Source organism: Pogoniulus pusillus, chromosome 12, assembly GCF_015220805.1.
Source record: "Pogoniulus pusillus isolate bPogPus1 chromosome 12, bPogPus1.pri, whole genome shotgun sequence".
In the NCBI taxonomy this organism is placed as follows: domain Eukaryota; kingdom Metazoa; phylum Chordata; class Aves; order Piciformes; family Lybiidae; genus Pogoniulus; species Pogoniulus pusillus.
This window is the reverse complement of record NC_087275.1, coordinates 20,812,365-20,949,244: the sequence shown is the minus strand read 5'-3', so window position 1 is coordinate 20,949,244 and position 136,880 is coordinate 20,812,365. Positions and strand designations below refer to the sequence as shown.

Sequence of the window (136,880 nt, the reverse complement as noted above, 5' to 3'; positions counted from 1 at the left end):
CTGTCCTGGTGAGGCCACATCTGGAGTATTGTGCCCAGTTCTGGGCTTCTCAGTTCAAGGACAGGGAGCTGCTTGAGAGAGTCCAATGCCGAGACACAAAAATGATTAAGGGAGTGGAACATCTCTCTTCTAAGGAGAGACTGAGGGAGCTGGGGCTCTTTAGCTTGGAGAGGGTGACCTCATCAATGTTTATAAATATGTAAAGGGTGAGTACCAAAAGGATGGAGCCAGGCTCTTCTTGGTGATGCCTGATGACAGGACAAGGGGCAATGGAAGTTGAGACATAGAAGTTCCACGGAAACATGAGGATTTTTTTCCCTGTGAGGGTGACAGAACACTGGAACAGGCTGCCCAGGGAGGTTGTGGAGTCTCCCTCTCTAGAGATAGTCAAAATCCACTTGGATGTGTTCCTGTGTGATCTGGTATAGGTGATCCTGCTCTGGCAGGGGGGTTGGACTGGAGGTCCCTTCCAACCCCTGACATTGTGTGATTCTGCGAATTGATTCTGCATCTGAAGCCTGTATTGGATCACTTCTTCATGTCATGAGGTAAAACTGTTTTTGAGGTGGGAGTGTGAGTTAATGGCAGAGGGTTTTGTTTCATCAAGTCATCGTTTTAGTCGGGTCTTCCAAGATGAAGGCTGGCCCCAGGAACTGCTCTGATACCTGAACATGGGAGAGATGCAGGGATGCTGGAGGCTGGGGGGAAAAAGGGGCTTTTCCTGCAGAGGCTGGCAGTTCTCTGACGCTCCTGCTTACCACAGAGGTTTCTGCCCAACCATACCTTAGCAGCTTTGATGTTGAGTGTTTGAGTCCATGTGCAAAACCAAAACCATTTATTCAGAGAGGAGGAAAATTTTCTGAAGGCAACACAGGTAACTGCTTTCAGTGGGTTGGTCAGAGATCCTGGATGGAGTTCTGGCAAAGGTTCTTCCAAAGGATAAGAGACTGCCACATTGGCAATTCCTATCCCTAAAGAATATTTTTCCCCAGCCATTTTCTTAGTGCAAGATAGACCTTGGCAGTGATGTTCAAAGGCTGTGGGGTGCTCTTGTGATCCTCACTCTTCCTGCTATCCTGGAAGAAACCCAAAATTTCTTCCAATGTTGAACTCTTGACAGATTGCAGTGTGGGGGAGTGACATGGGATGTGTTATCTGGCAGACGTTTCTGGCCTTTTTGTTCTTTTTCCTGCAAGCTTTCTCTTCCCCTTCCATTTCATGTTTCCTTTTCTCTGTGCAACAGTTCCTGACCTTAAGCTGTGAGGCTCTGCATGTCTGTGGACCGTTTAGAATCACTGAATCATAGAGTCATTAAGGTTAGAAAAGACCTTTAAGATTGAGTCCAAACACAAACCAACTACCATGACTACTAAACCGTGTCCTGAAGCATCCTGAGCACCTCCAGAGATGATGACTCCACCACCTCCCTGGGCAGTCTGTTCCAATGCCTCACCAGTCTCTCAGCGAAGAAGTTATTGGTAATTGCTTTTGCACTTCTGTACTCAACCTCATAGCTTCAAACCTTCATGACCAGTAATGGGTAATAATCAGAGGGGTTGTGGTGAGTTCACACCACTCAGAGTTTGGGATTAACCCCCCAGAGGTAAATTGCCACACAGTAAGATGAAATTACTATTTACAAAGTAGGCTAAATATGACAGGTCATAAACCCACACAAACGCACAAGAAGACAATGATGCAGCTACCTCCCCAGAACACATCCCAGGGTGCCCAGTGTGCAAACCCAGACCCCTCTGGACAAAAGTCCAGCAGGCTGCTGCCAGCTAAGACAATATGTTTTTCTGCTCCCAGTCTTACCAATAACCTAGGCAAATGGCAGCAAGCAGGCAAGGCCAGAAGGGAAAGAAACAGTGAGAAAAGCAGGCAAGCAAGATGGAAAGAGAAAGAGTGCTCTGAACCTCCGATTATATAGAGAAATAGCAACCCAATGGAATGAGATAAATTTACCTCTTCTGTTCTTCTCAGCCCCCTTTGGGATGTGCTTTGGAATCCTCTTGAAAATTTGGTTTACACTTTGGAATGAAGACAGTGGCCTTTAAAACGGTAAGGGGGCTGCCCCAGGCTGGGGACGTGTCTGAGCCAGGCCCGGGGGTGCAGCACACGTCCCTGAGCCGTGAATCTGGTGGGCATGCAGGGCCCTCTGCTCCCCTTGGAAGGGAATCACCTATGACCATTACTTTCTTTTTAACACGAGTAGTCCTGATGCGTGGGGCTGGCTAAGTCACGCCGGGCAAGGCTCTGGGTGGATTTTCACCTCCTCTGCAGCCTGGCCCTCCAGCTCCAGAGCCCCGGGCCCGTTGCGTCAGGGCAGCAGGGGAGGATTGGCCTGCCGCCCCCAGCAGCGACCTGACACTGCCCTCTCTTTTAGGTCTCTTGTTGCCTGATGGCAGGGAGGGGAGGGAATTCTCTGCTTGATGATGAATCTCCGTCTGCTGCCTTGGCCTCGGGTTGTGGCTCCACCAGTCTGTTTCTCTCTCACACTCCCTGATGCTCCTCAGCCTGTCTGGTTTCTCTTCCAGCTCTGCTGCCTGGGTGAGCAGATCCTTCCCTTGCTCACGCCACACACAGGCGTCCTCTCTCTGCTGTCCTCTGCTACCAGCGCCAGGCTCAGGCAGTCCCTGCAACTAGACACTTGGACAGCTACATGTTTGTGTGGGACCCCTGGGCCCCCGTGTTCCTCCTGGCAATGTCTTTTACTCACATGGCCACCATGCTGGGTCTCCTGGGAAGGGATCTGTTACAGTCAGTGGAGCTCACCTCTGTGCTGGGTGGGCAGTGTCAGGTCGCTGCCCTCCCTGAGGCCTCCTATTGGGTGTGGTGGGTTTAGCTGTGCTGCCAGGAGTGCTGGCTCTGCCCAAGGGCTGCTTTCCCACCTTCAAAAAGCCCTCCAAAGAGCATCCTTTTGGCACTTTTGGATGAGATTCCCTCTCTCAGTGTGTATTTACCTGTGCTGGAGCTGGTCTCCTTGGTGAATGACCCTTGGAGGGGGCCCTTGAAAAGAGAACTGAGAGAGGAAACTTGCTGGAAGGTCTAAATCCACTGCAGTGCGTCTGCGCTCTGAGTGAAAAGTGGTTAGACACCCACAGATCATTACAGAGGACTGAATACCGCTGCTACAGGGAGTGGGACAACCCTCCTCTCCCTGGTATTTGAACTATTTATTTCTGGTGGTTAAAAAACTGATGCCCTTTGCTTTTGTTTTCTGAGCCTAGCAAAATGGGGAGTGGGGTCAACTGGGGTGCGGCTTCACAGCAGAGCCAGCATTCAGACCATGGCGAGGGGTATTGGTAGGCTGCGTACCTGCACCCCGCACTCCGCTAGAGCCTTTTGTGGCGCTTATGTGACGCTTCTCAGCACTGACCATCCAAAGAGCTTTTGAAAGTGCAGTTAAGGAAAGAGTTGAAGCAATAATGAGTTTCTTTTCCTCAGCATTTTAAACTGAGTCACACGCCTCCTCCTCCTCACATGGCTGGGATTTCACTGAAAGCCCTTCTGCAGCATGTTGAACAGAGTGACCTTTCCTCTGTCGTAGCAGGAGGGAATCCTAATCTAACACAGCCCAGGATCAGGCCTTGCATTTTAAACAAAAGTTCAAAAGCAAGTTTAAACAAAAAATATCTGGAAGCAAATACATGCCTCTTTAAAAACAAATGAAACCCTCAAACCCCAAAAATAGTAACATAAGCAAACAAACCCTCAAACAAACAAACAAACGAAGCCCCACCAAACTAAAATCCTAATACAATACATTTGGTTTAGCTTCAGGCTAAGAAAAACAAGTCGCTGCCAATTTCAATGCATTCCAAAGTCTGCTTCAGCTTTTCTTTGTTCTTTGCTAAACTATTTTGTTTGATGTGCTTTGATTTGAAAACGAAAAGCCCCATGGGTTTGACTGCTGACATCAGTCATGGGGCCTTAACCATGCTGGAATGACTTAGCTACCACACTGAGTGCATTAGTCCACAAATGAGAAAGAACGAGTTGGACACGATATGTCAGCATAGAGAGCTGAGTGGCTTTCAAGGCTGACAGATCTCAATTTCCAATGTGTCTGCACAAGTTACTGTGCATCTTTGAACACCAAGTTCTGCAAGAACTAGAAGTAAAGGCTCTTCCACTCCAGAAGTGGAGTGGAATATTATTTGATATCCCACATGAACACCTTTTTAATCGGTGATATTCTGCACATTGCCTTGCTTCAGTCAGGTCAGCCTCAGAGCAGAAATTCCAGGGGAAAAAAAAATCTCTCAGCAACTAACGTGACCCTGGAAGGCAAAAGAGCAGCTGAAAGATAAACCAAAGGAAGCAAGGAGACGAAATATCTGTGCAGAAGGTAGGGACCTGCATGTGAAGGGCACAGCTGAGGGCACACCTGTATTGCACACGCAGGCAGTGAGCTCTTGCAGGTCAGTGCTGACTGACCAGACACGTGGCTGCTGTGAGCAGAGGACCAGAGTGCAGAGCACAGCCTGACAGCTGTCTGCATTTGTACTGATCTTCACCCCCGCCACTCAGAATAAGAACAGTCAGACACTGTGATTGCTTTTGTCTTTGGTTTTCTCACTAGTATCATCCTTTGCTTTAGGCTGGGGCACCCACCCCAGCAGGGGCTGCGGCAGTTCTCCTGGGCACCTATAAGCACAAAGCCTTTTCTCAGTGCTGAGGTTCGCAAGCATCAGTTTTACAGCTAGTGTGCATCACCATTAATGCTGAGGTGCAAGCCTTGTGTAGCATGTGACATTTGGCAAACCCGTGATGAAAGGCCACCACCTCTGGAGGGGATTAGCATCTGAGATTTGTCAGAGCTCATCTCCAGATTGAACTACTGTGGCGGTGGGTGCTGGACCACAGCTGTGAGTAACCATTAACAGGATCAAAGAATGTGTTGTATGACCTGACGGTTTCTATTCAAGAAAGCTCACAGCATCAGCAACTTCTTTCTTTTAACACCATATTTCTCCTCCCTCCCTTTTGCTGTTGAGGCAATGGATGTATTTGCAATGCAGAAGATGGATGTTCCCATGTGCATAAGGGACATCCAGGAGTCCTCCATTTTCTAATCAGTGCTCAAAACCTTGAGTCCCAGTGACTTTAACTATGTTTATTAGAGTCTGTGGCATCGATGTTCATTGGATATGGAAGTTAGGCAGAGTTGGTAAATTATGCTTCTAATTCAAACAGTTCATTATAGCTTGGTGGATGAATCAGCACAAAGCAAATGGAATTAACACCAAATATGACATTAATGCCATCATGGAGCCCCCCTGCTTCTATAACAGTGAGGCTTGAGCTTTGTATGCTTGCTCACTTATCTGGGATCAATTAGATGGACATCTACAAGCAGGATATAGTATTTCTGCTGATTGCCTCTATGAAAATGAAGACAAATTTTATGATCTCAACTGAAATGGAAATTTTTATTTTGGACTGCCAGACCTAGACCTACATATTTATACATGTAAAATGTTGTGTTTATATCTATAGATGTATATGAGAACACAAACAAAACCCCACCCTCAACCTGTAGTAGGAGACCCAAACTGCTTTCTAACATGGTGTAAGGAGACCTTCACTTAATGTTGTATCTTCCTGTTGTCCTTTGGCTTGAACTTCCCTTGTACGTGGGAAAAGAACAATACCACTTATGGCCCTTGCATCTCTCAACTGCCATGGGAGGAGAAGGGGACAACCTAAAACCCGTAAGATGGCCAGGAAGCAGTATCAGCTGGTGCCTAAATATTCTATGCCTTTTGTTCAAGGAAAGAGAGCACAGTATAAGCAAGTGGCTGTTGCTTTTAATCCTGTCTGTAGTGACTACTGAGAGAAGGCAGTTATGAAACAGTGTTCAATGTGAAAATCACCAATTAAACATCATTCCATCTCTGCAGGCTTTTAGACACGTGGCTTGATTTAACTGTCTTAATAGCTGTGTTGCAACCCACCGGGGCTTTTTGTTTGTAAATGAGAATGCTGTTGCTATATTTTCTCATCAGCATGTTGTTGAGATGCCAGCAGCCAATATACGTTCTAGGTAGTCTTCTGCAATACTGTGTGTCTTGATTTTTTCCACTGTCTCTTCCCCTTAGTAACTGCAGTATCTCATATTGCAGTGCTTCCTTTGCTGTCTAGTACTTGAAAGCTCAAGAAAGGTAGGGTGAGACACAGCAGCTATTTTAAATTAAAAGCAACACTGATCTGATTTTTTTTCCTCTCTATTTCCTGGTCTGTGGAAAAACTAATACTATTATCTATGTGCCATTTAGATTTACCTGAAATAATAATTCATCATCATATCTAAGTCCAAGAGTGTTCAGTAAATAAACTGACATTTAGAAACTGAAGGCTTCTTATCTTCAAAGGAATAATAATTGTAATAATTAGTCACTGTCTCAGGTTTGCATGTACTGAGCTTCTGGAATACATTACTGAAATTCTGTTTTGTGAACAAGGCAGAACTGTTTGGTATCAGGCAGCTTCAGGTAACAATAAAAACTAACCAGTACTTCTCGCTTATCCTGAAATTTCTTAGGAGAGCTTCTTTAGAGACTAGTTTCTACCTGCTTGTTTCACTACACAGACATAGGAACATTTTATCATTATGGCACAAGACTGAACTTTCAGTCTTTTCCCACTATTGCCATTGCCTTTGTTGAAAAACAAAACAGGCTCTCAAAAAACCCAAGCTAAGCAAACAAAACTCCTACAGTATCACAGTATCACCAGGGTTGGAAGAGACCTCACAGATCATCAAGTCCAACCCTTTACCACAGAGCTCAAGGCTAGACCATGGCACCAAGTGCCACGTCCAATCTTGCCTTGAACAGTGCCAGGGACGGCGACACCACCACCTCCCCAGGCAGCCCATTCCAGTATCCAATCACTCTCTCAGTGAAGTCAAATGAGGACAAAAGACTCCAGGGACCCCCTCCTGCTCAGTGTCAAGCCAGCTGTATCAAGACTTTTAAATTGCTTGTCAAAAATAGTCATGTCAAATCAGGCTCTGGCCCTTCTCTATACTGCATGGTACAGCCAGGAGGGCTTTGGCCACTCTTTGTTTAGGTTTCATAGCCCAGTACAGGTAAGAAAAGTAAAAGAAAGAAAAATACAGGAGTTAAAGTCTACAGTAAAAGAAAAGAAAATAGAAGAGTTCTTCTGACTACCTTTGCAGCTACAGAGAAACTCTTCCTCATAAAATGTTAATGACTTAAAAGGTACTCATTGGTTAGATTATAGACTCATAGAATCATTTATGTTGGAAAGGATCTTCAAGATCGTTGAGTCCAACAATTAAGCCTACTCGACCAAGCCCACCTTTAATGTATGTTCCCAAGCACCACATCTACATAGCTTTTAACCACATCCAAGGATGGTGACACAACCACATCCCTGGGCAGCCTGAAAACCCTTTCAGTGATTTTTTTTTTTTTATTAGCACCCACCCTAAGCCTCCTCTGATGCAGCCTGAGGCCATTCCCTCTTGTTCTAGCACTAGCTACTTGGGAACAGAGACCAACACCCACCTCATGACAGCCTCCTTTCAGGTAGTTGTAGAGAACAATGAGGTCTCCCCTCAACTTCTATTTATTCAGTTCCCTCAGCTGTTCCTCATAAGGCTTGTTCTCTAGCCCCTTCACCAATTTATTTGCTCTTCTGTGGGCCTGCTTCAGCACCTCAAAGTCTTTTGTGGGTACTGAGGCACCCAAACCTGAATACAGTATTCAAGATGCAGCCTCACCAGAGCAGAGTACAGGGGCACAAATACTTTCTTACTCCTGCTGTCCACACTATTCCTGACACAGACTGGGATGTTGTTGGCCTTCTTGGCCACTTCAGCATACTGCTGGCTCATGTTCAGAAGGCTGTCAAAGAGCACTCCCAGATCCTTTTCTGCTGGGCAGCTTTCCAACAACTTTTCCCCAAGACTGTGACTCAAGTGCAGGACCTGACACTCAGCCTTGTTGAAGCTCAGACAGTTGACTTCAACCTATCAATGCTGGCTGCCTAGATCCCTTTGCAGAGCCTTACTGCTCTCCAGCAGATCAACACTCTCACCTCATTTAGTGTCATTTGAGTCTACAATCAATTTCCTTGTTCAGATCATTGATAAAGGTGTTAAACAGAACTGGTTCTAATCCTGAGTTCTGAGGAACACTGCTTCTGACTGGCCACCAGCTGGATTTAACTCCATTCTCCATCCGCCTTTGGTCCTGGCTGTCCAAACAGTGTTTTGTCCAGCAGAGCATACGAGCCATGAGAGCCACTGTTTTCAAGAGAATGTTATGAGCAGTGGTGTTGAAGGCTTTATGGAAGTCCAGATACAGCCATGGCCTTTCCCTCATCCACTATGTGGGTCATCTTGTCATAGAAAGAGATCAGGTTTGTCAAGCAGGACCTGCCCTTCATAAACCCATGCTGACTGGACCTGATTGCCTGCTTGTCCTGTATGTGGTACCTAGTGACACTCAAGATGACCTGCTGCATGACTTCCTGACACCAAAGTCAGAACCAAAGTCAGATTGGTAATTCTGTAGCTCCCAGGTCCTCCTTTTGGCCTTTCTTGTAGATGGGTGTAACATTTGCAGTCGCTTGGGCAACAAGTGAGTGTAGCAGCTCTATTTAGATGTGTCAGGTATCAGCACTTGAATGCTGCTGCTTCCTGTCGATAAGCAATGAGTACATTTAGAAATGTTCTGAAAATGGGTTGTACAAATAAAAGCTTTTTCACCCTATCTGTATATATATGTTGTATAAATCAGTATGTATCAGTTGTATAAATCAAATGGTTTTTCACCCTACCTGCTTTTTGTTTATGTACTTTCTAGCAATGCCAGCAGTGTTATCTAGATAACAAAGGGGAAATCCATGCATGGATTAATAATAACTACTGTAATTTTTAAGGTTCCCAGTTCAGTTATCATGCTGTGGCCTCACTTGGGGCTTTGCTGGCACTGTGTAGGGAATGCCCTGTCTCACTCCTTGCATGCCTCATACCCCACTGCCCTGACACCCATCTTTCCCTACACTGGCACAGAGATTGGCAAGGCTGGCAGACCCAGTCTGCAGATAGACCTCACACTACATCCCCTTCTGGGAATGCACAGCACAGAGAGATGCTCTCCTTGTCTGCTGAATATGGGAAGGAGGCTTGTGTGCCTGCTGGGGGATGAAGGACTTCATGAGCCATCAGAAACCTATTTCCAGATCTGCCTTAGGCCTGACTTATCTTCTCTATTCAGTTCCCCTTCATGCATGCTGCTTGTGCTTTGGCACAGTGCCCAGTGCTTGTGTTCTGATCTGGGTTCTGACATCTCGTATCAGGCTCTCTCTGCAGATGTCACTGGCATAATACATCTTGCTGAGCAAACATGCAATTGCACCAACCAGGTCAGTAATGAGAAACATGGAATTCACTCCCCTGTTACAGCTTTCTGGGAAGTACTGTTGCTTTCCCATTCCCACATTCACCCTTCATTGCTCAGTGAGAGAAGCCAGGCCCTTTTTCCTCAGGTGTAGTCAGCCCTCTATACCTTGTGTGCATGTGGCTCTTGCTGTGATTGTCACTAAGAATCCAGCTGATCTTCCTTGCCTGAGAGCAAGAAGTAACATGCACACATCCAACTGGTCAGCTTATTTTATTTTTTTTTTAATGCACTATTTAAAAAAGTAAATCATATCAAAGTTGGAGAAGATGAGGAAAAGATCAGGAAATGGTGCTCCCTGGTAAGCAATGAGTGGCATTGCAAGTGTGGCCTCTGCTTTATTCCTGAGTGAGAGATGAGAAGGTGTTTCACCACTCAGAAATTCAGTCCTTTCTCCTGCTGTGGGAAATGGGATGGTAGCGAGAAGGTTATCTGCTGCTCCCTTAATATCAGCACACCTGCAGGAGGTAGCCTGACAAAGGCAAATACACTGAGACCGGCTGACAAGCTGTGAGCTGGCCGTGGCTGGCCAGTATGAGGACACAGAGAAGGAAGTGTTGTGACTGTGCTTCTGGCGTGACATATTTTCCCACCCATGAGCTATGGGCAGGGGAGGCAGGAGGGCAGACAGTGTTGCTGAGGCTGGAAGCTGATCCCACCCAGGCCACCTCTAAGTCATGGAGGACCAGATGCCAGAAAAGCCAACATGCACTTGGGTTTTACTGGCAGTGCTGATCCTGAACTGATCCACCCAGTTTGCAGTACCATGTTATCTAAAGCTGCACACCCAGCTAGCATTGGGCAGGCTCCCTGTCAGAACAGAGCAAGCTCCTGTCTGCCTGCAACATATCAATCACGTAGACACAGCCCAGACTGCTCTGGCTGAATGAGGTCCCACAGGGCCTTGAGCCAAAGTCCTCGTGAACATTGACCTCTTATTTTTAGCCCTGGCAGGAGGAAGATCAGCTCACCTCAACAGAGGCACAGCTACAGCACTCCTGCAGCAGGAGGTACTTGAATGAGTGAGCCCTTACTCACTAAAAAGGTGGCAAAATGTGTGAGTATGACCTAAGATGACATTTCTGCCCTGCTCCCTGGACAGCAGTAGTCACTGATTTGCAGCTCACATGCTCATGGTTAGTCAAGTACACCCACAATTACAGGGAAAGTCTTTCCTGGGGGTGGTAAAGGCAGCCTGGTTTTTGCTCCAGTGTGCTTCTCTTTGTCCCTGTGAGTTTAATGAGTTCTCTGCACTTAGCTGAGCTCACCCACTTCCCATAAAATTATGTCACTCAGGAGGAAAGCATATCTAAACCATCATGACTGAAAATCAACAGATAAGCTGAACACAAGGCGTAGCAAGATCTAGGCAACGAAGGGGAAGTCTTTATGGGTCCAAGCTTTCAGTCAAACTCCTCTGAGAAGCAAACAGATCACCTCTGTACAGAGTTATCTAGTGAGCTTCTGCCCATATGTAAAGGAGCTGCATCAGCCCATGCATGTGCTGCTATGGGCTGAATTGGTGCAGTCAGTAAGTCTTTCCTGAACTACAGCAGAAGAAACAATCTGTGGCCGTCACTATCACATACCAAGTAAGAAATTTCAGGTAGAAAAATGCAAATAGGCTTAAATTGCCATTGCACCATTTGAATTAATTTATGTCTCATTTTGGATGATGCTGAGAGAAACCATGCACCTCCACACATTTGCAGAGTGCTCAGCAGTCAGATATCACAGTACAAAGTCTTCTTCCAGCAGAAAGTAATACATGGGATTAGAAGTGAAAAGAGAACATCTGCTCTACCCTCTCCTAGGAAGGGGAGACATCTGATTCCATTTTATCCTTACAGATGCCTGTTTCATGGTGGAACAGGAATAGTTGTCCCTGGAGAAATTTGGGTGAATTTTAAACTGAGAGGCTTCCAGTGAAATAATACTGTTTAATGCACTTATGTGGATAGCCACTATAGAAGTGTCCTTATAAAAGCTAGACCACAGAAACAATGTTTACATTTGATAGGCGTAGTCTAATAGTTGAGCTCAGAATAGCAACTGAGCCAAATCCATTTGAGATGATTTGTGTTGGAGATCCTCAGTAGGATCTTTAACTACTCAGACATTTGCTGCAAGAACAAGCAGTGGTTCACCTGTCATCAAGTTTTTGGAATGCACAGAAGACTCCTTCCTCCTATAGAATATAGAGGGAATGAAGCACTGCTGGACTTGCTGCTCACTAACCAAGAAAACCTGCTTTGTTGAGTCTCGGTCAGTGACAGTCTCAGCTGCAGCAATCACAATATTGTGGAATTTGGGTATGCAGAGATGCAGTTAGGAAAGCAAAAGCTCAGCTTGAACTGGAATTGGCCAAACATGTCATAAACTTCAAGAAAGGGCTCTTCAGATACATTAACAACAAGAAGAAACAGAAAGAGACTATAGCCCTGCTACTAAACAGGAGAGGTGAACTAGTCACCAACAACACTGAAAAGGTAGAGGTCCTCAACACCTTCTTCACCTCTGTCTTTACCAGAGCTGCTGGGTCCCAGGCCATGGGAACAAAAATGCAGGTTGATACAGACACAGACCTGCCTTCAGTGAAGGAAGAGCTGGTGTGTCAACTGTTACAGGAACTTGGTCCTTCTAAATCGATGGACCCAGCTACTATCCAGCCAAGTGTGCTAAGGGAGCTGGCAGATGTTGCAAGGCCACTCTCCATAATCTATGAGAAGTCATGGAGATCAGGAGACATCCCTGAAGACTAGAAGGCTAACGCCACCCCCATCTATAAGAAAGGTTCCAAGGAGGATCCAGATAATAGTAGACCCATTAGCCTCACCTCAGTTCCTGGGAACGTTATGTACCAAATCCTCCTAGGGACTGTTGCAAATCGACTGAAGCACCTGATTGGGAAAAGCCAATGTGGATTTACCAGGGGTAAATCCTGCTTGACAAACATGGTCACCCTCTATGACAAAGTAACTTTCTTGGTCAGTGCAGAGGGAGCAGCTGACATTGCCAACCTGGACTTCTCCAAGGATTCTGACACAGTCGTCCACAATCTCCTCCTAGGGAAGATGTCGTCCTCGACAGGTGGTCTGTGTGGTGGATGGGGAACTGGCTGACAGGACATACCCAGAGGCTGGTAATAAATAGTTCTTTCTCAACCTGGGAGCCAGTCACATGTGGGGTCCCCAGGGATCAGTATTGGACTCAATGCTGTTTAATATCTTCATAAGTGGTATGGATATTAGGATCAAGAGCACCCTGTTGAAGTTTGCAGATGACACCAAAATGAATGGGAAGGTTGACATTCCATAAGTGAGAGCCATCCTCCAGGAAGACCTGGGCAGGCTGAATGAGTGGGCCAGCAAGAACCTTATGAAGTTCAGTGGGGAGCAATGCAGGGTCTTGCACTTGGACATACATAACCCAAGACTGCAGCTCAGACTCGTATCCACCTGGCTGGAGAGCAGCCCTGTGGAAGAGGGACCTGGGGGTCTTGGTGGATAACAAGCTTAGCATGAATGAAGAATGTGCTGCAGCATCAAAGAAAGACAACAAGATGCTGGGTTGCATTGACAAGGGTGTTAGCAGCAGAGATAAACAAGTTGTTGTCCCACTCTACTCAGCAGACCACTCCTGGAGTACTGCCTGTGTCTTTGGTCTCCACTGTACTAAAAAGTGGACAATCTGGGAAGTGCCCAGAGAAGGGCCACAGGGATGATCAGAGGACTGGAAGACCTCTCATGTGAGGAAAGGCTGAGAAAACTGTTTTTCTTCAGCCTTGAGAAGAGAAGGCTTAGGAGAGGCCTTATTACCACACAGCAGTACATAAAGGGTGGCTTATACCAGGATGATTGAGACTCTATTTTTAATGAAGAATCATGTGGAAAAGACAAGGGCCAATGGGTATGGGTTACTTCTGGGGAGATTCCGACTGGAATGCAGAGGAAAAATTTCTACAGTGAGAACAGTTAGACACTGGAATATTTTCCCAGGTGAACTAGGGGATTCTGCTACATGGGACAGATTTAAGACTCAGAGGGCTGGGCCACCTCATTTAAACTACATTATCACCTAGAAAGGTTGGACCAGATAATACTTGAGTCCCTTCTGTGAGAGTAAGCTCTGGCTTCATCTTTGGCTGTTGTGATTTTAGTGGTCATGCTGCTTGCTTGTCCTTCTGAAGAAGCCTGTGGGGCCACTCAGATCTGGAGCCTATGAGTGGCTGATGAACATTGATTCAGGAATTGTATTCCTGTCAGTGACATTTGAGATGGTCAGAGACTTTTACAGACATAGTTGCAAGTGGTTTTTATTACAAGCGCCATGTAACCACTAGGAGCAGTGGCTGTTATCCTCCCCACCCTGCTCACTCTTTAAGGATCAGAAAATGTGAAAAATGAGAGCAATTTTCTTTGATCTTCCTTGGGCAGACAAGAGAGAGGGGAGACTGATGGCGGTGTCATCCAAGGGATTTCAATGTGTTTTGTGAAAGGATGATGAAACTGCCTGCTTGGTGCAGCATACCCTCAAAGATGGGAGAGTCCTTTCAGGTGATTAGTCCCCTTCGCCTGTGAAAAGACAATCATTAATTTTCTTCTGGGGTATTTTGAACAGTAAGTACCAGTATGAAAAGAAATATCAGATTCCCATAAGTTTTCTTATTATTGTGGTGCTTTTATGTACATAAGAATACATTTAGATGTGCTAAAGAGGGATTCTTGACGGACTAGAGTAGATAATAGCATCATTTGGGAAAAATGAGAAACTGGAGAAGATAAAAGGTTTCAGCTTTGGACAATGTGGGAAATGGATGGAGCTGATACAAGCTAATGAAGCTGCATTTGGGCATCAGAGAATATAATCATGTCTGATGTAAACACCACAAGCCATGACGCAGCATAAACCAGGACACCTGCGAGGATTGCGTGGGTGCCATTCTTGCATGCACCAAATGCTTAATTGGAATTTTGTCTAATGAGGCTGTTATGCAAATGTTTATGCAAATAACTGCCAAAACGACTTTGTTAAATGCTGTCTGGCAAATTGCAAAAGTAGCATGAAGGCATTTAACTCTTGTGTTCAGGTGACTGGTGCTTCATACTGTCTGAGCCGAGTAGGTGGCAGTGCTGTCTGGCATTTTGTTCCTCAGAGTTTGCACAGTCCTTGGCTTCATTTCTAACAGGTAAAGCCCACGTAAGAGGTGCCAATGTGCTGTCTCCTTCTGGCTTTGCAGTGCTAGCTCTTACCTTCATTGGTCTAGGAAGTACATGTTGCATGGATGCCATGCAACACATGATCCTCATCATGGACTTCACTGCTCTTCCTAAAACTCATACCCCCTGTTCTTAGCAGCACTGGCAGAGCAGGCATGTGCAACCTCAAGTGTGGGACCCTTTCCTCTCCAAGGAGAGCTGAAGACAAAGCTGGGGCCATTAGATGGGAATTTTAACAATGCCAGATTTGCTCTTTTTTTTTGCTGTAGTTGCATCCCTACTGCAGGGGTAATCTGTCCTGGCAGCTGCCAGCTGCCCTACATGTTAGTGACAGCAGCAAGGTCACAGCCATGCTGCTGTCCCTGGTGTTATGATGCTTTTGTCATTGCCATGTCTACCATGCACAAAAGGATGTGCTGCTTTGTGTTGACACCATTTGGAATGCAGATTGAGCATGAATTCCCCTTCTTGCAACCCAAAATTCTCTGGCTGTGCATTGAGGGAAATGGCAACATGGCTGCAGATCACCCTCTAATGCTTATTGTGATACCTTCTTCTCTGAGCAAAGGCAGCACAGGATGCCCTACAGCACAGAGCATCTGTGGCTATGCTGCCAGTCACCTGGCAGTAAAAATATGACAGCTGGGATAGCAGTGCAAGGATAGCATGTGCACATGCACCCAGGGCTAATCCAGACCCTTTCATCTGCTCTTGACTATCTGACCTGTTTAGAGCAAAGCTGATTTTCCAGGCAACTAGTTGGAGCCACTTGCATGCAACCTCAGGACGACAGCAGGGTGTGAAGGCACATTCAGAGAGCAGATTCTGGTGAAACTAACTTTTTACCAGGCTCTAAAGGACAGGGCTCAACCTCCCCCCAAAACAACCAACCAACCAACCCCAGAAACCACAAACAAAAAACCCCAAGAAAAATATTTTTAAAATATCAGGCAAACCTTATCTGCCAAACAAAGTTTGATTTTGACCCCACTGTATGGAGAGGAAATTCTCTCACACAGCACAAAGCAGGATTCACCTGTGTTTTGAAAGGACGTTCCAGGGGTTGTTACTCTCTTTTACAGTCTGCAAACATCATTCTTACTCTGTAAACTCTTAAGTTCCTCTTGCAAGTCACGCCATCGAATCCCCCACCCTGTGCAATGTGTCTTTCAAGAGGATTATTGTCTCCCTAGTTAAATTTTAACAACTGGGATGAGAAAAGACCTTTGTCCTAGAGATAAATTCAGAGGTGGTGTAAGCTTATTATGCTGGGAATAGTGGATTGACTCTCAGATTTGAAAGAAAAGTGACTCTCCTGAGTTAGATTGCATAGTTGATATTTGGAAAACAGAGCTCTAACGTCCTAGTCAGTGCAAATGTTTAACATTAATCAGCTTGAAATCTTTTCAATGCAGTTTTAGGTATTTTCCTGCAAAAGACATTCTGAGCCTTGATTCTGTACAACACCTAAACGAAGCTTCAAGGATGCCTATAATTCATTGCAGTTCAGAACTGTGTGTGCCACCATCTATGCCTTCAGAATTTTCCTTTGAGTCAAAAGAGTTACATAAATGCACAACTAAAATAAGATGCATGCATAGGAATGCATTCTTTCTGCTTTTGAAATGTACTTGCCAGCAGATGAAGCAGGGTGACCTGTCATAGCCCAGTCTCTCGTGAAGGTGCTTAGCACTATACAGAGATCAGGCATCAGCTGATGCTTTCTGCTTGGGTGGAAAGGGCAATGTGAAGCACAGGTCAAATCACCATACAGGATGAATAAATAGTAGGATAAAGTGAAACAGTATAAATAAAGAAGAGATTCCTGTACTTTTTTTGTCCACCAAAGTCCTACAAACCAGGATCTCCCTAGACTCAGGCTGCCTTCTAAGATAGAGGTGAAATCTGCCACCCTTCTCTGGCAGAGTGTGGCCTGCCTCTGGCAGCTTTGGGTGTTGTAGCCTTGGCTCACCTTCTCTGAAATGAATGGTGTGTTCTCTGCAAGCAAATGTGAGAGGATGAGTCACTATAGCTGGAAGTCTGTCTTTGGCAACACGCACAGTAGCCAGCGTGACAAGGAGGATCAAAGTCTTGAGTGAGGAAAAAACCCCAGCAAGTTGGAAGAACTGAAATTGTCCCTTATGAGACACACATCACCCTGATGAACTTTCTGAAGCACACAGTGTTTTAGCCTTGTTATCCTATAACCTTTAGGAACATATTTCTTGAGCCCTTCATCAAGATAAGCAGCTATCTCCCTGCAGCTGAACCCCACCAGCCAGTCCTAGTGCACCATGTGAGTCCTTGTGCCCTGAGTGATACTGGGAAGCAATGGAAGGGCAGCTGCCTTTGGGGAAGGAAGCTTCAAACTCCCAGGACAAACAGGGTTTGGTTACATCAGTGTCCATCCCATGCTCTTCCCTGCATTCTGGGGTGTGCTGGTCTCTTCTCAGGTGCAAAGTACTTACCTGCTGCCCACACAGCTCCCCTGGCCTGACACTTCTCTTCTGTCTCTCCCACCCATCCTCTGCAGGGTGCAAGAGCAGCAGCGAAGGGATTTCAGCCATGGCCTTGGCATAGTCTGTAGACTAAAGTCAAACTGGGCAAGTTGTTTCAAAGCAAAGAAGGAAGCATGATGGAAAACCTTTCTAACAGGGTCGTTGTGGGTTTGTTTGTTCCAAGGAGAACTTCACCTAAAACTAATAACATTATTTGGAAGGGAAATAATAGCTCAGAAGTGAAGCAACACATGGGCATTGCCCTGAGTGCTCATTTCAGTTAGCTACAGATTTTTTTGGGTGAAAAACGTGGGATCTCAAGCTTTCAAGTCAGTGCCGAAATGTGGAGGGGGAGGGAAGGATTTGCTCATCAGGCTGGAAACTTTGTTCCTCCTGCCACATTTATACCCAAAGCCGCAAGGCCATCGCAGCCTTTTCCCCACCACTCTTTCCCTTCCATCATGAACCTGCAGGAGCTGTGAGGGCAGAGATGGCTCAGGGGGCGGGCTGGGCCTGGCCCCGTGGCGGCCCAGAGTTGGCTCTGCTCCCTCTTCTCCTGCCACGTTCCCCAGTGGGGGCTGCTGGAGTGCCTTGGGCTCAGGGCCTCCGCTGGGGCTAGCAGCTTGCTCTCTGTGGCACCTGGGGGCTTGGTGCCCACGGCAAGAGCTGTGCTGCTCTTCATGACGTAGGCACTTTGCAGGGCCACAGGGCTACTTGTAGGCTACATTTATGATTAAACCTCAAGAGGGAATTCCAGTCTCTGGTGCCTATTTTACACAGCCTCTAACACACAGGCCTGACAAGGCAGCTTTTGTGTGACAGAAAGCCTGGCTGGTCCCCAGGGCTGGCTGCAGCAGGACACAAACATGGCCATGATGTCTCCAGCATGCTGATTGGAAAACCATACCAGGAGCTGCAGGGCCAGGTGGAAAAGTGCTTGAAAAAAAGCATCCAGCCAAAGGACTAAACTCCCCTTCAAAAAATAACCTCATCCAGCTTCCCTGCTAGAAAGCTGGAAGGAAGAGAACCGCCTCAGAGCCAGCGTCCTGTTCGTGTGGCCTCTGCTTGGCAAGCCATTGGTGCTTGTGTTGAAGCCTTTGCGATGCCAGCTGCTGGCCATGGCTGGGCACTAGACCTCTGGTGCTCAGAGTCCACAGCCACCAAGATGATCAGGGCATTGGAGCACCTCTGCTCCAAAGACAGGCTGAGACAGCTGGGGTTGTCCAGCCTGGAGAAGAGAAGGCTCTGAGAAGACTTAATAAAGACCTTCCAGTACCTGAAGGGGGCCTACAAGAAGGCTGGAGAGAGGCTGTTTACAAAGGCCTGTAGTGACAGGACAAGAGGCAATGGCTTCGAAGTAGAGAAGAGCAGATTTAGACTGGATGTTAGAAACAAGTTCTTTACCACTAGGGTGGAACACTGGAACAGGTTGCCTGGGAAGTTGGTTGTGGCCCCATCCCTGGAGATATTCAAAGTGAGGCTTGACAGGGCTCTGGGCAACCTGATCTAGCTGAGGATGCCCCTGCTGACTGCAGAGGAGGTTGGACTAGATGACCTTTGGATGTCCCTTCTGACCATTCTATGATTCTGTGCCCATCACCAACTGTCCTTTCTAGAGGAACCTTTTCACCCCTCAGATATGAAGAACAGGGGCAGTCAGGCAACGTACAAGTGGCAGGAGACATCATGTCAGCAGCAAGCCATGCACATCCAAACACTAAACCTATGTGGGAAAACCTCTGAGAAGCCCATAATACCTGAGGCTGAAAAATTACAAGGGGATGCTATGTCCTCATGCCCTATCATGGCCTTGCCATCTCTCCCTCTGACTCAGCATGTTTTCCTGGTTTGGGCCATGCCAGATACAGGTCTGGATCTGCCTTACCACTGAGTTGCAAGCTTAATCAATGGTCTACAGCTTAGTTCTCCATATGCAAGCCCAACAGTAATAGGTGCTTTAGAGCAACCTTGTGCTATGAGGTGGCTGCGAAGCCTGACAGCTATTAGTAGTACGAGTGCTGTGGGATAAGCTGGCTTCCAGAGGTTAACCAGGGGACCTAGTAGCTCAACATGGCTGGGGCACACAGGTTTTGAGGAGCATTTATATGGTTTTGTGTTGATTTCCTCGTTGTGTTTTGCAGCCCAGAGATGTCCTGAGCTCAGAATATAATCAGCAGGCTGAGAGCAAGCTCTTATTTTCTAGAAAGAAATAGAGCTGCTCCAAGTCCCTGTCACCTTGGATCTTCCTTCACAGCAGAGGATTTGCCAGATCTGTCAGCCAGGCAGTAAATGTGCTTCCACACAGTTTGGAGAACAGATTTTTTTCCTCAGAGATACTATAGCAAGCCTTGTCTGTGTCAAAACTAGTTTAGACTTTCCAAACCTTCCTGTGGTTCTGAGTTTGCCTCACGGCAGAGCCAAGAGCAGTTTTACAAAGATGACTTCAGGCAGCCAGTTTCGTGTGTGTGCACACACCTGTAATTCCTGATCACGAGCCAAAATAGTCAGAAAGCTTTTGTGCCTGTAGCAGTTTAAGGCTTGTTGGAAAAGTCCAATACGAGAAATCAGGATGTTCCCAAAAGTTCAGTGTAGAATGTAAATAAATTAGAGTGTTGGATGTAAAAGAATAATAATGACAAAGTCGATAGCATTCACTGGTTGGCTAAGAGGGCTACGACGGCAATGTATAAAGAACTTCATTTCCTTGGCTCTTGGACTCTGGCTCTGTCGCTGTTCTTTCACCTTTCTGGCTCCTCCACACCACGTACTAACCTTTTGCTGATAACACATGAGGGCTTGCTGGTTTTCTATCTGTGGGGAAAGAAGAAGGTGGCATTAACCCCTTCTGGGCTTTTTTCATCCCGTGGGGGAGGACTGCATTTCTTTATTATTTCTAAATCATAAACCATTGTATATAATTGTAAGTACAGATAAATATATGCTTGGAAATTTAGCTTGGCATAAAATACAGCTTTATCTTACTTCCAAACCTTCTGAGCTAGTCTGGAGATTCCAATTTTATTTGGGAGGTAATTTCTCAACCCATCACAGTTTGTGTGTGAGATAGTGAGAAAGAAGACTTCCCACTAACAAAAAGCCAGGTCTCCTATAAACCTGGACATGAAGTAAGGAGGTTTGACTTGTGGATTACAGCTTAGATTACAGGTTAGAATTTTCTATGAAGTCATATATTTCTGAAAACAGTTTTTGCAGTGAGGAGCATTTTACATCTGAACAACATAAAGTTCTTTGTGAAGGTGGTTTTCTCAGAAAGAAAAGGGAAGGCCCTGGACTGGTGACTCGCTCTGGAGGGTACTGGAAGTCAGTTGCAGATCTAGGATTATTATTAAGACTTACTGGTTTCTTTCACTATCATAGCACCCCCACACAGACCAGGACTTGAGTGCACCAGGTTTTTCAGAGTACAAACTTTATCTCTGCCTCAGCGCTCCCCTGGATTACTGAAAGCAAAACATCACCTGCTGCACTGCCATGTTGCCTAGAAGGACACCATCCAAGGTGTTCTAAACATGCTTCAGAAAGCCATTGCTTCACTTTTCCAGTGCTGCACAGCCCTCATCTCAATAGTGCTACACAGTATAGAGCTGTGCACATAGAAGGGTGGCTCAGGAAGGCAGAACCTAGCTAGTTTTCTCTGAACTACAACCAGGAGCTGGGATGTGTCTGATTCCAGGGCAAACTCTTGGGAAGTACTTTTTTTTACATGAAGAGTTAGAGCGGCAGCAGAATGGCTCTACATCAGGCTGTTCTTTCACATACATTCTTCCTGCAGGCTGGGGCTAAGTGCTCCTCATCAACAACGGCTGTGTTGCTGTGTTTCAAACCCCGGCTTGCCACAGGGGAATCAAGAAGGTGATAGTGTGTGAAAGAAGGAGCGTTGGAGTTATTAGAATAGGTGATTCACCCCACTGTGTCTACTCTCTGACAGAAACCTTCACAACAAACCAGAACGATATGACAGGAGACTAAGAAGTGTTTATGCTCCTCATACCACAAACCAGACACAAAGGTAAGGTGTGCTTCAAATGTTTCCAGAGGGAAGGGTCGATTTGCAGTTAAAGGTGACAGTGATTCTCTCAATGAGCTCAAGAGTCCGCACCGGCACTCTGCTTCACTCCCATATGGAACAGATGCTGTTGTTATTGTTGCTCAGAGGCAGCGCTGAGGTTAAGAGTTTCCATGTACAGATAATTCTTTGGCATTACATAATCCATGTATTTAACACACACTAAATTTTCATTGCAAATTGGCTACGGTGGGGCCATTGTTCACATTGTTAGAAAGCTGTTTCCTTCCCAAGGCATGCAATTATACTGTAGCCTTAGTCTGATCTGATTATTAAAGACATATTGAAAAATGAAGTGAGTATGGGCCTGTGGGATCTCATCATTAAAAAAATGAGAAGCAAAATCCCAGGGCTCATCATTAGTTTTCCAAGCTAAACAGAATGGAATTGTCCTAAAATCTGATCACAAATAGAGGAATTGCAATGTAAGGCTGGGGTGCATATGGCACTGCCAGGATGCTGAAAAGATTCATGCAACAAATCATGTAAAGCTCTCTGTAAGGCACTTACCGTAAGCTGAAACAACAGCACTGAGATACAGTATTCAGTCTTATTCATTAGGTTAGGGAGTGAAAAGATTAAATCACACTTGAGGCACATGCTGCTTCAAAAAAACCCTTTGTTTTCATACTAAGTGTAGTTTTAAAATGTCACCCTGAAAATGTGTGACATTTTAATGGACTGATTGCCAGGATTCTCCAATCTTTTAATTTACACATGAGTCACAACATCAAATATTACAGCAAAAGTATAAGAAACTCGAATTATGAGAGAATGCCTTGTATTCCTCCTGCTTAAACACATGTTGGGAGGACTGTCTCTTAGAAATCTAATACTGCAAAGGCAAATAAGATTAGAAAATGCTGTGGTATTCCCATTTATACCAATAGCTGGCTGTGACTGCGTGGGGTCTCTTTTACTGCTGTCTATGAATAGCAGCCTAGATGTTGCCTGTTCTTTTAATAAGCGGCACAGTATCATGGCAGTCACTAGTGCATCCCTGAGGAAGGGCTGTGTTCCTTCCTCCATTTTTCTAATGCATCTCCAATAATGTCAGTGGGATTTCATCAACATCTCCTGATCATCTCTCTAATAAACAGTTTCCAGGTTGTTCTTAAAAGAAATAGATCCAAAACAAGCACCAAGGGTCATTCTCAAACTCCCATGCGCTTCAGTTAGAGAAAGCTGAGGAGCCTGCACTGTGCAATTAGCTACTGTGTGCCAGAGTCCATGAGTAGGCTTGTAAGAGTTAAGCACACGTATAAATACTTGTTGAATTAGGGTTTATGGCTAAAGAAAATCCTTCCAACCAAAATAAAACTGCCTATCAGGACCTAACTCTTCAAATAGTTTTAGTGGGAGGAGGGTGCAGTCAAGCTCCTACAGCAGGTTTTCTCATCTAATTTAACTAGCTCAGTGCAGGATTTGTCCTATCCTGAGGAATTGCTTTACAGCTCCTGCACAGCACATCTGCTTTGTGAGATTGTAATTCTGATTTACTTGTGCAAAAGAAATGAAGATTTCCCCAGCAGAACAATCCGAGGTGCAATGTGCATCGGATTTCGAGATTTAGTACAGAAGAAAGGCCCAAACCACATATTTCAGATTCAGTTTCCAAGTAGCAAAATGTTGAGGTTAATCAAAACTAGAGTTTGTTTCATCCATTTGTAAAGGTGTCTGTGTAGCTTGGAGCTGGCCCTGGATCTTCCCATCTCTTTTGGGGTCCCCCAGGACTGTTGAAATCCAGGGATTAGACCCTTTTCTAGCTTGCAACAGAAGGCCTAAAGACACATATACATAAAGCTGTTTCAAAGAGAAGGCAGATTGAGTAGAAGAGGCATCAGCAGAAAGAACTAACTCTGAGTCTGTCCAGGATCTCTGGAAATGTGTAAGCAGGAACATGGCAAAGGGATGGCTGCTTCAAGGAAATATTGATCTCCCAGAGAGTTTGAAGAGTAGCTGAAGTAATAGTTTTGTGCAAAAGAATGAGACCAAATAACAATTTGATTCAGAATTAATATGCTGGGACAACAGGAAAACAACTCTGGATTTCCAGAGCAGGAGGCAGGGATTGTTGTTCAGAGATCAGCTTGGTACTAGACACCTGCCAGAGAAACTGAGTTTACTAAGGTGTTACCTTACCAAGATTACCTTAGAAGATTGACCCCCCCCCCCCCACACCTGCTCATATCTTTTTTGACAAACAAACTAAGCTTTGTGTGGCTTTGGACTTCGCAGGTGCCTGGCTCCTAGTGTTACCCTTATTGATAACATGCCTTGCAAAGCCTCAGGAATGGAGCCAAGCAGGAGCAGAGCAACGTACATGATGCTTCACTGGCTGCGTGCCCATGGCTACCAGTGGAGGAGATGGAAGCAAGCCAGGGTACATGTGAATTACTGGTTGCAGCAGCCATGCTGTGATAGGAACCAATCCTGTCAGCTCAAACACCCAGAGAAGATGACCTTTCCCTAGTGGGAGATACTAGGAGCAAGCGAGCAACATGGCAGTAGCTTGCCTCTTGTGGTAAGGAAGGGGGATTTCTCCTGGCCTTCTCTTTGGCAAGACAGTGCACAGAAGCTGACCACAGTATTACTTGCTGTTCATCTGCATGACTTTAACTCCAGGCAGTGCTTGGTTCCCAACTTTTACAAGGTCATCAATGAAACTGAAGCTCTTTTGGTATTGCACTTTTGATGCAAGTATACAACAAATAATGTTTCTGAAGCTTCTGTTAAGAACTGTCCCTCTCCTCTCCTTCACAGCCCCTTACTTTGTATTCATTCTGAATACTCTGCTTTTTTGAGACCCCCACTTCAAATACTGTGTCCCATTCTAGTATCCCCATCATAAGCGGGACACAGAACTGTTGGAGCAAGTCCAGAGGAGGGCCATAAAGATGATTAAAGGGCTGGAACACCTCTACTATGAGAATAGGCTGAGGGATCTGGGGTTGTTCAGCTTAGAGAAGACTTCAGAGGGACATTAGACCTGCCTTCCAATACCTGAAGGGATTCTACAGGAGGGCTGGAGAGGGACTTTTCGTAAAGGTGTCTGGCAATAGGGCAAGGGGAATGATTTTAAGCTGAGGAAGAGTAGGTGCAGACTGGAACTTAGAAAGAAGTTCTTCAGTAGAAGGGTGGTGAGACCCTGGAATAGACTGCCCAGGAAGGTTGTAGATGTCTGGAACCTGGGGGTGTTCAAGGCTGGGCTGGATGAGGCCCTTGAGAATCCAAGTCTAATTGAGAAGTGTCCCTGCCTATGGAGGGGAAGTTGGAGTAGATGATCTCTAAGGTTCCTTTCAACCTAAGCCATTCTATGATTCTCTGAAAACATTTGTCTTCAGAAATAGAAACAGCTCTCACATGAACATATATGCAAAACAAAACAAGTACAACTCCCCTTTCTGTAGAAGAATATATTATTTAGCAGGTCAGTTTAAAAGTAAAAAAAAAAAAAAATCTGTACATATTTTTCTCATTGTTGCTTTTTTTTTTTGCATCCACCAGGATGAAAATATGCTTGCACAGTGGTTTCAGCTTTGTGCTCCTTTCTTTGCTGTGCCAGGCCACAAAGCAGAACTGCAAACTCATTAAGGTTTGTTCAAATTTCTTCTAGTGTAGGAAGCAAACAAACAAACAAAAAAATTGCATCCACTATGCTTTTGAATGCACTCGAACACTATAAAATTCAGAGATAATACAGAGAAATGTGTCATTAGGGCCTACTAGGCAAACCAAAATGTATGCCAGGAGCCCTGTCAGAACAGAAGCATCTGTTAAGCTATGCTGTAGTTAGCATACTGTTGTACACACGTAGATAGTATTTTGACTAAAACAGCTTTTCCTTTCATTTGTAGATGCCAGTGGATCGTTTTCCAGAAAAAGCTTCTTAGCTAAACTCTACTTTGTCTCTGCAGACTGCAGTCAGTGTGGTCACAAAAAAGGCAAATCTACTGAAGGTCTGAGATGTGCTGCAGCCTGTGCAAAGTCTGCAATGGAAGTCCTGCTGGGGGGGCTGCGGCGGGGCACACCAGAGAGCCCTTGGTGCCCAACATCAGCAGTGACAGTGCGAGCAGGCTGCAAGCTGTAAACAAGGCACCCTGGCAGGCAGACAGGCAGGCAGGGTTCATGTATGCCACCTCTCCAGATATATGGTCCCAGCTGGATTTTGATGTAGCCACCATGTCTGTTTGGCAAATGCAGCATTTCTCTAAACCAGAATAACCTTAGGGCTTGCTTTCTCACAGGCTTTTTCATCTCACTTTTCGGTACTGCTGGTGGTCAAACTTTCACTTTTCTTTTTCTGCAGCTGAAATGAAAAGCAAAGTAGGATTAATAAGCATACAGCACTGCTTTCCACTGCTGCTGTGAACTGAACACTCACTCCAGATTTCCTCAGGACAGGACAGGCAGCAGCCTGGTATACCACAGGCAACTTTTCACCCAGACAGATATGGGTGTATATCCTGAGTAAACAGTACTCAGACTTTCTCATTATCTGCCATGCTAGGCTCTCAAATTATGAAGTCATTCCTCATGTTTCAGGATATTTCTGAGTTTGGGCGGCTCCTGTTTTCATAAAACCCCTTGTGCAGCTTCATCAGTTTGTACAGACCTTCTGTTTTGACAGCTTCTGTAAATCAGAAGTAATATCTTGGCTCAGTGTGAAAGATGAATAGGACTCAGAAAGCCTGGCAGTCATATTTGAGTTCTTCTTCCCTCTTTTGAGAAATACTCCTCTCTAAACCAATGAATGTCTAAAAGCCTTTTTCCTTCATAACTTAGTGTCCACAATACATGTGCTCTTTGATTAACCAGTTTCAGTACTTGTGTTGTTGATGGGCTTTTCCATCAAAACACTTGGAGGGAATTGGGACCTACACTAGAAAGCTATTATCCTCCTCAACCAGCTAGAGGTGAACAATATCTGCACAACCAGTGCTCCACTTCCCAATTTATTTTAATGAAGGAATGACTGAATGTATCCTGCCTATATGATCAGTTTGTTCATGTTAGAAAACCTCTACATTATAATGATGTTTGAGCTGGTTTTGTTGTCTGCCTCAGCACAGAAAAGAAACACTGGAAAATGTATATGAGGAAAGTGTGCAGGTCCAGTGTCATAGTCTGCAGGGTGTTGCAGGACCTGCACCAGCATGCCAGCTGCTGCACTGTAGGCATAGGGGACCTGCTTCCAGTGCCTGAGCCTTTGTCTCTGCCCTTCCTGGCTCCTCAGCTAATGCAGTAATGGTCAGAGACAGCAAGTGTGGTTAGATGTATATCCTACCTCTCCTAAGCTAAGGGTCAAAAAGAGAGAAACTCTGTACGTGGAGATCCCCACTCAGTCCATGCCATAAAATGTCTTCATTGATTGTGTGTTTAATGCTCCTGGGTGCTGTGTATGAGAGAGTAATTCCTCATAAAACTTCATCCTTGATAAAACACATCCTTGATAAATGGACACGTGAGTGGAAATTTCTTCTCAGCACTGGCACTTTAGTGCCTTGAACTGCCTAACCCCAGGACGTTTTGTTGCAATCTAGCCCAGGCTAACTCCTTCACAGGGGAATGTAGCTCCCTCCAGGAAGAACTGTTTGCTAGAGTGTTCAGGTGGTTATCTCTAGGTTTTGTCTCCATGTCCCTGCCTTGGAAGTAGCTCCCTTCCCATGGCTGTATTTGCATGAGGCCTGGTGGATTCTGCAAGGACACACTCTTGTGCATGTTTACTGCATGCATTACATGCCTCTCTCCAGCCAGGTATGATGAATGTGTTTCATCACAATGATTATGCCCTAGGCACTCCTGCTATTTCAGACCAAAGTTGCTAATAAGTTGTAATATTTGACTTATTCAATCATAATATTTGCTTTATCAAAGATATATTTAGAGCTCACCTCTTGCATAGCATCATCTATCTGTTTTAATTCCTCATAGCGATCCCTGGATTCCCAAAGGGGCTGGAGCATCACCTCCTCCACTTCTGGGAACAGCTAGGTGAAAGCAAGAACATCATTTCCTTTTGTGTTCATTCACTTGTACCTGCTCGCAAGTGTGAACTGTACATCCCTATTCCCTTGACATACTAAACACCTGTTGGAGCAAACAATGAAGCTGCTTATGCCTCCTCTTTTGCTTGTGGCCTTGAGTGACTTACCTTTGTTACTGTTTCGAACATGGGGATGAGAACAAACTTCAGGAAGCCAATCTGTGCTGTGGGCTTGGTCACTTTATCACGGTCCATGAACGGTGCCACAGGAAGCCCTTCAGATTTTTCTCGGTCGCTCTGGAACAAATCCAGAGTTGATCAATATTAATCTTGGCTAGAAGCCTGTGATGTGATGTGATGTAATGTACCAAGCAGGTCACTAGCTAAAGAGCAGTAGACTTTGGATACAGATCTCAGTGGCATTTGCAGATATCACAGAATAGCAATATGCTTCCATTAGATGAATGCATCCTGCTTTGTTGAGAGTATGTGTCTCAATAAAGAGCACTCCCCTCAGTCACATCTGCACAGTGCTGGCATGAAAGCATTCATCTCTAGGCTTAAGGGACAATTAGGCCACCTGTTTCCTTTTGCAAATCCATGGGACTTGTGAGGGAAACTATTTCTGAGCACTCAGAAAGATGGTAATGCTTTTTTATTGCTCTACAAGAGAAGGTCTTTGATTTCCTCACCATCCTTCAGAAAGTGATTATTTTCAGGTATTCAATTAGAAGTTACATATTCTTCTTTACTAGTGATTAAAACTAGTTTAGCTAGGTCAAATGAGAATAATTTCATTGACTGTAGTGAGTTTACAAGATCACATAGTTCCATGTTTCTTTGTAAGTTCAAGTGCAAAGAGGTTACACACTTCACAGGTGAAAGAGATATGCCACAGCAGGCTGTATCTCTCAATAATAGGGCTTTTGCTAGGTGACCAAAACCAGTAAGGCACACAAACATTTTAATTTTGAATTAAGAGCTGCAGATGCAGTGAGCAAGGAGTGTTTCTGACACATCACCACACATCTGTGTCTTGTGAGAAGCCTTTTTCAGCAGGCATCTTATCAAGGTATAAACAAAATGCATAAGAAAGCTCTGGCATTTCACCCTCAGAGCATTGCAGCTGTATGTCTCCAGAGAATTCCACTGCTGCAGCATGTACACAGTGGTGGGAGTTCAGGTGCTGGAGGGAGCTGAGTGCTGCTCTTCAGGGATCAGTTTTAAGCTATCAGAAACTGTGTCCAGCTGGGAATCTAGTGAGGAACAGTGGTCTGAGGAGCTTAAAATCTGAATTTGCACACCTCGGCAAGGTGTCTGCTTTGCCTTTAGGAAAATGTTCATGGGCACTGAACACTACTTTCTGTGTGATATTTGATGTATTTTACTTGACAGATTTCTCTTGCCACTGCTCTTGCCCTCAAAAGTTATATATCAAACAAACTTGCAAGGCCATCACTTTACAGAGAACAAGCTTCAGTCTGATAGTGCCAGGACTTCTAGGTTGCTATAGCATTTCACCTGCTAATTAGTCAGTTGCATTCACTTGCTTACTAAACAGTATTTCTTGCTAACACCCTTCTCACACTTTCTGCCAAAGAAGCCTTTCCATCCTAGAAGTAGATTGGGCTGTCAGACAACAGAGCACCTGCAGCAGAGGTGAGATTCAGGAAGAGCAGCAATTTGTGCAGTTGTATGTCTCCCTCATTCTTACCTGCATGAAGTATTCCTCTAGTAAGCAATCTACCCAGGGCTCTGCTATTTCCATTGGGCGGACTTCGTTGGAGATATCACAGCATTTTATCAGCACCATCTTCAGCTGAAAGAGGAAAACACTTCACTAGAGCAGTCTTACTGACAGCCCTTTACCACTCATCCAGAACCTGTGTCTTTATAATGCAGCGGGAGGTAATGTGTTTTCAAACAGTAGCTCTTAAATGATCTGCCTTATTTTTTGCTCTCTCAGTTGCCCTGTCTATATCCCCTCTCTCTCGGTTTCCCTTTTTGTAGCACTGGGATGTGCCACAGTGGGACATGACCTTCTCTGCTGCATGAAGAGATTCTGCTAGAAATGACCATGAAGTTGTTTGTGGAGCACTGAGAGGCAGTGGGGAAGAAGCTTCCCTGGGCATGAAAGATGATTGGATTACAAGGCATAGAAGACTAGAGTTTGTACTTTTGTGGATGCTTTTTACACACACACACACGCACACCCAGCAGTGGATAACAAGAAGTTGTATCCTGACAGAGTAATCTTTAATTATATTTTTTCTTGATGATACTCCAGGATTTCTAAAGTTGGACTAATCTTTCTTACACAAAGCACTTCCAAATTTTAATTCTTGCTGGTGGGACAGAGGATGTAAGAAGGATTTGGTTTCAATGATGCATATTGAATCTTGGTTTTTAAACAAGGAAATGTTAATCTACAAGCTTTCGCACTACGTGCAGAAAATTAATAACCAACAAAGCCTCCTTACACAGGTCAAGTGCTCTTCATTTGAGTAATCAAAATTTTCCATTTTTTCCTTGAAAGAGTCCAGTATTTCTGCATGTCTCGCCATGTCTGTAGCCAGGATTAACGTAATTATCCCCTAGCAAAGAAAACATGTTCACATATTAGCTCGACATTCTTCACAAAGCCTGCTGTTGCAGAGCCAAGTATGGCTACACACAAAGCTCCTCAGATCCCTTACATTGTTGACATCAAAAGGGGAAGTTTCTGCCTTGAAACTGCCACGCAAACTGAGAGTTACAAAGAGTTCACAGTATAAAGATCATGTTTGGATCAATCTGGTGTAATATTCCGGAGGCATTGAGGTTTTTCCTTTCCGACTGAGTAATTGTGGAAAAATAAACCGTACTTCAGGATGTTAAAAACACACTCTGCCAGGATCCACTTTTGGGTCCTTGGAAAGCACTATAGGTTTTACTGCTGACTCTAGGAAGTGGACCCTAGGAAGAGGCAAAAATTACTAGCTGTGGATGTCCTCTGTGCTCATTCTCCTTGGGTTAAGGGCTTTGAAATATACAGATGCAGCCAACGTGTTAGGAACTCTATGTCCTCCTGCTATGCAGAGCTTAAGATGGGAAAGTGTTACAGTTCTGAGATTAGGCTTAATTGTAAATAAAAATTAGATCTTTCCAGAGAATTCAGATAAGGGTCTGGATGAATTTCTCTAAGAGGCTAAGCAAAAATAACAGAGATACATTTTTTTTATTTCATTGGTTTTGTAAATTTCTATATAGCTTAGTTTCACAGAATGTTCTGTCTCCTTTCTGCCACCTCATGCTTGCTGCTTGCCTCTCTTGACCCAGCTGCTTCGTTATTCAGACTGGTGAAAGATCCATGGGAGGGAGGAGTGGGCTGGCTGTGCACAGCTTCTGGACCTCTTTGTGCCCAGAGGTGGGGGAAAGAAAGAGTTGAAATATTGTACAAGGGGATATAGTATCATTTAATGAACTGCAAATATATGCAAACTTGTCCTGAATATATTACCTTTTATACTTTCATATTTAGTCTATCTTCATAAATATAATTTCACCTAACTTCCAAAATTCTGAGTAGTGTGGTGAATTTACTCTGGGGGCAAATTTCCTATTTGTTGGGGTGCAAATCCAAACCACAACAGAAAGCCTGTAGTGAATTTAAAGCTGCAGGTATTCATGCAGATGCATCCATTTGGGGCCCATGCCTGCTTCCCATGCTCTAGAAGAAATCACTAACTTCAACCAGACTGGTATCTGAACCCTTACACTGGTCTGCTTTTTCATTTGGTGTGTAGGGAAGATGTAACATGTAAACCAAGATTGAATTTTGGCCCCTAGTGCTCACTGTAGCACTGTTCATTGCCTCAGAGATAACTATGACTCCTAGTCCACCATAGCCTCTTCCACAACAGTGCAAGTGTTCTGCTGTTGTAAATATTTTCCTCTTTTGGAGCTCTTTTTAAAATTAATGCATTGTGCTCTTAAAGCACAAACCTTTGCCCTGAGAACTTAGTTTTTTTTCCCAGTCAGAGCTAATTACCTCTCTCTCTAGACCACATCCACATAGATATATAGATATACAGATATATATGTATGTATGTATATATACCCCCAAAATAGAGTGTTTAAAAGTCAGGATATATTCATTATTTCTCAGCAAGACGTTCCATGGAGTGGTGTTGTGGAAATTTTCCAAGAATTCCTCTTGGATCCTTTCAGTGTGAGGGGCATTTTGTGTCCTTTCCTCTAGGGAGAATGATTCACTCGCATTGTACAGCAGGGAACTCTGTGCATGGTCATGTCTTCAGGAACAGTTAGTAGAAGGCAGATGGGAGCAGCATTCATACCTGTCTTATCTGTTTGAACTGGTCCTGGTTAACGTTGGAGAAAATGTTGTATTCTGGCTGAGAAATGATCTGGAAAGCCACAGCACAGTGGTGGTTCTCCAGTGGGGAGATGTCGTTGTAGCGTACCGCAAGCTCAGTTCGCGCATTTATCTGGTAGCTGATGTGAAGAAAATCAGTGAGAGCTTCTGCAGACACACACCAGCTGTTCTAAACCCTGCTGCTTGTTTTTTGCTGGCATTCTTTTCAACACTTAGTTACACAGAATCATAGAATGTTAGGGTTTGGAAGTGACCTTGAAAGATCATCCAATCCAAACCCCCTGCCAGAGCAGAATCATCTATACTGATCACACAGGTACACATCCAGGTGGGTTTTAAATATCTCCAGAGAGGGAGAATCCTACAATACCCCTGTGTAGCCTGTTAGAGTGTTCTGTCACCCTCACAGGGAAAAAAATCCTCCTCATGTTTCCATGGAACTTCCTATGCCTCAGCTTCCACCCATTGCTCCTTGTCCTGTTGTTGGGCATGACCAAGAAGAACAGTTACTGTGTTGATAATTACTTGCAGTTTGTTGTTTGATTGTTAATACTAAATCAGATTTTTAGAGAAGATAGACGTTACTTTAATGTCTTTTCAGACACAACTCCCCTGTTGGTTCTTGGTGGGTTTGGTGTTGTGGGTTTGGTGTTTTGGTTTCTGTTTTAATCTTACTTTATTTTATTTTACCAAGTCTCTGTATCTTAAAATTACATAGAACAAGCACAGAAGGAATTGTCTGGGCTTCCTTCAAACCCCACTAATGTTAATGGAGTAATTGTCACTGCTCCCAGTCAGAGCTGGGTTCAGCCCTTATTTAATGAATGGCTACAAATAAATTAGATTCTCTCCCTCTCCCTTTTCTGCACACAAATACATACATACAGAAGTGTCCAGAGGTCAACAGTTCTAATGTGATAATAAACTGAATAACATGCACTTCAGGATTTATTAAGCTGAAATACCCTTTGCATTTTAACTTAATAATTCCATTTCAGCTGAGGGAGCTACATTCATTTATGTCCTCTCTCCCAGGTGCAAAATATTTAATCTTGTTTCTCAGCTATGGGGGAAAGTAGAATGGAAATCTGAAAAAAAAACCCACCACTTTCCTGACAGAGCCAATGACAGCTGGCAAGGCCAACCCAGACCTGAGTTTTCTACATGAAGATCTGCTTTTGTCCATGTGTGAGTTAAACAGCAGGACACTGGGGGAAGGTCCAGCTCCAGCTGTAAGAAGGAAAACTTAATCCACCGATAACATCAGCTGGTGTTGCCTTCCCAGTATACTTGAAGGGAGGAGAAAGCAAGAGAGAGACTCACGTATTGTTGTAGCCTGGATGGTCCAAGTCATGGCATACTGCTGCAGTCATGAGAATCAAAATGTCAATTTGAGAAAATTTCTCCTGTAAAATAGAAAATATTATCATAATATTATGATTTCTATTTCCCTTATCTCCATGCAAATCTGAGCAATAGGAAATATTTTTTCCACAGATCAATTCACTTCACTCAAGAAAGAGAACACTGTCATCCCTTCCACTACAGATGACTCAGATTTGCCTTTGTTGCATTAAACAACAGCAGCCCCGAGGAGACAATTTGCTTGAAACTTGCTGCTACTGTAAAGATCATACAAAGGCACTGAGATATTAGCATAGTCTCTTGTTCATTTAAGCATCCTGATTAGTTAAGGGTGCACTGGAAGATAGCTTTGTTGCAATTGCATTCTGCAGTAATTGAAGTTATGAAGAAGGAGGAAAATTAAGTATTGTGTTCCCACAGCTTCTGGTATGAACTTCCATTAAAGCAAATCTTTCTTCATTTTCCTTATTGGCAAGAAAATAGACTTAAGCCAGGAACAAGATGTTTAACTATGGAGAAGAAAGGCAGTTTTAAACTGGTTTGTACAGCAGTGAAATTAACATATAAACATAGGCTATTCAGTCAGTGGAAATAAACAATCCCTATAGTTCTGGACAAAGTACAGGTCAGATTGAATCTTGCATGCAGTACATGCAAGGCATTACTTGCTTTAGCCTGCGCAGGTGCAGACACACTTCTGGAGAACACCTCTTGTGGGAACATTTTGTGTCACAGATGAAGACCATATTTACAGACTATAATTCAGCAGGCTTCTGGATGTGACTCATAGATATTTCATGCAATGCCAAAAGTTTCCCAGTGTACGAATCTGGGATATCCAGGAGGTGGAGGTAGCTTCTTAAGAGCCTCAGTGAGCAGTGCAGGTTCTTGGGGTCTGGGATAGGATGACTGAGCAGGCAGTCAGAGGTGGAAACGCAGCACCTCTCCTCAAGTGAGCTACTGCAAGTGCAGCTACTGGGAAGCTCATCACTTGCTAGAAAGATGGTGGCCTGTGCTGCAAGAAAGGTGGTGCAGTGGTGGTGCCTTCTTTGCAAGAAAGGTGATCCACTGCACATCCATTGTACTCAGTGGATGAATATGTGTCCCGTGATGGAACTGGAGGGGTCCTGCTGAGGTGGGTGTCCTACCTGGAGGTTGCAGAGTGAGATCATGCTGTACATCATCTGGGTCACGCAGAAGCAGTGCCGGAAATTATGAAAGGGGTTGTTTCTATAATTGTCATGAATGCACAGCTGCAGAGAGAGCGAATGAAACAGACAGAGAGAGAAGAGCTCTTTGTGAAAACACACTGGCCAACCTCCTTGGAAGCGCTCTATAGCCCTACAGCAGCTCTGTGGAGCCCAACATTATCTTCTGCTAGGACAGAGTGACAGCACAAGGCTCTCTGACACTCTTTTGTCTTCCTGGGGGAGGGTGAGAGACTACTACCTTTCAAGAACTTATCAGCTGATGAAGCTCACCAACTTCTCTCTCAATACCAGATATCAATGAGGAGACACTTCAGCACAGCTGCAAGTCCATCTCAGCCCTGTGACAGGACTCTTATCCTGAATTTGTATTTCAGCCCATGCAGTGGTTAAATGGTGACTTTAGGGTGTGTAAAGTACTCAAAGTACATCACAATTCCCCTCTCTCACTGAATGTAAGTTACAGTTTTGAAATCTTCAGGGCTGAAATGCAGTTGTTATTTCCTTTGCAAATGCTCAGAGGTGATATTCTGGGAGGTGCTGCTTGGCAAAGTGAGTATGTGGATGCACACACACTAGCACACCTTTGTGGATTTCCAGCACTAAGCAGCATGGGAGATATTTAGCCATATAGGCATAAGGCACTGATTTTTTGTGTGGTTTAGCTTTCTGCAGATCCTGACTATGTGCCCTCATTACAAATGCTAGCTAAATCTTGTCTTTCCATGTCTTTGCTATGGTCAGCCAGGCACAGCTGGGTTAACACATGTCACAGTCACTCTTGCAGTGCACTGGATAGTTTTTGGTATTCTGTTCTGCACAAAACAGCCAAGCATCAGCAGCACTGCTGGATCCCTTCTGCTAAATCCTCTATAGCACGGACCCTAGAGAGTTCTTTTGCTTCTGTTACTGAGCCTGAATTAATTACATGGACAGAATTCATGTCCCCTTCTCTGGCTAAGTAGTGAATTTTACTTCAAGAGTCCTCAAGACCCATCAAAATCCCTTCAACTTGAGATGTAACTTCCAAGAAGCCTCAGAGCTCTGAATGAGGTTAAGAGAATTGAGGATTTTCAATATGCCTGTTTAATGTCTGGGGACTTCATTGCAAAAGCTGTTCATATTATTCTGCAGCAAGGACTTCAGAAGCATGTGACATTATTTTAAAGTTAATAACTAATGGCATAATATGTTTGACAGCCAGGTGCATAGGTGGTGGGCAGTATCTCACAGCCTCCACCATGGACACCATGGTCATGTCTAGGCACCATACAACACTGCATGAATGTAATGTACACATGCGGTAGTGAAGCCCAGAGCATCCCAGAGGACTCCTGACTCAGAGCATTGAAGGGCTGTATTAGTCATCCTTTCCTCCTCTTTCTGGAACATTTCTGAAGCCACTGGATGTGGGAGCAAGAAAGCAAGCATCTGCATGAGGTGGCTTTTTCCTGGGACTTTAAAATAATCTTCTTTCTTTCTGCCAAGCTAGTGTTTAAGCGAGGAAATCTCACCCTGTCTTACCTTCATAGAAAACACATAATAAACTCCCCTCATTCAGTACAAGGCTGCTTTAAATGCTAGTGCTAACAAATTGCTTGGAGATAGAAGCTAACAGGAAGCTGCCTGCAGTGCTGTGTGTGGGTGGCATGTTGATGCATGTTGCCATATCACCTCGTGTTCCCATGTTTTCAGGCTGTGAGACGGGAGGAGGAAATTTTCTGGTTTATCTACATTGTGCTAGCCTTGACTGTATTGAGTTTCAGCCCAGCTTTTCCACTCAGCTGCTTTCTAAGGTCAATAATACCAAGCTTTTCATTTGCCTTCTTTGAGATTTCCTAGGTCTTGGGTCATTTTTTGTATCTCCCTTAATGTAAGCATACCATTTTTCTGGAAAGACTTAACCAGTCCTAGGCACAAATTCCAGGTAAGCCTCAAGCCTTCTGTGGACACATGGAGACAACAGCTAATTTTATCTCTTATCCAAGTCACTGATCAGCCTAATGCCTTGTTTGCTTCAGTCAGCAGCAGCACACCAAGTAGTGACTGTCACTGCCCATCATGTGCTGGTGCTCAAGTGCTTTTTGCTCTTCCTATACTTTGTGGTATGAGGAATCCAGTGTTTGCTTTGTGTTTTCTAGCCACTTTCTGAATTGGTGGAATTCATTCAGGCCATCTTGGGAGTATACAGCAAGCATGTAAGACAGTTCCGCCTATTCTGTCCATACTCTTCAGGCAACTAAAAGTGATTAGTGGGATATAATGTTTTGCTACAGGAATTGTAGGAAACATCTCTATAATGAACTTCACATCACAATATTTTCATATCACTGTTTCAATCCGTTTATCAGAGATGGAAGTTATACAAACCATAACTCATAATCATGGAATCACATAACATATCTATTTGGAAGAGACCTCAAAGTCTAGGCATGTTGACACTGAACCAAGTCCCTAAGTGCCAGGTCCACATGAACACTGCCAGGGTGGTGACTCCATCACTGCCCTGGGCAGACCATTCCAATGTTTGATAACCTTTTCAGTGAAGAAGTGAAGCCTTAATCTCCCCCGGTGCAGCTTGTGGCCCCTCTTCACTCCAGTCTCCCTTCAGGTAGTTGTAGAGAGCAATGAGGTCTCCCCTCAGCCTCCTCTTCTCTAGACTGAACAACCCCAGCTCCCTCAGATGCTACTTGTAGGTGATGTGCTCCAGGCACATTCTTTGGAGTATTTAAACACTGTGTAATAGATTTACTGTTCTACAGTCCTCCAAAAACATGTTGGGATTTTGTCTGAGAAAGCCAATGTATTCTTCAGCTTTTTAGCAAATTCTTATGCTCTCCCTTGGACCTGATAGCTTTGGTTTTAAAACACTCTTGGGTTTCTTCTTTAAATACCTCACTTTTGGTATGAGCTCATCTTTACCATGTCTTGCATCTCTGCAACGTTCTGAAGATTCAAGACCAAGGAGAAGAATGTCATTTAACTTCTCAGCAATTCCTTTTCCTCCCTGCCTTGCTCTTTTCCTCCTTGTGATTTAGGACATCTAAGCCATTATTGCATATGTGGGATTTTTCTGCCCATATCTGAAGACATGCATCTTGTCTCCCTTTGCAGTAGGTACGAAGAGCATTCACCAGAAATGAACTGCTTTCAGGAACAGAAAACTCAGCCAACAAATGTGAAACAGTAACAATAATGTCACGTTACCACAAGAATGCAAACATTTGCTGAAGTGCTAAGGTTTGGAGAATTTGTATAGCTTGACTGTTTTCAGGGGGATTATCATGCCAGTCATGCTAATTCCATGACTAAATGCTTTGCTTATTGATTTTTAAATTAGAAAAATTGCAAATGTTAGACATTTTAAATACTTACCAACCACCTCTTTAACGTGATAGGATTGATGTTGAAGTCTTTTACCAACCCAAGATCATGGTACATATGTTCCAAACAGCTCAGCATCTGCAGCCAGAAACAGACAGGTCGTTGGCTTGGTGAATATCACTGTACTATATAATACATTATAGAGTGAATTTCCTCCTTGAAAAGCTCTCTTGTTAAAGATGAAACAAAGATACTCAAAGATATCAAAAAGGGAGACACAAAGGTTCTGAAAGCTTTTTGCTGTAGACAGATTGCTGTTGACTTCACAGGTTTTGTGCAAGGCTTTGAATAAGGCCAGCTCTCTAAGTAACCGTGATTTATGTGCATCATAGCAATTCCTCCTCACAAAGAAAGTATTGCCATTTTCCTCATTCAGATGGCATATGTTCTAATGCTTAATGAAATCAAGGGGGAGCTTTTCTCACTGACTCCAAAGGCCCTAGCTGTAGAGAAAATGGCATTTGTTCTAAGTGTCAGCATATTCTTTCTTGAAGGATTTTTGCTGAGTTCCTTAATCCACTATCTTGGATTTCTTGTTTAACACCATGAAATAGCATCAGGTTTATGACCATTAACTCCCATGGATGAATCTCACTAGCTGAAATGCAAAGGCAGGCTCATCTTTTGACACATCTGTTCTGTGGCAAGAAGGTGGTTGCAGATAGCTTAGGGCTGCCACTCCTGGTTAATCTTTCAGGTTTGAAAATATTGTAAAAGAAAAGTATTGATAATGTCCTGTGTCTGGGTACTTAACAGCTGCCACCAGTCAGAAATTAACAGCATTCCAAGAGTTCAGAAGTTTGTGTGTCTCCATTCCCATTTCTGAAGGCAGAATCTGCAGGGGATGAAATTTAGTCATTGTATTACATACAGTTCTTAGACTGTAGACTGAACCAAGAATTTCTAACATGATGAGTGTAATGCTACAGATACAGCCTCAGAGACATTTTTAATTAGGTTTCTGTTGTTTAGGCTCTTAAAAACTCTCCAGAAAATTATTTAATCTAATGAAATTTTATCTGGGGAGCCTACATAGTTCAGCAGTAACAAGGGCACTGGTTCTTGAGTCATCCAAACAGGAAGAAAGAGACTTTCCTTGAAGGATTGTGTCCTGAGCTGAACTGTGATGAGATCATATGGCCAGCATTTTGCTGTAGACTACCTTGTCAGGTTCCTAGCTTCTGAGGAAGAATATATAATTTGCAATAGTTTCAGGAAGGACTTTCTGAGACAATAAACTTGATCTAGAAGTGCTGAATTACTCTTAGAAATGCCTGTCTCTCTCCAGCTGTTGCCAGGAGAGCTTTGAGTGAGTGGCAGTCTGAGTCCCAAAGACCCTGCCTGTGAACATATGAGAATCATAGTTTTCATTCTTAGCTTCCTTGGGCAACAGCAAAAGCTTGCATATTGAATTCTTCTGAGTCTTAAAAGTGGCATTTAAGAAGGAGAATACAAGTTTGCTGCAATACTCTGTTTACAGAGATGCAGAGCACAACATTATTAATTTCTTTGCAGAAGCCTGTGCTTTATAACCTGCCTGCCCCACATGGAGCATATGGGCAAGTGCTGATCGCTAAAGGGGCATTGAAATACTCTCTGTAAAAGTAAACCAGAGCTAAAAGAATGAGATAAACCTCTCTAGTGCTCAGCTCACCAGGTTTTGTGCTGTATCATATTCTGTGCTGTGTCTTATTTCTAAGACATTTCCTTGCAGGGCATGTCTAATCTCTGCATCCTCTTGTTAGCCTTGTTCATGCCACCATATAGTATTTCCTAGTGCTCTGGATGAGTTACTGTGCTAAAATACTAAGTTTCAGCATGCAAGAATCCGTGGAGAATTTTTTTGTCTCTCCTTATTCTTTCTTAACAGTCAGAACAACAATCCAGCAGTGTTATGGTCCACCTGTCAGGCCATAATTCACTCCTGCTGTAAAGACCTGACAGGCATTCAAAAGCTGGGGATAAAGCCATTTTGCCTGAGCAGTGGTATGGCTGTGATATAGAGAAAAGAGGCTGGAGAGGAAGCAGCAACTGCAGAGCACTAGCCTCAGGTTGGCACGGACTGCACAAGGGAAGCTCTGCCAGCCTGTGTGAATGTGAGATGGACCTAAAGCCAGCAGAGAGTCCTTCTGTTGTTCTATCAGCCAGAAAAAAAAACATCCTGAAGGGAATATGCTTTTCCTGTGGGTGCAGTATTTTACCTTGTCATGTTGATCTACTGGTGCTGAGCCAGAATGACTTTTGTGCACATTGGATCAGAAGGTAATTAATTGCTGCTGGGAGTGCTGCTAAAATCCTAGCAGGTGCTAACTAATCCTTCCCCTGGGAAAAACCCAACACTAAATCCCTACTAAGTCCCTAAAACTCTGTCCTCCCATTCCTTTTTCCTAGGTGAGATGTGCTCATATTTGCTAAATCGAGTTTTACATTGTATTATAAAGTGGCCATTACAGGAACATCCTCCCCCTTCATGTTTCTGTAAAGGTTTACATGTGACCCTTCCCAAACCTCCTGCAGGACAAGTCATGAGCAATGAATAACACTAATAACTACTGGAAAGAAAGGAAGGAAGAAAATGAAGCAGTAAGAAAATAGTAATAGGCCATGCATGCACTTCTGCAACCTCTTCAGAAAGCATCACAGAAAAACTCTTGTCTAAAAGGGTGTGAATCGATGGCTGGATCTCTGCCTGGCTTCACACAGCACCACACACCATCATTGATTTGAACAGAATTATTGGTGGTGTGCTTAAGCTTACCCTTTGCTAGAGATTGATTTGTGCAAATGAAATGGCTAGTCATGTGGCAGTGAGGACAGTGCACTGGTTGTTGGGGCACGTTACTAGGAAGACATGAAACTAAAGATAAAGAGGGATCTGATTATGGCAATTAGTGTAATCTATCAGGCATGTGTAGGGGAAAAGTACTGTATTAAGATGTGACATGAAAAGAAAAGGCAGAGGCAGATGAAGGGGCAGAAAAGGAGAAAAAGCTTGCAGACCATCTCAAAGGGCTCTTCTGGCCTCGCTTGCTCTCAGAAGCAGTGCTAACCCAGCTAAAATGGCATATTTACCTCATTGGGCTCCCACAGCCAGACGTCAAAGGTCGGTTTCCGAAGTGCTTCTATGGTCTCCTGGGACAGCATGTACTGCAGATGAAAACGCAGTCAGTGTGAGGGTCCTCTGTCCCAGTGTGGGATTTGCCACTGGCACATCTCTGGGACTTCTGGAGTCCCATTCACACAGGATTTAGCTGTATTTCCCAAGGATAAAGCACCTGATCTTTCCCTCTGCCTGACCAACCCTCCTCTCCCTCCCTGCTGGCCACTTGTGGTCATGCCAGGACACCCACATCTGGTGGCCAGCAAGTCCCCAGGCAGCTTGCTGTCAGTGAGATGGAGAGTTGGAGAGAAAAAGGAGGAGAGAAGTGGTGTTACGGACAGGGTAACAGGCAGAATCATCAAGAGGATGCAGGGAACACAGGGCACAGATCCATCACTAGCTGCAAGGCTCCTGCTGTCTGCAGGACATTCAGTGCAGCCAGTCGTGGCTGGATGATGTGAAGTGCCTATGCTTGTAGTCTTACATTAGCTAATGGGTGTGATAGATTTACTCTCAGACTGTTTATGCTTTCGTTTAGAGGATTTTTTCCAAGAACACCCTTATTTTCTAACTGATTGTCAGCCTGCAAGATTGAAGTGAATTTTTCATCATTATGCTCAGAGGTTTCAAATAAAATCAAGCTCATAGGCCATGATTGGCATAAAAATGATAGCAAAAAACCTCAACAAACAGAAAATGAATGTGGAGACCAGAGGGAATTTGGACTCTAACAAATCAAATTTTTGAGACTCTATTGATCAGAGTCTGTCTGGGATGCAAACTTCTCGTAGCTTTAATTGCCTCATTTACCATCACTGTCTCTAATTAATTTTATCTTACTGTACTGAGCAGGTGAATTAAGTTTGGGAGTCACCAAACTGCTGACTCTTAATCCAAAGGAGAATAACACTGCAGATTAATTTTCCTCCTTGACAAGCCAATGTTTTTTGCGTTTGCCTATATAACATATATTTAATGTGATGTTCTGCAAGAAATCTGTGAATTAGCAGTACAGATCTGTTATTTGATGACACTGTTGTGATAACATTTTCCTTCAGCTGACTGGTTACTTCCTCCTCTTACTGACATTGGACCAATCCATCACTTGACAACTACAAACAAATTTCACAAATCTGCCAAACAGAACCCAAACTTCTGAACCTAAAATTCCTATAAGCTCTGGTGTAGGGGCAACATGGACTAAGAATTTACTTTGTAGTCAGTGAGTTCTTTGTTGCACTTGCTAATTCAAGATCTTAATATCATAGCAGTAGAGCAGAGGTTGATCTGACATACACATCAAAGGGAAAAATTATTTTCAGAACTGATTATGTTTTGTGAAAACATGTCTTAGTGTCAGGAGCACAAAGCCTCCTGGGCAAAAGGTAATTAAAAGAGATGCAAGTCTCCTGGTGTCTGCTTTAGAGACCTAGAGATCACTTTTGTTAGGCAGAGCAGAATAAACAACAGCACTTATCATTTGTTGCTCTGTAAGATCCTGAAGACAAATATGGAAGAATGCATTCCCATATCATGCACCAGCATCACGTGGCACAGAATCACAGAATCACACAGGATTAACCACGTTGGAAAAGACCTAAGATCATTGAGTCCAACCTATCGCCTAGTCCTTCTAGTTAACTAAAACATGGCATTAAGTGCCTCATCCAGCCTCCTCTTAAATGCTTCCGGGGATAGTGACTCCACCACTTCCCCCGGCAGCCTGTTCCAATGGGTGATTACTCTTTCAGTGAAGAACTTCTTCCTAATGTCCAGCCTAAACCTGCCCTAGTGCAGTTTGAGACTTTGTCCTCTTGTTCTGTCACTGAGAGAAGAGACTAACCCCCACCTGGCTACAGCCTTCTTTCAGGTAGTTGTAGAGGAGGTGACCTTCAGAGCAGCTCAGCCAGCTTTGATGTGTGCAGGTGAGAACCTACGTCAACTATGATTTGCATGTGTGAGATGATGTTTTGCCACAGTGTGAGCTGGCTATTGCGCAGACATAAGCCAGCAGCTTTAAGTAAGTCCTGTGGGCACAGACTGCTGCTGCTAGTACCAGAGATCCTGTGTTCTTCATCATTTCAGCCTCATTTATCACTGTGGATTTGTACTTGTTCTTGCCCAGTAGATATTTTTCTTCAAGCATTACTTTTTTTCTGGCAAATACAGTAACTCATTTTCACAGGGACAATGAATCATTCTGGAGACAATCCAATGTCGCATTTTCTCTTGGTTTCCTTAGGCGAAGCATCCCCATAAATTACTTTTCAAATTAAACAGTAATCCATTAGGAGAAAGAAAGCAGCAGCATTATTTTTCAATTAGAGTGCAGTGTTCTAGGATATTTTTGATTGTTTGCTCAGAAGATGGAGAATAAACAAATATGACTAGATAAAAGAGCATTAAATGTTGACGAATGCAAAGCATTCATTAGCATTTCAAACACTTAGAAGCTTTCAAGTATTAAAGACTACTGAGGATCCAATTTGAAATCATTGCAGACAGTGACAGGGTTTTTTTACTGGCTTCCAGGCATTTGGGATCAGGCCTTGGGTTTAGAATAACTAGGAGATAGATGCCTAAGGAGTCTATTGTAAAGAGCACTTGTCAGGATGGCAAGCATGTGGTAGGATCCCGGGATGAGGAAGCATTGCACCACTACCTTTGGATAGGATGGTACATCACGCCAGGGAGTTAGCCTCTTGTTTTCATCCAAAAAGCTGTACTTGCAGGGACAGTTAGTCCTGAAATTAAATAATTAGCTCAATATAGTAGAAAGATAACCACAGTGCCTCAAAAAGTGCCAGAAGTATCCTAAGTAGACATCGCTCAGAGAATTACCACACTCCCCAGCCCCTCCCTTTCTAATGTATTGCTCCAATGGTTCAAAAGTGTGATCTTCTCTAGGATTTCCTCCCCTTGTGCAACACCACCATTACTCTTTCTCCACCTATTTGAACTCAAGCAAGGAGCATCTGTCTACAGGCCTGTATCCATGGATACCAAATCAATTCTGTTTAAACCACCTAACTTTCTTTTCAGTGAGCAGCTTACAGCAACCTTACAACCTCTGCAGAACATCTAGGCTCCTGCATTGCACTGCAAGAGCAGTTTCTTGCCTTATAGCCACAAGATGTACAATGAAGAGCTATGTGGTACCACTAGTGGCAGTCATGACACTTTAACTCAACATCTGTTTCCCAGGTATCTTGTCACACGGATTTTAATGACTCTCATGTGAGGTTGATCTGCTTGCATTTTGCATTTGGATTATCCTCTCTCATTTTTCAAGCCTCCTGTCCAATGAAGCTGAAAGGAACACCAGAAGAAGCTGGAAAAAATATTCTTCATTTGTCCCTTTTAAAATAATTTCACACATTCTGTATTGCATCTATTCTTAGTGCTTCTCTTCTCTGTTGGGAGTTGATCTGGAGCTTTTTTCTCTCCCCTCTGACACTGATGTCTGCTGTAATTTCTGATGGTGTTGTCTGAATCCTGAAAAAAAATGTGTCATCTTACAGTTTGTGCTGGTCAGCTGGCTTCAACTGGCTGCCTTTTCCTGCCCTGTTTAAGGAGATTCACAACTGGTGAAAAGCTTTCTTGAGCATTTCTAAAGCTGTTTCCTCAAACATCCACTCTGAGGGGTATTAATAGGATAAAAATAGTGAGATTGGGGCATTCCTTGCCCTAATTGGAGTTGGCTGCCAGGGTCAGTTGAGGGTCAGCCAACGGTCTCTAATTCCCAGCTGCAGTAAGATATCAAAGCCTACCACAGTGCAAAACATACTAGAGCCAGGATGCATTAGACCTTTTCAGATGCAAAACTGGTTCTGCAAATGATCACGATTTTAAGTGACACTATAATGTTATTAGCATCTGCCAATAGTGAGTGCAAAAAAGCAGGTCAGCAAAAAATAAAAGCCATGTGAGGAGATGCAAATAAGGCTGCTTTGCTCTTCTGAAGAGCTGATGCACAACTGACTGTGTGGTGACTTCTACAGACCTAGCTGTCCATCCTTACTCTGTCATCAGCAGCAAATGTAAAAACATGGGAACATACATGAATACAGCTGTGTATGATGTGACATTACTGATGGGGTATACATTCTCACACATGCCTATGTACATCCAGTAAATTTACTTGTGATGCCTAATTGCAGCTGTAACACGTTATTTAGCAAGTGATGCTGCACAAGGGGTGACAAGTCTAAGCAGGAACAAAAACATTTTCACTTGCCCTGGGATGCCTTTGCTCCCCCCACATCATGCTTGTATCTCACGCCAATGGGAGAAAACTAGCTCAGCCTTTCTGGGCTAAAGCACCCCTGTGCTAGAGTCACCAAGGACCGACAGCGTGGCACCTTCTGAGCAGCGGTCACTTGTGAACAGGGAATCACAGCTCACTCTTCAGCAGCTCATGATGGGGTCACCCTTACTAGCCAGCCATCAAGGAGCAGCCTCTCATCAGTCTTACAGAAAAAAAAGGTGACTTGTAGCCACCCCTGTTATACACAGACCCTAGCCACAACTAGCTGCTGCTTTGGGACCCAAGCGCTCAGGGTGCAGATAATCATGGGCAGAATTTTGGGTAAGAAGGAGCTTTTGTGCAGTTGGGAAGAGGAAGCCCTAGCTCAAGGCAACCAACTGTGACAAGTAGCTGCTACACTGGTATGGCACAAAGTGACACTGAGCAGGGCAAGTCAGGCTCCTGCTTCAGCTAAAGCAGCTATGTGGTGTGAGCTCAAAACAAGCTAGCTTGGATGTCTGTGCCCAGCACTAACTGTTACCACACCCACTTTTACACAGCTTTCCAGTTGCACACCACTTGCTGGTGTCTGGCTTTTGGTGGCTGTCATATCTCACTAGGAGCCCTCAGTGGGAGTTGGGTGTGCTGAGTAGATGTAACACTCTGCATTCCTGTTTTTCTTGTTACTAGCTGGTTGTTTATACTACAAAATATAGATCGCAAGGTGACAAGGTCTGGGACAGGAATGAGTCATGGCTTCTGCTGGGACAATCTCCTACTTCCTGATGTGTGTGGCGGCAACCAGGCGAACACGAAGCTGCTGTAACTTTTTTTGGGTTTAATTCCCTGTCTGCCTGTGCGTCACTGTGGTTGTAAATGGAGCTCCCTCAGCTCCCTGCAACAGTTGAGGAGAAGACACATGTAGGGACCTGTACATTATCCCCCCTGTGCAAATCATAGAATCATTAAATCAACCAGGTTGGAAGAGACCTCCAAGATCAAATCAGCACACATATTCTTGCATTAGCTGCCAATCTCAGTTCTCATTTTTCTAGTGAAATTTCCTCACACACCTGCCCAAGAAACAGTGCAAATCACAAGGCAAACTGCAATCCATCCTACTGGTATAAATCTGGAGCAGATGTGAGGTTAATAATGTTGCTCTGCATTCACCCTAGCATGACAGCTGAATTTGGCCTCAGACTTCATAGGAATGTATTAACACTGTGCCTCCTGACATATCTGGATAGCAAAATGTGTGAAAGCAAGTGATTATAAAACCTAATTCTTTCAGCAAATCTCCCATTGCCCTCAATAGAAAATAGCTTTGATTAAAGGTCAGAGAATTTGATCTCAAGTGAAGAAAAAGAGAGTGATTGTCAAGACAGCATACTCACATTTGCTGAGAAAAATCCCTTTCACCCACACTTTGAGCAATGCAGTACATCCTTTTCAAGAACCTTCCCAGAAATGATCATAACCTCACAGTGATGATTTGTTTGTCCTAATGGGGTATTTCAGTGACACAGGAGGCAGGCTTTCCAGCTGAGACTCTACTGTTAAAAACTGTATTTTTTTTAATGCTGTTGTTTTAATTACAGCTAAACCAAGCTTCACAATCACAGTAAGCCCTTGAATTGGAAAGTAAAGTCCCCATTTCTTGTTGAATTTGAAATGGATATTTTATAATAGCATGAGATCATAATTATAAGAGCTGCTACATATTTATTTGGTATTTCCCAAGATATATTGGAGCTGATTCGAGTGTTAGCTGGTTCCCAACCAAACACTAGACTACACAGAAGTTCTTTTCCCATCCCCTCTCTCACACTATATAGAAGAGCCCTTATTCTATATGATCAAAAATAAGCCTTTGCAAGACGTTTTTCTCTGTTTCTGTAGGCTGAGTTATTTTAATTGCTGAAAAGCTATAGATCTTCAAATGATAAATTAAAGCCACTGTCCTTAATGGTTATTGGCTTCTTTATTCTTTTGCTTCTAAACCCAGAAGCTAACCCAATTTTGCAGTAAAGTTGCACTTGAGTTTGAAGCCAAGTGTTATGTCTTTAGTTAGGTCCAAAGCAGAACTTACCTGCTGTTTCTTGCTGCCATTTCCTCCCTCATCTTTTTAATGTCGCTCTTGCATTTCTCAATCTCCACTACTTTGAGGCCTTCCACTGTCAACAAAGGAAAACAACAGACATGTTACCATGGCAAAAGTCGAAGGATCTCGTTTCTTGATTGTGCAAAATTTCAAAGGGCTTTAACACTGGGGTTATGCAGTGAGCCAGCAAGCCCTTACACTCTGCTCCAATTCCCATATATGCAGGTGCTGCCAAAGTGATATATCTCAAAAGACCCCAGGAGTTCTCTGCTGCCAATTTTAGATAATAGCTACAGCATTTTAATTCACAGAATGGCTATAACATCCCAGATTTTCCACGACTCTTAGCAGGAGTCAGCTGTACTGATGCCTTCACTCCTCTGCTGTAGAATACGAATCAAAGGAAATCCTGAGCAAAAAAATCCCCTCCCATGATGGGATGATAAGCACAGCTAGGCAAACACGTCCCGGTAGGATTAGAATTCCCAGTAAGATAAAAGGTTTTAATTTGAAAGTTCATGCAGAGCATTAAGGAGCTCTGAGAAAGACTGCTAGACAGAAACCAAAGGGAGAATGCAAGAGAGAGAAAAACATTAGAAAGTTTTACTCTAGCAATCGATTTCATTTATATATATATATTTAGATATTGAAGATCTGTCACTTCTTTTTGCCAGTCAATTCTGTAATTGAAGGTTATTGCTGCATGTGGCACAAAAAAACCCACAACCCAAACAAAACAAAACCCACCAAAAAATCCCATATTTGCTTCTGTACGTAACTGGGAAAGCCACAAGGCAAAAAGTTTGATGGCCTTTTTATGCAACAATGCACTTCATTCCACGCAGCTGTGAGAACCTAAGGCAGAGCAAGTATGAGAATATCCTCCCTTTTCCTCACCTCTCCTTGAATTATCAGCCTGCTCAAGGACATACTACAGTACCATTCGCTAAGTACATGTCACTCACGTGCAATCATTTCACAGCTCATTTGTTTACTGAACTTAGTGTTTGCATGGATTAGCTGTGGTTCGGGGAACTCAAGGGAATGTGCTATTCTACCATCAGTATTCAGCCACTTTCTTAGAAAATAATAGTAAGAATTGCACTTATCTGGAGGGTAGCATTTAAGTGATATGAAATGCCCTTGGAAGGGCACAACTCTGCAGATAATCAGAGATGTCAGTTTGTTTTCCTTATGCCAGTAACAATAAAGATTGCTGTTGCAGCTGAGAAAGGGAAAAATAAAGTAGAAGAGGTGTATGGACTAAGTCTGATAAGTCATATATTAGGAGAGGAAAGATACAGGGCTTTGGTTTATGTTTGATTACCCTCCACTTAGTTATTCCATCTCCAGATTAAAGTGTTTTGTGTTTTGGTTGGGTTTTTTTTTTTTGTCTCTGGCATTGTTACAAGCCATTTCTTTGGGTGATCACAGCACGGTGATACAGGCAAGATGCTGTCCTGCTTATTCAATATCTCCATTCTGCATATGTGGCTGCACTTTGAATTTCAGATACTTTGTTCAATTGCTGCTGCTGAGTGGCAGCTGACTTGCAGGCCCTGTGCTGCTATATACCACCCTGCTATATACCACCCCTGCATATTCACCTAGGACAAGCTTGTGGGTAATCCATTTGCTGAACTACCTAGGTGGTGGCCTGTGCCTATCTGAAGCAGTGGCTGAAAAGCAAACTTATCAGACTGACAGGGTAGTGAGGCAGGCAGCTGCAGAGAGAAGATGAATTAGGGTGCAAAATGGCTGCCCTGAGCATTTCTTCATATTGTATCTTTCATTTGCTTCCAAAACCACCCCAGGGAAGCATAGACTTTACATAATTATTTTCTTAAGGTAGATGTGAGATGCTTACAAATTGTCAAGAGTTTTTGCCAACTTCCTTGTTCATGTGTGGGCTGCTGTGTAAACACTGGAGCAGAAGAAGAGAAGCCATAGAATGAAGCATTCCCCCAGCACTTGCCCTGCATGGACACATTTTCCAAAAGGAAGTCACAGGCTTTAGATGGGATTTAAAAATAATTAGTAAAATTTGGCTCCTTGAAAATGCATCCATGTGATGCAGTCTCTAGACAGTGACAGGAAGGAAGCTGAGAACATTTTATGTGAGGTGCAGATGTAGTGCTATGCAGCACTTATCCCCACACACATACCACCCCGAGGGAATAAATCCTAGAGATCACGTGTCACAGTATCACAGTATCACAGTATCACCAAGGTTGGAAGAGACCTCACAGATCATCAAGTCCAACCCTTTACCACAGTGCCCAAGGCTAGACCATGGCACCAAGTGCCACATCCAACCTTGCCTTGAACTGCCCCAGGGACGACGACTCCACCACCTCCCCAGGCAGCCCATTCCAGTGCCTAATGACTCTCTCAGTGAAGAACTTTCTCCTCACCTCGAGCCGAAATTTCCCCTGGCGCAGCCTGAGGCTGTGTCCTCTTGTTCTGGAGCTGGCCACCTGAGAGAAGAGAGCAACCTCCTCCTGGCCACAACCGCCCCTCAGGTAGTTGTAGACAGCAATAAGGTCACCCCTGAGCCTCCTCTTCTCCAGGCTAAACAACCCCAGCTCCCTAAGCCTCTCCTCGTAGGGCTTGTGCTCAAGGCCTCTCACCAGCCTCGTCGCCCTTCTCTGGACACGCTCAAGCATCTCAGTGTCCTTCCTAAACTGGGGGGCCCAGAACTGAACGCAGTACTCGAGGTGTGGTCTGACCAGTGCAGAGTACAGGGGCAGAATGACCTCCCTGCTCCTGCTGACCACACCACTCCTGATACAAGCCAGGATGCCACTGGCTCTCTTGGCCACCTGGGCACACTGCTGGCTCATGTTCAGGCGGGTATCAATCAGTACCCCCAGATCCCTCTCTGTCTGGCTGCTCTCCAGCCACTCCGACCCCAGCCTGTATCTCTGCATGGGGTTGTTGTGGCCAAAGGGATAGAAAAGGGATCTCTGAAGGAGGTAGGAGAAAAGGCAAAAGAAAAGCACCATTCTTTTCACATTTGGCTTGTAAGTGATAAATAGCCTTGTCATGTGTGCTGATTAAAGGATCGTTATATTATTCTGCAGCAAGAAATGCCTTCAGAAAAGACCCTCTGCAGTCTAAAGAAATCCTTGGGCTGAATCTAACACTGAAACATAGCTCCTAAAAGCAATGTCTGGGATGTACAGAGGTTGGACATCCTTTCTCTTACAGCTCTGCTTTTGAAACATGAAAGCCTGGGATAACTTTAAAGTGTTGTGAATCTGGCTCCATTGCAAATTCTGAAAGTCTGGTTTTGAACAGGTGAGTGTGCTTGCAGACAGGCAACCCAGGCAGCTCCTTCCTACAGGCTGAGGCTGATGGAGAAGGGATCACCAGAGCTCAGGCAGAGCAGAAACAGATTGCTACCTTGGCTGTGATTTCCATCAGCCCCAAGACCCACTTAGAGAAGGAAACCTCACCTGAGGAGCAATGAATTCATTTCACCTGCATGGCAGGTACAGGTAGGCTGTCTTCCCTAAACCAGCAGTGAAGTGCTGGACAGTGCAAGTGTACAACTCTTCCCTGCCAGAGGCAGTATGCAAATCTCCATCATCTCCTTCCACTGCTGTGGGCTGACAGTGCTGAAAGGCAGCGTGTGTGTAGGGTGCAGTCAGGGATCCCGGGGGGTTGTCAGGGGAGCCAGTGGCCACAGCAGCCCCTAGCTGGCTGGAAGGGTTGCTTGCCTGGGCTGCCAAGGGCATAGGAAGACCCACAGAAACACTTGCCTTGTTTGCTCTGGACCATGGCTCCTAGGCCTGAGGGCTGGAGCTGGTCAGGAGTCTCACAGAAAATGCAGTGACTAAGCTAATTTTGTTTCTTCTTCATCTTCTTTTTCCTCTCTTTTTTTATCTTTCATTTTTTCCCCCCTTTATTTTTTTTGGACAAAAGAATGATTCAGTGGGGCCTTGGGAAAACGGCAGCCAAGAAAACAGAGAGGAGTTGTCACCCAAACTCCTTGCAGAGGTTTGTGTTATGGGTAGGCACACCACAGGATGCCTCCTCTACGGCCATTGCTGGAGGGCTCCCACTGCACTGGGAGCCTGCGGCTGGGATGGCCTCAAGGAGAGGTTCCCCTGCAGCTGCTCTTTGAATAAAGTCTCCCTGTTGACAAAGGCATCTGTCTTGTGAGCAGCTGCAGGGTCAAGGTAGCTTCTGGTGAGGGGAAGTTTCAGGAAAACAGACTCTTACATGAACCTGGAACTTTTTTCTCTCCTTCCATCCAGCTCCAGTGAGAAAGTGCTTTCTGCAGCTGTAGTGCTGGGGAAGCTTCTGCCTGCTCCTCACTGAAATGCTGCAAACTTGCGGCCGTTGCTGCCAAAACAGGGATGGGTGACCTTATTCATACCTTTGCCCTGCCTTTCTGAGACATGTGCTCTGCATAACATACTGAAAAAGAAGTCGACTGCTCTGTGTGGGGGGAAATAAAACCCACCGCCACCAAAACCCAGAGGAGGAGCTCTTTGACCAGATGAACTTGGCCGTTACACAGTAGATGAGTATGGTTGTGTTGCTGTGAACGCACTGAGCGAGCAAGGGGTTTGCTGCTGTGTGGTAGTTTGCCAGGCAGTGCAGCCAGCCAGGGGTGCACCGCCGTGTTTGCAGCCCAGAAGTGACTGCCTGTGAGCCAAGGGGACCTGCCTCTGCCTGCATGGAGACACAGGCGGCGCTGCCTGCTCACCAGCGCTCTACTCGTCCTACATGCGCTGTGTGGGAAGGCCTCGGCCTGTTTCGGCCCTTGGCTAGCAGAGGGAGGTGTGTGACATGGCACCGAACAGAAACACAGCCAGCCCTCAGCGCTGGGCCTCGGTCAGCAGCGGGGGCCACCCCGACCCTTCCACATGCGGGAAATGCAGTTCTGAGAGGAGAAAGTCTCTCTGCAAGGTGTGTTTGATCTGTGCAAGTGTCCACCTTAAAGCAAGGGAAAGCAGCTTTGTCACCCTCCTGTCACGAACGACAAAGTGCAGCAGCGCATGGCAGGCTCCGGGAATACCAAGGGAGCAGAACTCCTCAGGCACTGCCTGGGCAGAGGCATGGGGGTCACCCCTGGGCGCTGGGGAGGTGACAGGAAGACAGGGCTGGGGCAGGGAGGGGTGTGGCAGGGCAGGCCAGAGAGCTCAGAGGTGGAGGGCGGGGAGGGGGCGAATGGAGACCCTCTGCCACGGGGACACAGTAGCTGGAGGAAGTAGTCCTGGGCCCAAATCCCAGTGGAGGGCTGGACAGCCCCTCAAAGGAAAGGCCAGAAGGTGCTCCTGAACACCAGCTGTCCCTCCCCAGCCTGGGGTTGTCAGTGGGTGCTGCCACAGGCTCTCACTTCCACATGCTTTACTTTGGGCTGCACAGGAGCCTTTTGAGCTCAAGGGGTGGCAAAACATAAGCGACTGGAGAAAGCAGAAGGGTCGTGAGGAGCAGGACAGAGGGGGAGTACAAGGAGGACAGTGAGGCAGGGTGGGGTTCTGAAGTGCCGGTTCCCACTGCAGGATGAATAAAGGGACACTCACGTTCCACCTTCTTCTCCAGCATGGCCAAGTGGTTAGCTACTTCTGTTTTCAGCTCGTTGATTTTAAAAACCCTGAAAAGAAAACCCTCATGGATTAATGTTACACACTTACTGCCATCTTTATCCTAGGTGCAAAGGATTTTTGCTAGAAATCATAGAATCATACAATCAACCGGGTTGGAAGAGACCTCCAAGCTCATCCAGTCCAACCTAGCACCCAGCCCTGTCCAATCAACTAGACCATGGCACTAAGTGCCTCATCCAGGCTTTTCTTCAACGCCTCCAGGCATGGCAACTCCAACACCTCCCTGGGCAGCCCATTCCAATGGCAAATCTCTCTGTAAAGAACTTGCTTCTAACATCCAGCCTATACCCTGGCACAACTTGAGACTGTGTCCCCTTCTTCTGTTGCTGGTTGCCTGGGAGAAGAGAAAATGTGTCTATTTCTGCTCCATCCAACTATGGTTGCCACAAGAAAAAGAGAAAGTTCCGTGGGAATGCTAGAATTTGAGCAGAAGATACACTCAGGTTTAATTTTCAGAAAAATTATCAACAAATGATCTTGTTGTGGCCCTGGGAATGTACTGGGGCTCTGCAACACTTCATTAGCCACTCTCTTGAAAATGACTTGTTATTGCAACCCCACAGGGAAGCGAAATTAAATTGATGATGTTTCATCTAACAGGAGCATATTGGTGTCAGCACACCCTGAAGCCCTCCTTCTTTTGAGTTACATTGGTGATTTTCTGAGCTGTGGTGGTACTGATCCGCCTTACTGAAACCAGCTGGAATGAAATAAACAGCTATACAGCTGTCGAGAAGTCTTCTCAGAGGAGAGGCACGTTTGGGTGGAAGAGGGGAAAATGAAACACATCATATGATCTGACTTTTCAACAAAGAAGCATTTCTTTTGCTTCCTAAGAGGGCAAGAGCACAATAAGAGCATTTATATTTATTACTTGATCTCCTTTTTAGGTCAAAGATAATCACCAAAACGACTTTTGGTTTAAACTACCATATTGCAGTCAGCAGGGAATAACGTGTACTATGCCTAAATTTGTCAGCAAGAGTGGGATTTGAAAGAGATCTTACATGCCTCTCTGCCTCCTCCTCCCCCCCCCCTCCCAAAATATTACTTCAAGCTGATTAAAAAGAAAATAAAAATGAAAGTAATAACCATGTTCAGCTTCTTACCTTGAGAACTGTTCAGCAATCTGACCCAGTAAATTCTGGAATAGTTCTTCTTTCTCTGAAATTTAATAAAAAGAAAAAAAAAATAGGGAGGAGGCATAACAGAAAGTGACAGAGAAAAGACAATTACCTTCAACCCCCTGCAGAGTGATATCCACAGACTGCCAGGCCTGACGGCAAGGCGTTTAGGCAGAAAGTCATTCCAGTCCTTTGAACCGTGACAGCGTTTGGGAATGACTCCGTGTCTCACCTGCTGTCCTCTGCCTGGGGATCACACTCAAAGTTTCTCAGAGTTTTTTTTTTCAGGGGTTCTGGATCTCTGAGACATGGCTTGTTTTACAGCAGCACTCTCTAGTTGAGACGCTCAGTATCACTGCCCATATCTGAAAGGTCTGGCTCACAAGCACTGCTTCTACACCGTCAGCATACTGTGCCAGAGTGCCCACGAATGACGCAACAGCTTACGAACACAAGGAAATTCAGCTTGCCTTTAAGACTTAGACTGGAACATTATCCTGGAGAGCAATTTTTTGTTGCAAATTCATCATACCCCTATGCATAAACTTCAGGCAAGCATGAGATACCAAAATGATTTGCCCTGCAGAATAGAGTCCACCTTTCTGGGGACACAGCACGGCACAAATTTCCCAACTCACTTTCCCTTGAGAGTGTAACTCGGACAAAGCTGACACAGGGATCCCATCAGGATCCTGTCACTGTCTGAGCTGCTGAGGCAGTAGCTGCACTGGGAACACTCAGAACTCCCCACCTCCCGCTGCCAACTCCAGTGCTCGGGTGCTCGGGAAAGTCAGCCTGGTGAAGCCCCAGACCCTTCCTGAGACCATCACAATTTCTAGCACTAACAGAGGCCAAAGCAAATGAGTCCTTAAAATAAGACCCTAGATTTTGAGAGACAGTACACTTTAGATCCTGAAAGGAAGAAGTACAATGCCAGTGTTTTCCTGTCTTTCAGTCTATCTACACTGCATTCGCACAGGGTAAGCATAAATCACCTCTGCTGAGCTGCTATTCTGAGATTACTCCCACTTCCCCCCACCAGCTACTTTTAACTGCACTGCCCTGCAGTCGTTCTTCTGTCTAATGTGGATGTACCCCTGGTTTTTCATGCTGAAGGTGTGCATGCTCTCATATACGTGCCACGGATTACAGAACACCGATTTATACCCTGCTTAGAAATACCCTGATGGCATTTCTGAAGAGACTTGCACTTGCCGGAGGGAGTACGATGCCTGACGAGTGCAACCACCCAGGCAAAATACAGGAGAAAGAAATACAGCCCAACACTGACACTGTATTTCTAACTAGTAGCTCTTGTACCTGTTGAAAAGATTTGCAGTTCCTCAGGTATTAGCAGTGTCAGAAATATTTGTCACAAGCATTCGCTTTGCTGATCAAAACAATTTGGGTGTTGTAGCTGTATATGTAAACTGGATCAAGCACTCTGTGTTCTGAAAGTCTCTGATCCAGTTTCCTAATTTTTGTTTTGTTTTGATTCCCGCCCCCCCCCCCCCCCCCCCCGCCTCCTGTGATCCAACTCCCAGCAGAGTGGCTAGCAGAGCAAATGAAGGAACTAATACTTTCACAGAGACCCGTTTCTCAGTGTTCTCACCGAACCCCTCGGAAAACTCAAGCACTGAGGCAAAGCAAACGCTAGGTCCTAGTGAAGGCAGGAGGAAAGCTTACCGTGCGCAGCACCTGGGATGGTACCCGAGTCCAACAGTGAAAATAAGCAGAGCAACCCGTGTCCTTTCCCTTCGATGCTGCTCAGCTCTCTGACAGTGGCTGTAGCATGCCAGAGACTGACAAGTTTCCTATAAACACTGTTCCAGTGGGGAAAAAAAAAAAAAAAAAAACAAGCCAATCTTACTTTCACTCCCTCCCCCTGTCAAAACTCAACCGGAGTGCTAGGACATTCCCATCCAGGGAACAGTCAGCTGCAATCTTATGTTTATGGATGTTATAAAAGACTTTCAAAACGAAGATGTATGTTTTTATAACCCTAGGGTGCAGTAAAGATATATGACTAAGGGTGGCAGTTTGTCTCATCTTAAAGAGACAAAGATCCATTTCTTTGCTCTCTTCCTTTCCAAGGGGAAGACCTCTCCCAACCTCTGATTCTGAAGAAAAGGAGAGATCAATCTCGATTGCCCACCCGATTGTTAAAGAGGAGGGCCAGGTGTTCTTTTGCTCCCTTCATTACCCTCTGTCGCCTACTTTTTTATACCTCTGGGCAGGGCTGATACACCAGGTGCACGCAGCTACCTTTTCTCTCTGTTGCTTCATTTGTTCTGCTGCGATTCGCTCCACAAAAAAGGTATCCTGCTGCATGTGGCATGCGCAGCCGCAATCTCTGCACCTTCCTGACAGTATCCCGCTCCTGCCTGCAGCAACCCAAAAGCCAACAGCAATGCTCTTGTCAGCTCATCCCATGCTGCCACCTCGACTGTGCACCATTTGCAAATGCAGGTGTGTAGCAAGTCAGGTTTTTGCTCAATACATGGGGCATTTTAGAGATGAGAAATGAAAATTAGAACCCCCTTCTCTATTAGATGCTGCAGCAAGGCAATGCCATGCAGGGGACAAGCCAGATCAGACCTTCCTGGGCTTTCCATGGTTCATTCTTGTGCTTGCTGTGAGCACAGGGACTTTGGCTCCTTGTCTGCTGGCCCCTGCCAAGCTCGGCAGGGAGCTTTGCTGGGGCATCACGGAGCAAGGAGCCATTTTGCCCTCCCTCCTGGCAGCCCCATCTCGAGCAGGTCTGGACAGAAAGCAGGTGCAGGGGAACATGGCAGCAGCACTTTTTCCTGTGACTCCTGCCGTGGCCAGATCAGAGGGTTGGCAGTGAGCACACAAGTTCCCTGCCAGAAGGGACCAGGTACACGCTGGGACAACACAGGTTACATGTACACTGCCACAGATGGTTTATAATCCACTGGCAGGACCCTCTGCTTCACATCACCCTGCTCAGCAGTGACTCTTCCTCTCCCACCTTACCTGCAGGGATCATGGCTGGCAAGCCACCTCCATCCTCCATCCACCTACCCTCCTCACATTCCCTTGCCATCCTGCCAGCCTCAACGGGGTGCAAGCATGGGGCGCATGGAGTTGTGGGGGTAGGTAGATTTGCCCCCATCTTTTCTGCTGTGGCCAAGGAAGTCTAGGGGAACGTGGGCGTCTGCCTTCCCCTGCCAGAGTCAGGCTGGTGAATTTCTGCCATGTGGTCTCTTTCTCACATATGCTTGTGCCTCTGGCTTGAGTTCCTGCCTGTGGTTCACTTTCTGTGGTTTGTTTGGATATGGGCAGTCAAAGGAATTTACAAACCACTAACAGCCAGGTGGATGTCACCCTCAGGAAGGGGTGCGCTTCAAGCCCAAGCCCAAGCCCACACCTGTGAAGCACATCATATCAAACTCCACATTTGCTTAATACATCAGGCTAATCTGAGCTGTCCCACGCAAGTCCCCACTCAGGTGAGTAATCCGGAAGCAGTTGTCCATGTACCAATTCATGCATCCAGACGGAATGCCTCTAAGAAGTAGCAGGTGGGAGGGGGAGATTTTTCTCTCAGTCTCTGCCTCTTCATTCTTGACTGAGCTGCAAGCATGAATGTGTCTCCAGGTGGAGAAGAGAATAATGATCTCAGAATAAGAAGATTCAGACACAGTTTACCAACAGTAATATTCACAAAAGCTTGCATATTTGATCATTCAGGGTCGGGGAGAGAGGTCCCTGTGAAACTCTGGCACAGTTGTTGGTGGTCTCAGCCATGAACAAGGCAGGGTTAACTGTGATTCAGATGTGGGCCCTTCTAGCAAGCAGCTACTACACAGGAGGTCTTGGCTGAGCTAGCTCTCCTGCTGCAAGTTGATATCCCTGGGGAGAGATCCTGGGCTTTCCTCCATGCAAGCACTAGAGAGCTTCTTAGCTGAAAAGGCAAACAACTGGATGGCAAGTGAAGTGGAGGAAAAGATGCTGCCTACAGCCTCAGCTTGGCCAAGCTGCTCTGATGCGTGCTGGCAGGGTTCCTCAGCACTGAGGCTGCTGAGCAAGGACTGACAAGTGGCAAGTCCTCTCCACTTGCTGTCTTCCATCTCAGTCAAGCTCTGCTTTCTTTGGGTTTCCCTGTCTGTTTCTCCAGGGATGAGAGGATGCTTGTCTTGAAAGACCCACCAGAACAACCTAGAGACAGAGATGCAGAGGCAAATGGGGCTAAGCTTGCCACATGTCAAGTTCTTTCAGGTCACATGCCTGATGAGATCTTTAAGTGCTCATTCAGCCACCTATGTGCTTTGCTGCCCTAACTCTGGAACTGTAGGACTAAAGTCCCCGGTCATATCTCCTCTCCATTTAGGACAATGGTGGATTAGGCTCACTCGAGCTCCACTTTTCTCTGCACTATCAGAAACTGGTAGACTTCAATTTTATTTTTCAAGAGTGTGTTGCTAAGGAGGCTTTGTTCATTTAAATGGCATCTCCAACAATATTGCAGAATGCCTAAACCTTACTAATTACAATCACAACACTGTGAGTTTTGAGCCTGTTCCACCACAGGGTTGCAGACCAGAGCCTTTCTGCTATCAAGAGGGAGAAGATGTCCATTCAATGGGCTTTGGAGCTTGAACACTCCAGATAGAAGGAAGGGTTTGTCACCAGGGGCTCAACGTTCTGCTCATATAGCTCTGCATCTTCTGGTCCGGGGCCACAGGAGGAGGCACAGAATGTCATGCAATGGACCCACAGGCTCAGAGCCACCCAGCTGGACCCCTGCCTTTGCATTGGAGACGGATGACCCTACGGTGATACAGAGGTCATTACCACATCCAAAAGATGCTCACTGGAATAATAATATTTTTAATTCCAAATGTCTCTCATGACTATGGCCAGAAAATGAAGAACAGTTTCTTAGGAAGGCTCCAGCGGTTATCTCCTTTGCTGGATAAAAGGCACTGCTTGTATTTTCCTCCCAGAGGATAGTGTTTTCCAGTGACACCTTTTACAATCTTTGTTCCACTGAAAGATGTGTCATTCTTTTCCAGCTGCCTGGGAGGCTGCTGAGAAATGGTGCTTAACTTCCCACTACTGTGAAAATTGGGGTGACCCCTCTTTTGCCATGCATTTGTATGTGTTGCTTTGGGAAGCAGAATCATGCAGGCAGAGTTTGAGAAGTGAAGACCAGAACAGAGGGGGTTTTTTTCTTCTATTGAAGAGGAACAATTTCCCACTCTGTTTATTCTTCCTACTCTCAGCAAAATGTCAGGAATGCTTAAGATTAATGACAACCCATGTGAAAGAGAAACAGATACCAGGGAACATTAGTTCCATCACACTCAGTTCAACTTTCCTCCCCTTTCCATAGCAGACTCTGTCTTATGCTTTGGCAATCTACCACTGGAATTTTTTCTTGCCCTTTTCAGCTCAGATATTTGGAAATCCTTGTTTTATAAAATGCAGGGAGGGAAAAAGAGACCTTGCTGACACAATTTGCTGTGCTCTGCACAAAGCAGAGCCGTGTGCTGTCAGCTGGGGTGAAAAATGAGGGCCCTGAGAGAGTGTGAAAAGTCATACATGGTCTTATAAAAATATACAGTTTGCTTCATGTTGTGGGGGGGAAGGCAGCAGATTTTATAGAACAAAAAAAGGCATATTTCCCAGACAGCCTTTCAATCAGCTTCCCAGCTGGTGTTGCACAGTGGCATTCCTTGCCACAGCCCTGCTGGCCTTATTTGCCAGTCTTTCTCCATGTTGGGGCAAATGACTATTGGTTCCCTACACCAGCTAGAGACACATGCTCCAGTCAAGACCTTTCTGAGGTGAGGCAAGTAGTGTACTCCTGGACCAGAAGAGTGATGCTATCCCTATGGAGTTTGTTACAATAAGGACATAGATTAGGAGACGGCTTCTTTCCCTTTAGTCACATGCATCCCTTGGCTTCGACTACCTCCTTTGGGCAACAATGGCAGTCACAGAATCACAGAACATTAGAGGTTGGAAGGCACCTCTAGAGACCCTGCCAAAGCAGGATCCCCTAGAGCAGTTTGCACAGGAATGCATCTAGGCAGGTTCTGAAAGTCTCCAGAGGAGGAGACTCCACAACCTCTCTGGGCACTGACATGGAACCAGTTTATGGTTTGTAAAAAAATCTTACTTTGATAAAGTTTTTCCCTGTTTCCAGACTTCTTTGTTCTTTTTGCTCTCTAGGTGCACAAGGTTCCCACTGGTGCCTCTTTGTCCTCACACGTTCTCCTGCACTACCTTGCTGTGCCCTTTTCCTACAGGTGTTTCTGCCTCGGCAGCCATGGACACCTTGGAGGGTGGCTTCAGTTCTCTGTGCCTCCTTATCTGAAAAATGACAGTGCTACCAGACACTGTTTCTCTGCATAACACAGGAGCCTAAGCAAGGAGAGGTGGGACCTGCAATTAGCATTCCTAAGAAGACAAGATGGGACCAGCAAAGTTGACTTGCCCTGCTTGCAAGAGCCTCACCCACTCCTGTGAACTACTTTTTATAGGCCTAGACTTCCTGGCTCTGTCTTGTTCTTTCTGTGTACTCTACTTTTCCAAGGAAATCTGAACATCTTTCCACTTCTCTCTCCTATCATTCAATTTTACTGCTCTGAAGTGTGTCCCCAGCTGACGTCTGCTATCCTCCTGCAGCCCCTGTCTCAGTGGCCAGCCTCTGCCTCTAGCACCATGCTGTACAGGCTAGGGCTGTTGCTCAGGCTGCTTCATAGTGAGTGACAGCAGATACTGGAGTTGCACAGATGAGAGAGACAGTGACCCAGACTCTCTGTAGGAATTGCCCCAAGAAATTGCACTGCTCCAGTGTCTGAGAGCTATTGGTCTGAACATGATACTTGCAGGCGAAGAGATAGAGGCACCACTTCAGTTCTGCCTGTGGAGTGCAGCAGTGCTGTGCACTAGGGAATGTGTTCCAGATGGGTTCTTTCATCCAGGCCTGCTTTGATCTTGTCAGGTGCACTTAAATATTTATTACACTCAGAGCTACCATGCCCACAACAGAAATGTTGTTCTTTCCTTAGCCATTTGGAAATTAACAAGGGCTTCAAATGTTGTGCTCAGCTTTTCAATAGAGCTTTGCTGAGAGATGCTCAAGTAACAAAACACTTCAGGACAGGCTTTCAAACATTGTCTGCACAGCTTGAAAAAAATCAGCTGCTCCTTGTGAGGCTTTCCCCAGAACATCCCTGGTGCTGAGTCAGACCAGAGCTAAGAACTGTGAAAATCCCCTGGACCTCAGCCATTCTGCCTCACTTTCAAATATTTTGAAATCTGGAGACCCCCTTTTTTGGTTGGGTTTTTTTTGTTTTCTTTCCTCCAGAACACTGTGACCAAACACTTCCTGTTCTGCTGTAGCTACAACCACACCACCATCATCTTTCTTTCTTGCATCGTAGTCACATAATTTCCACACACAAATAGTCACAAAATTCAGCGGTAGTAAATTCAGTTCAAAAGGGACATTTTACCTGAGAGCTGCCCGGTGGCAACAGGTATCACTTTGTATGGAGACCTAGAAGAGTCAGAGAGGGTTGACCTTAGCAACACTCAGAAAGCAGTTTGTGTGTCACACCCCTACCACCTGAGAAGTAGGAAAGAGTATCTGAATGTATTTTAAGCTTTCTTGAACCCTTTCAGTTTAGGCATGCGACGGGCACTTGATATGAATACACAGCCCCTGATCTACTACTGAGCCAGAAGACAGAGAGGTCTTTTTTGTGCTGTACAACCAGGTAATGAACGTTGTAAAAATGTCTTCTTTGGAAAGCCTTGATAGATTGTGAAATGAGATGCTGAGGAAAATTTGTGGGTTAGAAGAGAGCTCCATTCCATTTGTGGGAATCATCTTTTTGATCTGTGTTTGTGCACTGTCCTCTTCAGTTGATCCCTCCTACAGTTGGGGCTTTGCCATGCAGAGTCAGTGAGAGTAATGCCAGTGGTAAGTAACGATGAAGTAAGTAATGAACAGTAGAAGGGGTAGCTACAAGCAGAGTGAAAATAAACATGCAAGGCTGAATAAGCAACAGGAGGCCAAGGAGAAAAAGAGAAAGAGATTTGGATGTGAGAAGGGACAGAGCCAGTGTGGAAGAGACTCAACCTCATCAAAGACTTTTATTTTTCTGTGAAAGTAATGTTGTGTTTGTGTCCTAGCAGAGCAATAAAGGAGTGGGGGAAAAAAAGGAGCTGGGAGCCTTGACAGCAGACAGTGTGGGATGGCAACAGATGTTCCACATTAAATACTTAAAAGCAATGTTTTTTTCCTCAAACAATTACTCCTACTTTAATAACAAGTAAAAATCTTCAGAACCAGCAGGTATTAGTGCTATAAACCAGCATGCAAGCCTTACTGTCATCTCCCTCCCTCCAGGGAGTTGCTCACCTCCCACTGCATACAAAAGGTGTCTACAAGCAACCACCCCCCTTCCTTTTGGCTATTTTTAAAGAGCAGGTTGCAGCAAGGCTTACCTCTCTGAATTTGCAGGCATTGTGGGATCAATGGATACCATGCAGTTGTCTGCTGTCAAAAGGGAGATTGTTGTGTTCCTGGAAAGCATATTTTAAAAAGGTTTATTTGGCCTAGAAAGGCTGACTAAAATTCTGTGCTGCTGCATATAGTGCAGCAATCTCTGCAGCTCGCCTGGCCTGGTCGGGCACTATCTTGGACCTATTTTACCTTGGTGCAGAAAGGGTCAAAGCACAGGACAGGGTAGGCTTGATGCTTCCCCCTCTTCAATCACTAAAGACTTTTTTCTGTTAAAATGTTGTGTGGTCATCTTTGATCTCAGATCAGCCTTTGTTCCTTGCTAGCTTATGTATTCTCTTGACTCACCAACTAATAACTCCTGTTAAAAAATGATATTTTGTGATACATTCACTCCACAGCTCTGTATTGACTCACAGTATGTAAGTGGCTGCTGGTGCTATGAATGTCTTGGAATTAATTAGTTACTCTTTTACCAAACCACACTTAAATGCCTTGCTGAATATGGTGCCACTTCTTTTTCATTTTTTTTCCCTTTCTGCTGTGCTAGGTGTGATCTCATAAGCTGAGGCTCCAGAAGCCTGAAGTGAACAGTTGAAATGAACAGTGTTTTAGAAATCTCCTGCCAAACACACTGTGAACACCCTGCTCATGAATCACACGGTTTCCTGGGTGATGGAGTAGAAGCATATGACATCATAGGCAAATGAGAGTTATCAACTTCTCCAATGTCAAATAAGAGGAAATAGCCAGGCTAAACATCAAAGGGCATTAATTCTGTCCAGGAGCTTATGTACATTCTAAGTCAATACAGACAATTTTGTCTTTCAATCCTCAGAGCTGGAGTTGTGCAATAAACCTGTAATTAAAGGATTAGTTTATTTCTTCCTGTGCTTTTTCTCTATTGCAAGCCTGTAAGGACTATGTTAGGACTACGACTTATTGATTGCATGCTGCTATGCATCTGGCCTGTGTTGCTCAAGGTCTGTATGCAGACAGCAGATGTCCCCTTCTAGATGTTCTAGCTTCTAAGAAGCTTCCCTCCCCCGTGCACCACCACCCTGGTCAGGCAGTGGCTGGGTGTTACACCACACCATTCACCACCATCAACTGGCCTCTCCCACCCCAACACACACTTATATCTGAACCTCGATCCCTCTCAACACAGAGATTTAAGTTGGGTGTTGCTCTCTAGGTTGAAGGTAAGAGGAAAAAAAAACCACAGAAATTACAGCAGGAGAGATTCATGGACTTTGCAGGACAACACAAATGAGGAAATACTTGGCCCAGGCAAGGGATTTGGGGATATTTATGTTCTATTAAATATTTCTGCCAGGGTACTTTGTTTTTCCAATACTTTGAGTTAGATTGTACTGTATCAAAATAGAAAGCTTATCCCATAATGGCAATGCTTCTTGTTGGCCCCAAATTTTCCCTAACACCCAGATTCTAAGTGTGCGTCTGCCTTTCGCTCAATACAGGCAGAAATGCTGTGCTGAGGGATTACTTGTAGGTGTGCTCAACCTGTATGCACTCCAGGCTGGGCTTCTGCACTTGCTATCTTTATTTAATAGATCTTTTCTGTTCTATTCTATTCCACTCTGTTCCTCAAGCACAGCCAGCAATGAGGTGACTCAATACCTGCCAGAGCTTCGTGTACTTGTCCAACTGGTAATCTTTGAATTGCCCTAATTTCTTCTTCCAGTAGATTGGAACAAGAGAGAAGTCTGACTAGCAGGTAAATTAACAGTTTGGGGCTTATCTATGAATTGTCCCCAGAAATAAAGGAACAAAAGTGAAATGAATGTCACTTCACAAAGGAAATGAGAGACCTACCTTGGTAGCCCTGTTGCAATGCAGAAGAGGTCCATAATATCTTTGGAGTTACAGTATTTACTAAAAAGCACCTTCCAAACCGAACAGCAGCAGGAGGGCAAAAAAATGAAGACAAAGAAGAGAAAGGACAGTTAGTTCCCAGTGAGATATGAGCTCTATTCAGACATGAATTGGGCTAATTTAAAGCTTGCCCTACCATTTCAATTATCTGATTTGACTCATGAGCTGCAATATTTGTTCTATTCCTGTTTAATACCTGTGTCTTTTTTTGATAAAGCGAGCGAGCTCTGAAGACCTAATTGCAGTGTTCAGAAGTAGAGCAATAATGTATGTGAACTGAGAGCAAAAGATTTCTCACAATGCAGTATTGCTTCACGATGGTAACAGCTGCAAATCTAAGGGCGTAAAAGCCCAGATTTAGGAAGAAAATACCCCAGATTTGGCAAGGTCCTTGGACAAAGAAAAGAGCATTGCTTTTTGGACTACACCATCTTGAGCTAGCTTTAGACTGAACAGAGTTTTTTTTCCTCTCAGGCCATGCCAGATCTCCTGCTGACTATCAGGCTGTATCAATCCTGCTGTTAGGTCAGACTTGGACCTTAAATTACAAAATCTGCCACTTCTTTCCCATGCCCCTAAACATCTTTTCATCTCCCTGCTCCTCCATACACACCAGGCAGCCCCGGTGCAGAGAAGACTATTTGAGCAGTGCATCCCTTGACCCCACTGAGGTGCAGCTAGCAGGGAAAGGGGAAGGAAAAAGCTTCTCTGTTTGCCTTTGGCTATGATGGAAGCTTTGAGCTTGCCATGGAAATAAAAAGCCTCACAGCAGTCAGGTTAAGCTCATCTTCTCAAAGCCAGGAACAACAGTGAGTGACAGGGCTGATTTGTCTGAGGGCTGGTCGTGTTAACAGGGCAGAGCCCAGCTTGCTGGGGGAATGGGGAAAGCTTCTGGCCAGTGCTGGAGCCTACTTTCTTCACTCTTCCCAGAAAGAAAGAGCTACAGAACCTCTAGGTTAAGGATGTAGCCACTCAAAGGGACTTGTGGAGACCTACTGACAAAGTTCAGAGAGAGCAAGATGTGCTGTTTCATGGTCTGAGGCACAGAGAGATCAAGGCCAGAATTCTCTTCTCCTTGCAAACGCCTTACTGGAAATGACATTTTCTAGCCCCACAACCACCTGTAGCACCCCATATTCTCAGGTGCATCCCATATTCTCTATTGCTGTCCACCATAGGCACAGAGGGTGTACAAGACCACAGATCATCCTTGAGACTGATGACCCAGAAAACAAGGAACTTGTTACCCAGGATGGCCTTTCAACTGTTTGTTTTCATTGTCTTGTCTTGTGCTACTGCAGGAAGAGGCAGGGTCTGAGGGTCATGGGAACTGCTGCCACCCTCCTCAGGGTGAGCAGACCCTGTGTGTTCAGTGAGGCAAGGAGTGCTGCTGGAAAAAAAAACATGTCCTTATCTAATTAAAGACTTCTGAAAGACATAGGTGCCAGGAGTTAACGAAGCCTGCAGCCTCAGTCCAGCTTCATTTCTAAACTGGAATAGCATGGCAGTCGTATGGTTCCATCAGCCTCTTCTACAGTGCCTTTCAGATGCAGAGAGAAATCCTTCACCCAGAAGTGATGAGCATTGCCAACCCAGACCTCTGCTGCTGCCAATGGAGAAGCCATGGGCGAACACACAGAGAGGAGCTGCTAGTGCTTACTCACAGCTTGGAGCATCACAAGCCTGAAGTATCTAGAGAGTCAGGGCAACACTTCAAGGTCTGACCAGCCTGACTGAGGGGCCCTTGTGCCTAGGATCAGCTGCACAGACACTCCAACTGAACGTCAAGCCTATTTTCCCTGATGGTGAGAAGCTCTCTTATGAGCAAAGCGTTAGGTGTTTTGTAGCAGAGAAGAGAAAGATGTTGGTCACCTCAAGAGGTCACTGTGATAGTCATCCACCTTCCCTGTTTTCTGACGCTGATGAAACCATACCTCATCAAGGCACTTGATTGCTGAGGCAGTTAGTAACTTCTGCCAGGAAAATGGGTGGGATTAATGACTGGATCTGTTTTAAAAGCCTATGTTACCCCAGTGATTGACCCTTGGTAATTAAAATACAGCAGCAATTAAAGCAATAAACCATAGCCAATCAATTCCAGATAGGATTGAAACCCCAGTGCTAGCAGAACACAGCATCCTGATGGAGTGATAGCTGCTAAAATTGGCTGACGGGGCATCGGAGGGTACAACACCTGGTACACACAGTAAGTGAGCAGATGATGTAAATTGTGGCTGAACAGAAGGTAAAGGCTTATGATGTGCCAGGAGTGCTATTTCAGGTATTGAAGCTTCTTATTCTGGAAATCAATTATTATTGACCAGGATAGATAAGGCAGGGAAAAGAAAAAGAAAAAATAAAATTAAAAAGAAGGTTAAAAAACATAAAAGGTAAGAGAAGCCAACCTGACTCAGAAAGCAGCAGGAGCTTCCAATGCACTGAGGATGAATTTTAATGCTTCCTTTTACTCCATGTAGTAGTGGAAGTGGGAAGCAAAACAAAGACTGTAGAGACTAGACCATGAGCTGTAGAGAGTAGATCATGAGCTATCTCCATACATGCTTTTAGCTTTCCATATTTGGCATTTTTACTTAAGTTTGCTAAAAGTGGATTTGTGAATCACCCACCACACTCTGGTACTCATCTCAGATGGTTGTCCTCATATGTCCAGATTTTTCAGTCAAACCACACTTTGATACTCATCTCAGGATGGCTGTCCTCAGATGCCTGGGGTTTTTGATCAAACCAGACTTCGATACTCCTCTCAGGATGGTTGTTCTCAGACACCTGGGTTTTTCAAAGAGCATATGCTACTAAAGCTTTCCTCCACTGAAACCTGATGAGCTTTTCTGACCCACTACCTTCTGTTCTAAACCAAAGCAGCCAGCCTCAGACATTTCCCAGCAATACGGAACCATTATTGTTATTATCTGCAGGTTAATGTCAGCTTTGTGGATGGAATACAATTGGAATATATTTTGTAGAGAGGAGCACAGTACTGTGTGCTATTGATGGCTCCAGCACAGTACAGGAATAGTTATTTGCCTAAAGTCCATTCTGGTTGCAGGGACGTGAGCAATATGAAGGCAATATAGTGACATTTGGCTTGAAGCCACACTTCAGCCATCTAGGTCACACGGTTTCTCCTGTGATCAGGGAAGTGGCTGACCTGCAGCTTTGAGGATAGGCAGCCCTGTTGGCACTAGCTGCAGGAGTGAGTATCTTACACAGTCTTGTGAAGATGTCTCTGCTGGGGCAGATGTCCTGAAGCCACTGCTTTTCAGCCTGGATCTCCACAATTACATTTCTCTGGCCTTGTTTTTAGGCTGGATCCCTATTTACAGTCAGCACTGAGGGACTTCATCTTCTTTCAGACCTCTCTCAGCTGTCTCTGACCCACAGTCATTGTCTTGCTTATGTCCCTCCTACAACATCTCTCTCAGCACTTCATTGCTTGCATTAACACATGGCACTGGAAGACGTCATTGCTTAGGAGAGGACTGAGACCTTGCTGTGGAGCATAACAGAGGCCAAAGAGAGGAGACTGACAGGGCTAAGATGTGTGTATAGAGCACAGACAGGTTTCCCCTGCACATACCAAAAATGCATGATTGCACAGCTCAGTAGAGCTCAAAGAAGGATGCAGCTCCTGGACACAGGGACTCCAGTGTTGCTTGGTGGCACAAGAGTCTCCCATAAGACCAGACAGCACAAGACACTCAGCTGATGGTGTTGGTTCTGAACTCTGAGGCAGAGACAAAATCATGTGTAAGTGGAATCATGGTAGTGATACACTGCATGGGAAAGGGAAACAGTGGCCTCTGCCTCATCTTGCAGATTGATGACTAAATGCCATGAAGAAAATCAGCCACATTTAAGCCCTGTTAATTGCATTTCCTATGGATTTGTGCCAGGAGGAAGAGAATGCATTCCTGAAAAGTGATGCAGCATCTGCAAACAATTCCCTTCTCCTGTGTGAGAGTTCACTTTATTTCATATTTCTGCCCTTGTTACTGCTAGCAAAACTTCTACTATGTGTAGAAAATAAATGTCAGGAAAATCAGTCTTCTCTGAATGCTTATCTTGGTTGTTTTAGAATCTGCATCAAGACCACGAGGCAGCTATTGGATTGAAATGGGGAATGGTGTCTGTCTGCCTGCCCTGGAAAATAACATGAAGCAAAGTAGAATGAATAATAACTGAAGCTTTTTGGAGTGGAAATAATATTCTGATGAAGCATGCAGTGACTGTGAAGTAGGACAGGGTAACCCTATGGGGATGCCTGCTTCCTAGCCCAGAGTTTGCTTCTGTGGGGCTGGTTTCTTCTCTGGATGCAATTCTGCATTTTTTGAAACATACTGCTCTGAAACAGCAGCATTGTCTCTTGGTCCATGGTATCCAGGTCTGCACCTAGGACCAAGATTTAAAAGCCTACATCTCAGAAAGAGTAGGGAATAAGAGCCATAGTACTCTGTCTGCCTTTCCCACTCAGAGGAGCAGTTCAATATTAAGGGTTGGAATGGAGATATTACTAAAGGACCATTTCGCACATACTCTGCAATCAACCAGTTTGCAACTAATCACATTACATTTTGCTTTCAGATAGGGTGGGTAAAAACACAGCTTACATATCCAATTTCTGCCCTATGTTTGATCCTCAGGTCAGCTAATCCTCTCTGTAAACTGCAAGCCATGTCCAGAATGTTATCCTGTTCTGATCTGCCATTGGTAGTTGGGTTTTCTTCCAAGAATTTAACTTGTGAGGTTTTTTTTTCACCTTAGTAAAATTCCTAAACAAATAACACAGAAATATTTTCAAAGCCCATGTACTCAGTTTCCAGTCCTTTTGCTGGTCTCAACCTGTTGTATTCCAGACTTTTAGAAACAATCTCAGATAGTAATTTTCCACTAATGAGATTGGAGGAGAGTATGCCAGAAAAGAGTCTGGTAAAACTTGGTTAAGTATCTTGCATGATCTGTAACAATTGCTGCTGCAAAAAGTCCCTCACCAGCTTTCTTGTAGCCCACTTCAGATACTGGAAGACCATAATAAGGTCTCCTCAGAGCCTTCTCCTTTCCAGACTGAATAACCCTGACTCTCTGGACCTGTCTCCATAGGATAGGTCCTCCAGCCCTCTGATCATTCTCATGGCCCTTCTCTGGACACACTCCAGAACATCCATATCTCTCCTGTAATAGAGGCTACAGAACTGGATGCAGTACTCAAGGCAGTATTAAAAATAATATGCCAGATTTGCCATCTGTTTGATGCAGTAGGAGCTCCTCTAAGAGAAGAACAGAAAATAAACGCAAGTGTGCATCTGCATGTTTGGGGAAGACAACAAGAGTGCCCTCAGCTGAGACAGTCCAAGCAAAACTAGAATCTCCCCCAAGCTCTTCAAACACCACTTCTGTCAAAGGATGGGAAGCACAGGAGATGCTTTACTCTGACAAGCCAGAACTCTGCAGTCCTGCTGATTGACACTCAGCTTCAGGAAGTGATGTGGCTTGATGGTGTTCACTTCAACACGACACCTGAGTGAAATGCACAGCTGCAATTTGTCTGGTGTAACTTTAACCATCTACAAGTTCAGCACCTCACGTGCATCACTCTGCTAGACTCACTCTCTTTCCAGCAGAGAAAGAGGGCAACTTCCATAGGGTAAATCAGCCCACGTCTCCAAAGTACAATTTGAGACAGGATGAATCACTCTCTGGAGATACCACCAGAGAGTGTGGCTGTGGGGAAACCTGTGTGACTAGCTTGGAGCAGTCATCACTAACTTGTAGACAGCTGTGGCTAAATGGTTAAGTGGAGTGAATCCCTTTAGTTTCCTAGTTATGTACACTACCTTAACATAAGAAACAAGAACCTCCAGACAGAGATGATGTATCAGGATCTCAAGGCACATGGCTATATAGTAAGTCACAATTCCCATCCCTGTAACATTCCTGAACGAAAGCTATGGGGAAAAAAAAATCTGATTTTTCTCATTTCAAGAAAGAGATAATATCTGCAATATGCTCATATGTGTGACCCCCAGCATATTCTTGGACACCCATTGAGAGGGCCAGCATGGCAAAGGTTGGTTATTTCACTATGAGCAAGGAGAGATCTCATTACTTTTTAGGGCAATTTGGGCTTGTAAAAGAAGCAAAATTACTACTGGCTGTACTGAGGGACATGTTGCTAATATTCAGCCTTTCAGTACTAATGATTAGTGGCACAATATAACCAGGAACTAGAAAGGCTGATTGTGAGAGGCTGAGCTAAAAGTTTGTTTTCTGCAGCATCATTTGACAAGTAGCACAAATGTCTATACCCTGCCTTTTCTTAACATAAAAAGGGTGTGTGTTTGCTACTAATGGAGTACTAAGCAGAAGCCTTGCTGCCCCAGGATGGAGAAATTCTCAGTCAGCTCTGACCACTGGAGGACAGCCCATCTCTATGGTCAGCTTTGGAGAAGACCATTCTGTGTCCGTCTATGTCTCTGAAAGATCAGATCATCAAACAACCAGGAGTCTTTGGGGGTTACAGGCAGGATAGGGAGAAGGGCAGGAGCTGTGGAAGTTGTGGATGCAAGGGCTAAGCTTCTCCAGAGTGATGTAGGAGTGATACAGAGTGGCATTGGGATGGGCTCCCCTCTGCTCATCTCTCCCCTCCAACCTGCCTCCCACAGGAGGCTACGGAACTCCTGGGTATTCACGATACTGACCTCGTGTGTGTGGACTTTAGCCCTTCCTCTGGGACATGCTGGCCTCAGATGTGATTCTGCATTCAACCTCCTTTATTTTAACAACTACTACTGGGAAGATTTTCAAAGCCAGCAGACTCTTATTTGATGAGGGCTATATCCCTTTGCACTTCTCACTGTGCCTCTCTGGACCTGCCGACACACAAACCTACTTAGCTTAACTCAACACTCCTGTTGCAGAGCACTTTCAAGTGCTCATCTGCAATGCCTGCCTTCCTAGGGGAGATGGCATGCAGCTCTCTTTGCCTCATTTGTCCCTTCATCTACCTTAGAGGTGAAAAGACTTCTCCTAAAGTCAGTAGCATACCCTACAGCTGCACAGGTAGAAATTCAGGATAAGGCCATGGAAACACCCAATTACTGATGCAGATTTGCCACCACAACTAGAGCTGTTGTAGGATGCCCATTTCCATAACATGACTATGATGTGCAGCAAGCCAGTTGCAAGCTGAAGCTGAGCCCTTTCAAACTTAACAAGTGTTGCTATAAAGAAGCTCATACCTTATTACAGGGTTGATGAATAGTTTAACATTGATTGAATGAGTTCCCTTTAGAAGCCTCCAATACTGCATTCCTTGGAAGATTAAGGGTTGGTGTGGGTTTTTTTTTCTTTCTAATGATGTTGTTACTTTGGAGACATGAGAATCTGAGATATGCCCTGCTTACCCCTGGGTGAACCCCATTTACATTGGCCTTTTTCAGCAGCAATTCTTCCAAACATTGCACAGATGGAATTTCACATATGACAAAAAAAGTCTGTTGAGGAAAAATAACCCCTTAATATTGCCTGAGTATGCATTTGCTTGCTCATACACTTGTGCCTCTTTGGTGATTTTAGTGTTAAAACTGCTCACCAGAGACTGGTTCTGAGAAATGTTTTGTTCTTTGCTGGTTTTGTTTTCTTATACCAGCACAGATGACAGACAATGTGTGTTACCAGCATCTGTGGAAACACTCACTACCCTTTCAAAACACTGAAACATTTTCATACTGAACTGTAAAGATGCCAGACCTTCACACAAGCCGTACTTCTAGGGGTTGTCAGGTAACCAACTCATTAAATCCCAGCAAAATCAAAACAGTGCCTCCAGCACAGCAGAGCCAGCATTGGCCTGCCTGCCAGTACAGAAGAGCCCACAGCAGCAAAGGGACCACTGTCACGTGTAAGTCCTGAAACCGTTGAAGGGGAGCAGCCTGATCTGGGGAACTTGGCCCAGATTGGGATTCTCTGAGGTCTTGATCCTGAGGACACAACTTTGGTGGTTGTGGTGGGTCTCCAGGGAAGGGCAGAGGGGACCAGGGGTAGCAGAGGCATGCGTGATGGGATGGGACTGTGAGTGTGGCTTTGCCTTTGCCTCGTTTCTGTGGTCACCCAGACAGCAAAGAGCAGGGAAGGAGAGGGATATCCTTGCTGCTTCTTTTTAAAGGAGAGACAAAATGTGAGGCTGAGTGAAATGACGATGTAGAGCAGAAAGGCGAGAGAGAGAGATTTGAATTTTGCGAGTCGGACTTTCCTCACTCTTGAGCCTGACAGTAGCTGTTACCAAAAAGGCAACTGGTTTGTGGCCAAAGAATTGCTGACAAAAAGAAGACAAAGAATGCCCACAAAAACGCGGCGGCGTTGTTTCTGTTTAAAAGCGGCAGGCTGTGGGCTCAGCAGCGTGCAAGCTCTCCCTTTCAGCCAGAGTACAGTTCTCCAGCAATTTTCTCTGCGCTGTGAACCGTGGCTAAGCAAACAAGGCAGGCTAATGGAAGCGAAAGTTTCGATTAATGTTTACCGTCATTTACGAGCGACTTGGCAAAGGCGACGAGGACACCACAGCCCCCCAGCAATGCAGCAGCACACCCCGTCGCACAAAAGCCAGGCACCTGCCTGCCGTTAGGGAATGCCCATCGCTAGATTCCCCCCCTCTCCTTCCCAAGCAAGCAATCTCCAAACAACTCAGCACAACATGGTTTCCAGCTCCCTCTGCTTGGGTGAAAACCTCTCCGCAGACAAAACTTTGTAATCACGTCGCGATGCTACTCGGGGAGAGGAAGCCTGCATGGCTAATAAAGCGAGGATCCCCACACCGACAGTGAGAGCTGGCAGTGCCCAGCCCTCCCCCGCTGCCAGCCTCCCCTTCCCCTTTAAATAAACATCCATGCACAAAGCAAAACCCACTCAAGATCCCGCTCCTTCCCCTCAAAAAGCGATGCGAAGCCCGCACCGAGGCTGAAACCAAGCCCACGTCTAACTGGCTTGCCGGAAGCAGGTCGCGCAGCGAGCACAGCCTGCAGCCGCCGCCGCGTCCCGAGGTGCGACTTCAGTAGTGAAAAGCAGCAGAAGTACCTTTTGGATTCTTCCATCGATATCCAAATAGATACACTTGGATCGGTAAGTTGAAGAGGCAGACCCCATCTTGCTACGGTTGAGCTTTCACTGGACTTTTATTCCAGTGCCGAGTAGAGCAGAAAATAAGGTTTATTGCACAAGCCGAGTCACCGCTGCCTGACAGTTTGGTGTCCCTGCTCTTCTGTATCCCACTGTACTCTCATTCTGGGAAGGTCCCTCCTCTAACATGCATGCATTTTGCTGTGCCTCTCTCTTGCCACCTCCTTTTAGTTTTGCTTCGCTTCAAATCCAGCTGCCTCGGACAGGGAAAGACACAGGCTCCAGATGCTGTCTGCAAGTGCCCTCTCGATTCCCATAGCAACAGCCCCCCTTGGCTTTAGGGCTGAGAGCTGCCGGGCATCTGCATTGTCACTCTGACCCTGAGGCTGGCCACTGTCATTTATCCCCCGAGGGGGGCTGGGGGGCGGGAAAAACCTCCTTCCTCAGGGGGCTGAGAGATGTCATTTGTTTTTATGCTGAAATAGGACCGTAATTAATTAGTGCCAATCCTTCTAGTGAGCTGCTTGCAGCATCTTTCAAGCAGTGTGATGGGTTCCCAGCTGTGCCTTGCATTGGAAGTGTCCTTTTACACACCCACCACATCTGGGGTTCAGACTGTCTCAGCCCAAGCTCAGTACTTTCATTTCCACATCCCTCCTGTAATCACCACAAGGACAGAAAGAAAAAGCACCAGTTTCCCCCCCCCCCCCTTGTGAACTCCAGGAGCTCAAAGAACCCATAAGCCCATGCTCTCACCCAACACCATCTGTGCCACCCCCAGAGTGGAGGAATTTGTTATTTAAGGGAATGTGAAGCGTCCTGGCAAAGGCATCTCCCATGGGAAGGCACAGCCAAAAATCAGGAGGAAGCAAACCATCCGATGGTCGATTCTCTGAGCAGATGCCAAATGCCATCTGCTGTGTGTCTGTGCTGTGTTGCAGTGCCTGTGCCTGTGGGGAGCTGAAGCAGCAGCGGGTGATGCTCAGCCACGGAGGGCAAAGAGCACTGAGGGCAGCAGCTCCTCCAGCCTGGCAGGGAAGAATCTGTCTGACAGGCCGCAAGCATGCCCAGCGCCTGGGAACAGCTCATCCCCCAAGCGCCAGTGCTCGGTGTTTTGTGAGGTTTCTGATGGAGAAGCTGAAAAAACACTTCCCAGCCTCTTCTGTGCTGCAATCTGGGACAGCTGGGCTTGTGGTTGGTGCTGTCCTGCCTGCGCACCCTAGGCCCTAGCTGCAACTTGAATGAGACGTACGTCACCTGCAGAAGAGGCCAGTGCAGCCCTGCAAGCTATGGCCTGATGTGCAGCCTTGACTGCCCGCTGCAACAGCACAGGCAGGAATTATTCACTCTGCAAAGGGGATTTCTGAGAGACTGTAGGGCTGAGCAAGTCCTGGAGCCAGTCTGGAAGTCAGAGCCAGGCTGGCCTTTCAGGCTGAAGCCACCAGTAATCCTACTGCACTCAGAGCAAGGTGAGTCATTGGGAGGTACAAGCCTTTGGCTGACATTCTTGCCTTGCCAACTCAAAGCAGGAACTCAAAGTCTTCCAGAAAGAAGACTTCCTTGCCACTGTAGAGTTATCCTGTAAGATATCCTTTAGGCTGTTTTGCAGACAATCTCATAGGCTGTCCTGTAAGCTATCCTGGAGGCTTTCCCCTCAGTCTACCCTGTAGTCTGTTTCCAAGACTCTTGTGAGGTGGGAACAGCCTCTGCCACTGCAATGGCCTTTCCACACTGAGCCCACCACTTCTGTACACCGGGTGGGATGCACGTGACTGGCCACTCTGCTAAGCATTACTTTAGACATGATTTAGCACAGTTCACTCTGGAGTGACTTCATTGACTTTGACATACAGCAGATACCTAGGGAAGGCAGGCATGACAACAAAAACACAGCCACTTAGAAAGAGGCTGCAGGAGCACTTGCACTGGGAAATGCATATGGGATGTAGAGGAAGAGACCAAGATCTCCTCCCTGATGGCCTGCTCCAAGACTACTCAGATGAGGTCACTTGTGCATTGAGAAATTGATCCTGCATGGTGAGGCCCCATCCCTGGACACACTCAAGGTCAAACTTGACAGGGCCCTGAGCAATCTGATCTAGTTGGAGGTGCCCCCACTCACTGCAGGGAGGTTACACAAGATGACCTTCAAGGGTCACTTTCAACCTGATGTGTTCTATTCTATGATGATTGGAAAAACTGCTTTGTTGTAAAATTGCACTTTCCAAGAATCTGTCACATAGAAGTGATTCTGCAAAAGCTGATCTCTCAGAAATCATGGTTAAAGCCTGGTGCAGTCTAAGGCACGGCTTAGGCCCGTGCCTCAAAGGCAGCAAAAGACAGTATTCACCAAAGAGCTTGGTGACCCTTCCTTTAGCTGGTTTAACCTTCCTGAACCTCCTTATTTCATTATACACTGTGCAATGTGGCACAAAAAGTTACTTGGAAGGATTATCCTGTCTTATTGAACCCTTCAACAGTTCATCAGCAGGCAACACAGCACCAGATGATGTTTCTCCACTGTTTGCTATGTTGCAGCATCTGGCATTTCTTGATTTTCCTCTTTTGTCTACTGGGGAAAAAAAACCTTCTTTATCCAGTCTACACTAGCAATTCCTTTAGTAATCTGTTTTAGGAAGCACTTGCAGTACCTGGCAGCTCCTCAGGTTAATTTCCTGTAAGTCTCCCAGAGGGGAAAACACATTGCCTTCTCCGGCTCCCCACTGGGTGTGAAGGCTCAGCCTCCACAAGCGTTTTTCTTCCCAGTGCTAGCATTAGGTCCCTGACACAGGCCCAGAAATGCAGTACCACAGACAAGCCTGTGTTCTGACTTTGCTCAGAACACTTTGCACCACCTCCTGAGACAAGACTTTCTCTTTATCAGGAGTGAGCAGGACCTGGATCATTGCCTTGCCCCGTGCCTTGGTGCTGAGTGCTGCCAGATGCCTATGTAGAGACTCGGTTACTCTCTCTTCTGTTGCAACCTCTCTGCTTATTTTCAGGGTCCCTTCTCTCTCTTCTTTCCATTTTCCATCTCTTCCCTTAATTTCTCATGCCACTCCCTTCTTCTCAATCCAGTTATTTGTTCCTAGGCCCCCATTTCAAGTATCAGGGTGGAGCCAAGAGTGCCTGAGTGCCTTGCAGTCTTGCCCTCAGCACTGCTGTATACCACAAGAAGTGTGCAATACAGACCCTAACTAGCTGCTAATGACACACAGAGTCAGCATGCAGGACCCCTGGTATAGATCTTCTGGGAAAGCCCAGCTATAAAAGCTGTGTTGTCATAAGGTTATGGAAGAAATTAGCAGGCCCAACTGGAACTTTCAAGAGCTGATGAAAAAAAATAGATGAACTGTGTCTGGAGTCACCCACTAGATCATTCAGACGGATGGCAGCCAAGAAGTGGAAAAGTCAATTCCCTCTGCTGAACAAGGTTGGCTCATGCCCTTGGCAGAACAGCCTGAAGTGGGGCCACAGCCCATGCTCCTGAACAGGAGGGAAGCAATACACAGCTTGACTTGGAGAAAACTGCCTGGCATTTTATGTGGTGTGGGAAAGTGAAGTTACTTCAGATGCCTGTTTTGGAAGACTGCCACCTGAGCAGCTCAGAGCTGTTCAGTGACTCACTGTAAATCACTTTATTTCCATCTTTCTGACAGGCAGACCTCAGACACCCTAAAGTCTCCGCGACCCAAAGATTAATGAAGGGCTGTCAACACCAGTGTCAGCCTGGCGTAAGGTATTCCACAAGTCGCTGAGATGTGAAGCATGGGGGATGGTGGCATCCATGCACTTTTATGTGGCCTATTAGATGTCCTGGTGTACCCCACCCTTCTGCTGATGGGGGAAGCAAAGGACAGGAGGAAAACAAAGGCTTGGGCCATTATGTCCCCTCCCAAAGTGATAAACAGGTACCCACAGGTGTTTGGGTACTTGCTGGTGTCTTGCCCAAATAAGGGTGAGCAAGCCCTGGTTCCACCTAATACGGTCAGCTTTGCAAATGCCATTCTGATTGGTGAATCTCTGTGGCCAAAGGAGCCATTACACTCAGGCAAAGAATATAAATTGAGCTAAATTGCAAGCAGTTGTGCTGCCCCTGCTTCACTGTGTGCTGCCTCTGCCTTCCTGTTCTTCGACAACATGTTCTGCTCTGCCTCATGCTTCAGACGAGTTTAGCCCTGATATTTTGCGCTTGAACTATCTGGAAACTTAAATGCCTCAAGTTTCCCAGGAGAAGGCATTTAAGTGCCTCATGGCATGGCAAGAAGTGCCAGCGACGTGGTGCTCTCTGCACATCTGCAAGAGATCCTGCCTGCACCTCTGCAAGCCTCCACGCCAAGAGGAATCAGGATCAGATCAGAGACTGTCTGCCTCTTTCCCAGCACCCTGGGAAGATCTAGAAGCCTCTCAGCAGCTGAGCAATTCCAACACTGCCACAAAGGAGCCAGGGATTATCTTGAAATTTCTACTCGACCGCAGTGAGTATCACGAACCTTCTCTAGGGCTTTGGGCTGCCTTTTATTTGTGCGTGGGGCAAAGCCATCTTGTGGCTAAATTTTCCAATGTTCTGATTCTCCTAAATGAATTAATTGTCCATAAGCATCCTTGTAAAGATTTTCCTGACCGAATTTAGGCCCAAATCTAACTAATTTGTATATAGTTGTGGGTGAGGCTTCCTGGAAATAAACAACTAACAATTGTATAATTCCTGCCTTGTTAATTGCCCCAACTAAATCACTGGACTAAAGACCTGACAGGGGCAGAGCAGGAGGCAATCATTGCTGCATCTGTGACGCATCCCTGAGAGCCTGCCCACCTGCACGCTGCCCCTCGCCCCCTGCTTACAACACTGAGCCACCGCCTTATCAGCAGGAATGGCTGTGAAACCTCTCACTACTCAGGGTTGCTTATCAGCAAGCTAGGTGCAATGACAGTTCAGACCCTGGGTGGGGCCTTTGTACCTTGGCTGCATCATCACACCTACGGCTCACAAAAATCAGAGGTAGCCATGGGAATTAATTCCCGGGCCAGGGGATCAGCACAGTTCTTTGCAGTACATATTTTGACATTATTTTTAAGGTACAGTCCTTCATAGATAGTTAGATAATATCTTAAATTAGATAGATTAGATCAAATTGGGTATCTCAGATTAGATAGTATCTCAAACAACAACCCCGAGGAAAAGGACTTGGGGGTCTCGGTTGATGAAAAGCTCAACATGAGCTGGCAGTGTGTGCATGCAGCCCAGACAGCAACCATGTACTGAGCTGAATCAAGAGAAGCGTAGCCAGCAGGGCAAGGGAGGAGATTCTTCCCCTTTACTCTGCTCTCATCAGACACCACCTGGAGTACTGTGTGCGGTTCTGGAGCCCCCAATACAAGAAGGACATGGAACTGTTAGAGTGAGTGCAGAGGAGGGCCACGAAGATGATCAGAGGGCTGGAGCAGCTCTGCTAAGAGGAGTTTGGGCTCTTCAGCTTGGAGAAGTGAAGGCTTTGAGGAGACCTTATAGTAGCCTTCCAGGTTCAAGCCTTCCCCTCAGAGTTCCTGCACAGAGAAAGACCCAATGTTGCCATGTCTACAGCATGTATTTACCGTCAACATCGAGAGCAGCTCAGAGACCATCACTGGGGACAACTCTCCTTGCTGTCCTTGAGGACTCAACATGACAGCTGCTGGCATTTAAAGAGAAGTTTTGTCCAGAGGGGCATTACTTTCTCTTCTTACTCCCATGTAGATGAGGCAAAGTGTCCCTCCTAGTTTTTCTTTCACCTCTTCCTCCTTTCTTCCTTCTTTTTCCTTCTTCTTTGAATGAATTTCACTGAAATCACCCAGATATATTTTTTTTAATCCTCACCCTCTTCACTACCTAGACACTGGACGTGAAGGTTTGCCCCTTCCTTAGATCTCTTCTTCTGACCAAGTGTTTGACCAAAATGTATTATTGCTTCTTTGGCACTGTTCAGAAACATCATGTAGGCAGCAAACAAACTTTTGTCCAAGAAACTGAGAAGAACAAGAACATAGAGAAATTGAGTAAACACAGAGAAATAAAACAAAAGCCCAGCAGCCTTCCAGTGAAAGGAGCACAATGTCGTGCCCAGCTCTGCTTTCAAGCCCCACATCTCTCCCTTGCACTATTATTCTTACTGTTTATTTCTTTCTCTTGCTGCTCTTTCATCACCTTCTCTTCTTGCCAGTACTCTGCTCCCCACTACCTGCCCCAGTGTCTTCATCTGCTGTGGCTGAGGGAGCTTCACACTCTTCCCTCTGCCCGATTTCATCCAAGAAGCACAGTCTCCCTGTCTTTGGCCATCCTGCTCTCCTGCCACTAGTGCAGCCAGCTGCCTGCCATCCCTCTGCCCAGGAGAACAGTGGCCCAAAGCAGCAGAAAGGCCACCCAGCCAGAGTCTCTTACTGACAAGACAGGATTCCTGCAGAGACGCCAAGCCCTGCTTGCTTTGGAGCATGTGAGTGCTTGAGCTTCACGCTTGCCAGGGAGACAGCCAAAGGCAATACACCACTTTGTTTCTCTTAATAAAGTGGTGCTTTTGGTGTATTTATCTTCTACACATCCTTCTCCCCGCCTCCAACCTGATCACACCAGCTTCCCAGAACCATGCCTGTTGCTGAAGAGCTGCTGTTCAGAGATACATCTGGTTTGTGTTCATATCTATGTGCAGAGATGCATTCAAGCCTCTCTACACCTTTAAGCAATGACATGCATTATGAACATGCCCCCACCCACGAACACACCCACCCCTGAGATGAGTAGTGCCCACCATCAATTGCTGGCATGCTACAGCATCAAACTGCAACATGCAAAATGTCACCATTGCTGTTTCCACATTGCTGAATGTTATTTGTAGGAACTTTCATGGAGCTTTCCATGAAGATATCCAAGCCCCCCACTAACCAAGAGCAGCTGCGCGCTCTTCTTGTGCCTTCAGAGTCCCACTTCTCCCCAGTGTTGTCACTGCTGCTCTCTGGGTACATCTGCTGTGTGGGCTTTTTTTATTCTGGTCACTTGAGAGCCTGTCAGCATCAACAACTACCTCTGCCTCACATTCTGAAGGTGAGGAGGTTTAAGCTTGGACGAGTTCTCCCAAGACACAAAATCCACCACTTTGTGAAAGTGTCCTGCCCTTGGCATCCCAGCCCTGGCTCTGACAGACAATGCATCCCCTCAGGGAGCGTTAGCTGCCACAGACAGCCTTCAAACCTGTGCAGACAGGACCCAGCAAAGACTGCATGCTCCAAAACGATCCAGGATCTGATTCTGGGTGAATCAAACTGTAATTCACACACAAAAAGTAATAGCTTGGACAAACTTGATTGAAAATAGACTCGTGCCACAGAATACTAAACTTACTGGAAACTCCTGCAGCCTCCAAGTGCTTACTAAATGTGAGTTTGGGTATGAAAAATAAGAGTAGTGAGACAGTTTACCATGGAGTTAGTTGTTCTGACAGAACACATTTAGGTGGGCAATTTTAACTGTGCTTGAAAAACAGAGGCAGTAGAAGGCAGTTCCATACGGGAACACAAGGGACACACAAGGTGAACACACCAGAGCTGCTAATCATCCATTTTGACTACTTTTGTGAGGATAGAAGAAACTGTGTGTAGGAACCACTCTGCACTTAGCAATAACATTTGCTTTCTGGTGACACACAGAAATGGCATTTAGATGCTGCTTTGACAGATGAGTTATTTTATTAGAGGACTGCAAGCAAGCAAACACAGGGGCTTTGTTTTCCCTGCTACCGTATGACTCACATTGTCTGTAACCTTTCTACCAAGAGGTCTCATTTCAAATGACAGTGAAAATTGTTCCTAGATGTTAGTTCTACTGCAGATGTTCAGGGGATTTCATCCATTCACCACTTCTGGGTGCATTTCAGGAGAGGAATTTCACCCTCCACAAAAAACCTGTTTCCCTGAGATCTGGGGTTAGTCTGGAGTCTCATGATTTGCCTGAGAGCAAAGCATATAGAAAGAAAGTTATTCTGTCTAATGTAGCTCTAACGCAGGTCTGTCCTCAAACACACGTTCTCAGGCTCCTCTGCCCGCACCCTGCATTTGTCAGGCAGCCCAGTTCTGCCTTTTTGGGCAGTTCTATTTTGAGAATTGCTGCTGCAAAAATCAGAGCAAGAAAACCAGAAGGTTTCTCTCTGTTCCTTGTGACTTTCAGCAGCCACACCATTTTGCAAGCAGACACGCAGACCAGCTGTGCCATTGGGCTCTCCTCAGTGCCCTGTAAATGAGCAAACTTTCTTACTTCCAAAGCCAATCCCTACCAGAGGGAACTGGTACAGGTGATTCTGCTCTGGCAGGGGGATTGCACTAGATGATCTTTCAAGATCCCTTCCAGCCCCTGACATTCTGTGATTCTGCAATAGCCATCAGGAAAGTAAAAAGTAAAGAACTAACGCCGAGCCGAGTGCACACACTCGTGGGGTGACAGTCACCCAGCACAGGTGAGCTTGCAGCCCATTTCAGCTCCTTCTGTTTTGGAGAGAGAAGATGCTTTGGATACATTCTGTGACCTCTGCTGTTCTTCATTAATGTGTTTTCCTCCTTTCGTGTAACTGGAAAGCTGTAGCCAGAAGAAAAGGGGAGGAAGTTTTATAAAGGCTTTTAATGGCTAAATCCTTGTTACATTTATTGGCATAAACCCAAAACTGCAGACTCTGCCACAGAACAATGCAACATTCAGTTGTTTACTACCAGACAATCAGTGCAATTTAAGAATAGTTTCAGGGCCTGTTTTCCTAATTAGCTGAAGTCTCATGTGGCCAGTGGTGAAATTGGGTAAACTCAGACTCAAAAATAGTACCTGCCCTTTGCAGCAGAAATAATATCACTGTTTTGGCAGAAGATGCAGAAGAAACCCATTCCCTCCAAAAGTTTTGCCTTTGCATCACTCAGCTATAAGTGGCCTCCTATAAAAATTACCTATCACAAACTGACAAAACAAAACAGAATGTGAGAACCGCAGGTACTGATCTTCACTGCTTCTTTTGAGCTAGGCTCCCTGGACAGCAAAACCCAGCTGCATTGGTTTAAGCTGTCTGGCCCCACTGGAAGTCACCAGGGACAAGGCTATCCTGCTCTCAGTACCCATACCCCTGCAGTGGCACAGTGCAGACTTTGGGGGTTGGTCTTGATAATTGTGGAGAGAGAGTTGAAATAACAACAAAAGACCCAGACAGACCCCCTTATCTATGTGTATGTCAATCACAATGGGCCTCTGCTAAGGGCCTTGTCTGTAAATCAGTGGGGAGGCTGGCTGAAGACAGCAGGTACTGAACACAGCCTGAACTTCTGAACTCAATGGGCTACTGAATATTAACTTCTCCACTCAGAAGTGAAAAACCTAATTTAAATGAAAAGGAGGTACATGTAGTAGGCGTTGCAGGGAGAATGTGAATCCTGAGTACCTCAGCCAGTGGGGAAAGGGATAGGGAATTTTATGTCTGGGAATTTAGGATAAAAGGGAACCTGTGCCTTCCAGCAACTGAAGAGACCCCACAGGGATCTGTCCCTTGGACTCTCCCTTTATTCAAATGCAGTTTTACAGGACTCCTCTCTCTCCATGTGGGCAAACTTCTAGACCAGACTGATTTCTCTTAAAGTCTCTTCTCTCAAGCAACCAGTGACAGAATGAGGGGACACAGCCTGAAGCTGCTCCAGGGCAGATTTAAGTTGGATGTCAGGAAAAAGTTCCTCACAGAAAGAATGATTGGCATTGGAATAGGCTGCCCGGGGAGGTGGTGGAGTGAGTCTCCATCCCTGGAAGTGTTCAAAAAGAAACTGGACGTGGCTCTTGGTGCCATGATTTAGTTGATTAGATAATGCTGGGTGCTAGGTTGGACTTGATGATCTCAAAGGTCTTTTCCAACGTGATTGATTCTGACCTCATGCTCACTGCATGACAGGAAGGGGTTGTTGGGGGCTTACATCACTCAAAGGAGCTAGCTCAAGGCCTCACCTTTATTTAGAGGCTAATCTCTCTTAACTACTGGGGAAGTTTCTAACTGTAGGAAATAAAGGTTGGTCTCTTCTCCCAGGCACCCAGGGACAGAACAAGAGGACACAGCCTCAAACTGCTCTGTGAGAAATATATAGAATCATATGTTTGATCCAATCAATTCGTGGCAAGGAGTCACAGACAAGGAGGAAGGGGGGTTTGAATGAAACTGCATCCCTGCTTGCACCACCATCGCAATAAGCTTAAGATAAGAGTAATTAGATTGACGAAGGAGGGAGGCATGTGGAAGAGAGTCTTTTGCGTATTTAAATGGAAATGCATTCCTTCTGGTGCCACCTTTCCTGTATGAGCAAATAGAAGAACCAGGACTTTGAAGTTCATGAGGAAGACACTTAAGCAAGACCCCTTACTTCATCAAAGATTACCAGAGGGACCACCGGATAAAAGGAGACCTGTGTGGAAGAGACATCTCACGTTCCTAAAAACTGATAAAGAAAACCCAACTTTTTCTTAGAACTTAGTAAATATGTAATAGAATAGGGTATAAAAAGAGAAAACTGAAGGCAAAGGGGGTGCGCTGGGGTAGATCAGAGTCTCCCCTCACACCCAGGCCTGATTGCTTGATTCCTGCAACTCCATTAAAGCCTTAACTTGCATGAACGCCAGTTTATGCCTGGTATTTATGACAGCTCCAAGGCAGGTTTAGGCTGGGTGTTAGAAAGAAGTTCTTCACAGAGAGTGGCATTGGAATGGGCTGCCCGGGGAGGTGGTGGAGTCGCCGTCCCTGGAGGTGTTTAAAAGGAGACTTGGATGAGGAACTTAGGGCCATGGTTTAGTTAATTAGAAGATGTTAGGTGATAGGCTGGACTCGATGATCTCGAAGATCTTTTCCAACCTGGTTAATTCTGTGTGTAAAAGAGTAAGGTTCCCTGCTTCACTGGTTTCTGTGTTTTTCTGCCCTGGCTTCCAGGCAGAGATGCCTCCCTTTTGCCTGGCTTCACGGGCAGGGGCGGTCCACATTTTGCCTGCTCCCCTGCTGCTGCCCACTCCCGTATTTCGCTTTTCCTTTGTGTAATCTGATGTCCCTGCAGCGGAGCAGCAAGTTCTTCTTAGGTCAGCCAACACCTCTGCCTCCTGGGTCCTTTTGCTTCTTGCTCAGCCGAAGGGGAGGGAGGGTATGATAGTTTAAGGCTTATCTTAGTTTTTTTGTGTGCCTAACTGTAAACAAGCAATAGACTTTCCAGAAACGTTGAATAGAAAATAGAGAAAAAAAGTAATTTAAATTGGCTATTGGATGCAAAAAGCAGAACAAATACAAACCTATATGATTCCATTCGACTGCTGATGGGGATAACATTCAGTAGCATACGTAATCCACTCTCTCTTCTTTGCTCCTCTGCTTTGCAAATCCTGCTTTGCATAGGGAGCCCTTATTTCTGACCCTCTGGGAGGTAAGGGGAGGGGGAAAGAAGAAAGTGGGGAAAGGAGGCAGTTGGAAGACTCTCTGGGTTTGTGCAGAAAGGCGATTGTGCTCCTTAAGAGGGTCCTTGTGTTACCCCAACTTTGTAAGTATCTGTAAATTGGTTTTGTACATATACACTGTCTTTAGAATTTAGCTTGCTGTAAATACATAGCTTCGTTTTGCTTCCAAGCCTTCTGAGCTAGTCTGGTGATTTTATTTTGGAAGAGGAAAGGAGAAACCCCTCTGTTGTGAGCAGATTGCTGGGACTCAAGTTGCCAGACAAGTTCAAAGCAGCAGAGTCTGTATTTGGTGCTCAATGTGAGGCCTGAGCCTGGAGTTGAGAGAATAAGAAAATCCAGTTCTGCTGGGCTAAGTTTTTTCACCCTGTATTTGCTTTAGTGTGCTTCCCTCCCTGTTAAGGCATTCCCTTTTCTGGCTGTGTTGCCTTTTGTGGTTACACTACATATACTGTCATGCATTTGGTGCCTTTGTTTTCCCCTATGGTATCCTCTGTGGTGCCCTTTGTCACCTGGGGGCAATGCCTTAAGGCCTGCACTTTTCCTGGAAAGGACATCCAAAATCCAGGCCAGCTCAGGTTTTCTACCAGCTGCTCATTCAACCCTGTGTCCAACCTGCCCTCCTGCGAGTGAAGGAGCAAAATGATGCCAAAACTGAGCACTATCTGGATGCAAGTCTCATGACAGCTCCACAGGGTCCTGCAGAGCCCCTCAGTGACTGCAGCACTGAGTTAGGACCAACTCTCACAGGAACCAATTAGTTCCTGAAGGGGTGAGGGGGTAAGAGAAAACAATTACAGATGTGAGAACAAAAGTTCACTTCAAGTGAACCCTCAGGCAACTTAAAAATCAGATGATTGTTCAGGTCAAAGCATCCCTTTATCTTGCAGGTTATGTAGTCCTAGATGGAAGAGGAGAAAGGACCCAGCAGCTGAGTAGTTCCACAACCAGCCACAGCAGCAGTTTTCTGTCAGTCCCTATAGAGGTTCTCCCCAGGCTAAGCCTGGCACTTGCCAGAGACACACAGGGAGAGAAGCCCTCTTGCTTCCACCTGCAAATGCTGCTCAGTGTACAGAATCTTTGGGGTGAGGTAGCTCTTTCCCTTTCCTTTTTTAATCCCAGCACCAGATTTTCACCTCTTTTCACAGTTTTCCAGTTAAGTCTTTCAAACTTCGCCCTTTTTGCATTTTTACCCTTACCCCATCCCCCTTTCCCATTTCTTTAGCCCCTCCAATTACACTCTCCACTGAACTGTGTTAGCACTTGATGCAAAATTGAACATCTTTGTCCTTTCACTTCCCTTTTTTAATCCATAGCATTTTTTCCATACAAAAAGGCCATTGCCCTGGTTTAGATGAAATGTGTCCAAGCTCTTGAATGACTTTTCCTGCTGACTTATGCTATGGGCTCTTGACTTCCCTTTTTTTCCAAATCTCACTAACATGCAGATAAAACTTCAGGGGAGGAAAAAGATGACAACAGCAATGACAACAATTGACACTCATTTCTCTTTATTTAAATCTGGAGAGTTAACAGCCACAATCAAGAATATTCCATGGGTGTGTGCAAGTACCCTTGTATGGAGTGTATGGCATGGAATACATTTACCAACTCCACAAGCAGAAATCTTAGGAAGCTGTGGCATAAAACACTCATAAAAAGCGTTCTTAATTGCCTTCCATTTCTGAATGGCTGGAAAAGCCTGGAGTGAAGACTGCAATCAATCCCTAGGAAGGAAATATCCTATCAGTCCTAAGTGAGAGACAGCACCTGGGGCATCAGCTTTTTTGACAGCATTCCAATGTTTAGACTTAAGTGGTAGTACACCTGCAATCAGCTTAGTGCCCTCCTCTGTCTGAAACAAACAAATGTGCCAAAGGGAGCACTGTGCAAATGTGGCTGAATATATCAGCTGCTTTTGTAAGAGAAGGGAGAGAAACCCTACCCACCAGTAACATTATGAGGCGAAGAAAACATCCTCAGAATCCTCCAAGTACAGCATCAAGAGAAACCTTCAACTCATTTTTGATGCTCAATCTCCTGCTGCAGCAGATGAGCAGGTTCCCTGAGATATGCCTAAGGAAAGTCTGGCTCCTGCATTCACAATTTACAGACAGGAAAGCTTCAATGCAGCAGAAGGATAACCAGCATGCTACATCAAGAGTGAAATACAGAGGAAGAAATAAACCCCAAGCATCAGGTGGTGTTAACTAATTCTCCTCTTATTTCAAACAGGAAAATAACCAAAAGAAAGGAGACAAAGGGAACAAGAGTGGCAATCAGGTTTATTGGGCTCAGGCAGTGAGACACATAACACAACGTTAAGGCCACTCGACATGAGGCTAAAGCATACCAGCAGCTAAATCTTTCCCTTTCCTCTCTCCAGCTGTAAGGATGACAGATTCTTAACTAAGCATGGCAGAAAATGGGGTTCAAGATTACTCAAGTCCCCGAGCATGCAGATGGCACACCTGCCAGCCAACTATCTACAGTCCCTCCGTGAACATGGCAGGCTGTGAGAGGAGAGCAGGAAGAAGAGTCTGTACCCTTGCATGAGTAGTTTAGCAGAGAGCAAAACAAAATCAAAACAAACTTGCTGCAAGGTGAAAGTGACATAGTTCAGAACATCATACCAGATAAACCCTGAAGTTGGGACAAATAATGAAATAATCTAATCTAACCTCCTTTATAATATGCAGGCCATAAAATTTCACTCAGGCCAGAGGACATCACTCTTATCAATTCCAGGCCTCATCATTTGATGGGATTGTAAACAATCTTCCTCATATTAACTCCTTAAGAAGAGCAGTTGCCTGCAACAGCTCCAAACAGCCTCTGATTGAATTTACCCTCTTACATATACCTAATCTTCAGCAACACTTCTCATATAAACAACCCCACACTTCAGCCACTGGAGAGACCTATCAACAGCAACCAACTTCTCAAGAACAGGTACGATGAAGTCAGCCAGTCTGAGGCAGTGTGACTGGCACAAGCACACGTGGAGGGCTGCTATTGTTATTCTAAGGATATTATGCCACGGACACATGCAATACCCTCCCAGAGTGGATGACAGAATCCCTTCTGCAATTTCCTACCTGGCAAAACATATACAAGCGAGTCTTGTCTGTGTACAGAGCACATTACCAGTTCAACCAAGAGGCAAAAGAAGTCTCAAAGTCACCTCTGGACATGACACCACCTTCTTTGCTACCTGTTCATCTTTTCCCTACCCTATCAACCCTTCCTACACGCAACACAGACGTATCTTTACTGTAGCACACCCAGCAACTGCTGAGGTTCTCACATCCTGCTGGAGAACCACATCCTGCTGCCAAGGTTCTCACATCCTGCTGAAGGCTCCTGCTCTGAATCAGCCAGAATAGAAGTATGAACTTGAATCTCCCTTCTGTGTGATGCCCTGGCTATTATTTGCCTATAGCTGGGAGGCACTTTGGATACATTTTAATGAGAAATTCTGTCCAAGACACTTAAACATCTTTTTCTAACCTGGAATTGTTTTCCTTTCTGCACTGTTTTACCTCAGCACATCTGACATTTCAGCCATTGTGTCTCTGATAGAGACACAAAAATCTCATCAAATATCCTAACAGAGCCAAAAGAGTTTTCAAGATGATTAGAAGCAGAGAGAAAAGATGCAGCTTTCCAGTCTCAGTTCCATATAAAACTGAAAAGCAGACAAATCAAACCACAAAAAAGCCACCTTAAAGCTGTGCTGTAGGGGCTGGCCTCAGTTCCTGACTCAGGAGAGTGTCCTTCTTCCTCATTAGACCAAGTAGGCCAACTGCATCCTGGCCTGTATCAGGAACAGCATGGCCAGCAGGACCAGAGAAGTGATTGTCCTCCCGTACTTTGTCACTGCTGAGGCTGCACCTTGAATACTGCTCCTCACTACAAGAAGGGTATTGAGGTATATCAAAATATGTCCAGAGAAGAGCAATGAGGTTGTTGAGTGGAACACAAGTACCATAAGGAGCAGCTAAGGGACCTGGGGTTGTTCAGCCTGGAGGATGCCAAGGTGAGACATCATCACTGTCTATGACTACCTGAAGGGAGGGTGTAGTGAAGTGTGTGGCCTGGCCTCTTCCCCCAAGTAACAAGTGATAGGATGAGAGGAAGTGGCCTCAAGTTGGACCAGGGGAGGTTTAGATATTAGGAAAGATTTCTTCACCTAAAGGGTCATTTGCCACTAGAACAGGCTGCCCACTGAAGTGGTGGAGTCACCATCCCTGGAGGTGTTTGAAAGACATTTAGACGAGGTGCTTAGGGATATGGTCTAACTGCTGGGTACAGGGAGATGTTAAATTATGGTTGGACTTGATGATCTCAAGGTCTTTTCCAGCCAGCTAGTTATGTGATAAGTAAGCAGAATACAACCCTCTAGGGCAGTTGACTGGAAATACTGACACTGTACCACCTACAAAATTACAAAGTTTACATGTTCAGGTTGAGGAGGGCACCGTTTTCAAACCAAAAGGTTCTGACTTGTTCTCCCAGTGAACCATTTTCACTACCCTCACAAGAGACAGGAGAGCTGTCACAGCAGGGATGTCTATCCTTCCAACCACTAAACAGTGCACTTTGTCACAGAGATGCACGAGGTTAAATGAGCAACATTTCTCATTTCAAAGAGGTTTTATTCAACACGGGATGGCAAACGGATTAAAATTCACAATAACCAGTATTGAAACTGATGCACAAACCCTGCAGCCACCTTTACATCTGGATCTATCTACTGGTCACTCACATTTCTACACACACAATGGTGTCAGTCTTGCTCATTTCCAGAGGAGTGGATATTGACACCCAATATTAACAAAATATGCAGTTTACTTACAACTTGGGGGGGACTTTGGGGTTAAGAAAGGAAAAAAAATATTTTCATCTTTCTCATCTCACAAACCATAGATGGGAGGAACTGAAATGCTGTACATCAGCAAGGAAGGAAAGACACCAGTACACTAGGACTCCTAGAGTTCCTGCCTACAATCAGTGGAAGGAAGGACTCAGCCCAGCACCTCCACCACTCTTCATTTCATATCCAAGTCACTACAGTGCAAAAGCTATTCAAATAAATAAATAAATAAATATTCTCAGCAGCCCCAACAAGTAAACATAACCCCCAAACCACAGTTTAACTATCTTTACAACACGTAACTGTGAAGCATAACTGAAAGCATTTCAGCCTAAGACTTCAGCCCACTGGACACAGACTCTCAAAATCTGATTGCAGCAGAGTTTGAATTTGTCAACAAACACAGCTCCACATACCTTTTTCAGGGCAAGGGACTGGCATCTTCAGCTAAAGAAGCTCCTCCTCCCTCACTACTCATGCAACCAATGAAGCTGTCCCAGCACAGGGTTTTTTGGGTTGTAATACTAGTTTTTAACCCTAACAGAGACCTGATTCCTCCCCTGGTCTGGCCAGCAGTCCCCTAGGGTCAGTGTGGCTGAGCAAGAGGCAGTGCACCACACCACTGGGATGAAAATCCTTTCAAGTAATGGTGCTGCAGAATTCTGTCACACTTAACTAGAGCCTAAAGCCCAAACACAGCACAGATTTATCAATCTGCTTGTTGGTCTCAATAGGTTTACTCAAAATACATGAAGTTAACCATTCATCCAAGTTAGAGTTAAGGCCTACACAGAGCCTTCACTTAACTTTGGTATCTTCTGTAAGTCTTTGTGGGACTGAAGTCTTCCCTGTATCTCTGCTCATTAAACCAGTTAAAGATTAACGCATTCTTACACTGTTCAAGTCAAGCATAAAGCACGTGCTGAATCAAACCAGTGGAAAAAAACCTCATTAAAGACTGAACAATTACAAACCAGCCCTGGAAATGAAGTGTTGTGCCAGCACACGGACTATAACACCAGCAGCTGACTGAGACATTTGTCCACGTTTTGCCAGGCTTAATCAAGTGAACCAAGTTTAAAGACCACTTTGTTGTTTGACAAAACTTAAAGAGCATAGTTCAGAACAAGACATATGCCTAGAGCTTTAATAAATACAGTTAGAAATAGTACACAGTTTATCTAGCTTTGCTGATCTAAGTATAAACACTTCATACAAAAAAACCCAATCTCTTACTTTGTACATCTTGGAAAAAAGATAGAAAAAAAATCAAGAAACATCTGTTTTGCAAGGGAGACAGCTGTACAAAGAAATTATATGTTTTGAAGACATGAAACCATCTATTTGATGAGTAACACTAGTTACTGAAATGCTGTCTTAAACCCTATCACCTAGGTAGTTTTTCTTTTCTGGTCGTTCAGCTCCAAATCTGAAATTCAGAGCCACTTCAAGTTAGCCACTTGAAAGTGATTTCTGGTTTTTAAGGCCCTGGTCTGACAATAACATCCATGTGCACACACCAGTACTGAAGTTAGGAAGTATCCAACAGAGATCACTGGCAGCAGGCACTATAGTGCAGATCATTTGTTCAATCCTGTAGTACTCAAATATGACAGATCAACAGTTCTCTGCCACCCCAAAGGTGGCCATTTCAACCCAGCACAATTATGTGACATTAGCACAATCAGTTTATAATGCCCTGGAAATTCTGACTCATAACCTACATTTGCTGCTTCATATTCCTTTTTTTGCACAGTCCTAACTAAGGACTAACATCCATCCAGAGAGGCTGTGAGAACTGCTAACTGCCACAGTCAATTCCACTTCATTACCTACCAAAAGGCAAGATGTTGTCCTTGGGAAATAGAAGTTGTACTGTAGTTAAGAACTATATTGAGGTTATTATTGTCTCAGCAGCTTCAGAATACTAAAACCAGTGCACCTTAACAACCAGCTGGTATTGCCCTCCATAACATGATGCCCTTGATGTGTGCAAGATGGCAGAAGTGATACATACTTTGCTCACTGACACGGGGGTGTTTCACTGCTAGACCACGAACAATTTCAACTTCCTTCTGCTCTAGTTTTGATTTGTTTCTGGAAAATACACAAGTGGCAGTTTAAGTAAAAACATTCTATCAAAAGAAATAAAAAGGCACTTGGCATTTCTCTTTGGCTCAGTTGAGGCACGCTGCTAAAACCTTCCCACTGTTCCTGTCTCTTCATCTGATGAGTAGTTGCCATCCTGAGGTACTTGTTCATGTGCAAAAATAAGAGCTTCAGGGATGTACCAGTTGCATTTCTCACATTGCTTCCAGCAAGCAAGCAAAGTTCTTCACCGAACAAGATCCCTTAATTATGGATGAATGCATCCCATGAGGTTTGTTTTACAGAGAAATGCTCTGGTCATCAACACAGTCCTCCAGATCTGGTCTTGCAGCTCAGTGTTCCTTAAATCTGGAAAAGAACAGCAACCAGACAGGAAAAGTTGAGGTGTGAGGTGTAACAGCCACGGACTTCCAAATGCAGGCTCAATCACTTGCTGTGTACTTTTCTATTCTCTGTCCATTTTACTTCAAAACTACAGTGAAGGGGCTCAGTTTAGATTTTGCAAGGCTAACTCCATTGATTCAATGGATTACTTCTTCCCCCTTGATCCAAAACATTGTACATTCAGACACCTCCCCCTTTAAGGAGACCTCTTGGAACAAATTACATTTGAAACCATTAATAAACACAAAGAAAGCAGTTGAGTAGCTTCTGATTTCCCACCTGCATGCTCCGTGATGAAACCCAGAAAGATTAGGTATGTAGGGCAAAACAAACCATAACCAAGAGACTGACAGAGATATGTTTTCAGAGCAGATACTTCTCAGTATAAAATGTCCTAAAGGAAAACATCAATTATGTGAAAACACCAAACTGAGATTAGTCTTTTTAAGCAAAACTAAAGCAGACAGAAACGGACATACCTCAACACATTCAATCTACATCGAGGTATTACAGGGCAAAGGCTTAGCAATGTGTTTTTCAACTCTTATTAGAGAGCAACAGCCACAGATAGCACTTACAGGGTGTGATCTGTGTGACACCGAAGCTCCTTCTGAATAAGACGGAGTAAGAACTGCAAAAAAACAGTCAGAGTATCTGTGTTAATATCTATACAGATACATAAGAGGAGGTAAAATTCAGGATAAACTTATCCAAAGAGTTCCTCACTTGAAATGGTATCCTCTAATGCCAAACTCAGTTTAAGTAAATAAATAAAAAGATCAAAGATTTACAAGGGCTTAGTCCACGTTTAGAAGAAAAGTTTTCACAACAAATAGGCAAGAAGAAAATAATTTCATTTTCACAACTCAGGGATCTATTTCTTTCTTAAAAAGCTGATTGCTTTCTGGTTACTTTACCAGTAGGTGTGCAAAGACACCAGCAGAGGGAACCCAAGACCTGAATTAAAAAACACGGCAGATTGAAATTTTGGGAACATGTTGTAGCTGCTGTACCGAAAAACAACTGTGTGTGTGTGAAAAGCTTTAAGCACACAATTAGTCATGACAAGTAGTCAGGCATGGTAATTTATCTGTACAGGGTCAAGACTTAATACATCTTTTAAAGTACACTTGTAAGGTACAGGAAGGAGATTTTACAAATAAAATGTGATGATTCCCATGTTCAATAAAGACAGAACTTCCAAGGTTCCTTACTGTTATAAGTCTCCTTATCCTCAGAGTCTCACTGTTCTAAAAGGAAATTGTTTACAGTATTAAGTGTTTTAAGAAATGAAACCTAACGTTTCAGAGTGTCACTCAGCAATCTGCTTATGGCAGAGGGGTTTCTTCTTTCTGCTCCCTCCCCTCTGGATGGGCAAGGAGGAAAAGGAGACAGAGACGTTGGTTAAGATAAGGATAATTTACTACTCCATTGCAGGGACATCAGATTGCACTAAAGAAAACAGAAAATAGTGGGGAAGTATGCAGCAGCAGAACAGACGAAATGCAAACCGCCTGCACCCTAGAAGCCCAAGGACAGGCAAAAGGGACATGACCCTGCCCATAAGCTGGGGGGGGACCCTCAAACACACAAACCCTAGCGCAGGAAACTTTACAAGCTATAGAATTTATTTCAAGTCCCATAAGGTCCAGCCAACCCCTTCCTATCATGCAGCGAGCATAATGTTAGCAAGGTGCAGAATATATGGTCTAGCTCAAAGTACGACACTGCAGGGGTGTAGGGAGGGGAGGGGAGGGAAAGTAGCCCTGTCTCCCCTCCCTTCTAGTGGGGTCAGTCAGCTTAAATCAGTACCCAAGGGTATGGGAGTGGCAAAGCTTGACAGAACCAAATATCACCTAAGAGGCTAAATCACCATGAGATAACTTATGAGGTAACACTTGACCACAGGTATCCATGTGCTGTACTCAAAGAATGGGAAAAGCAGAACCAACTGGAGTTACGAACCCCAGGATTTGTTACAACAGCACTCAGCCTGCTCCATAGCAGAGCTTTACACCAAGACCTTTTAATTGCTGCTGTAAGGAAACAGGGGACTTTTTAATTTGGTTTTAGCAAGAGAAAAAGAGGAAAAAAACCCACAACAGTCTACTGCAACAATCTTCCAAACCTCACTCTGCAGCATGGCATACCTAATACTGAAAACAGCACAAAAGAGCAATTAGAGCTGCTGATCATCAGTGCTAACATGCTTCAACTACTAACTTACCTAATTTATTTACTTAATTTCCAGATATTTCACATCCTATATGTAGAAAATTTTAACTTTTTATTCATTTCACTTTAATTAATTTACTTCCAAATTATTTTTGGATGTAACTTGAATTTAGATGAAAAAAGCCTCAATTGCAACTCAAAGACTTTGCTTTTCTCATGTCACATTGGGCATTAGCTCGTCTGCAGGAGTAGTGAGCTGAGCACAACACTGTGCAGGTACGGGGCTTTGTCTGGGCACAGCCAGTAGGGAGGAAGGAGTATTTCTTTCACAACCACCTTGCCCTTTCATGAGCATTTCCACCCAGGAGCTCAAAAGGAGAGGGTAAGTAGGTAATACCTACGAGGGTAGGTGATTACCTATGAGGGTAAGTAGGTGACATCTATGAGGTCGGCATAGACAGTGCTCTCTGATGGAGAACAAAGCCAGCACACAGATGCCTGCCAGGGAAACCTGTGGCAAATGCAAAAGCCTAACTTCCAGGCTAGCCTAGAGGTGGGTGCAGGAACACTGACTTCAAAATGCACAGCATGATTTGCCCTGTCTCATCTCATGTCTTCTTTGGTCTTTGAAAGCAAAGCAGAGCAAGTCAGAAGCGAAAAAACCCAAACCAACCATCAAACAAAATCAAGACAAAAAAATCCCAAACAACCCAAACCAAATAAAAACCTAAAAAGCTTTTCAGATCTTTCCATCAATCACACTGAATCTCAACAGGAAAGAAAAGGAAAATGATGTGCTATGTCCCAGGCCACCGAGGGTGTGCTGCACTCCTTTTCCCCGAACTTGTCAGAAGTTAGGATGCCAGTTTTTTGTCTTAGTACAGCAGTTTTAGGGCCCATCTGGAGGATGTGATGTATTAACTTCCAGCAGCTTCATTATCATGGTGATATAGCTACACACCAAATATTTGTTACTGCTTTGCTAAATAGGCTTTAAAAAAATAAAAAAGGGTAATTTTTCTGTGAGTGGAATCTGAGGCATCCTCTTGGTTGCTTAAAATTGTTGTAATCTGCTCAGCCAGCAGTTGACAGATGTGCATTTGCTCAGGAGCTGAAATGTATCAGAACTAATTTGCACTTTTGAAATTCTCATCTGATTTTAACCAAAATGAGCAAATTTACCCTTTAATTGAAGATTTCCTACACAACTGCAACTTTCGTATACGACGAAGCACTGAAAATGCAGAAGGAGGACTTGCATTTTAAGATAGTTTAGCAGAAAGGAAATACACAGCAATTACAAGAGTATTTTCAGACTTACTAGCAAGGCACATGCATCTGCCACCATCAGCATGTAAAACACATTGTTCCAACCAGATGGGGAAATCAGACCAGCTAAGAGAGGTCCCAAAGCTGCACCTAAAACATCATATTGGCATTGTCAGAATGATGCAGTGCAAGATTTACTAGGCTCACAGTTAGTTATTCTGAGCTGGAGTATCATTTTTTCCACCCAGTTTACTCAGCATTATTTTGTGTACTACAAGGTCAAGCAAAGTGCAAAACATTACTAGTACAGCTGCAAGCCAACAGGCAACTTAACACTGGGGGAAGCTGGAGGATGAGAAATGCCTTCCTTCAGCTCAACCTAATGCCTGTTCAGGATTAAGCTGAGTCCTACTCAATCTTCCCTTCCACATGAGTGCAGAGTACATGAATACAATATCCCTCGTGTCAGAAACACCCTAACAACATCTGCTTTGGCTGCTTGTACCCAGTATCAGTCTACAACCTTATTCCTTCTTCCCTCCCTCAAGTGTGGGACTGAAGAGCTTTAAGGCTAAGTTTGACCTACTCCACATTTTCTAAGTCATACTGAGTGCTGTCAAAATGTGAATTGGAGAGAGCCCAGTTTCTCAAAGACCTTTTGTTTTAACCTACCCCAGCTAAGGTAGGCTATGTTACAGCTCTGGCTTACCTACAGATCCTGTTCCATCGATGATCGCTGTCACTGTGGACAAGGCTCTTGCATTCCCTTTCAGGCTTTTATGGGTACCCTACAGTGATGAAGATGGATGAGACCTTACAGATTATCTGGCTTACACCCCTGCATATTAGATGTACATTGTGAAGATGACTTAAATACCCTAGCTAATACCTTTCTGAACAACTCCTTAAAGAAGTCTTCTACCCCTTCAACCTGTCACCTATAGCATTTTACTTTATTTAATTATGTTGTTTAAACCACAGGGGACAAGAAGCTTTCTGCCCTGCTTATTGTATATTTATGCAGATGACACTTCAGCTTTGCATTATGCTGCTTTTCCCATGTCACTCCCCTCACTAATAGAGAAGAGCTCTGCAGAACAACAACAAAAGATCACTGTGACAGGAATACTGGAATTATGGACATATACTGAAATGCTAATCCAGAAAATTCTTGAGTTAAAATAAGTTGTTCAGTACCAATTTTAGAAGTCAGGTCTTCAGAACAAAACAACTGATAAGGAGAGTGACTTAGAAGTCAGAAATCAAATAGTTTAGAGAACTGCTAATAAAAGACCGTTCTTTGTCTTCACTACTCTGAAGAGAATCCAGTCAAGTAATCAGTGATTTATATTTGTTTGTGTCATATATTTGATTGTTGACATACAAAGAAGTTGTTGGGAGTTCAGGGCATTCCAGACAACATCTGGAGAGTTTTGTCCTGCTCCTTTTCCTATATTTAGGGCATTTCTTGTTAGAGGACTTTTGCCTCCTGCTTGGTGCCTTAAGGAACCAATCAATACCTTTGAAATCAACCTTACAAAGCTTACCCTACGAAGGGTATCAGGGTCTATGTTTTTACATAGCATTTGTGATTTGATACACCTGATTCATCTGGAAGTGCTGGCAACCACACTAACCACAAGAAACGGCAGAGGGTAGTAAGGACAAAAGTAAAGCTATGTGCCAGGTATAACTTTCCACACTGATGGAAATTAACTCCCCAGCTCATTCCTCACACAGGTACAACTCCCCTCCTCATTTAATGATGCAAAGTATGAAAGGGAAAAAGCACCTGTACTGGGATCAGGTCTTCCATGCAGACTTCACTTTCAGTTTGGGCTGTCACCTACAAGATTTGGTCTGTCTTGTTCATAGGCAAGAATCATTTAAAAGCTTCTTGCAAGAATGACACTCATTCACACCAATTCAATCTCAATAGCAGAGTTCTGCACTGCCTGTCCAGCTCCTTAGCCTTTTGATTTGGGACAATACAGTCCCTTTGCTGACAGTCTTGGAGAAGTCATAGGTCTTTCTCTGGAGGGCAAAGCAGAAGGAAACCCAAACTCACCAAGTCAGCAGAGACAGCAGTGGTGATCAGTGCGTAAGGGCCATTCACCAGGGCACCACTGATAAGCAGCATCACTATTGCAAGTTGATAAAAAAAGGAAAATGTAAGTTACCTGAAAGACTGTTAACCATATCAGCAGAGCCCATGGTTCTCAAATGCTTCAATACTTCCTTGGCTCTCCTGACCCCATTAGAGAATTGAGAAAAAGCAATACAGATTCCTATCTTCAATGCTTACTGCAGGATGTGAATTCTCAAAAGTAACAGGAAACAGGTCTGAGTCAAAAAAAAGCACTTCCTAGAGCTTTTATTGATCCTGGCAGGTCAGGGAAAGGGGAAAACCTGGCCAAACTGACTCTGAGAGTAAGGCATGCTCACAGAATCCACCCATAAGCCCCTTCTCTGCTTGTTCGGCATCAAGCATCAGAAAGCCTTAAAACTTGTAAGCCTGGGGAGACACTGCTGTTGTATTTCAACTTCTGTTTTGACACAACAGATAGAAAGCAGCAAGTAGTAATCTAGGAAATTTGATTCCATACTTCCTCCTCTCAGGGAAAACGTGAAAGAAAAAAGAGTATCCAAGGATCATAAATGAAAAGTTAACAGAAAGCCAGACAGAGAAAATGATAAAAATACTCACCTACAGTAGCCTCAAGGCCCATTTTGCTGACTGCAGAGAACATGTACAGCTGCAAAGACAAAAAACCCAAGCATGATGAATACCAATATATGGACTAACCCTAGGTTCCTGATTTTCCCCATGTTAACTACAAAATATCTCGGCTGGCATTATGTGAAAGCTAGGTCTGTTTTTTTCAAGACCCTTTTATACCACTGCAAAATGACAGATTCGACACAGGAGAGAGCATGACAAAGGGCATGCTCCTGCTCCTTAGTATGTCCTTGCAGAAGAAAGGGCTGTGCTACAAGACCAGTCAATTTCAAACTCTCAGGCTGCCAGCTCTCACACAGCACAGAATACTGCTCACAAAAGAATCAAAGAAAAGATCTGTACCATGTGCTCAGCTGCCATTTTCCCACCAGCTACAGCACAGAAGTTTTGCCTTTGAGCAGTTAAATTTCTGGCTAAGAAATGAACAGCAAATTTTACAAAGGAGTGATAAATCTTCCATATAATCCTGTAACAAGCAACACATGAAACTTGTTTGCTTGTTTAGTAAAGGCAGCCCGAAGGTCCATGCTCAACTTTTCATGCCAGCTTTTAACTCGGCCTGAGCTCCTTATATCCAAGCTAGAAGATGCTGTCTGCAAAGCTTCCCAAGCAATGCCACAGCTGTAAGAGAGGAGCAAACTCTTACTGTGGGTGCTGCAAGCAGTAACATCATTCCACAGGTTGATGCCCTCTTCTCCAGCCTGTCTGAAATCAGGCCTGCCAAAATTCCACCTGAAACAAGACACAGGCATGCAAGGAAAACATTCAGCATGTTTTACACAGAAGATACAGTTATGAATGAAACCCAACCCCGATTAGAACAACATGACACAACTTTTAATGTAGTTATGCACAGCAGGAGAGTGTGAGATTAACAACATACTTCACACTTTCCAATATTCTTACTAACCAAACTGGGTTTAACTTCATAGGTAACAGAAGCAGACATTTCACTGTTTACTCCAACCAAATATCCAAGATGATATAGGTGGAGAGGAAGAGAGATGGAAGAAATACTTAGAAATCATTGTTCTGCTGCTTTGGAATGCAAAATACCTTTTTGTCAGGTGCCACATGGCCCTGCTGCTGGCACTTTGGAACCCAGCTCTGCCCAGCTATCCACTGGTCTCCTAACTACTCACATCACAGAATACATCTGTTTGGAAGGGACCTCAAAGATCATCCTGTCCAAGCCTTGTCCTCGTACTGAAGGATCAACATTAAACCATGTCCCTTTAGCGCTGGGCCAAGGGTTGGACTGGATGAACTTTGAGGTTTCTTTCAACCAGATGTATTGTGTGATTTGGATAGGTGGTGTGACCCAGATTTATAAGCCAGAGCTGATGAAGCCAAAAGATCCCATAATATACAGCTCTTACAAACTGTACTGGACAATATCACTGGCTCTGTGAGTTGCTCAATTTAAAGACATTTTGCTAACAATCAACGCAGCTTTCAACTTAGCATCTTTACTGCCACTTTCTTCAGTGGAAATAAGGTACAAGGATTAACACAGATAAGCTGTTCATAACACACAGGTTTTCCTAAGATGGTCTGTTTAAGGGTGAAATATGGACTCAATGATCTCAGAGGTTTTTTCCAACCAAAGCAATTCCATGATATATCTATAAAACTCACCGAAGATTCCACCCACATCAAAGAGTGTAGAAAGGTCTCCAGCTCTTTTAGCATCAAGATGCTCTAGTGAAAGAAGGAAAGCATTTGTCTCATTTCCAGACTACAGAACATAGAAATCTCAACAGTCTTGTCATGCCAGGATCTTACTGCATCTCACAGCAGCATTGTTTGTTCACAGCAATAAGCTACCATAGGCTGGCACAGTATAGGACAATTAGGAACATAGCATAGCTGAGTAGTCAGGCACAGTGTCTTCCGAATGCAATGACACCCATGGCAGGGCAGTTTACTACTTTAATTACAAACACAGTGCAAGCAACAGAGCTGTTAAACTCTGGACTAACAATACTTTTGTTTGCAAATATCCACGGATTGATAAGCAATTAACAGATGTTTGTGAGGCTCTTTAAAAGCATGATTAATGTACATTGCAATCACTTGGCCTCATCCTGAGGCCTCCATCTATAGGACCAGTAGTAGGAAGCATTGATGCACTGTGCTGTTTCTGGGGACTAAGAAGAATCATTGATTTTCTAAACTCCACTGTTTGCACATGCTTACATTTAGTCTAATGGAGTTAATAACAGGCTATGGGGTCAGATTTCCAAAAGCACACCACAAAGTTGAGCAACCCAGTCCTACTGCATTAAGTCTGAGCTTTTAAAAAGGACCTGAATTTTTAAACCCCTTTGGTATTTTATTAAAGCCTCTGAGACACAATTGAAAGAGCAGTACGGTCTAAAAGTGGGGTCATTTGCACACTACCATAATCTCACCAACATCAGCCACAGCACAGCTGGCAGCACTGTAGTGAGCATCAATAACTTCTATTATTAAAAGCTTTCAAGGTACTCAGTCCTGCAGAAGGACTGATTATTTGGAGTTCACACACAACAGCCTCTAGCTGTAGGATTTGCTGCTCTGTCTGTTTCTGTAGGGTGTTCAACCCGTCACTGCCCATTACTGCCACGCTTGCCCAGCACAGCTAGCTGGAGCTTAAAGTTGACATAATGGCTCACAAGACCATAGATTCCTCTGGCTAGGGTGAACTCCTCTCTCTACAATGATGGCATAGACCAAACCAGCAGTACTGAAGGAAAAGAAGGTTATTTAGAATTTTTTAGGGTATACATTTTAATAAGCTACTTGAATTATGTAAAGACATTATTAGAAAGCAAACCTTTTTGATTGGTTTGCATGAGCCAAACACAAAGCAATCATGCTTGGAACTGTTGAAGATAAGTCAGACTCTTGGCTTTGTTTAGATAACGCCCTGAATTCATAAAACTGAAAAAGATATTAGTTGGTGACTTACAACTCTCCTGCTGCTGGAGCAGAGAGCTTATTTCTGAAGCAGTAAAGTTTATTTTCTTATTTTAAGCTCTTATTTCCAGACACTTTATAGCCATAGCACTGAGATACTTACCTACATTTGTGATATAGAGGGGAAGCCAGAAGAGGAAAGTGTAGCTCACCAGCTTTGCAAACAGAAGACAGAGGGAGAATTCTATGACTCCCTGAGAGAAAAAATGAATTAGAAAGTTAATAACTTGATAGATGCTATTTGCTTTCAAAGATCACGGCAAAGGAGGACCAACAGATGCCATCCATCTGGACTTCTGTAAAGTCTTTGACATTGTCCCCTACAGCATCCTTCCCTCTAAGTTGAAAGATGTAGATTTGATGGGTCGACTGCCCAGTGGATAAGGAATCAGTTGGATGATTGCATACAAATGGTAGTGGTCAAAGGCTTGATGTCCAGATGGAGATGAGTGACAAGCTGTGTCCCTCAAGGGTCTGTACTGGGACCTGTGCTGGTCAGTATCTTCATCAACGATACAGACAGCAGGATTGAGTGCAGCCTTAGCAAGTCTGCAAACAATAGGAGTGGCGCAGCCGATAAGACCGAAGGATGGGATGCTATCCAGAGGGACCTGGGCTGAGAAGACTGTCATGAGGTCAAATAAGGCAAAGTGCAGAGTCCAGCACCTAGACTGAGGCAATCCTAGATTATCAGTACAGGCTGAGGCACAATGAAATTGAGAGCTCTGAGTGGCTTAGGGAGTTGGGGTTCTTCAGCCTGGAGGAAAGGAAGCTGAGGGGTTATCACTCTCTACAACTACCTGAAAGGATGGAGTAAGGAGGGGGGCAGCCTCCTTGGTGGCAAGTGACAGGTCTAGAGGAATGGATACAAGCTGTGCCAGACAGAGGACACTGAGGCTGGATATTAGAAAATATTTCTTCACTGAAAGGGTTATCAAGCATTGGAGTGGTCTGCCCAAGGCAGTAGTGAAGTCACCATCCTCAAGGGTGTTTAAACAGCCTGTGGACCTGGGACTTAGGGACATGTTTTAGTGTTGACCTTGCAGTGATAGGTCAAAGGTTGAACTGGACGATCTTGAAGGTTTCTTCCAACCAAATACATTCTGTGACTTAGGTTTTTGTTTTTCTCTAAAGAATTCCCAAGAAGTCTTCTTCCCCTGAGAGCGCAAAGCTTACAATCAGAGCTGACTCTAGTATTTTACTTTCACATTTTCTCTTCTCTTAATTGTACCAAATTGACAGAAGAGAGACCACCATATTGAACAGGAAGGATTTGATACTGTTTGGGACAGCTGCATCACTTTTCATCTTTATGTAAGAGTGTTTTGTACAACATTACAACAGATTTGGAGTGTATTCAAGAGAAACTGACATATTTTTGTGTTCCTCAGATCCCTCCTTCAGATGGATCTAAGATTTCTCCCTTGTTGTTTAACTCTTAAAAAAAAAAAAAGCCAGTTCCCCAGTGTGATGCAGTTCAAATCATTACATGGTAAGAGCAGGGCACAGACAGGGCATATGCCCATTTGAAAGGCCAATATGTTCTATCCTCTTTCCTGCTGCATATATGTAAATTATACTTACTGCATAGAGCAGTACTGCAGTTATCAGCACAGACAGCATCCACATACTACTGGCTCTACTTCACATATAGCTGTGATCCTTCTCAAAACCAGACAGGAAACACACTACAGAGTTACAAAGATTCCAGGTGGCAGCAGCAATTTTCCTACTAATTTCTGCTGTAAGAAAATAAGTTGAGACCAAGGGCCAGACTGGACAGAATAAGAAGATGCAGGAATACAATGGTTTGGTGCTGGAGATTTCTTCCCTTGCCATTATATGCAAGTTGATATGGATGGGGTGTAATTCTAGTTGTGCAACCTACTGAAGCCACTAAGAGGACAGTCAAGAATGATAGTCCCTGACTTAAAAGAAACTTCGTTTCCTTTTACCAGCAGTCCAAATGTTTGGGCTGTTGGAAATTTCTCAATATAAACCATATCAGAAATTTTAAAATTAAAGCTTTTAAAAAGAATGTTCAGAACTGCAGAAGGGAAGCCATGGAAAGAAGTTGTGATGCAGACAAGTGTTTCTAGACTTAGCCTGCTAAGCCTTCCTTAATACCTGTGTCATTAATTAAGACTAGAAAAGTTTTACATTAATGCCTGTTCTAATATTAGAATCATAGAACAATTTGAGTTGGAAGGGACCTCCAAAGGTCATCTAGTCCAACTCCCCTGCAGTCAGCAAGGACATCCTGCACTAATTCAGTTTGCCCAGAGCCCTGATGAGCCTGACCTTGCCTATCTCCAACGATGGGGCCTCAACTATCTCCTTGGGCAACCTGTTCCAGTGCTTCACTACCTCCATGGATCTTTCTGCTAACATCCAACCTAAATCTCTTCTCTAGTTTAAAACCACTGCCCTTCATCCTGCCACTTCAGGCCTTTGTAATCAGTCCCTCTTCTGCCTTCTTGTTGGCCACCTTTAGGTACTGGAAGGTTACTATTAGGTCTCTGTGGAGTCTTCTCTTCTCCAAGCTGAAATCAGAGCATGTTTCTGGCTTCTTGGTAGACATCTCTGCATAACTTGCAAACTGTTGTTCGTGATGAAATGTTACAAAATCTTACTGCTGACTTCTATTCAGTGATGATTTGTATATAATTTTGTTACATACTTCAACTTGATCTCCAAAAACACCAAGCAAAAATATTTCTCTTTATCCACTCTGTAAAAAAGTAAGCTAAGCTGACAAATGTGAGAAAGGCAAAGAAACACAAGGAAAACAGGACTGCCCAGATTCACAGATAACTTGCTGTGCAATTTAATATTCAAGATGACTGCAAACAGACCATTCCATCTTCCTGTTCTCATCTCCATCCTTTTCCTCTCGATTTCTCTCCCTTCTCCACCATATCCACCTCTTTCTCTCCTGCACAATACATTTCCCCCTTTTTTTCCCCCAAACTCCTAACACCTGGGTTCTGTTGGAGTCTCCTCCCACCCCAGGTGTCAACACTTTGCCCTCCCTGCCCACTCCCCTTTTCAATCTGGATTCTATTGCAGTCTCCTCCCACCCCAGGTGTCACCACTTAGCCCCCCACCCACCCACTCCCCTTTATAAGTGGCCCCAGGAAAGGCAAGCCCCAAGCTTGCCCAGTTGGGCAGAAGGATCCTCCTCGGATCGTCACTGGTGAGTGCTCTGTGGTGCATCACTGGGTGAATGGTGGAGGGGATTCAAAGGCCGGGGGGCCTGGTGGGCCCCCCGGCTAGGTAGGGCTAGGTCTCATGATTGCTCTGACATTGCTCACAGGTGCTGGGTAGGCTTCCTTAGACTGAGTTTCTATGTGTTGAGTTGCTTCTTTCAGCTCACTGAGGATGACCTGGAGTACTCAGCTGAATCTATACCAGATCATGGAGGAACACATCCAAGCAAGTCTTGAATATCTCCAAGCCTCTTCCAGTGTTCTGTCACCCTCACAGTCAAAAAATTCTCCTTTGTGTTTACTTGAAACTTCCTATGCCTCAGCTTCCAGCCATTGCCCCTTGTCCTGTCATCAGGCATCGCCAAGAAGAGCCTGGCTCCATCCTCCTTCTGTGTAAGTAAATAACCAGCTCTAAAATGTAGGTAGAACAAACAGTACTCTAGATGACCTCAGGTACCAAGTGAAGTGGCAGTGCCCACCTTTGCAGGCTGAGCCCCCTACCATTCTGTATGTCTTGCCTGTAGAAAAAGTAAGACTAAGACTCTTGATATGACCTGTATGTTCATGTTTTAGGATTTTTAACTGGTTTAGCTTAACTTTAAACTGTTGGTGCTCTGCTAATAACCACTGAGACAATGTCAACAATGTCCCTCTATTAAATGAATATCTAAAAAGGCAAGTGAATTCAGCCTCAGTTAATTTTACTGACCAACAGTTGGTTTATCTGTCTTCCTAAGCAGATTCTAAGTGTGCACTGCTTTCTCTGGGCCCTAAAAAAAAAAGCCTCTTGACATTACAATAGGCTCATAGTTGCAAACACATGAACAGTGAGAGATTCCTCATAGTAAAACTATGCTGAGTGTAGCTTGCAGAGCTGCCAAGCACACGTCTTGGGACAGCTGTCCCCGTGACGTACTTTCTATTTTGAATGTAACGATCTTTACCGATTCTAGACTTTTATGTCCACTAGGGGCCAGTGCTTGCTCATGCTGCACTGCCTTCCCTGGCTGTGCTGTAGGGATGGGTTTTCAGATGATGAGTTTTGCAAAGCCCTGTACACCATACACTTCTGGTTTTGTCTATATAATCATCTACTGAGTATTTCCAGTATTAGCTGTAATGAGGTGGACAAAAAGCAGTTTATATGGTTACTGGAACCTAGATGCTTGTAGCTTCTAAAAGGCAACCAATGAGGTTATGCTATCTGCTTACTGGGGAAGAGAACACTCCTGTATTGATTTTTTTACTTCTTCTCAGAGAGGCATATCTTATCTTGTGTACCAGAACCTGCCTAAATACACTGGAGACACTGATCACAGGATCACCAGGGTTGGAACAGACCTCTAATGGTCATCTAGGCCAACCCCCCTGCAGTGAGCGGGGGATATTCTCAACTAGATCAGGGTACCAAGAGCCCTGTTGAGCTTGACCTTGAACATAACCAGGGATGGGGCCTCAACCACCTCTCTGGGTGACCTGTCCAACCACTCTCATTGTAAAGAACCTTTTCCTAATATGCAATCTAAATCTACTGTTGTCTAATTTCAAACCAATCATCTACCACTCCATCTAGAACTTCATGGAAACACAAATTCTGTAGTGAAGCTTTTCTCTTAGAGGAACAGGCAAGAACAGCACAGGTACTCACAGGTATTCGCAAGGCCCCAAGGAAGCTGATAGCTGATGTCCCATGTCTGCTTTCCCCAGTGACCACAGTGCTAGACTTCAGTAACATGTTGCAGTTCCCACTGTCAAGAAGCAAATGTTGCATTTCTGGATCCTGCAATTTTCCCCAGCAACACCATATGAAAAACAAAGGAACAATGCATCAACAGCACACATCAAGGAAACAAATAATCCCAAAACACTTCAAAAAAATGATGATGTGTTTTACCACAGAAAGCTACAGCTTAAAAAAAAATCTCCTGAGTTGGATACAGAGAGTATATACAGAGTATCAGCTGAAACAAGCTTGTCTCTTTATATCTGAGACCATAACACACCATCACAGAATCACATTTCTGTTCTGTTGTGGCACAACTTCTAGTTACAAACCCCCAGTATTAGAGCATGGTTTAATGGAACAAAACAATTGCCAGTCTTTCTAACTGAATTATGGATACCAATCGTTTTCCACATCTGTTTCATTGGAGCATTGGAACTTACAAATGGTAAAAGTCTCAATTTTACCAATATTACTGCAGTTGAGAATTCCAAGTTCTTTTCTAGCACTAGGAAGGATTTTACTTTCAGTAATTCCACTGGCTGCTAAGAGTACTTGTGCAGCAACAAGAACGAGCCATCCCCAGGACAAGAGGACATCTTGTTATTTTTATCTACCCACCACACTGAACTCTCAGAATAGAACTGGAAATTTACATCTCACAGCTGTCCATAGAAAAAGAAAATTCCAGAATAAATAATCCTGAATACTTTTTTTTCAGCTCAGAATAATGATGGGTTGTAGCTATCCCCACTTCTACCTCCTCATTGAGGAGTTTACCTAGCTCTGTACTTTTACTAGCTATGGATGTATTCTATGTACTGCCTCCTTTCTTCTAGTTCTTGTGCATTTGAATAAAGCCTTAATTGTTCACTAAGTGACATGTTCAGCTGTAGGCCAGTTAGCAAGAATAGAATGGCAGGCCGTTCCATTTCCAGTAGTTGCAACAAAGATGAAAACTCTCCTTTTGTAAGCTGATGGAGGAAGGAAGAAAGAAAGAAAATATTTAAATAAAAATCAATCAAGTGCTGGACAAATTTAATTCTGATGTTTCACACTGAGTGATTTTAAGTAAGGTCTGCTTTTAAAACAGTTCACTTAGCAGAAGACACTCGGGAACAATCTGGGCACCTGAGCCAGGACATTTAGCATAATTTTAGCAGTCAGCATCAAAAATGTTTGTACAGGACTTAGCTAGACAGAGGACTTGCAAAGACGCTGCATCCTGTTGAAACATTAACTAGAAGACAGGGGAAACATCTAGAGACCTCTGATATGGCATGCATCACCCCAACACCATCACAAGTATTTACCCTCTGAATTACCAGAGACACTTCAAAACTGGAATTATTTTAATGGTAGCAACTCAAACCATCAGGCTATTAACAGGTAAAAAATTAAAAAAGAAAGAGAGAGGGAAAGGAGGAAAAGGAAGAAAAGGATTTATGACACTCCTCACTGGGTTCAATGGAAGACACTTCTAGGCATTGTCTGAAGTTCATCTTTCTTGCACAGTTTGTACCGTAACTAGGACTGTCTGAAATAAAGTTGGTCGTTTCTCAGACAAGTAGCTCTAAGTCTATTTATGAAGAGTGGGCTAAATAATGAAGAGAAAGTGACCAAAGTCCAAACACTTTATTTAGCTACTCATGCTGGAAACTTTTCTTGACAATATGGGATTTTTATGCCACACACAGATAAACGATAAATAAAAACAGCAGCTTGTGCTTGGCAGAGAAAATCGTTCAGTCTTGCCAGTCTGTCCCAGACTGTGATTCAGCATATGGCACACTCTTAATCTCTGGGGAAGGACTCATTATCCTTCAATTTGTGAGCAATTTTTAAGAGGCCAATCTTACATAAGTAGTAATGAACACATTGATGTATTCAGGTCATGCAGCCCAATCCCCATTCTGCTTTCAATCACTGCATATCCTGTGTACTTGCATTCTTTTCACAGAGTTCAATGAAAAATCAGTGTATTTGGAGGAACCTGCTCATAAGTGCAAAACATCTGTTGTTTCTAGAGGCATGAAAGCTGACTGCAACAATCAGCTCAGCATAACTGTAACATAACCACTGTAAAAAAAAAAAGATCATCTCTGCTTTGACAGGATAAAACATTACCTTCTATCACTGGCAGAAAACCAGGGAGTCCAAAACAGTGACAAGCAAGGATTTTAAACTGTCTATTGATTTACTTTAAACTCTTGTGAGGACTCCATATTACAAACATATAACCCAGATGGGGGTGGGGCAGGACACAAGATGGAGAGGAGAACAGTGGCAAGTGCCCTCATTCTTTCTAATCCATACTGTCTCTGTCCTGCTTACAGGGGAGCACCAGGCAGTGAGCAAGGGAGTACATTTTCCTTTCCCTCTTGTTAAGCAGACTCTGCACAGGCTGACAGCAGAGGAAATAGTAGAGTAAGGATAGAAATCTTTGTGTATTAATTTGCTAACTACATTTATCTCTGTCTTCATGACTTGTCTGAAGTCACCCAATTATTTTCTCACAACTGCTCCCATTATCTCCAAAATGGTTGTTAAAAAAAAAAACAAACCAACTACCAAAACATTTCTGGAGACTGTTCTTGAGCAGCCCAAAGAGAACATAACTAAACTCAGTACAGAGGAGGTTAAAGCTGGACTCATCAAAATTAGGAGAAAAGTATTTCCTTAGCTAAAATGTCAAAACTTGTTCATCAGCACTGATTCTCACACCTTGTGAAGGCTGATTGTTACTCTACAGGCAAAGGATGGAAAAAACCTGTGAAAGTCTGAAAAGACTTTAAAAAACACTCCAGTGACTTTCTCAGGATATGATGTCCCCAGTGTACAGATTACAGACACAAAATTTCAAATGGAAATCTTCAGTGAAGGTCCCTCACAAGGTAAAGTCTTTTTGCTCACAGACAGGCAAATCCAGAATTCAGTTCCTAGTGAGAATTACCAGCACTTACAGTTACAAGTTTTATGCCAGATTTCTGTGAATAATTGATCACATTTAGAACACTCCATCTCCAAGTAAAATCTTGTAAGTACATCTATTACATTTAAAAGATGAGAAGTGAGGCTGTAAGGATGGTGTAAACATGATGTAAGCAGCTTAAGGACTTCAGATCTTTAAAGTATTTTGCAGTGTATTACTTTTGCTGAAAAAGATCACAAGAGGAGGTTAACCAAAAAAATGTCCTTTATTATTCAGTTTGGTTTGTAGTATTTATGTTAGATAAGGCTTAGTTCTCTGGCATGAAGTTACATTTGTGTCCTGAAGAGTGATTTCAGCACCATAAGAGGAAGAGCAGTGTTTACTAACAGCAAATTTACTGCACACATTCCATGTGTATTTTGGGAAGTCTGTACTATATTGCATTTTACCTGAGGTTTGCTGGTTTCCTTAGCACTTAAGGTTGTCTGGACTCTGAATCGAGATGCTCCATTCAGGAAGGTTTTAGAACTCTGGAATAAACAACATAAAACCTCTCATACTTTATAGTTGCTTGGCTTTGAAAGCATTATAGCAGTGTTAATCATTTTGCTGCAACAGAAGTCTTTGCGTATTTTAACTGCAATGTAAGTCCAAATGGAGCATCTTTAATAACTGTATTTTGAGGTTCTTAATTTATTACACAGACCTGCAGAAAACAACACAAAATGCTGTCACAAATTTATTTGGAGGCTAACTTAGTACTGTGTTTATACAGAAGCAGCATACTAAATTAGGAGCGCAGCCATGCCATTCTTCAGCTGCTTTCTCCCCTACTGAGCTTTCACTAACATTACAGTTTTTTCTTATAAGCAAGTAGCAACTACAGAAGTTGATGTGTTTCAGGAAAACCTCAAATCTTCATCTCTCTAGCCCTTAAGACAAAAGTGTCCCTTTAGCATAGAGAACCATAGAATCAACCAGGTTGGAAGAGAGCCCTAGCCAATCAACTAGACCATGGCAGTAAGTGTCTCATCCAGGCTTTTCTTGAACACCTCCAGGGACAGCGACTCCACCACCTCCCTGGGCAGCCCATTCCAATGGCAAATACTTGCAAATATATTGTGTATATAAGCTTGTAAATTTTGCTTTCCTGTAAATACAGATTTATCTTAATTTCAAGCTTTCTGGGCTGGTCTGGTAAATTTCAGTAGCCGAGGGGAAGTTCCTAACTCACCACACCCAAGAAGATTGGAGGAAAGTAAGAAAACTCAAAGAAAAAAAAAAGATGAAACATTTTTACTTGGTTTACTGTAGTTAGATCATCTATTCCAAAACTTCAGTTAACACAAACTCACTCAATTCTTGATTCACACTGCTTGAATTAAGCAGTTTATCAGCAAAGCACAGAAGACCAAGCATTCCCCCAAGTACAGGGTCAGCCCAGCACAAGAAGGCCACACAGATTACCTCAATTCCAGAATTATCACAACAAACGTGTATTAGGAGGCAAATATCAAAATAGAAAAAGCATCAACTTACACTGGATGGTGTGCAGGAGCAACTTATATCTTTAGGATCTGAAATATATTACCATGCATAGTTAGGAGTGAAATCAAGCATATAAGTATCTCTTAAACACAAGTAGTCTAATTTACTGACAAAATGGCAACAGCACAGATCACACAGAAGTGGTTCTTGTAGAAATAGGTATCTGTAGCCTTGGAGAAAAATGAGAGTTCTCCATGGTACCTTCCCCATCCTATGGCCACAGTGAGTGCCATTCTGGGAGTCCAACTAGTAACAGCATTTGAATTACATGTGCAGAACTGTTTACTGCCCAAGATAGGACAGTCACAGTAAAATAAGCATTCATACTAACATGAGTCTACATAGGACCAAGACAGGGCATTCCATTTTAATTTCCAATTTAAAGCTACAAATCTTGCTCTGTCTGCTGACTTCTGCATTTCCTAGCTCAGAATATGGATGGCACACATTAAATGGTAGCACAGATTATACACTGCAGCCAGGTGGGACATTCTGCTAAGATACACTTGAATAATTTATGAAGACAAGGAACCAGGACAGGGCACTGAATTGATTTCTGAAGTGTCGCTCTCTCAAGTACATCAGTCTTAGCATATAAACTCTTTAGTTCTTCTAGGGTGAAGTTCTTTAAGTACTGGCACAGTTTGAGGAATATGCTTTGTACTGGGTCATTGAGCTTAAACAGCTTCATTTGCTTCACCCATAATGAGCCTTCCATGGCTCTTTCCCATTACAGCACTTACGTTCAATAAGAAACAGGAAACAAACAATTCCCATCACAGCAATGATAACACCAGGCATCACGAAGGAGAGACCCCAGCATGTAGACACCCAATATGCAGCAATTAAAGATCCCAAGATATTTCCCACTGAAGTGTGTGAATTCCAGACTCCCATGATCAAGCCTCTCCTGCATTTAAAAGAACACCACAAACATTTCTTATTACTCTAACAGCAAGCATTAGCATGTTGAAAAAAGGTGTACTAAAAGGCAGTGATCATTTGTGATGTTAGTTTGCAGTTTGATTGTCCTTTACCTGACCAATTCTTTATGCTATAGTCTTTCATCTGGCAATTTTGAATTACCCAAATATTAATAGAAGCATTATAAACTCTTCTCTGTGCATGACAGAACTCATCCTGCATTTAAAGGCATCACTAGGGCTTGTATATTTCCGGGCAGAGTTGCTTTGATAACAAGTATGCAGATGTTGTGTTTATGGAAAACTCTGGTATGGTGATGACAAAATAAACATTTTGAGTGGTATCTGTTCAGAATTAGGGTGTTTGAGAAGACTTAAACTAACAAAAAGAAAAGTGAAATCGGTTGCCATGTATATTTTCTAAAGTTAAATCTTTGCATTGCTCTAAATGTGTTGGAAGACACTGGACAAAAAGGCACTTTATTTAATAGAGTTACACCCTGACAATTTCATTGGAACACAAATTAAACCACCAGAAATTCCACATTAAAATGGTGTAACAGCAGTATGTATTAGAAGCGGGTTTAGACTGTTCATATTTGCAAGGATAATTCTTAATAATGAAATATTTCCTCTGAAAAAATATCAGACTAAAGAGCTGCCAAAGAAAACTGTTGTGACATGAGATAGAATATTTTAAACAGATATCTAAACTAATCAACCTAACGAAGGAAACTGCTCTAAAAGATCTACCTAAGTGCCTGTTTCATCCATAAAAAAACCCCAAACAACACTGAAATAAAATATATTTAAATTCACTATAATATTACAGTCCAGAATGCACTGATTTGTACTTCCAAAACTTTGGATTACAAATGATTTACCTTCCTTTTCCAAACCAGTTGCCAATACACGTAACGACACTCGGCCAGCCAGTAGTCTGCACCAACCCATTAGCTATCTGAAAGGACACAAAAATAGTAATAAATAAACATAGCCTATGAGTTGTCAGGCTCCTCCAGAACTCCTGCCAAGAACTGTGCCGGGAAAAGGAAACATATGAAAATGCTTTGAATTTGACAATTTAGTGGGAGAGGGCAGGGCTTGAAAGCATTCCTTCCCAAGAAGTTACAATGTTTTGTGGAGACTCTTCCCTCTATTGGCATCTCTCCAATTATTTTATGACTTATACCACAAGTGACTGCACTTCAATCACATGCTTATTAAAAAACACATTGCTCCGAACTGAACAGAGAAACAAATTCCCCATACTCAACAGCATAATGCTTTCATCAGTCTGAACATACAGCAAAGCATGCTTGCAATCAAAGCAATTAAAAAACCGAAGAAGAGGCTGGAAAAATGAAAACATTAACAGTAAAATGCCTAACAAACACCTGTAGACAGTGGAGAAAGTTAACTTACTAAATTCAGGCTGAAGAATGAAGCATTTCAGACTTCATGCTGCACAATGCATAACCTTAACTCATCTCAAATGCTAAAATGCTGCCTGTCTAGAATTACACATTAAAACAAAGATCACAAGGTAATAATTCATAGGTAAAATGAACATTTGAATATATGAAAAAACAACCTCATTCTACCCAGCAAAAACAGTTAGGATGGTGGTAGGAGATGACCCTTGGCCTTACTGGCTTCACTGGCCAAGCTGGGCAATGCAGCACTGGCAGAGTTAGCTTAGCTTAACTCTGAGGGACCTAATCTTGTCTTGGAAACAAGGTTAAGCCAAGAGTGTTGGAGCAGTGATGTGGTTAAATGGATGACTTGGTGAACCGGTTATAAAAGCTTGCAGTACCATAGTTAGTTACATTGCACAATGCCATGCAAGCATGCCAGCAGTGAAAGTGCTGCTGCAATGACACAAAGAGAGCTGCAGTGCAAGGTGCAGACCTGTCCAAAATGACTCTGAAATCCTAACCATATCCTGGTCCTGACCATTTAAGCCAGGAGTAAATAATCTTATGACATTTGATTAAATGCACAAGTGCTCTGAAAAAACTCACACAATGAATCTTGTTACAGAAACTGCTTGTTCTCAGCCACCAATGTGGGAGACTGTTCATCATTAGCAGCATAAATATAATTTTCTCCACAAAGAAAGCCAGGATGTGTCACTCAAGTGTTGGCAGACTGACAAAAGTAAATACTTTTGTTTTAAAACTCGCCCACGTTTAAGCTTGTAAAGATTTGATCACCAATTTGACACATGCTGGAAGACATTAATTTGTTTTCAAAGATTTTTTTCCTAATAAAAAAAAAAATCAAAAATAAAACCAGAGGCTACCCACTCTATCATTTTTAATGCCTGCTCTCATCAATGTCAGCATTTACATCCAACACCTCAATCACTGTTTGCACCTGAAAAAAATAAGACGGTACAATACTAAAGAGCACCATGGAAACTCAGAGTATCTAAATAGCACCATGCCTACCTGGGACATTATGTAAAACCAGAGATTATGTATGTTATAGAAATAACCCAATCCAAACATTGCAGTGAAGAGTCCACTAGCAAGCATCCCAACTGTCAGGTAGTAGCGGATAGGTAGCCGTTCTCCTATTATTCCACTTGGAAAGTGGAAGGAAACAAAAACCAAAGGCAGTAATTAAAAATTAGATCATACCCCAAGTCTTCAAAAATAAAGAATATTTTTGTGATCATTCTGGTTGAGGAGAAGCTTTAGTGGCCATTCCTGTCTTCCTTCACAGAGGCAAATAAGCTACCACTTGACAGGGAGAAAAAAACCTGTTCAGAAAGTATTTAATGCTCACTGACATTCAACAACTGACACCGGCACAGACATCTTTCAAGGAGATACTCATCTGAAGCACAGTGGAATTCATTCATTTACAGAATGATATTCCAAAGGATCTATTAAGTGGGACATGTATCCAGCCATTTGAAGTGAGACTTATCTCTCTTGATAAAGATTCAGTTATGAAGGCTCTGAGTTTAGTCAATAAAAAGAAGCATCTCCTAACAGCAGCCAAGATTGCATATTTTAAGATGGGCTGGGTATCACTTTTTAGCCAGGACACTTGGTTTAGTCTACATGTGCAAGCTGGAGACTGATAAAAATTGAGGACATATATTTCAGCATGTATTCCTTCACATCTTACATGAAGGAAAGAATTGCAGAAAGCATTCCTAACACAAGGCAGTCGGGACAGGTGTAGGTAAGAAGCTTTATATACTTCAAGAGGTATTATACTGCCGGGAACTTGGGATGATGTGTTTCTTCTCCTCAGCAACCAAATTCTCACTCTCCTCAACAGAAACTTTACAGTAGGAAAGGGCAATATCTCACAACTAGTACAGCCTCAAAAATTAACAGCAAGTGATAAAGCTGGTTTGCAAGAGCGTGAGGTTTACCTTAAATACATTCCAACTGCATACGCACACAGAAATGAGTAATCCAGTGCTCCCAGTAACTGTTTGTAGTTGTTCTTATCTAAGAATAATGTTCAAAACAAATTACCACTTTAAATGTACCAACAGCTTCCCAACCATTGTTACACATTACAAGAATCTCAGTGAACATACACTGACATTACCCTTTTCAATAGGCACTTTTAGACTTATGCATGCCTCTTGCAAAATATTTTATTTAACCAATGAAACTATTACTTAGTCTGTAGCATATTAGGAAAATGTTGGTAGACCTATTCTTACTTCCACCTAACTCAAAAGAGCATTTTGGAAGAGAAGAAACAGCAGTTTAATGAGATGTCCTCTTCTTACAGGTCCTTAGGTAAAAGAAAATCCAGACTTTAAAAAGTCAAAAAGTATGTTGCAAATATGTAAAGACCTAACAGACAAAATGGCTAAAACAAGCCATCACAATAATAGGCTTTTAGGAATAAGCTTAATATATGTTAAATGGTTAAGGTCTTTTGCATTTTATGGTAGCACAGATATAGAAGTCTTGTTAAAAAAAACAAACAAAACCAAACCGGGATTTTGCTCTGTACAGCACAGTACCACAATCTCAACTAAAATGGGACTTGCAGGCAAGATGGAGAGAGCAGAAGCGACTTCATCCAGACAGAATCATGAAATCTAGTCTCAGGAGACCTGAGCTCATACCAAGAAAGGCAGTTTGTGCATCTTCAAGGAGCCACAACTCCCACTGACTTTCAGTTATTAAAGCACTCCCCCTTTCAGTGTCACTCTCAACTTGCCAGCTATGTTGCCAAAAAAGAGAGCTGAAAGGACAAGTCTTGAGTGCCATCCCAAAGGGATAGCTTTGCAGTAATATGTGTTTATGTAAAAAAGCACTGGAGCTCAGAAGCATTCATTAAGAAAGCAAACTAATGTTTTAGACAAGCAAATTTAATCTCCCCTTGGTCTAGGGACAAGAAACAGCAAACACGTTTAACTGCATCCAGATATGGTTGGAAAGCTCTGGGATTAAACAATGGCAGTAGGCTGATTAGCTTGCAGCAGGCAGCTAATGTACAAAGTTTTGTCCATAGAAAACCCAGAGTTTAGATCTTTAATTACATTTGAACAGAGTAGGACTTTTTTTTTAATTGCTAATTAAAGAATAATTAGAATGAATGGCTAGATAGGCTGCACTGGCCTACTGACAGAATGGACTATTCTACTTCACCTAAGTTCTTGGTAGTGATAAAAGTGTCAGGGAATGATTCAAAACCTCTATTAAATTGAAATACAATTAAATTCAAATTTAATGGTGAGTAGGCAAATATTTTTCTAGTTAAGTGAAAGGCCAGGTTCATAAGCGATTCAGTAAGCTGTCAATTGTATTCTGCAATCAAGGCACCATAAAAAGGAATATTTTTCTTCTCATTTCTGGCAGATAAAGACTCTGAAAAGTTCCAATTTAGATAAACACCATGTAATTTCATTTAAATGATTGCTAGACCTTGGAATTAAACCAGCAGAAAATTACAATGACTTATTTAATTCTTTACCTGTTTTTTTCTTTAATAGAGATTCTCTAAAGACTAATTTCATTTTCTGATTGGAAGCTAATCTACTGAAAACTGAGAGCTGTAACAGGTAAAAGAATGCCAGTTGCTTGCATTACTCTTAAGTAGGAAAGACATCATAAGAGTAAGCCACAACTTAACATTATTTGAAAAAAAAAATTACTGAGAACGTGGAAAATGAAACACATCTCCCGAATCCTTACACACACCAAGGAGAAATAGCAAGAGGCAAGTAATCTAATTATGAATATCAGGTCATAATGATGATAGAAAACAAACAAACAAAGGAATAACACCAAACAACCCTTACCAAATGGCTCCCAGCCACACTGAGACACATTAGATGTTTTTTTGATAGGCTGAATCTGGGCAGCATTTTCTTTGTAGGAGCTGAGTTCGACTTCATGTGAACCAGCGCAATGCTTATGGAGCTCTCCCTGATACAGAAAGGAAATGTGAAAGTGAAATTTTTACTTGTGACTGTTAATCCCCACACAGCAACAAGCTGAACAATGCTAGCTCCATATGAACCTGTGTCAAGCCCACTGAGATCTGTAAAACTGTTAATCATTATTAACTGCTTGGTACTTTGCTGGGTGAGGCCAGCATTACATTACATAGCAATTATGTGGTCAGAAACAACATGGTATAGTGAACTGGTGTTTCTCATACTGCAGCATCCCAAAATTATTCACTGACATCAAACTATCTTGCCAATTGTGACTCATCAGTTATGTACAATACAGCCCTGGGGGATTTGATTTGTGTCTGACAAGTTACATAGGCCAAAGATTAAACTAACAAACCTACAAGTGTACCATATTTTGCCATCAGCTTCACTAGCAGCAGTCGCAACTGTACAGACAACTTTGGTGCTGGAGTTCAACAGTATTTGGAACAGCCTTGTAAATGCCAGTAGAATTTTACCCCAGCATCACAGAATGTAAAGAGGCTGGAAGGGACCTCCAAAGATCATAGAGTCCAACCCCTCTGCCAAAAGCAGGATCACCTAGGGTAGTTCATGCAGGAATGTATCCAAGCAGGCTGCATTTTTATCACATCTAACTCATCAGAAATGAACTACTTCTCTCAAACACATGAATGCTAATCTGTACACTCTCAAATATCTACAGTTTGATTATTTCACATTTTTCCAGTCTTAAACCCAAAGATAAGATGTATATGCAACACTCTAGGTGTGGTCTTGCTAAAGGTTATCAATTAAACGTCACTGTGTACTAGCTTATATCAGCTTTTCATCTTTAAACCATTCCAAGTTCAAGTTTAACACTGCCTTCCACAAAAGGAAATGCTGAGAAAGACAAGTACTTCCGTGTTTGACAGTAGTAAAAGGATGTTTAAACAAGGACACAACCTTGCTTACCTTAACTATACTAATAGGTTTCCTTGATAAATGGAAGCTGGCATACAAGAAGAAAGTGAGAGAGAAAATGAAGGCTCTATACCTACAAGGTAAAACAAAGAGGTTTTAAAAATTCTTTTATTCAGATTTACTTTTAGCACTAGTTACAAAATAATATTACACAAGTCCTTGGTAAAACCTGCAACAGTGGAAGATAACTTTATTTTATGTGCTCTATCAGCCTGAAGAACCACCCAAGCAGTTACACTGCTTAACATCTGCTCTGATCTAGCTTTGGGAGGGTGTTGGGTAGGAACACAGGTTATAGGTAGGAGAACACAGCAGTAGTCTGGAGTCCACACTGCTGATCTGCCTTGTTTACAGCCTTTCTTTGGGGGCTATAAAAAGGCAGTACATTAAACACACTGGCAATCAGATGTCACTGTCTCAGGGAGTTTTCTAGTACAATTAGAAGGTAAATGACGGCTCTGTAAACTGTCAGTCTGCCTACTGTGGGTTATTACTTCTTTCCTTCTCTACTGCTTTCAGTATTCTGCTTTACTTCTGCCTTCCTCTGTACCAACAGAAACCAGCAATTTGTAGAGATAGACAGGGGGACTGACAATGAACTTGTACTGTCAGCTGGTGCACATGAACATAATTAACAGCTTTGAGACTAGGAAAAATTTTCCCTTGTACCTTACTGGCACCCTTGGGTCTTTCTCTGCAGTTCAACTGACTCAACAGGGCATCTCAAACTCCCTGTCACTGCAATGTTAAACAAAGGTAACAGCTGGATCTATTCTATTCTCTGCTTGCAGCACATTCCAGATGTTTCAGGATAGTGTTCTGTGAATTTGTGCTTTTAACACCACACAAAGATCAGAGTCTATCTCCTGGGTCCTCCTAGTCTTGATTTTAAAATTAAGATCTCTAAGTAAAAGTACATCTAGACACACAGAGATCTGATATCACACATCCTACTATGGTTCCTAATTTTTTAGCAACCTTTTCCAGTCACCTTCTGCCTTATAAACTTTTACATTATAGTGGTCTTGTTTTATAGTTCTGTATACTCTGGCATACATTAAAAAAACAGTAAGTTACCCTGCAAGTTGAGTTATTCAACCCCCTAACTGAAAATACTCTCACAAAGTATAACACTGAAATGACTTTGTCTTTGCTGTTCTACTAGAGAAAACATGTGATAAAATTGCTCAGATGGGAAGTGCTTGATGGCTCATTTGTTATTTTTCTGCTATTCACACACAACTGACTCAGGAAGCCCAAGAACTGATACCATTCAACTTCCAGGATTAGTTTTCCTAGAGCAAAAGTTTTTGGTTTTTTTTCACATGGATTTTTTTTTTGTGTTTAATCACAGCAGCAAGAACTAAAAGATACAACTGTAATTCCACAAGTCTATATTACACATCAAAATTATGGGAGAGAAAATATACTCCTTGTTAAGAAAAGAAAGCTAACCTCAAACACCCCTCCCACTCTAGAGTCTGGGAAAAAAAAACCAATAATCTTGCATTTATCCCTTCAAATGCATGCCTTGCAAATAAAAGGACAAAAGGCTTTATTCTCTAGCTCACTTGACTAGTAAGCATCTGCGTAGGTTCTTCCAACAAAGTGTCTCACTTTTTAAATATGGAGCAATGTAAAAGCAAGAACACAGCAAGGCAACATTATCATCTTCCCCAAATACAAACTCACATTGTTCAAAACAAAGATCACCACCAGAACAATTCAAGACTCACCACTGATCTCGTGAAAATGAAGTGATGAAGCGAATCCCGGGAGGAAGCTGAGCCATCTACTCTACAGCTGGTATCAAATTTTAGGTCACACAATGATGCACTTGTAACAATGCAATCTGTTCTTCAGAATGTAAAATGAAGTTCCTCCCAAAGCATGCGCTGGTAGGCTGCTAACAAATGTGGAAGATCTGCAGCTGAGTCGCTCGCTCTGTCACTTGTTTGTCACGACGTGGCAAATTCTTCACTCTGCCTTTGTTAAAGGCTGATCTTCAAATAAGAATATTTACTTATCAGCTTCCCTTATGAAGTTACTGTAATTTTTTTCTAATCATAATATTTGAATCAGCTCATATCTATTTCAGAGACAAGTAATTACCATAGCTAACCTTCTAGACATCAAAAATGTAATGGAGCATTTCAAGCTAACATAAATCACAGCCTGTTCCAAACTGTACAATGTATAATCTATTTTAAGAACTCATCACTGTATAAAGCAGCATGAACACAAGAGAAAGATGCAGTTAGAACATGATCCAAAGCTGGATGCCATCAAAATACTCTGCTTTTGTCTCAGAAAGACTGCAAACAGGCAGGTCCTTACCTTACAAAGATGCATTTTAACACAACAGAAACATTCATGAGGTTGAAGATTGTTCAGAAATGACTGCAATGTTTTCATTCATGAACAGAGACTCCTCCAGCTTGAGAGTGGGTGCTGCTGAACAACGCTGCCAGCAAAACTTGACCACCACTCCCTCTTCTGCCTGATTTGCCTTTCCCAGTATCAGTGCATGGAAAAGAAAAAGTTTTTTCACCACTTGAGCTCCCTCCACCAGCTCATCTAGCACCCAGGTGGCAGGCTCACGCATGTACCTGACGTGCAGGGAAGAGACTGTGGCAGCATCAATTCAGTTTGGTTTAAAATGGTGTAAATTTCCTCCTGTTTACTCAAATTTGGGCCAAAGTCCCTTAATAGAAAGAGATGCACACTACTCTCTAGTACAACTACTGCAACAGGAAGTAACTGCACTTATTTCTCAGTAAGCCTGAGCCAGCTGCCAATAAGATGACAAAAGGCACTGTAGGCAAAAGGTGTGACTGCAACTCATGCATGCAAACTGAGCCTCCCTGTGTGCTAACAGCAGAGCATGCTCTCCTGGGGAACAACAGAAGGTGAGCTAAAGAAAAACCTCCTTTGAAGAAAACACACCTGCCAAGACCAAAGGTTTGACTTAACCTGGAACTTTTAGAGGCTGCCACAGGGCAGGCAGAGGTGTGAGCCTCTCTCTTCTCATCTTTACTGCTGCACCTTACTACAGAAAACAAAGCTACTTATCAGCCAGCTCAATTACAACATCAGACAGTATCTACTGTGTCGAAGCTACAAACTTGAAAGCTTCACAATCCACACAGCCTCTTTTCCCCAGGAATGGAGAAAAACTATCACCCCTTCACTTAAAGGATCAAGGGTCTGCTAACACATTTTTGTCGTATCTTTTTTTTTTTCCCAGTGTCTCCACTCACTCCCCTAAAAGTCAACTGACTTGATAATCTAGTTTGACACGTTCCACCTCCTTCCTCCTGTCCCTGGCCCTGATTCAGAGAAGTGGTTTTGCAATTGATCAGCAAACCCCATAATCATTCCCACATCCTGAGCTTCCAGAGGTTAGGGAAAGTGCAACCCTACACTCCTCCCCTCTTCTACCCTTAGCTATAGGTCCCTCCCTCAGTGCCAGACCTTGTGAGTATACAGCAACAGTTCAAGTGGCTGATCCACCAGAAAAGCCTGTCCTGAGAAACTGCTGATCCAATAGAGAATATTAATTCACTCTGTGGCCATGAAGCCACTATGCAGGATGAATTTAAAGCAGAAGGAGCATAAAGACAGGGAGTAAAAGCAGGACTGCCCCTTACAGCCATGGTTAGTTAGGTCAGATGAACTCTCATTTGAGACCAGCAACTGCTGGTCAGTAATGTGTTTGGTTGACACGAGTTGTGCATAACTCCAGTGGGAGTTCCAGCTTTTACAGAAAAAGAGAAAAGCCCAAGCAGCTGACAGTAGTAGTAAATTTTTCTTCCAACAGTAACAGATATGGGTTTGGTATAATCCCAAATCCCATTTCCCTTCTCTCACAGTTATGCCCAAACCTGAAACTATTATTTAACTGACTAGACTAAGTGAGGTAACATAACAATCTACTGGAAAAAATCTCAACAGCTAGCAAAGAACAAAAACTTGAGGTCATAAACCTCTTTAAAAGATTCATTTAAAACACAATGGTGTAAAGCAATTGTCATGGTAGAAAAGTAACTGTTTAGCAGGTTACTATTTAACAGCTTTAGTGTAAGCAGAAAAAGACTTCACCCATCTTACAGTTTAAATGCTAAATGATCACACAAGGTTGCAGGCATTTGTGAACCTGCTGCACAGATCATACTCACACATCCTATGAGTATTCCTTGCTGTAAATCCAGAGTCACAAAGCCTAGCAAAGACAACTAGACTATATTAGCAGCATTTGGAGAGTTGCACCTTAATTCTAGAGAGCCTGATTATCTATTGCAGGCAGGCAGACTCAAGTTCTCATTTACTTATTTCTGTGCCCATATATCTGTAAGTTCCTGACATTCATGTGCTTCTACTAAGCAAATAAAATTTTCTCCACAAAAGCAAAGAAGCGTGTGGCAATAAAATCTGTGATTATGGGTTATAAAAATCACATCCAGATAAAGACAGATTTAAAAAACAAGTTAGTCCTCAGAAATGGCACAACATGTAACTGACAGTTCACCAATACATCATTAACATTTCCATTTTATTAATGAAGGCCAAGGGCAAGCTCCAATTCAATCATCTGAATCGGTTATATGTTCTTTCATCTTCACCAACTATTTTGCCTGACAGTAAATTATCTTCAGATGCTCTTTGTTGTATTACAACATATAAGGCAGTACTCTGGTACTTACTTTGAATCTGTATTTACCTTTCAAACTTCTCAATGCTTCTTCAAGCTTCCCACTGCACTGGCTGAAACATAGCTCCCTCCCTGTTCCAAGAAAACACAACCATTTGTGACTGGCCTTTGCCACTGCAAATGCTGCAAACCCTGGCTCAGCTGTGCTGTCTGCCGGGGAGCTGGAGCGAAGCTCCGGTCTGTCCCCTGCCCCATTATGCACAGCTTCCCTGGAGGGCAGGCATTAATTCTGTGCATGCAGACAGTGGGCAATGTAAGTTCTCATCCTTAAGGATTCAAAAGGCCTTTAGACACACGCAGATCAAATGTATATTGTGCTCTGCACCTGAGCCACGGACTGCTAAATCCATCAGCTCTGGCCCTTGAATGACCATATGCCTGTCATTTAACACAGAAAGTAAAGAGCAGTTAATCCTGGCTTAGCAACGGGGGACGAGAGTCCTTGCGAACGCAGTGAATCCGCATCTGGGTGCCGGGACCCGGCGCTGCACTGGGCGCTACCGCAACACGAGATGACCTCTTGGAAGCCCGGGCAGCCACCCAGGCTCCCTAAATGTCGAGCCCAGGCAAGAATAGCCCGCGGTCCGGCGGCGCCAGGCCAGGAGCCACGCAAGGGGGAGGTGGCAAGCACATGCCTCTCCCTCGGCAGGCCTTCCACAATGGTACCAAGTGCCGTGGCCCCCAGGTGCCCCTGCTCACGCCCCACGAAGGCGTCAGGCATGTCTATGCCAGCCGAGGGGCCAGCCTCTGCCCTAGGTAACAACCGCTCACGGGCTCTCGCCGGCAGCCGCACACCCCTAGGTGCACAAGGCTACGGCTCCTCCCACCGACAACAACGAAACCCAGAGGTGCCCCCAGAACAATCCTCCCCGGCTACAGGGCCTGACCCCGCCGCCCGGGGCGGACGAAGGGTGTCTCAAGGTAGCCTAAGCCCTAGAAGAAGTAGAACAGAGAAGAAAAAAACAAAGGTGAAGAAATGGGGAGTGAAGGCGGTGACGGCCGGGAAGGCGAACGCCTGACCTCGTACACTGGCCCATCCAACGCCCACCAGCGGACACAGAGCGCCGCCGCCCCCTTTCCGAGCAGCCTTGCCGGAGTAGGGGCCGCCACACAGGCGGGAAGCGGCGGCGACTCCCCCGCTCCGCCCCCCATGCGGGCATGGCAGGTGCATGGCCATCCCGCCAACCCGTCAGGCTCACCCGCTAGCACTGTCCTTGCCCTCCCGCCGCCGGTGGCTCCCTTCTTCCTGCCTGGCCTGCGCCGGGCCGGGCGCGGCTGCGGATTACCGCCCGGCCGCGGGAGCTGCGCGGCCAGACCAGTCTGCCAGGGCCCCTCCCCGCCGCGGAGGAGGAGGGCGCCCGGCGGCGGCGGTTGGGCGGGCCGTGCCTGCCTCTGAGTTTGGCGAGCAGCGGGGCACCCCGCACCGGGCCGGACCGAGGTGGCTGGGAGGTGGCGCGGCATGGTCTGGGCCGTTCCGGTAGCGCCTCTGGGCCGCCTCTCTAGACCCGCGAAGCCTGCGAGGGCTCCCCGGGCCTCGCCGCTGAAGGGGAGGGGACTTTGCGGCGGGCGCCCGGACCGCCGCGGGGAGAAAGCCGTCCCTTGAGCTAGCGCTGCTTGTCCCCGCGGAGCCATCTGTCACCTCGGCGGCCTCTCTATTTGAGAGTGGCTGCCTGCGAGCGGTCGGACGCCGTCCGCGCTGCCCGGCATGGCCAGAGCTATCCTGAGCCAGGCCCCGGCGTGGGTGGGCGCGTACAGTCGCTTCACCGAAAGCCTGGCGGCTGCCTGCCCGAAAGGCGGGAGGGTATTGCCGGTGCCAAACGGGAAGGGTTAAGAAATCTGAAAACTACTGAAAAAAATCGGAGGTGCTTCGTAAACAGTGAATCAATAAATTCATTTTACTTGCCTTATGGTTTCCTAATCGTGCAGTGTGTTTTCGTTTTCAGCAGCTCTCTCTGTTTCAACGCTTACTTATAGAAATGCATACTTCCAGCTGCGGGTGCATTTCTTCGTTGTGGCAAAGTAGCTGCTTACCTTGTGCAGGTTTCATTTATCTGTATAACTTTGCCCCTTGTGCTTGGTACCAGTCAGTCATTTAAGACAGTCACTAAATTGCTCAGTTTTATTTTGGTGCTCCCCTCTCGTCTTGTACTGCATATCCCAGTAATACCAGTGAAAAATGCTTTGTTACTTAGGCCCCACATTTCAAGCACTTAGATGTGTGCTGGGCTTTGCTCCACTGTCCCAGTGGCACCTTTCTTTCTCCCAGTCAATAATCAAGCCCTTCCTCTTTGCAGAACTAGGGTCTCCAAACTGCACCCAGACCATTGCAAATGCAGATAGGCGTTGCACGATCTGCTGCTTTTGTCACTGGCAGATGTTGCTTCCTCCTCAGGCCTGTATCCTTGTAACTGCGATTTGTAAGCAGTGAGCCAGAGATTAGAAAAAAAAAAGTCTTCACCTCATCTACCCAGTTTCATCCAGTGTGCACAATTCCTTTTTGGCAACATGGTCCCATGCCCCTTGTGAATCCAAAATAAAAATTATCTGCCCCAAGTCCTCCCAGCTCAGCTTGAAATAGCTGATGCCATGGGCAGTAGGGCTAGGTAGAGCAGACTTAACGTTTGGAGGTGAAGTGTAAATTGGCAGGTCCTAGAGCTGCTTTACTTCCCCATGTTTATTGGTCCCTGCATGATGGTGCATAATCTGTAGAAGGAAGTACTTCAAGCCTCTTTATTCTTCTGAGTAAGTGTCATGGAAATGCCATTGTCTTACGGAGAGGGCATTTGCTCTCTGGGGTGGGAGAGCACATACTAACAGCAGATATAGATGGGGTGGTTACAGCCAGAGCAGTGTGTCTACATACATGTATGTTTGGATGAAGCCTTGAGCAACCTGCTCTACTGGAAGATGTCCCTGCCCATGATGGGGGCTTGGATCTAGAATCTATGAATCTGTGTTTGTCATTTCTGCTGGAACAACTGTTTACTAGAGACAGAACTACTCAGGGAATACTTTTCCACAGTGGTTGCATGATTCATGTGACTGCATTTGTGTGCAAGCAGGGGAAGGCGCCCAAACACCATCTATTCCGACTGGCACATACACAGAAATGAAGATTTGTCCCTTAGCTTCAGAGGTCAGACCCATCACAGTGCATTTGTTTGCATACAGGAATAGCTATCCCAAATTTCAACAACTATCATCATCACATGGGATCCTCACATTTTTTTACATATATGTTGGCTTGGCCCTTTTAAAGTTCCTTGTCTAACCTTGCTTGAGTATCTTTCTGGTTTTGGTTACAGGCACCTTGCAAAAAAATGTGAGCCAAACAGCCACAGGAACTGCTGATACTTTACCTACTTGAAGCAGAAATTGCATCTCCAATTAAGGTCTCTCATAATCCATTCCTCTAACATCACTGAAAGCTGCTGGCTGCCACATGTGGCGCAGCTGCTCTCTGCTATGCCAGTGCTGGGCACCAGCAGCTAGAGTTGCCAGAAGCCATCAAATAAGAGTGCAGGGAGAAGGAGCAGCATGAGCTTGTACTGCTGGTTGCACAAAGGCCTGCTGGTGTAGCGTATCAAAGGAGGGCCAGAGGTCAATCAGAGATAAGAAGTGGGCTACAACCAGGAGTAAATGGTTAAAAAACAGGACAAAAATAATTACACCCCCACTCCCCAGTATGTGATCTAGAGCCTCTTTTTTTATTTTTCTAAAAATAGAAAGGACATTTTGCAAATTCCTTTCTAGAAGGAAGTACAAATGAAGGACACAGTCCAGTAAATGGTTGTATTGGGCAGTAAGGATGGCAGCAGCTTGGCTTTCTAAGCCTTTGATACTGTTCATACTAAAGCAAATAGTGATGCTGTCTCAACAAGGGACTGAATGCATATTATTGATTGTTTTAGCTGTTTAATGTATTTATTTTCTTCCCAGTAAGTTGCACAAATGTATTTTATGATTGATAATTGCACAGGTGGAAAAGGCTCATCTGTTTAGCCACTGAATGATCTCTTTGTTCTTAAAAGTTCATCACTTCTTTACAAAACAGTGGGTTCTTAAATAGTATTTTGTTATATAAAAATCAGTATTTACTTAGACTTCATTCCACATTAGCAGGATTCTCAGGAATGCTATAATTGCTGCTTTTAATTGCCTGTATTTGCTTTATGTGCTTAGTTATCCCAACAGAACAGCTGGGATATTGTACAAACAGTTCACATGAATACTTAGTGCAATCCAGACATAACCTGCCATTGAGCTTTGACAGTCAGAAAATCATAGCCAAAAGCATACATGCACACACAAAAAAAAGACTGTGAAGGAGGCTGTGCCTGTATGTATAGGAGCAGACAGGTATATCCCTGCTGCATCCACACTCAGAAAGGGCTGGAGGTAAGCCAACTGTGACCTGGAAGCTATCTAGCTAAGTCTTGGCTGTTGGTGAGAAATGTTAGTGCTGGCATAGCTCCACACTAACATGACTACATAGGTTCCAGGATGGTATTTTTGTCACATCTAGCTTGCCAGAAAGCTAGTGAGAATCACCAGTGAGTAGCTACAGGAAAAGAGACCGGCTTTAAGAAGAGACCACTGTGCCAGCACAGCCTTTTGCCCAACCAGAGCAGGGCTGCACCTGTGTCCTAAAGACTACTTGTGAAGAAAAAAACATACAGCCTATGCAATATGGAGAGAGAGAGTCAGTTAAGCTGCCTTCAGGCCTCTTACATAAAGACAGATATTGCTATTGACATTTAGGAATAATGGCATTTATGTGAACACTTGAGTTGCCTATCACTTTCTGGTTTCAGCCAGAAAAATGAGATCAGTGATGCTGACATGATGCTACTCCCATTCTCCCCAGGGCTTTCCAGAGGGGTAAAGAGTGAGGCTGTTAAATCACCTTATGTCACCTAAGAGAAAGATAGGTAACAAAAGTAGATCATAGCAACCGTGGTGTCTATTGGGGTAGGATCTACTGGAAGGAAGCCTGGCCAGAGCTGCTGATCAGTGGCCCCTGTAGCTAGGATGGAGTTTCCTTTGTTAGAGAGCCACATTAGCTCCCATACATTCAGCAACCTGCTCATTGGAAAATGAATGTATGAAGAACACAGAATGAAGAAAACCCAAAAACTCACAACACACAACCAAGCCATATTGTGATAAATGGAATCTGGAAGGATGGTTGGAACTAGATGCTCTTTAAGGTCCCTTCCAACCTAAAACATTCTATGAAAGCATGATTCTCTCTATATATACCAATTTTAATTACAAAAGGAGAACATCCATTTTGAGGAGCATATCTTAAAAGTATTCCATTCTACTTCCAGCAGGAAGTGGAAGTATGTTACTCTGCCTTTGTTTTTGCTCTTAAATTTCTTGGGGAGCTGAGTGGAAGTGCAAGAAATGGCTATGGAAACAACTGCTGAGGAGTAAGTAGATTGAAATAGGCAGGTAGAATACTGATAGATTTAGTTTCTTCATGCTTGCACATTTGATCACCAGAGGATAGTTATAGGGGAAGAGAGGACTGAGGCATATGTTAATAGAAATCAAATACCAGAACAGTTACAAATACTATGCTGAAATAGAAAGCAGACCAAAACAGAGAGTTCATGCTAAAGAAAATACCTTACAAGTCATGCATAAGAAGACGAATCATGAAGGTATTCAAACTGTTAGGAATGAAGAGGTGGCCACTTAATTCCATCTACCTCAGTTCATTCTTTTCTACTGAATTCATTCTGAGTTGCCAGGTTAGGACTTCAGAGGGTATGAACAAAAGAACTGGGCTGCTTTAGCTTTATGTCATTACAATCTATGCCTAAATAAAGCAGCTGAGGTTTAAGGGTTTGTTTATTTAATGAAACAAAACATGTTTCCAGAGAAAAATAGAGAAAAAATAACAGTAACACTGCTTTATTCCTATACAGACCATACAAAAAGTGAAAGTAACACTGCTTTATTCTTATACTGACAGTGTAAGATATTTTTAAAGCTCATGAATGCCAGCTGCTTTCATGGTAGCAGCAGTAATGCTGGCTGGCAGAAACCCTCGAGGCAAGACAGAAGAAACAATTTTTCCTAGGTGGAACAGAAGCGACCTGTGTATGTCCCTATCATACTTTAGTGGAAAGGAAGATCCATTAGGTAAAAAAAACCACAACAACTTGACAATTCTCCCAGATTCCATTTGGAAGAATGGAATGCACTTCAGCATGAGCAGTAAGGTCAAAGAAAGGGGAGACAAGGTTATAAATACAGCAAATGCTTTTCTTTGGATGTTTTGTAGGAGGGAACCAAAATGTTATATTTAGCCAAAATGCAAAAAAAAACCTATTCCTGATACTTCAAGAACAGTTTTTATAAAGACTTCTTTTCTTCTAATCATCCTGCCTTCAGGATATCCCAGTATTAATTGTACTTGGAGGCAGTCATATCCTAACTGGCTAGAAAGGTCATTTACTTGTTTTTCTGGCTTGGTTATGAGCACAGAAAGAGGCAATCTTTACTTGGAATACAAACATACTAAGCACCTTTCATTTTGCTTGTAAAGGGCTTTAAATGACCTATGTGGAGAGAAGTTCCCATTTTGTAAAGGATTTTGACATTTCAGAATCTGATTTCATTCTGAACTGGAGTGAAAATTCATTTATGGAAGTTAGTGACAGTAAATTCCACTTTGTCCACTGTTTGCTCTCGTAATCTAAGAAAATATTTTGAATCCTTTGTGTATCCAATAATGTGTGTTGCAGAAAAATAAAAAGATGTGAAACTTGTTCCCAAACAAGAACTGCCTTTTGTTTTTATTCTGTAATCCTACAGTTTTTCTCTAGAAGGCTGATGAAATCAACCTGGTTTATATTTACATTTCAGGAATAAGAGAACTGAATTCATTCACTTTCTCCTAACAACCCCAGTTTATAGTTTGTCAGCATCTGGTACTGGCCATGCACTGTACTAGACACTAGGTTTAGCTTTTATAAAATGATGATCAGAGGGCTGGAGTGCCTCTCTTATGAGGATAGACTGAGAGAGTTGGGGCTGTTCAGTCTGGAGAAGAGAAAGCTCTGAGGAGACCTTATTGTGGTCTTCCAATATCTGAAGAAGACCTACAGGAAAGCTGGTGAAGGACTTTTTAGAATGTCAGGTAGGGATAGGACATGGGGGGCTGGAGCAAAACTAGAAATGGGTAGATTTAGATTAGATGTTAGGAAGAAGATCTTGACCATGGGGGTGGTGAAGAACCTGGAACAGATTGTTCAGGGAGGTGGTGGAAGCCCCATCCCTGGAATTTTTTAAGGCCAGGCTGGATGTGACTCTGAGCAGCCTGATCCAGTGTGAGATGTCCCTGCCCATGTCAGGGGTTTGGAACTGGATGATCCTTGGGGTCCCTTCCAACCCTGACAGTTCTGTGATTCTATAAAAAGAAATATGTAAATTAATATCTTGTAAGACATAACAGAATATTTCCAAATTTCTATCCTCCAAATTCTTGTGAAAAAGCATAATCTTGCCCAGGTCTGCCCTGCCAAAAGCAATAAATGGTCATTTGCATCTCTAATACAGCCCAGAGCAAAACTCAGTCTGCTTTCATTTCCCAAGGAGCCATCTGTGTTAGTAATGATTGAACCACAGGTGAAGTGAGCATCCTGCTACATTATTATCTCCCCTCTACAGTGAGATACTGATTGCAGTGCAGGGGTGAACAAACAGTTCTGTCATTTCTAATGTTCATTATGCAACACATGTTTCCAAATCCTGGTCAGTGCTCAAAGAAGCTCCTGAGGTCAGGTCTGGCACAGCAGTGTTTTCCCTGAAAAAAAAACCCTCTGTGCTGCCAAAAGTCTTTCCCCTCCTAACACAGGTTAAAGTCCAAAAAGAGCCAGGAGTGTAGCAGGCCTTAAAAGTCCCTTTTGGCTATTCCTTCCTGCAGAGGAGCTCTCTGGTTAAATTCAAGGTGAGGACCTGCGGTGTAGGGTAAAAGGACATTCAGGTCTGTCCTCACTTACAGGAGGCGCCATATAGGATGCTGTGTCTAGCAGCCTTCTGCTTTGCTATGCCGCTGTCTTTCCCTGCTTGTAAACACCTCTGGCAGCAGCGGCTTCTGCTTTTTCTGTATCTCTCTCTCCCTATGGGGCTCCTGCTCAAGCTGCAAACCAGGAGCTTCTCCATGGCAGTTTTTAAGTGTAGAAACCTTTAAATGATTCCACCCTCATTTGTGTGATCCTGCCATACACACATTTGTGCTATCTGCCACTTTTAAGGTTCAGGACAGTGAAAATATTATAAATAAATAGTTATTGGCTGCTTCCCAAGAAAAGTGAAGTGCTTCTCCTTCAGACTCTTTCCTCCTTCAGGATTCTGAAGCAATACGTAGAGAGGAGCAGTTAGTGATTATTAGTGGGAGTGTTTCTGACAGCATGCCACTGCTTCCTGTTTGTGTCACAGCTCATCCCTGGGCTAGGTCAACCTCAAAGCCAAAAGGCAGATCTGGTTAATTTTGTCATTGAGCTTAACAGAGGGCATCTCTATATGCATCCCAAACGTATTTTCCCTAGCAACCCTGAGCTGCAGTGTCTGCTAATAATTAACATGCCACTCACAGACTACATAACCAGTTTTATAATTAGAGACATTGCCTTATTGTAGATAAAATAATTTAACCATCCTTCAATGAAAGAAGGAACTTGGGCATCATTGACAGTGAGAAAGGAGGAGATGTGCAGACTGTGCTTCAGATTGTGTATGTTGTACCCAGTTCTGCAAGAGGTAAGCAATAGGAGCAGTACACGACATACTGCAGTTACTTATTAACAGTGCAGCCATTATGCAAATTAAGCTTCCCATGTCGACTGCTGGGGATCAGCTGAAAAGAAAAATGACCATACAATTTGGAGTTAATAAATATATAGCTTCTTAAAGCTCTTCCAGCTAACAAAATTGAATTTCAGTGTTTTCAAATGTTTCAGACAAAAAGCGCTCTCTAGCAATGTGGTGTTAACTCAGAAGCCCAAACACTTCCTATCAGCTAAGAACATGATGGTGTTGAGCAATAGTTCTCTTCCTTTTTCATCTTTGCCCAACTGAAGACAAAAAGACACATATGCCACATAAATGACACGTCTTAATAAGGAAATATTGCCATTTTTAAATGTAAATAGTTTTTATTTAGATTCATACCTATGAAACTCAGAACATGTTCTGAATATCTGGTGCATCTTTGTATAGAGAAATGGCTGCTTTCTTGTGATTTGGGTGGTAAAGCTTTGACCTAGGCTATAAGGTGACCTCCACTATGCTTTCCAACCGCTTGCCACTCCTTTTGCTGCCTAACTCTGAAGCATCACCTCGGCTGCCCAGTGTTGTTAGCTTGCTGCTTTTCACCGTGCATATCCTCACATGACTTGTGAAACCTTGGCCATTCAATTGCTGTACAAAGGGGTAGTGATTTGCCTGACTCCTGTATCGCTGGCAGGCACTGTGAAGCTGCTGCTTTGCAGAGGAGTGAAATACCACTTGCAGTCAGTAAGCCAACCTGTCCTCAACATCCCCAGGAAGTGGGTATGCAGTCATCAACTCGCTTATCCAAGGCAGATTTTTAGGGCATTTTCCTCTGTAAAGAATAAGAAAGCAGCACTTTGCACTGAGGCAAATAAGGTCTTTTAAAAGAGTAATTGGTTTGGAATACTGCAGCTCACATATGAAACATAAGAAAATACTATGTAAAACTCAAAGCATGTCTTTTCCATTTGGGATTACTTGTTGGTGTGGGCTAAGCATGGTTATGAAGTACCATCCTCTCTCCTTCCCATATAAGCTATTCCTTTCTACTCTTCTTGGCCTTTTGAGAGAGGAGAGCACTTCCCTTGCCTGCCTGCATTGGCTTAGCTGTAATCCTATCAGTATGGGAGGCTCTTGATTAGCTGAGGTGACTGAAGTTGTCATCACAGCTATGTAGATCACTGCTGAAACTGCTGGAGAAATGTCAGAACACAGTTTCCTGTATACTAAGATCTTTGGGAATTACAGGACCATGCAGTTGTTTAGGCTGGAAAAGACTTTTAAGATGATCAAGTCTAACCATTATCTAACTCCACCAAGTCTGTTGCTAAACCTAAGCTAAAGCCTAAGCACCGCATCTATGTGTCTTTTAAATGCCTACTGGGATGGTGATTCAACCCTAAGGAGCCTATTCCAGTGCTTGATAACCCTTTCAGTGAAAAGGTTCCTTTTAACAGCCAACCTAAACTTCCTCTGGTGCAATTGAGGCCATTTCTTTTTGTCCTATCACTTGCTACAAGAGAGAAAATACTGACACTCACTTCACTACAGCCTCCTTTCAGGGAGTTGTAGAGGGCAATAAGGTGTCCCCTCTTACTCCTGCAGACTAAACAATCCCACTTCCCTCATCTGTTCCTCATAAGAGGTGTTCTCCAGCCCCTTCACCAGCTCTGTTGCCCTTCTCTGGACATGCACCAGCAACTCAATGACCTTGCAGTGAGTAACTCAAAACTGAACTCAGTATTTAAGGTATGGCCTCACCAGTGCTGAGTACAGGGGGATGATCACTTCCCTGTTTCCGCTGGTCACACCATTCCTGATACAGACCAGGATATTGTTGACCTTCTTAGGCACATGAGCACTCTGCTGGCTCATGTTCAGCTGGCTGTTAGCCAGCATACCCAGGTCATTTTCTGCTGGGCAGCTTTCTGCCACTCTGCCCTGAACCTGTAGCATTGCAGGACCCTACACTTGGTTTTGCCAAACCTCATACAACTGACCTCAGCCCATCAATCCAGGCTATCCAGATCCCTTTGAGGAACATTCCTGCTTTCAGGCAGATCAACATTTCCGCCCAGTTTGGCGTCATCTGCAAATTTACTGAGGGTGCACTCAATCCTCTCATCCAGATCACTGAGAAAGATATTAAAGAGAACTGGCCCCAGCGCTGAGTCCTTGTGAGCACTAGCAACTGTCTTAAACTGGGTTTCACTCCACCAGCAATCTTTAGCCCTGGCCAGCCTGCCAGTTAGTAACCCAGCGAAGCGTCCACCCATCCAAACCACGAGCAGCCTGTTTCCCCAGGATGGTGTAAGGCTCAGTGTGGGAGGCAGGCCTTTCTGAAGTCCAGATAAACAACATCCACAGCCTTTCCCTTGACCCAGTAGGTCAGCTTGCTGCAGAAAGAGAAGGTTCATCAAGCACAGCCTGTCCTTCATGAACCCATCTCAAACGTCACCAGCCTGTTTCACGACAGTAAAGGTACAGGTCGGGAAAAGCCAAGCTCAAGAAGGGAGATCGATGCTAGGGAAAGGCTGCACACCAACCCTCCCCACCCCCTCCCCAGGCTTCATTGACCCGGCAGTGCTCTGGTAGCTGCTGCATCCCTCCAAGGACTGCAGCGTCTAGAGCCACCAGGCGGCCCGGGAGGCGCTCTGGGGAGCCAGGGCTCTCCACTCGCGATTACAGCTCAGGCCGCCGGTGCTGCTCCGCAGCCGCGGTCCGGCCACGGGGCGGCCCTGCCGCGGCCCCGCTGCCGTCGCTGTCTGCCCGGGGCCGGCCGTGGCTCTCAGCACCGGGGACAGCAGCGCCGGCCCCCCGCGCGCCCCGCCGGTTGCCGGTTGCCGGTTGCCGTGGCAGCGACGGCAGGCGTCGCGCCCCGCCCCCCGCGCCTCGGTTGCCTTGGCGACGGCGACGCCGCGGCCATGTCGGACCTGAGCTCGGAGGAGGCTGAGGAGACTGAGACCGATTTAGGGGTCCGCCGGGGAAGCCGGGGTGTCGCTGGTGCTTAGCATCACGGGCGGAGGCCGCCCTGCCCCGTCTGCTCTGGAATCATCGCCGCCGAGGGCGCTGGGGGCAAGCGGGGCGGGAAGTGACTCTCGGGCACGGGCGTCTCGGGCGGAGGGTTAGGGAGGGCCAGCGGGGAAGGGGAAAGAGGACGTTACCGGTCACGGTGACCTAAGCTGTGTCTGCCGGCCGTGTCGAGCCTGGGAGAGCTCCCGAGGCACTTCGAAAGGCAAAGGGAATTTCGGGAGCGGGGCTGTACCCTTTCAATTGAGACCTGCCTGCGTTTATCCACGGGATGAAACCCAAGTAATTCATACTTTGTAGTAGCGTCCCACGTCGTGAGCAAAGCCTGTGCGTGCCGGCATCTGTTGCAAGTGCCTGCATAAGCAGCACATCTGTTGCCCAGGTGCTTCTGCAGTCTGTTGCAAGCAGAACTGGAGCAGCTTTGAGCAAACATCTGCTTTCTGAAGAGGTCAGAGTCAGTCACTTCTACGCCTCTTAAACGCCTTTTTTTCCGCCCCCACATTTGCTCAGGAGTATGACGGTGAACGCAATTCGGAAGGTGAGCGACACGGACGCGGCAGGGCACGGCTGCCGAACGGCGATACCTATGAGGGAGAGTATGGACATGGCTTCAGAAGCGGACAGGTAAGACAGCGGCTGAAGGCAGCAGTGGTTACACTGACGTTTCAGCAGTTCTGGGCACTATATTGAAACAAGAATGAAAACTGACAAATGTTTTGTCTATACCAAATATGTTTCAGGGGATCTACAGGTTTAAAAATGGTGCTTACTACACTGGAGAATATCTTCAAAACAAAAAGCATGGCAGGGGCATTTTCTTTTATCCAGATGGATCAAAATATGAAGGTAAAACACTGAGCACAGTTGTAAGGATTTCTGTAACTGAAAGGACACGTTCCCCCCTCACTCTCCAAATGCCAGGAGACAATGAATTTGAGGATGTGTTCTTTTAAGAAGATGAATTTGCTGCAAACTGTTGCCTTTTTATTCTTCTTTTTACTATGAGTTCCAAGAAGTGCAGGCTTCATTTATGAGAATTTATATTGAGTATCGTGACAAGTGTGGTGTTTAATAGGAGTTTGCTCTTGTCATGGTGTGAGGTGTTCCAAGTACTGAGAAATATTAAGTATCTTTCACAAATCAGTGCAATCTTGATAGAAGAAAGCATGGTTAATTATTTCTGAATGATTATTAGAATCACATGTGTTCAGTATAGAGTATTTTAGGACTTTATTACGTTCATCCTTTAAAAACAGTCTACTGATCAGAACACTTACTCAAGGATTGGGATGCCTCTGAGGTCTGAAGAAGATGAGACTCATTTGCCTTATTCCAGGAGAGTACCTGAAACACTCTGAATATTAGGCTTCAAGAGACAGGATTTCCTCCCTAGCCCTTCTTTCTAAGCTAGGCAAGAAAGAATATTCCCATGGTGAGAGCTAGAAGCAGAGAGCAAAAAGAGCAACCCATTCCTGCCTTCTGGGAGCATCTGCACCTGTGACTTTTTTTAATTTTATTTTTTTTTTAAATAGAAAAGTAGTTAAGGCACACAACCTGGCATCCTTTTGAGTCTATATGCCCCATGACTGACAGGACAATTTTAGCAGATGAGTCATACTGCAGTAGTCCCTCTTTTTATTTGAGTGGAGATGTCACATCTAATGCAGCTGTAATGTGTTACCAAATTTAATGATAGGAGCAGGTTGTTACATGGCTTCTTGTGTTCATAATGATAACAAAGACAGATTGTGATAAACAGAATGAAAGGGAGGTCAGGCAGCTAGACAAATATGTGGGGAGAGTGACATATGGAAGAAAAAAAGAGCAAGGGCTTAGAGTAAGGAATGGAGTCATAGCTTTCATTCCTTCTGTGATGATTAAGGTATGATAACTTTACAAAGTGAATCACACGATATAATAAATGTATCACACAGTAAAATAAGCCATGTCTCACTGCTTTTGTTGTATTTTCACTAAAGGAGACTGGGTGAATGACCAGAGACATGGCTATGGAGTGTACACGTATGCAAATGGTGACACCTATACTGGAGAATGGTCCAACCACAATAGGTTTGTTTCATTCTTACAATTATGTTTCAAGCCACCCAATAGCATTAAATTGCAAAGGTTGCTTTCAAAGCATGACTGACTGCAGCAAATTGTGTTCTGCTGAATGACTTTGGCAACTCAGTCCAACTTGAGTCGTTTCAACTGCCTCAATAATGCATTTTAAATACCTTCTAACAATCTCCTAAACTCTTGATATTCATAATAGAAACAAAAATATGTTTTCTTCTTAGGCATGGCCAAGGTACATACGTCTATAAAGACACAGGATCTAAGTATGTTGGTGGCTGGGCAAATGGAATCCAGGA

General features: G+C 44.2%; 3 protein-coding genes and 2 long non-coding RNA genes across 17 annotated transcripts in view; 2 read left to right on the top strand and 3 right to left on the bottom strand.

Moving 5' to 3' along the window:
* Positions 1–1,971: 1,971 nt before the first annotated feature.
* LOC135180000 (uncharacterized) lies at positions 1,972–7,567 on the bottom strand. Its single transcript, XR_010304236.1, has 3 exons — positions 7,542–7,567; positions 4,394–4,653; positions 1,972–4,286 (listed from the first exon to the last, which is right to left on the bottom strand). It is a non-coding gene; the product is annotated as an uncharacterized LOC135180000 (long non-coding RNA).
* Positions 7,568–24,645: 17,078 nt separating this feature from the next.
* Positions 24,646–73,627, bottom strand: PDE9A (phosphodiesterase 9A). 5 transcript variants are annotated; one of them, XM_064152588.1, is made up of 18 exons: positions 73,244–73,627; positions 64,097–64,167; positions 62,245–62,322; positions 61,248–61,291; positions 53,743–53,797; positions 52,550–52,620; positions 47,001–47,085; positions 43,325–43,406; positions 40,635–40,709; positions 37,554–37,640; positions 34,119–34,223; positions 32,929–33,011; positions 31,568–31,724; positions 29,711–29,824; positions 28,945–29,049; positions 27,399–27,527; positions 27,139–27,234; positions 24,646–25,553 (listed from the first exon to the last, which is right to left on the bottom strand). In XM_064152588.1, the coding sequence occupies exons 1-18, from the start codon at positions 73,310–73,312 to the stop codon at positions 25,503–25,505; spliced, it is 1,557 nt and encodes a 518-aa protein (XP_064008658.1). In that variant the 5' UTR covers positions 73,313–73,627; the 3' UTR covers positions 24,646–25,502. The 5 variants fall into 5 exon arrangements, with proteins under 5 accessions (XP_064008658.1, XP_064008659.1, XP_064008662.1 ...); XM_064152589.1 differs by lacking the exons at positions 61,248–61,291; positions 62,245–62,322; positions 64,097–64,167; positions 73,244–73,627 and adding exons at positions 55,444–55,580; positions 55,985–56,553; XM_064152592.1 differs by lacking the exons at positions 61,248–61,291; positions 62,245–62,322; positions 64,097–64,167; positions 73,244–73,627 and adding exons at positions 55,444–55,580; positions 55,975–55,994.
* A 3,465-nt stretch (positions 73,628–77,092) lies between these two features.
* On the top strand, positions 77,093–88,067 carry LOC135180219 (uncharacterized). Its single transcript, XR_010304332.1, has 2 exons — positions 77,093–77,763; positions 86,207–88,067. It is a non-coding gene; the product is annotated as an uncharacterized LOC135180219 (long non-coding RNA).
* Positions 88,068–89,395: 1,328 nt separating this feature from the next.
* Positions 89,396–124,037, bottom strand: SLC37A1 (solute carrier family 37 member 1). Of its 8 annotated transcripts, none has more exons than XM_064152585.1 (22): positions 123,888–124,037; positions 122,681–122,760; positions 122,156–122,199; positions 119,714–119,975; positions 117,969–118,050; positions 116,895–117,021; positions 115,002–115,080; positions 114,061–114,196; positions 112,492–112,568; positions 111,428–111,594; positions 110,676–110,713; positions 109,586–109,666; positions 106,130–106,261; positions 101,376–101,466; positions 99,950–100,012; positions 98,958–99,043; positions 98,279–98,327; positions 97,640–97,713; positions 96,281–96,359; positions 95,624–95,721; positions 92,706–92,758; positions 89,396–92,091 (listed from the first exon to the last, which is right to left on the bottom strand). In XM_064152585.1, the coding sequence occupies exons 4-22, from the start codon at positions 119,767–119,769 to the stop codon at positions 92,076–92,078; spliced, it is 1,584 nt and encodes a 527-aa protein (XP_064008655.1). In that variant the 5' UTR covers positions 119,770–119,975; positions 122,156–122,199; positions 122,681–122,760; positions 123,888–124,037; the 3' UTR covers positions 89,396–92,075. The 8 variants fall into 8 exon arrangements, with proteins under 8 accessions (XP_064008655.1, XP_064008653.1, XP_064008650.1 ...); XM_064152583.1 differs by lacking the exon at positions 122,156–122,199 and adding an exon at positions 120,315–120,486 and having other exon boundaries at positions 119,714–119,980; positions 122,698–122,760; XM_064152580.1 differs by lacking the exon at positions 122,156–122,199 and having other exon boundaries at positions 119,714–119,980.
* Positions 124,038–134,349: 10,312 nt separating this feature from the next.
* The window catches only part of RSPH1 (radial spoke head component 1), an 8,514-nt gene continuing 5,983 nt past the window's right edge, over positions 134,350–136,880 (top strand). For both annotated transcript variants that reach the window (XM_064152579.1, XM_064152578.1), the window contains exons 1-5: positions 134,350–134,450; positions 135,016–135,129; positions 135,246–135,351; positions 136,485–136,575; positions 136,806–136,880. The exon at positions 136,806–136,880 is cut by the window's right edge and continues 61 nt beyond it. In XM_064152579.1, coding sequence (XP_064008649.1) covers positions 134,400–134,450; positions 135,016–135,129; positions 135,246–135,351; positions 136,485–136,575; positions 136,806–136,880 — 437 coding nt within the window. In that variant the 5' untranslated portion in view covers positions 134,350–134,399. The remainder of the gene's footprint in view (positions 134,451–135,015; positions 135,130–135,245; positions 135,352–136,484; positions 136,576–136,805) is intronic.

What these genes read in the sequence shown, in the direction of transcription:
- PDE9A (XM_064152588.1), bottom strand. Translation starts at nt 73,312, where the DNA reads ATGGGGTCTGCCTCTTCAACTTACCGATCCAAGTGTATCTATTTGGAT. An exon ending in ATTGCTGAACAGTTCTCAAG is followed by an intron (nt 52,621 to 53,742) that starts GTAAGAAGCTGA and finishes TTTTCTTTTCAG; the next exon opens with GGTTTTTAAAATCAACGAGC. An exon ending in TCTCACTCTGCAACCTCCAG is followed by an intron (nt 33,012 to 34,118) that starts GTAGGACACCCA and finishes TCTATTTTACAG; the next exon opens with GAGAAATTTTCTCAAATTGA.
- SLC37A1 (XM_064152585.1), bottom strand. Translation starts at nt 119,769, where the DNA reads ATGGCTCAGCTTCCTCCCGGGATTCGCTTCATCACTTCATTTTCACGA. An exon ending in AACTGGTTTGGAAAAGGAAG is followed by an intron (nt 111,595 to 112,491) that starts GTAAATCATTTG and finishes TTTTAAATGCAG; the next exon opens with GAGAGGCTTGATCATGGGAG. An exon ending in CTGCTGTCTCTGCTGACTTG is followed by an intron (nt 96,360 to 97,639) that starts GTGAGTTTGGGT and finishes TCATCACTGTAG; the next exon opens with GGTACCCATAAAAGCCTGAA.